This window comes from Muscardinus avellanarius (assembly GCF_963383645.1).
Source record: "Muscardinus avellanarius genome assembly, chromosome: 21".
NCBI lineage: Eukaryota > Metazoa > Chordata > Mammalia > Rodentia > Gliridae > Muscardinus > Muscardinus avellanarius.
This window is the reverse complement of record NC_137807.1, coordinates 25576036-25692186: the sequence shown is the minus strand read 5'-3', so window position 1 is coordinate 25692186 and position 116151 is coordinate 25576036. Positions and strand designations below refer to the sequence as shown.

At 55.4% G+C, this 116151-nt stretch overlaps 5 protein-coding genes across 6 annotated transcripts in view; 3 read left to right on the top strand and 2 right to left on the bottom strand.

The window, feature by feature from the left end:
- Nucleotides 1-2181: 2181 nt before the first annotated feature.
- Nucleotides 2182-6849, bottom strand: LOC308278122 (catechol O-methyltransferase-like; the record flags this gene model as incomplete). The annotated part of the gene is made up of 4 exons (XM_080717747.1): nucleotides 6690-6849; nucleotides 4519-4712; nucleotides 4300-4431; nucleotides 2182-2373 (listed from the first exon to the last, which is right to left on the bottom strand). Exons 1-4 carry the CDS (start codon nucleotides 6826-6828, stop codon nucleotides 2182-2184), a joined length of 657 nt encoding a protein of 218 aa, XP_080573873.1. The 5' UTR covers nucleotides 6829-6849.
- Nucleotides 6850-10490: 3641 nt separating this feature from the next.
- Nucleotides 10491-13822, bottom strand: LOC308278221 (catechol O-methyltransferase-like; the record flags this gene model as incomplete). Its single annotated transcript, XM_080717846.1, has 4 exons — nucleotides 10491-10691; nucleotides 12169-12300; nucleotides 12388-12581; nucleotides 13537-13822. 4 exons carry the CDS (start codon nucleotides 13820-13822, stop codon nucleotides 10491-10493), a joined length of 813 nt encoding a protein of 270 aa, XP_080573972.1.
- A 14193-nt stretch (nucleotides 13823-28015) lies between these two features.
- Nucleotides 28016-72350, top strand: TXNRD2 (thioredoxin reductase 2; the record flags this gene model as incomplete). Of its 2 annotated transcripts, XM_080717511.1 has the most annotated exons (17): nucleotides 28016-28082; nucleotides 32245-32313; nucleotides 33196-33252; nucleotides 34059-34203; nucleotides 35122-35196; nucleotides 36700-36778; nucleotides 38001-38063; nucleotides 39411-39481; nucleotides 47383-47402; nucleotides 49065-49156; nucleotides 51520-51694; nucleotides 64307-64443; nucleotides 67558-67653; nucleotides 67936-68028; nucleotides 70383-70454; nucleotides 70588-70685; nucleotides 72227-72350. In XM_080717511.1, the coding sequence occupies exons 4-17, from the start codon at nucleotides 34118-34120 to the stop codon at nucleotides 72348-72350; spliced, it is 1281 nt and encodes a 426-aa protein (XP_080573637.1). In that variant the 5' UTR covers nucleotides 28016-28082; nucleotides 32245-32313; nucleotides 33196-33252; nucleotides 34059-34117. The 2 variants fall into 2 exon arrangements, with proteins under 2 accessions (XP_080573637.1, XP_080573638.1); XM_080717512.1 differs by lacking the exons at nucleotides 28016-28082; nucleotides 67936-68028 and having other exon boundaries at nucleotides 32250-32313.
- An 18328-nt stretch (nucleotides 72351-90678) lies between these two features.
- Nucleotides 90679-93120, top strand: RTL10 (retrotransposon Gag like 10; the record flags this gene model as incomplete). The annotated part of the gene is given in 6 exon segments (XM_080717845.1): nucleotides 90679-91075; nucleotides 91078-91094; nucleotides 91098-91110; nucleotides 91113-91400; nucleotides 91532-91769; nucleotides 93072-93120. Coding segments are annotated over 6 exon segments (1002 nt in total).
- Nucleotides 93121-112625: 19505 nt separating this feature from the next.
- The window catches only part of GNB1L (G protein subunit beta 1 like), a gene marked incomplete at its 3' end in the record, with an annotated part of 25087 nt that continues 21561 nt past the window's right edge, over nucleotides 112626-116151 (top strand). Inside the window, exons 1-2 of the mRNA XM_080717844.1 lie at nucleotides 112626-112765; nucleotides 113327-113452. Coding sequence (XP_080573970.1) covers nucleotides 112641-112765; nucleotides 113327-113452 — 251 coding nt within the window. The 5' untranslated portion in view covers nucleotides 112626-112640. The remainder of the gene's footprint in view (nucleotides 112766-113326; nucleotides 113453-116151) is intronic.

Genomic DNA, 116151 nt, shown 5'->3' with positions numbered 1-116151 from the left:
GTGTGAGTGAGAGGGAGGAGGCCGCCAGGACCGGAGGGCGCCTGGCACAGTAGAGAGTGCGTGCGTGTGTGTAGAGCGCCGAGGGCTGGGGACGGAGCTCCTGGGAAGGGGTCCTCGGGGGAAAGAAGGTGGACCCTGGACGATGGAGGGCCTCCCCCGGCCCACACCCTACCCTGCCGGGCAAGGAGGCCCCAGAGGTAGCGACATGGGGTCAGGCTGTGCTTCCCCTACCCCCTTGGGTCCTGCAGATGTGTGGGACCTGAGCCACCTCCAGTAGGGGGCCACGGATCCGCACTTGCGCAGGACCTCAGATACGCCCCCGGACCGGCCTCCGGCAGCGGTGGCGCCTGCTGTTCAGTGCCTGCTGTTTGTGACTGCAAAACAGAAGAAAAACTGACAAAGTAATAATTAAAAAAGCATTAAAACAAAACCAAAAGAAGACTACTGGTAAACATCTATGTTTGTAAGAAAAATGTAAAAATAAAAAAAAGCAGCAAAGGAAGGTGCCGTCGTCTGAGGCTCACGTCCCTTGACACAGGACCTGGCTCTTCCTTGGGTGCAGAGAGCGAAGCCCGCCCGGAGGGAGGGTGGACGGCCCAGGTGGCCCCTTGCTGCTGCCACAAGTGGACTTCTGTCCCTGTCCACCCCGCCTCCTGGCCAGTCCCTTTCTCCACGCCCGGAGAGGGCTGGCCTCTGTCCGTCTGGCTCACCCTGAGCCTGCAGTGGGCGCTGGCTGGACGCAGCGGGCTCACCCGGGACGGCACAGTGTGAACAACTTGGGACGTGGGCCCTGCTGGCATCTCAGGGCCCCGGGGCTGCACGTAGTTCAGCAGAGTGGTCCTGTGTCACCCCTCGGTACCCAGGCCACCAGCAGAAGTGCTGGCCCCTAAGCCTGTGCGCCCTCACAGACTTGGCTTAGGGGAACTAGGGAAGGACGGACGGAGCGCCACTCGTGGGGCCAGGCAGTCTGCGTGGCCCTGTGTGCACCCAGCCCCTGCTCGGGCACGTGGGGATGAAGGCGGGCCGGACGGACTCCCTGGGGGGCTGGCAGGTGTCCCTGGCCTGGAAGGAGGAACATGCCCTCCCAGGACCCAGGCTGCTGGGAGCCCGGCCTGGGGATTAGGTTCCATCAGGAGGGAGGAACGCAGCAGCTAAGAATGGTACCTCATTGGCTTTGAAATGCGCAGATGTTTAATTTCTATCTGGTGTCTTGAACACATGAGTTTAGTACAGGAGATTACAGTTAGCTGGTTTTGCTAGGGAGGTGATGATTCGTTGTTAAAAAGTGAGAATTCTGGAGTTGAAAATGAGCGTTGAGAGCGGGATGTGGCGCTGCACACTGTCATCCCGGTACTCGGGAGGCCCAGGCAGACAGAGCGCAGGTCTCAACCTGGCGAGGCCCTGATTCAAAGTCAAAATGAAAAACAGGGCTGAGACGGGAGGATGGCAGGTTCATGGCTAGCCTCAGCTGCGTAGGCCCTCTGTGGTGCACGCCTGCCATCCCAGTACTTGGGAGGCTGAGACAGGAAGGCCTCAAGTTCAAACCCAGCCTTGGCAACTTAGTGAGGCTCTCAGCAACCTAGTGAGACCCTGCTTCCAAATAATAAAATCGGGCTGGGGAGTCTCTTAGAGGTAGAAAGCCTCTGGGTTCCATTTCCAGTGCCAGGAAAAAAAAAAAAAAAAAAGCTGGTGGTGGAACTGTCCCGGGCGTTGCTGCCACCTGGTGACGGCAGGCCGCCAGGACAACCTGAGTGCAGAGCCCGGCAGGTCCTAGCGGCTGCCAGCTCTTCCCCTTCCAAGGTCTAAGGGGTATGTCCAAGCCTGAGGACCTGCTGGGGTCAAAACCCTAAGGAGATTCCCGTGTCCTTCTGTGAGGTCTGCAGAGGCCCCGCCTGCCCCATGCGGCCTCTGGGAACACGGCCTGGGGCGGAAGCCGGGGCCTCATTCACTCTACCTCTAAGCTCATGCCCAGCCCTATTTTTATTTTGAACAGGTCCTAAGTTACACTGTACTGGCCTTCAACCTGCAATCCTGTCTCGGCCTCCTGAGTACTGGGATTGTGGGCCTGTGCCACCACGCCCAGCCTGAAGGACGCTTTGGATTTGTGGACCCAGAACCCCAGAGGCGGGGCTGCCAGGTGCCCCTCAGGACGGAGCCGTGGGGGCCAGGGCGGGCGCGCGGTCAGGGCTGCGCGGGGCCGCTCGGGCCCTGGTAGACGGCCTTCTCCAGGCCGTCCACCACCTCCCTGCGCAAGCTGTAGTGCGTGCACTCGAAGCTGCCGCTCCCACGCACGTAGGCCAGGTACTCCGGCGTTCCCGGGATGATGACATTGTCAGCCAGCAGCACCGTCCCCTTGTGTAAAAGGCCACATTCCTGCAGGGGACAGAGCGGAGGAGGAAGGTCAGGGTGCCAGTACTTGGGAGGCAGAGACAGGAGGATGGCAGGTATGAGGCCAGCCTCCGCAATTCACCAAGACCTGTTTTAAAGTAAAATATGTAAAAGGGCTGGGGGTATAGCTCAGAGATAGAATTCCCCTGGGTTCAATCCTCAGTACCACCAAAAAAAAAAAAAAAAAAAAAAAGAACTGGGTTGTCACTCCCTGGCAGAGCACTGGCCGAGCATGTGCCAGGGCCTGGGTTAGGTCCCCAGTACAGGAAAAGGGCGCTGTCTCTTCCTCTGTGCACCCTCCACCCCGTATGTCTCTGTCCCTGTCTCTTGGTCTCTAGGGAAACCCAGACACCGTATCATGGGGACATTCAAGCGTCTCTGTGGCGGAGCCACTCCCGTGACAAGAGGCTGGTGCCTCCTCAAAGCAGCGTCCAATTTAGAATTGCCGCCTGCCCCCTAAGTTCCTTACAGAGTCACGGACCAAGCTCAGGGTGGCTGGGCCTCCTCACTTTAAGGCTGGCCTCGAGCCGGCCGAGCCAGGCGCCAGGCAGCCTCTGCTGTGAGTTTGCGCGCTTAGAAAAGTGCAGGCATTCCCACTGCATGCCGGCTCTTCTGTGATAATCACCGGCTCTGAATAGCAGCCTGGAGGAAACTATTACTTTCTTAGTTACTGAACTGCAGTATCTGCTACTTTCTTTTTTTTTCTTTGGTGGTACTGGGAATGGAACCCTTCTACCTCCAGGCTACACTCCCAGACCTATTTTTTTATTTTTTATTTGGAAACAGGGTCCCTTAAGCCAGAGAGACTGTCTTCGAACCTGCGCGATCCTCCTGTCTCCGCCTCCCAAGCGCAGGGATTACAAGTGTGCACCCCCATGCCCGGCGAGTATCTGCTACTTTCTAAACATGGGCCCTGTAATGATCACACAGTGAGTGTCACTGAAATCCACCCCTGGGCGCGTCTCCCACCCCGTGTCCACGGCCCTCTCCCCAGGTGTCCCTGTACTGAAGGTTGCTGCAGTCACAGTGGGGATGACGCCTGTCCCCAAAGGCTCATGTGTTGAAGGCAGTCCCCAGCAGGTGGCGCCATTGGGAGGCAGAGGAACCGTTAGTAGGTGTGGCCTCATGGAAGAGGAGAGTAACTTGGGGTGTGGTTTTGGTTTGGGTTTTAGATTGTTTTTGTAGGACTCAGGATTGAACCCAGGGGCATTCATCTCTGACCTATACCCCCTGCCCTTTTGATTATTTTGAAACAGAGAAGGTCAGCTGGGCATGGTGGCGCACACTTGTAATCCCTGCACTTGGGAGGCTGAGACAGGAGGATCACACAGGTTCAAAGCCAGCCTCAGGTACTTAGTGAGGCTCTCAGCAACTTAGTGAGACCCTGTTTCCAAATAAAGTATAAAATAGGTTTGGGAGTATAGCCTGGAGGCAGAAAGCCTCTGGGTTCCACCCCAGTACCACTGGAAAAAAAAAAAAAAAGAAAAAGAAAAGAAACAGGGAAGGTCGTGCTAAATCCCTGAGGCTGGCCTAGAACCTGTAAGCCTCCTGTCTCAGCCTCCCAAGTACTGGGATTGCAGGTCTGTGCCACCACACTGGCTGGGGTGTATACTGAATGCTCTAACTTGTCCCCATCCGCTCCTTCCCACTCCTCGACAAACCCTCTTTTTCCTGGCCACCATGAGCCATGATACTGGACTCAAAATCAACAGGGCCAAGCGGCCATATACTAAAACCATGAGCCAAGTCAAACCTTCCTCTTGCAGGTGGACCTTCTCAGGCATTTGTCTCCCTGATGCACAGCCACAGGGCTCCCCAGGACCCACCTGTGCCCCTGGGCCATCCTTGGCAGGGCCTTGCCAAGGCAGGTGGCATTCTGGCAACCCCAGAGCCATCGTGGGCATGACTCACCTGCAGGAGCATTGTGTCGGGCAGGTAGCGGTCCTTCCAGTGGTCGAGGAAGACCATGTCCAGCGTGTTGACATTGTATTTCTTCTTGAGCTGCGGGATGAGGTCCTGGGATGCTCCCACCAGGATGGTGACCTGCAACAGTGTTCTCTTGGTGCCGTGCCCCCACTTAGCACCCCCGGGCACGCCCCAGGACCCCACCCAAGCACTGGCGTGCCCCACCTTGTCCTGCAGGCCCGCGAGCTCCACCATCTGCTGGGTGATGGCAGCGAAGTCGGGGTTGAGTTCCATGGTGATCAGCCGGCCACCCGGCGGCAGCAGACGGGAAATGCGGATGGCCGAGTAGCCGCAGTAGGCCCCCAGCTCCAGCACCAGGGAAGGGCTGAGCTCCCGGACGACCTCATCCATGACCTGGCCTGGGGGAAGTGAGAGTGTGGTGGAGGAGGGGCCTGGGTGCCCAGGCTGGGTCGCACCCCTCTCCAACCAGGCATTACCCGCTCCTCAACTGGGGAGAGGATCTGTTTACTTATTTGTTTGTGGTGCTGGGGATTGAACCCAGGGGCCTCTGCCTCTAAGTTTTGCCTCAATTTCTTTTTATTTTTTATTTTGAAAAAGGCTCTCACTAAGTTGCTGGAGGCCTCACTAATTAATGAGGCTGTCCTCAAACCCATAATTCTTCTATCTCAGCCTCCCAAGAACTGGGGTTATAGGCATGTACCACCAGGTCTTGTTTGTTTTTCAGATAAGGTGCCTCTAAGTTGTTGAAGCTGGCCTTGAACCTGTAACTTCCTGTCTCAGCCTTTCAATACCAGGATTACAGGCACACTCATTTACTTATGATGCTAGGGATTGAGCCACCAAGCTACACCACCAGAACGATTTTACTTTTTATTTTGAAATAGGATTTTGCTAAGTTGTGAAATCTGACTAGGAACCTGGGATCCTCATGTCTCAGCCTCCCAAGTACTGGAGGTGTACCACCATGCCTGGGCAATTTATTTATTTTTAAGACGAGGTCTGCCGGGCGTGGTGGTGCACGCTTGTAATCCCAGCATTTGGAAGGCTGAGACCGGAGGATCATGGTTTGCAGACAGAAGGCTCCTTAGTGAGGCCCTTCACAACTCAGTGAGACCCTGTTTCAAAATAAAGAATAAAAAAGCCGGGTGTGGTGGCACACAATTATACACGTGCTTGGGAGGTGGAGACAGGAGGATCGCACAGGTTCGAAGCCAGCTGCACCTGCACTAGCTTAAGAAACCCTATTTCCCAATTTTAAAAAAGTATAAAAATGGGTCTGGGAGTATAGCCTGGAGGTAGAAGGCTTTCCAGGAACCCCAGTGCCACAAATAAAATAAGAATAAAAAATAGGGCAGGGGATGTAGCACGGAGGTAAAATGCCCCTGGGATCGCTCTCCGGACCCGCAAAAAAAAAATAAAAAATAAAAAAGGGGACTAATTTGCCTAAGCTGGTCTTGAACCTGCGATCCTCCTGCCTCAGCTTCCCAAGTCAGGGAGGCTGGGAGTATAGGTTTGTGTCACTGTGCCCGACAGAGAGGGTCTTTACTCCTCAGAACCCAGGCCAAGGACCGGCTCCCGCTGCACTCCCCTGGGCCCCCAGCAGTCCCTGGGCCTCTGTCCTCTGCACTCTTTGTGCACACAGCTCCCTCTCTTCCTCCCTCTGAGGCTCCCAAATGTTCCAGGCTCAAGGGGTAGATCAGAGGCTAAGAAACTGAGTCCCCAGGGCTGAGCTAGAGGAGTTTTCACACAGGAGCAGAGTCCAAGGCCAGGGGGAGGGCTCTGGAAAACCTGACCAACAGGTCCCAGTGGGTGCTGGGTGGGTCCTAGGACTCGCAGAGAGGGCAGAGGTCAAGGGGAGCCCCACCACCCTCATACCCTGCAAGTGGGTGGGGATGCATTCAGACCTGCTGTGGAGTGGGGAGGGTCACCAGGGGCCAGTGGTCCTGGGGTGTCCACAGTGGACCTTGGCACAGCCCCACGCCTGCCTACTCCAGTTCCTGGGCGAGGAAGCACTTGGTAGGCCCTCTAAGCCCATCCACTGGAGCAGGTCCAGAGACTCTGGGCAGTGAGGGGTGGGCAAGGCAGAGACAGGAAGGTGACAGGTTCAAAGCCAGCCTCAGGAACTTAATGAGACTCTGAGCCCCCTAGAGAGACCCTATTTCTTCTTTTGTTTTGGTGCTGAGGATTGGACCCAGGGGAATCCTACCTCCAAACCACACCCGCAGCCCTATTTTATTTTTTGTTTTGAAACAGGGTCTCGCTAGGTTGAAGAGTCTCAGTCCTTGCTGAGGCTGCCCTTCAACCTGCGATCCTCCTGTCTCAGCCTCCGGAGCACTGGACTCCAGGTGCGCACCAGGCAGGCCCGGCGCACCCACCTTTCTGGTCGCCCACGATCATGGCATGCTCCTTCTGCGAGCAGTAGGCGTCGATGGCCTCCAGCACGCTCCGCGGATCCCCGGGCTTCGCGTGCTGCTGCGCGTGGCGCAGGATGCGCTGCTCCTTGCTGTCGCCCATCGGCAGGTCGCGGACCGGCTGCTGGACACACTGGTCTAGGAGATCTCGCCCGGCCGGCCCCAGACCCAGCGGAGCCGCAGCAGGCCAGCGAGCAGGAAGCCAGGGCGGCGCCGGCCGGCCGCGGGGCGGGGCCTAGGGGGGCGGGGCGGGCGCTGCGCCCTTCCGGGTCCGCCCACCCGGACCCCACTTTGGGGCTCCCCGGCCCCGTGACCTGCCGGACCGCCCAGGCCCCGAGAACCCGGCTGTGTGCGGGGAGCGCCGCACTGTGAGCGGGGCCCCGCGGAGCCTGCGTGGACCCCGCCCGGGCGGCCGCAGGTGCTCTTCTAGGGAAGGTTTTGAGTCGGAATGTGCCGAACTGGACGGAAGCCGGGCGCCGTGGCGCACGCTCGTGACCCCAGGGCTGGGCACGCCGAGACTGGGGCATGCAGGCTGGTGGCCAGCCTCGGCTACTCAGGCCCGAGGCCCTGTTTCAAAATAAGGAAAAAAACTAGGGCTTGGGGATGTAGCTCCGAGGTAGAATGCCCCTGAGTTCAGTCCCCAGCACCCATAAATAAATAAATAGGTGGAGACTCTGGGCAAGGCAGAGACAGGAAGGTGCCAGGTTCAAAGCCAGCGTCGGGAGATAGGCGGGGGGGGGGGGGGCAGCTCGGATGTTATATCCAGTACAGAGAGACAGAGGGAGGAGGGAGAGAGGAGGGAGGCAGGGAGCGAGGAGGAGAGAGAGAGTGAGTGAGTGTGAGTAGAAAGAAGAAAAATAAACAGGAGTGATCGATCTGGCTCTGTCCAGGCCAGGACACCGTGGCCTCAGCCCACCTGGCCTATTTATTTATTACTCCACAAGGCACAGGCGCCGTGGTCAGCAGGCCTGTGTCCCCTGCTGACCGTGAATCCCCACGTGCACCTGCAGCGCCCTCTCTTCATCAGCCGCCTCAACTCAGAGCTGCCTCCGCCCTGGTGACCGCTGCGAGATTCTGGACTGTGCTTAGCCGAGATTAGCAGCCAAGCAGACGTGGTAGGGGTGGAGGCTTACTGGGGATCGAGCCGAGGACCATCCTGCCTCGAAGCTACACCTCCACCTTTTTATTTTTATAATCTTTTATTTTTGCCGTAGTGGGGATGGAACCCAGGGGCATTCTACCTTCCAGCTACTGGCCCTAGCCAGGTGTTTTATTCTTTTATTTTGAAACTGAGTTGCAAAGGGCCTAAGTAGCTGAGGCTGGTCATAAACCTGCATCTTTTTGTCTGTTTCCCAAGTACTGGGATTACAAGCACAAGTGTGCACCACAACGCCGCCGAGTTCCTTTTATTTATTTATTTTTAATTTTTATTTTTATTATTTTTGAGGGTCTGGGGATGGAACCCAGGGGCTTTCAACCTCCAAATTACAGCCCCTACCCCCCTTTTTTGTGATACTGGGGATGGAACCCTTCTACCTCTGGGCTGTACTCCGAGACCTATTTTTTTAATTTTTTTTTTTTTTTTTTTTTGGAAACAGGGTCTCTTAAACCAGTGAGGCTGGCTTGGAACCTGTGCGATCCTCCTGTCTCTGCCTCCCAAGAACAGGGATTACAAGAGTGTGCCACCACGCCCGGTCCCATTTTTTATTCTTTTATTTTGAAAGCGGGTCTCACTGAGTTGCAGAGGGCCTCACTAAGTAGCTGAAGTTGTCTGTGAACCATGATCCTCTGGTTTCAGCCTCCAGAGGAATGTTGGGATTACAAACCTGCGCCACCACTCCCAGCTCCTTTTTATTTTTTGATTGGAAACAACTGGTTAAATTGCTGAGGGTTCAAGGCTAAATTGCTGGCCTTGAACCTGCCATCCTCTCCTCAGCCTCCCAAGTACTGAGATCAAAGCACACACCACGGGGCCTGCTTTTCAGCAAATATAATCTGTGTGCTTAATTTTGCCTTTGGCTAATCATTAACAGAAACCGTGACCTGGAAATGACCAAGGTCCAGCTATGGGGACCCCTTCCCTAGTGGCCAGCTCTGTCCCTGTATACAGGGGAGCGGTGGGGATGCAGCAGGTCATCCTTTGGCCTCAGAAGGGACAGTGGACCCTCACCCGTGTGTCCCCCAGCCATGGGACTGGGGAGACCGCTCTGGCCCTGTGGGCTCGGGTTCTTTGTGGAATTCCTCTGTTCAAGCCATGCTTCCCGGGGAAAGCCAAAGAGGGCAAGTTATAAAGTACACAAACCAGTCAAAAGGAAGGGTGATGGTGGGACTTCCCATAGGAAAAGGCCCCGAGGGGCCAAAGGGCACCTGAGCCAGTGAGAGGGGCGAGGCTCCTGCCCACCAGGGGAGCCCCGGGCCTGGGCTCTTCTGTGGAAGTCTGACACCTTTTTCTCTTGGTACTGGGAATTAAACCTAGGGCCGTTCTACCTCTGAGCTGGACCCTCAGCCCTATTTTATATTTTTGTTTTATTTTGAAATAGGCCTGCTACCTGGGATCCTTCTGTGTCAAGTACTGGAATTACAGGTGTACATTAATATTCTCTGTGCAATCCCCCCCTTTTTTTATTCTACCTCTGAGCTTCAACCCAAACCTATTTTATTTATTTAGCGGTACTGGGGATTGAACCCAGGGGCATTCTACCTCTGAGCTACACCCCCAGCCCTATTTTTTATTCTTTTTTTTTTTTTTTTTGAAACCGGGTCTCACTGAGTTGCAGAGGACCTCACTAAGTAGCTGAGGCTGTCTGCGAACCGCGATCTTCCTGTCTCAGCCTCTCGAATACTGGGTTTATAAGCAGGCACCACCACGCCCGGCTCTATTTTTATACTTTATTTTGAAACAGGACCTCACTAAGCTGAGGCTGACTTCAAACCTGTGATCCTCCTGTCTCGGCCTCCCAAGGATTGGAGCAAACCCAAATGTGTTCCAGAAACTGACGCTCCGGGGAGCCCCCACACCAGCATCGCGATGCCAGGGCCCGCCCAGGAGCCTGGCCTGGGCGCTAGTGTTCCAGTAAGAGGCAGAGGCTTGGCGGTGGAGAAGAGCACCCGATCGGCTTTCCTACCTAAATAGTAGACTCAACAGGACTTTAGTAAGGGAGATTGTTACAGCTGGCCAGTTTAGTACCGAGGCTAAGAGCAAGCTGGTGGTGGAACTGTCCCGGGCGTTGCCGCCACCTGGTGACGGCAGGCCGCCAGGACAACCTGAGTGCAGAGCCCGGCAGGTCCTAGCGGCTGCCAGCTCTTCCCCTTCCAAGGTCTAAGGGGTATGTCCAAGCCTGAGGACCTGCTGGGGTCAAAACCCTATGGGGATTCCGTGTCCTTCTGTGAGGTCTGCAGAGGCCCCGCCTGCCCCGTGCGGCCTCTGGGAGCACAGCCTGGGGCGGAAGCAGGTGCCACACCACTGAGCCCCAGACCCGCAAGTCAGGGTTTTTTTGTTCATTTTGTGGTACTCGGGATTGAACCCGGGACATTCTACCTCTAAGCTCATGCCCAGCCCTATTTTTATTTTGAACAGGGTCTAAGTTAAACTGCACTGGCCTTCAACCTGCAATCCTGTCTCGGCCTCCTGAGTACTGGGATTGTGGGCCTGTGCCACCACGCCCAGCCTAAAGGATGCTTTGGATTTGTGGACCCAGAACCCCAGAGGCGGGGCTGCCAGGTGCCCCTCAGGACGGAGCCGTGGGGGCCAGGGCGGGCGCGCGGTCAGAGCTGCGCGGGGCCGCTCGGGCCCCGGTAGACGGCCTTCTCCAGGCCGTCCACCACCTCCATGTACTCGAGGAAGGAGCTGTAGTGCGTGCACTCGAAGCTGCCGCTCTCACGCACGTAGGCCAGGAACTCCGGCGTTCCCGGGACGATGACATTGTCAGCCAGCAGCACCGTCCCCTTGCGTAAAAGGCCACATTCCTGCAGGGGACAGAGCGGAGGAGGAAGGTCAGGGTGCCTGGCAGGCCCACGCCAGGCCACATGAGGCCCCTAGTGCCAGTCGCCCCCGCGTTTTCCTTTCTTTCTATTTTTCTTTTTGGCACCAGGGATTGAACCCATAGTCGTTCTCTCTCTGAGCTATACCTTTGACACCTTGTCTTTTTCATTTTGTTTTTTTAATTTAATTTTTATTTGTTATTTATTTCTTTTGTAGTACTTGGGGTGGAACCCAGAGGCTTTGTACCTCCGGGCTACACTCCCAGACCTGTTTTATACTTTATTTGGAAATAGGGTGTCACTAAGTTGCTGAGAGCCTCACTAAGTAGCTGAGGCTGGCTTTGAACCTGTGCGATCCTCCTGTCACAGCCTCCCAAGCGCGGGGATTACAAGCGTGCGCCACCACGCCCGGCTTCTTTTTCTTTCTTTCTTTTTTTTTTCCTTTGGTGGTACTGGGGTTCCTGGAAACCCCTCTGCCTCCAGGCTACACTCCCAGACCTTTTTTTTTTTTTTTAAATTTGGAAACAGGGTCTCTTAAGCCAGCGCGGCTGGCTTCGAACCTGCATGATCCTCCTGTATCCGCTACCCAAGTGCGGGGATTACAAGCTTGCGCCCCCATGCCCGGCTTTTTCATTTTTGAAGGAGGATCTTTTCCTTCCTTCCTTCCTTCCTTCCTCTCTCTCTCTCTTTCTTTCTTTCTCTCTTTTTTTTTTTTTTTTTTGCTGTACTGGGGATGGAACCCAGGGGCATTCTACCAATCTACACCCCAGCCCTATTTTTTATTCTTTATTTTGAAACAGGAGCTCACTAAGTTGCAGAGGGCCTCACTAAGTAGCTGAGGCTGTCCGCGAACTGTGATCCTCCTGTCTCAGCCTCCCGAATGCTGGGATTACAAGGGTGTGCCACCACGCCCGGCCACCCCCACCTTTTGTGTGTGTGTGTGTGTGTGTGTGTGTGGTACTGGGGATGGAACCCAGGGGCATTCTACCTCTGAGTTACACCCCCTGCCCTATTTTTTATTCTTTATTTTGAAACCGGGTCTCACTGAGTTGCAGAGGGCCTCACTAAGTAGCTGAGGCTGTCCGCGAACCGCGATCCTCCGGTCTCAGCCTCCCAAGTGCTGGGATTACAAGCGTGCGCCCCCACACCCGGCTTCCCACTCGCCCATTCTCTTTCTCCTTCCTTTCCTTTTTTTCTCTGCAGCACGGGGGTCCTATCATTCTCGGCAGGCGCTGCGCCATTTCCCCAGTTCTCCGTTCACTCACTACCCCAAGAGCACGGGGTGGCACACAGGATGCGCTCAATAAACGCTTGTACCCTGGGCGTGGTGGCGCACACTTGTGACCCCACCGTTCCGGCAGTCACAGAGGCCCCGAGGACCCAGCCGTGCCCCTGGGCCTCCCCTGGCAGGGCCTCGCCAGGGCAGGTGACCTGGGCATGCTGGAAGACAGGAACAACTCACCTGCAGGAGGAGCGTGTCGGGCAGGTAGCGGTCCTTCCAGTGGTCGAGGAAGACCATGTCCAGAGTGTCCACGTCGTATTTCTTCTTGAGCTGCGGGATGAGGTCCTGGGATGCTCCCACCAGGATGGTGACCTGCAACAGTGTTCTCTTGGTGCCGAGCCCCCACTTAGCGCCCCCAGGCGCGCCCCAGGACTCCACCCAAGCACTGGCATGCCCCACCTTGTCCTGCAGGCCCGCGAGCTCCACCATCTGCTGGGTGATGGCAGCGAAGTCGGGGTTGAGTTCCATGGTGATCAGCCGGCCACCCGGCGGCAGCAGACGGGAAATGCGGATGGCCGAGTAGCCGCAGTAGGCCCCCAGCTCCAGCACCAGGGAGGGGCTGAGCTCCCGGATGACCTCATCCATGACCTGGCCTGGGGGAAGTGAGAGTGTGGTGGAGGAGGGGCCTGGGTGCCCAGGCTGGGTCGCACCCCTCTCCAACCAGGCATTACCCGCTCCTCCACTGGGGAGAGGGTCTGTTTACTTATTTGTTTGTGGTGCTGGGGATTGAACCCAGGGGCCTCTGCCTCCAAGTTATGCCCCAATCCCTTTTCTTTTAAATTTTTTTTTTTTTTTTTTTTGCTGGTCTGGGGATGGAACCCAGGGGCATTTGACCTCCAAGCTACACCCCCTGCCCTATTTTTTATTCTTTATTTTGGAACAGGGCCTCACTAAGTAGCTGAGGCTGTCCGCAAACCACGATCCTCCAGGTCTCAGCCTCCCAAATGCTGCGATTACAAGCGTGTGCCACCACGCCTGGCCCTTTTACATTTTGAAACAGGCTCTCACTAAGTTGCTGAGGGCCTCACTAGTTGCTGAGGCTGGCCTTGAACCTCCCATCCTCTGGCCTCCCAAGAACAGGGATTACAAGTGCCCAGCAACCTTGTTCCAAATTAAAATAAATAAATAAACATAAATAAAACAGGGCTGGGGGTGTGGCTCAGAGGTAGAATGCTCCTGGGTTCAACCTCTAGCACTACACAAGTGAAACAAGGAAAACCCGAAAAGACTCCCAACCCCATAACAGAACTCTTCCTAGAAGCTATGCCCCCCCTTTCTTTCCTTTTCTTCTCTCTCTCTCTCTCTCTCTCTCTCTCTCTCTCTCTCTCTCTCTCTCTCTGCAGTACCAGGAATGAACCTAGAGGCATTTTATCTCCAAGCTCCAACCCCAGCCTTATTTTTGTTTATTTTGAAAGAGGGTCTCACTAAGTTGCTGAGAGCCTCACCAGGTAGCTGGGGTTGGGTGCAAGCCTGCGAGCCTCTGGGATCACCAGCCTGCGCCCCACGCCCGGCTCGGCCCCCTCCCCCTTTCCGTGCCGGCGCACCCACCTTTCTTGTCGCCCACGTTCATGGCCCACTCCTTCTGCGAGCAGTAGGCGTCGATGGCCTCCAGCACGCTCTGCGGATCCCCGGGCTTCGCGCGCTGCTGCGCGTAGTGCAGGATGCGCTGCTCCTTGGTGTCGCCCATGATGAGGTCGCGGACCGGCTGGACGAAAAACTCCTCCCACCAGATCGTCAGCATGGCCCGGGCCCACTCCCAGCGGAGCAGCAGCAGGCCCAGGAACGCGAGGCCCAGGGCGGCGCCGGCCAGCAGCAGGGCGGGGGCGCCCAGCATCTGTGGGCGGGAGGGGCGGGGCTTCAGCAGAGGGGCGGGGCGCCCGAGGAAGTGGGGGCGGCTGGGGGCTGTGCCTTCCGGATCCGCCCACCGGACCCCACTTTGGGCCCCCCGCCCCCAGTGCGCTGCTGGACCGCCCAGGTCCAGAGGACTCCAGCCGTGAGCGGGGACCCTGTGTGTCCGGAGCCTGCGTGGACACTGCCCGGGCAGCGCTTGCAGCCGCAGGTGCTTTTCTAGGGAAGGACTTAAGTCGGAATGTGCCGAATTGAAGGGAAGCCGGGCGTGGTGGCGTCCCCAGTGCTGGGGACGCTGAGACAGGAGGACGGCAGGCTTGTGGCCAGCCTCGGCTACTCAGCGAGGCCCTCTGCAACTCGGTGAGACCCTGTTTCTAGATAAGAAACAAAATCAGACCGGGCGCTGTGAAGTCTGACTGTGAGGCCTGGCCTTGAGGCCTTGCCTGAGGAGGATGGACCACAAAGGGGGAAAAAGGAGAAACTGCCCCTGACCACTGCCCCGCCGGGGGTGGACACGACTTCTCTTGTACTTCCCCTGCCTTGATGTAATGAGGTGGGCTTTCTGACTTCCTGGGCTCTCTCCTGGTTACATCCCTTCTCCCAGGTTTTGTTCCTGCTATTGGGGGTCATGTTTTCTTTGCCCCCATCTACCCCCCCACACACACACACACACAGTGCTGAATTGGCCAGGTGCTGTGGCCCACACCTGGAATCCCAGGACTTGTGAGGATGAGACGGGAGGATAGCAGCTCAAGTTCAGCCTCAGCAATTTAGCAAGACCTGTTTGAAAAATAAAAAGCAGCAGTTGTGGTGGTGTAGGACAGGAGGATCGATGGAGGATCGCAGCTTTGAGATCAGATTCAGAAGTTTAGTGAGGCCCTATTGCAAAAACAAAGAATACAGCCGGGCGTGGTGGGCACGCTTGTCATCCCAGCATTCGGGAGGCTGAGACCAGAGGATCGTGGTTCATGGACAGCCTCGGCTACTTAGTGAGGCCCTCTGCAACTCAGTGAGACCCCGTTTCAAAATAAAGAATCAAAAATAGGGCTGGGGTGGAGCTCAGGGGTCCCACAAAACATCCCCAGTCCCGCAAAACAACAATAAGAAAATAGGCAGGCATCTTGGATAGATGCCCTGCGTCCAATCTCCAGCACCACAAAAAGAAGGGCAGGGGTACCAAAAGGGCGGGTGGTGTAGGTTGGAGGAGGAACGCCTTGGTGCTTGAACCAAAAAAACAAAAAGGGCTGAGCTTGCGCCCAGATTCAGAGTCAGCTCAAGAGGACACTGCCTGCGGCCTGTCCCCCAAGACTGTCTTGGGAGGGGCGTCCTAGGACCAAGCCAGAAAATGGCCTAGTCTCCAGTCTGACAACTGGGGCGTGATGAACCCAAAAAAGGAAGCATCGAGTCGCCCGTCCTCACTCCCCACCCCTACGCATCTCTAAGTGACACCCTAGAACCCCCGCTCAAAGCTCAAACCCACTCATCCCGGCCCTTAGGAATCAATCACTCTAAGGGCGGGGCGGCATCATGCTCTGGTCACGTGATCGGCCATCTCCAGGTGTGTGTACATTTAGTAAAGTTGTGTTGAGAAAAAGTAAGACAAGCCCAGCGTGGTGGCACACACTTGTCATCTAGTACTTGGGAGGCTGAGACGGAAGGGTTGCAGGCGCGCGGGCAGCCTCAGCAAGGCAGCGAGGCCCTGTTTCAAAACGATGAATAAATAGATGAGTAAAAAGGGGTAGAACGCCTGGGTTTAAACCACAGTACCACACACACGCGCGCGTCAGGTAAAGCCAGGTGTGGTGGCGCACGCCCGTAACTCGGGGGCTTGGGAGGAATCTGAGACAGGAGGATTCAGGTTTGAGGTCAGCCTCAGTAACTTAGTAAAGGAAGGAAAAGGAAAGGAAGGCAGGCAGACACCGTGGAGAGGAGCAGCGCTGGAACCCTGGCCCATGCGCTGCCGTCAAGGCTGGCGGGAAAGTGCCAGCCTCCCTCCAACAGCTACACAAAGAACGCCGTGAGACCTCCCCGCGGAACTGGAACCAATGACGCGGACCCTGTCCACTGCTGGACACGGCGGCGTTATTCCTAACAGCGCAAAGCTGGAAGCAACGCAAGTATTCACCCACGGAGACACGCCGCCACATCCCTACAGTGGAAAACTGCGCGTGTGCGTGTGTGTGCCTCACTGGGGATCATTCCACCTCTGAGCCACACTCCAGCACCTATTTTTGTTTGGTTTTGGGACAGGGCCTCCAACCTGCAATCCTCCTGTCTCAGCCTCCCACGTACAAGGATTATTAAATGCCCTACTGAGAGCTGGCCGGTGTGGGCAGGAGGCAGCGGCAGTAGGAGCTGGGGCAGCAGGTGCCATCATGGGGGGCATAAAGTCCTAGATGAGGAGGGTGTTTCTTCTCTGCCTGCAGAGACCACGGAGGGAAGCGGACAGTGCTCTGGGAAGGCGGTGGCCGCGCCGTTGGCTCCTGAACCTCATAAGCCAGGTAGCAGCTGCGGACGGTGGTGAGCAGGCGGCCAGGCGGGGGTGCCGAGCTCTGGGGCGACTGGGGGCCGCCTCGGGGCAGGGGCTCCAAGACACTGGGCATGGACTGTAAGAATTACTTGCACGGAGACCTGGGAGAAGAGGACACTGCAGACCCGAGAGACCTTAGGGCCTGCCTCTCAGGGCCATTTCAGCACAGTCTCGAGAAGGAGCTGCCCCCGGTCGGATGCCAGAGACTCTTTGTAGCTATCTGCTCAGCGACCCTTGGCCGCCATTTACCGTAGCAGCTGGACGAGGTCTCGCTCCCTTTGGACTCCTGCCCCCTGTCTCAGCCCCCCAAGCGCGGGGATTACAAGTGCCTGGCGAGTTGTTTATTTCTAAGGTTGAAAAACATGTATTTTAAGTCTCTTGGAATTATATTAAATGTATTTATAGATAAAATTAATATTACATCATTTTTTAATTTTGCGGGTCTGGGGATGGAACCCAGGGGCATTTGACCTCCGAGCTACACCCCCTGCCCTAATTTTTATTCTTTATTTTGAAACAGGGTCTCACTAAGTTACAGAGTGCCTAGTTAGCTGAGGCTGTCCGCGAACCACGACCTTCCTGTCTCAGCCTCCTGAATGCTGGGATTACAAGCCTGGGCCACCAGGCCCGGCTCTATATTTCATCATTTATAAAAAGGTTTTTACACAAGGCATTGGGTTCAGCCTCTTCTACAGCCCTCTCCCTAAGTGTATAGAATTCATTGTTTGCAGAATGAAGTTAGAATTAACATAGAAATTCCAGTTAGCATGTCCATAAGACTTGATTTTTTTCTTTCCTTTTTTTTTTTTTTTTTTGTGGTACTGGGATTGGAATCCAGGGGTACTCTACCTCCAAGTTATACCTCCAGCCCTATTTTTTATTCTTTATTTAGAAACAGGGTCTCACTAAGTTGTAGAGGGCCTAAGTAGCCAATGCTGTCCACAAACCTGCGATCCTCCTGTGTCAGCCTCTCAAGTACTGGGATTACAAACAAAAACCCCAAAATACCAGGGCTGGGGAGCCTGGCGTGCGCAAGGTTCTGGGTTCAATTCCAGCATGGCAACAACAACAAAATTAAAAAAGAAAGTAAGTTGCAGTGAAATTAAAAAAAAACAACCAAATGCTGTTTCAGGCCCTTATTGTTCAAAAAAAGAACAGGAACATGCCATTCCCCATAAGGAAGCAAAACCCAGGAAACCTCCAACAGCCTCCAGCTCCCAGAGACCGCAGCCGCGGGGGGCAGGGTCCGCCCCTCCGGGGAGGCAGTGGAGGGACAGGGGGACAGGGCTTAGCAGAGTCGCTTCTTTCCAGCCCAGCCTCCCTGGATGCCCCGGTGTGCGCGTCCAGGGGCCACGGGGCAGGCAGGCCCGCTTGCACGGTGGTGACAGGAGCCCACAGGTGCCCCTGAGCTTCCTTATCTTATGACGGTGGCTTCCCTCTAGAACAAACCCTGACCCCCACCGGCCCCCACCCCACCACTGTCGGTCCTGCAAGACACCCGTGCCTGCATGCCTGGCCGCTGCTTGGCAGGAGGGACACAGGCCTACGATCCCAGCACTTGGGAGGCCGAGGCAGGAGGATGGCAGGTTCAAGACCAGCTTCAGCAACTCAGTGAGGCCCTGTTTCCAAATAAAAAAATAAGAAAGGGCTGGGGGTGTTTCTTGGAGGTAGAACGGCCCAGGGTTCAAATCCCCAGGACAAAGCCGGGTGTGGTGGCGCAGGCTTGTAAACCCACTATTTGGGAGGCTGAGACAGGAGGATCAGATTCACGGCCAGCCTCAGACACTTAGTGAGGCCTTCCACAACTCAGTGAGAACCTGTTTCAAAATAAAGAATACAAGCCGGGCGTGGTGGCGCACGCTTGTAATCCCCGCACTTGGGAGGCAGAGACAGGAGGATCGCGCAGGTTCGAAGCCAGCCATGCTGGTGTAAGAGACCCTGTTTCAAAAATATAAAATAGGTCTGGGAGTGTAGCCCGGAGGAAGAAGGGCTTCCAGGAACCCCAGTACCACCAAAAAAAATAAAAAAATAAATAAAAAATAAAAAATAAAAATAAAGAATACAAAATAGAGCAGGGGGCATAGCTCGGAGGTAGAATAGCCCTGGGTTCCATCCCCAGTACCGCAAAAAAAAAAAAAAAAAAAAAAAAATAGTGCTGGGGGTGTAGTTTGGCGCGGACAGCCTCAGCTACTTAGTGAGGTCCTCTGCAACTCAGTGAGACCCGGTTTCAAATTAAAGAATAAAAAATAGGGCAGGGGGTATAGCTTGGAGGTCGAATGCCCCTGGGTTCCATCCCCAGACCCGCAAATAAAATAAAATAAAATAAAATAAAATAAAAAGGGGTAGGGGATGACTCCACTGTGAGGACACCCTTTAGGATCCTACAGCCAAGTCCAGTAGTGCCCAGGAAGAGGAGGACGACCCTCAGCCTCCACAGGGTGGATGCAGACCATACTCAACACGGCCTTCCCTAACCACGTTGGTGTGCCGGGGGCAGGCCCGGCACCAGGCGCGGTGGAGCAGCGGGTTCACTGGTTCAGATCAGTGTGTCCGCCGGTCCATGTCCTCCCAGCCCAGACTGCCCAGGCCGAGCCTTGCCAGGCCCCACACCCCAACAGACCCACAGAGGTGCCCGGCGGGTCCGGTGGCAGCCACCCCTCCCAGGGCAGACTCTACATCCTCCTGCGGGGTCCCACCTTCTGGGGTGCTGCTGCCGCGTCTGAGGAAGCAGCAGCCGAGGAACAGAGCTGTGCTGGAAACCCAGGGGCTGGCGCAGGGGTGCTGCCGATCCCCAGCCGAGCAGAGCCAGGCTGTTCCCTTCAAGGTCAGGAGCGTTGGCAGATATCCTCTGTAGACCGGGAGGGTGGGAAGAAGCCCAGAGGCAGTTCTTGGAGGCGGAGCAGCCGCAAGCTGGGAGCTCTGCACACAGTCTCTGCCTTAAACCCCAAGACAGGAGCCCCTGGAGGGGCTGCTCCCCAGGACAAAGGGGGCTCTAAGACAGCCCCGAGCCCATGCCAGGGCTTGGGAAGCCGAGGCAGGAGGATTCCAGGTTCCCGGCCAGCTTCAGCAAGTAGTGAGACTGTTTCAAAATTAAAAAAGAGAGCCGGGCATGGTGGTACAGGCTTGTAATCTCAGCATTCAGGAGGCTGAGAAGGGAGGATCATGGGTCACAGACAGCCTTAGCTACTTAGACAGGTCTTTGCAACTTAGTGAGACCTTGTCTCAAAATAAAGAACAAAAACTAGGGCTGGGGGTGTAGCTTGGAGGTAGAATGCCCCTGGGTTCTATCCCAGTATCGCTAAATAAATCAATAAATGAATGAAATAAGCCGGGCGTGGTGGCGCACACTTGTAATGCCAGCATTGTAATCCCAGACAGGAGGATCACGGTTCACGGACAGCCTCAGCTACTTAGTGAGGCCCTTTGCAACTCAGTGAGGCCCTGTTTCAAAAAAATTAAAAGACTAGCCGGGTGTGGTGGCGCACACTTGTAATCCCAGCGTTTGGGAGGCTGAGACAGGAGGATCGCAGGTTTGCGGACAGCCTAAGCTACTTAGAATACAAAATAGGGCTGGGGGTGTAGCTCAGAGGTAGAATGCCCCAGGCTCCAGCCCCAGTACCGCAAAAATAAAAATAAATAAATAAATAAAGTAAATAGTCCTGGGAGTAGCTCAGAGGTAGAGTGCCCCCGGGTTCAGTGGTTCAGTCCTCAGTGAAACACACACACACACACACACACACACACACACACACACACACGCACAGTTTAGAGGTTACCAAGGACAGGAGGGGGAATTACTGCTTAATGGGTATGGAGTTTATGTCTACTTTATATTTTGAAGGCTTATTTACTTTTTTTTTTTCGGTGGGTGGTGCTGAGGACTGAGCAAAGGGGAGTCCAACTCCAAGCTGGTGGCGCAGGCTTGTAATCTCAGTACTTTGGGGAGGCTGGGACAGGAGGAACACAGGTTCGAGGCTGGCCTCACTGAGCTGCTTAGTGAGGCCCTCTACAACTTAGACTCTGTTTCAAAATAAAGACTAAAAAAATTAGGGCTGGGTTGTAGCCGGGAGGCAGAATGCTCCTGGTCCCCTCCCCAGCACAGCAAAGAAAAATGCATTGTGGAAATAGTGGGGTAAAAGTCACACAACACCCTGAATGAACTTAATGACCGACACAAAAGACAAATCCTGAGAATTTTGTCTTCAATTTATTTACGAAGGCCAGAGAGTGAAGGGGTTAAAAGGAGCTAACCAGCTAAGGGCTGCTGGAAAACTGAAAAAAAGCCTGTTTATATTGGAATTGAACCAAGCTTGGAGTGTGGCTCGCATGCAAAACACAGGCCTCCCTCGTATGGGTCGGGCCTGGGGTTGAACTACACACACACACACACACAGGCACGCTCTCTCTCTCTCTCTCTCTCTCTCTCTCTCTCACACACACACACACACACACACACACACACACACACACACACACACCCTAGATGTTGAAACCCTGACTCAATCCCCCGTCTACACGCGGACATCTGCACTGTGACAGCAGCCAAGCCAGAGGCCACTGGTGCTTCTTTCAGACTCTCCGGGGCCCCAAGTGCTGCCTCTGGTGACCCTGCCTGGGGCTGCTGGCTCCCCACCCCCAAGTCTGACAACAGAAAACACTCATCAGAGCTCCCAGGCGCACGCCTGTCTCCAGGGTCTCAGGAGGCGAAGGCGCGGGAGGTAAGCTGGAGGCCAGTGTTGGCAGGTTAGTGAGACCCTGCCACACACACACAAAAAAGCCGGGCGTGGGGGCGCACGCTTGTAATCCCAGCATTGGGAGGCTGAGACAGGAGAATCACGGTTCGCCGACAGCCTCAGCTACTTAGTGAGGCCCTCTGCAACTCAGTGAGACCCTGTTTCAAAATAAAAAATAGAAAATAGGGCTGGGGGTATCACTTGGAGGTAGAATGCCCCTGGGTTTCATTCCCAGACCTGCAAAAAAGTAAAATAGGACTGAGGGTGTATGTCAGAGGCAGAACACCTCTGGGTTTAAAAAGGAAAATTAAATAAATGAACAGAAAAGAAAAGTAAAATCAAAGGCTGCAAGGAACCCTCCCAGCCTCTTTTCTGGTAGCTTCTGGGCAACTGTAGTGACTGCCCCCCAACGCAGACCCCCAACACCCCCTCCAGGGGCTGCTCCCCACACACGAATCCTTATTCCTGCCGCCGGCATGGAGCCAAGGCAGACCCCCACCTCTGTCCCCGGCACCTGAGAGGTAGGGGCACCTGTCCAGGTACTGCAGCAGGGTCCTGCCTGGAGTCTGTTTTGTAAACCACGCCTCCTGGGGCCAGAAGGAAGCTGGCCCGCGGCTGTGCCTGGCCTGGGCTGTCAAGGGCCGGGCCCCAGGAGGTGCAGGCCTGAGGCTGCACCTGCAGCCCCACGCCCGGGCTGGCTGGCCCCATGCCTGCGCGCCCTTGCGCACCCCACGGCCTCCTGCCCAGAGCTCACCACCCTCTTCCTCTCTCCAGGCGGGACCTGCTCCATGGTCCTTCACAGGGGACCTCCAGCCCATCCCATCCTGCCCTGCAGGAAATAGGCTGGTCTCTCAGGAAACAGGGCTGTTTTTTGGGCTCCCAGCAGGGCACCCCCCCCTCCTCATGTGGAGACAGAAAGGATGTGGGTTTTTTTTTTTTTTTTTTTTTTTGGTACTGGAGATGGAACCCAGGGGCATTCTACCTCTGAGCTATACCCTCAGTCCTATTTTTTTTTTTTTTTTTTTTTTTGGTGGTACTGGGGTTCCTGGAAGCCCTTCTACCTCCGGGCTACACTCCCAGACCTATTTTTATATTTTTATTTAGAAACAGGGTCTCCTAAGCCAGCACGCGCGGCTGGCTTTGAACCTGCGCGATCCTCCTGTCTCCGCCTCCCAAGCGTGGGGATGACAAGCGTGCGCCACCACGCCCGGCCCCCTCAGTCCTATTTTATTGTTAATTTTGAAACAGGATCTCGCTTTGTTCCTGAGGCGATCCTCCCGTCCCAGCATCCCAAGTATTGGGGTTACAGGTGTGCGCCACCACGCCCGGCTTCCTTCCTATAGCTCTTTGACTCAGAGCTTGGACTGCATCTGAGGGGACCACCACCAGGACGCCTCTGTGCTCTGGCACCCCGAGGCGAGCCCCGCTCCTGCTCCTGGCCCGGGCGCAGTGCGGGGAGGGCGGGAGGCGGCCTGGCCCCTCGCGGGCTCTGAGTGGAGTGGAGCCTGCGAGGCCTCTTTGTTCTCCCAGTTAGAGGTGCCCATGCAACCTCTTGGTCCAGCAGAGGTCTCACCTGAACTCCTCCTGCATACATTTTTTTTTTTTTTTTTTGGTACTAAGGGTTCCTGGAAGCCCTTCTACCTTCGGACTACACTCCCAGACCTATTTTATTTTTGGAAACAGGGTCTCTTAAGCCAGCGCGGCTGGCTTCAAAACTGCGTGATCCTCCTGTCTCTACCTCCCAAGTGCGGGGATGACAAGCGTGCGCCACCGCGCCCGGCGGCCTCACTACATTTTTGAGGCTGATCTCAAACATGCAGTCCTCCTCTGTCAGCTTCCCAAGTTTTGGGATTACAAACATGGACCACCATACCCGGCTAGCCCTTTCCTATTTTTCTTTATGTGTTTATTTTTGGATTGATGAGTCTTACTACGTGCTGAAGCTGTCCTTGAACCTGAGGTCCTCCTATCTCAGCCTCCAAGTACTGGGATAATAAGTGTGTGGGACCCAGCTCAGCTTTATTTTTTAGTACTGGGGTTTGAACCCTGGGGCATTCTAACCTCCAAGCTACGTTCCCAGCCCTATTTTATTTATTTTTTAAACATGCCGGAGCACTGGGATTACAGTGTGTGCCAACGTGCCCCACCCCACCTCTTCATTTTCCACTCCTGTGACTCTACTAAGGATAATTTGGAAAAGCGATGGCTTTTTGTGGAAACTTAAGTTCCGCCAACTGGCTCCCCCAAAGCCTCTGTCTGGCTTCTCCTTACCCCTCCCCTCCCACCTCCTCCCTGGAAGCCAGGGTCTCCTGCATGCTCAGAGGCCAGTGAGCCAGCTACAACCCCCAGGCCCTCCACCCTCTTCTCCTTCCCCCCGCCAGGCTTTCCCTTCCTTTCCCACTCCACCCCTCAACTCCAGGAAGTCTCTCTCTGGAACTTGAGGCCATCAGGGGCTCTGGAGGAGCTCAGGGACCCCCAAAAGCAACCACTTAGCTGGGCATGGTGACGCCTGCTGGTAATCCCAGTACTTGGGAGGCTGAGACAGGAGGATCGCAAGTTCAAGGATGGCCTCAGCAAATAGTGAGACTCTCATCCATCAGGTGAGACGCTGTTTCAAAATAAAAAATAAAGTAAGAATGGGGGTGTATTTCAGAGGTAAAATGCCCCTGGGTTCAATCCTTCTTAGTAGCACATAAATTAATTAATTTTAAAAAAAGGGTTGAGGGAGCTGGGTGTGGTGGCGCGCACACTTGTAATCTCTGTGTTGGGGAGGCTGAGACAGGAGGATGGTGGTTCACGCCTCAGCTACTTAGTGTGGCCTTCTGCAACTTAGTGAGACTTTGTTTCAAAATATATAATGAAAAATAGGGCTGGGGGTGTAGCTCAGAGGCACAATGGCCCTGGGCTCAATCCCCCCTCCAAAAAAAAAAAAAAAAAAAAAAACAGTTCCAAAAATAAAAAGTGTTAGGCAAGTAGCTTAGAGGTAAAATGCCCCTGGGTTCAATCTCCCTTGCCAAAATAATAGTAATAATAATAATGATAATGACAATAATAAAATAATTTCTTTTGCTTTGTTTGGTCATATCATGTCCTGAATTACCTAAAATAAGTCTTCTCACTGTTTAAAGAGCCAAGGTCTTTCTCCCTCTTTCTTTCTTTCTTTCTTTCTTTTTTTTTTTTTGTCGCTGGGGATGGAACCAGGGGCATTCTACTTCTGAGCTACACCCCCAGTCCTTTTTATATATTTCGTTTTGAAACAGGGTCTTGCTAAATTGCTATGGCCCGCCTGGAGCCTGATCCTCTCGTCCTGGGATCACAGGGTGCGCAGCTCAGGGCTGAGCCAAGACCGTTTGCAGCTACGTTATCACCTCTATTTACTTTTCTCTTTTATTGTCACAGGTCACACCTCTTTTGTGTGAGCCAGGGACTGAGCTCAGGGCAGCTGGCTCTACCACTAACCGCGCCCCTGTCACAACTCACCTTCTATTTCAGTTAAATAGGCAGCTCAATTAGGCTGCGGAGCTCCTCCGCGGTGCGCACCTGCCTAGCATGCTCACGGCCGGGTTCATCCCCAGCACCTTTTTTTTTTTTTTTTTGCGGATTTGGGGCTGGAACCCAGGGGCATTTGACCTCCGAGCTACACCCCCTGCCCTACTTTTTATTCTTTATTTTGAAAACGGGTCTCACTGAGTTGCAGAGGGCCTCACTAAGTAGCTGAGGCTGTCCGCGAACCGCGATCCTCCAGGTCTCAGCCTCCCGAATGCTGGGATTACAAGCGTGCGCCACCACGCCCGGCCCCCAGCACCTTGAAAACAAAATTTCCTTTGATTATCCTTGATCAAGAAAGAGAGGAATCCTGTCTCAGCCGCAGAACTGGGACCACAGTCCGCCACCGCGCCTGGCTAGTGACGTGCGTTTACAATGGGCCGCTGCTCCCCGGCGGCTCGGGGACCAGGCGCGGAAACACCTTCACGTCCTCGGAGATGAGATATTTTTCTCTTAAAGACCCCCCGAAAGGGAAGCGCTCTTCTTACCACCCATGCTGGAAACCCTGAGCACACTGGACTCCATTTCTCTCCACCAGAAAATGGAAATAAAACTCTTGCTGCCGCTGGGGGAAAAAAAAAAAAAAGCCAGGCCTGGTGGTATACACCTGTAATCCCAATACTTGGGAGGCTCAGACAGGAAGATCGCAGGTTGGAGGACAGCCTCAGCAAACTAGTGAGATCCTATTTCATGATTAAAATAAAATAAAATAGGGCTGGGGGTGTAGCTCAGAGATAGAATGCCCCTGAGTTCAATCCCTAGAAACCCCCCTTGAACAAGGTCGATTGAGTTGCAAAGGACCTCACTAAATAGCTGAGGCTGGCCACAAACCATGATCCCCCCGCCTCGGCCTCCCAAATGCTGGGATTACAAGCGTGCGCCACCACGCCCGGCAGATTTTATCAGTCTGATCTTGTTGCTGGGCAAAAATATAAAGACTAAAAAAATAGGGCTGGTGGTGTAGCTCGGAGGTAGAATGCCCATGGGTTCCATCCCCAGTAACCCCCCCAAAATAAGAGTCTGATCCCACGCACTGTGGGTGTGGGCTTGTGCTCTACCTGTGACCTGGCTGGATCCTGCCTGGGACTCAGGCTGCCTGGTAGGGCCCTGCCTGTCTCGTCCCACACCGGGTCAGGGGTCGGAAAAGCCCTGTAGGGTGAAGAGCATTCCATGCCCCCTGTGGGAAACAACCCCGCGGCTCCTCACATTCAGCCGCAGCCAGACACCACGCGGTCTTCAGTGCCCCAAGACAGTCCTGCATCTAGAAACCAACGCACTGCCCGCTGCCCTCGGAGCCTGGGCTTGTGGGTTGACTCCAGCCACCGCGCTTAGCACCCTTCAGTCCCACACAAGTACCCTCATTCAGTGCTGAGCGGGTCCATCCAGCAGTGTCCTCACCCTAGTGTAGCGGGGCCTTCATGAGCCAAAGGCGATGAACAGGAAGCAGACATTTTTTGAGGGGAACTGGGGACTGAACCCAGGGCTGTGCTACCACTGAGCTCTATCCTTTTTTATTTTGAGACAGGCTCTCGCTAAACCGCAGGGGCTGGACTCAAACTTGGAATGCCCCTGCCTCCGCCTTCCAAGAACAGGGATTACAAGACCGCAGCTAATGCAGACTGTTTGGGTTTTTAGTTTTTAGGGGGAGGGTACTGGAGATCAAACACAGGTGCATTCTACCTCTGAGTGTACCCCCAGGTTTTTCTTTTTTTGTGTGTATGTGTGCTTTCATGGGTGCATTATAGTCTGACATCATAATGTAAATCAATGATATACGTGTACCAGTTGTTTTTGAAACAGGGTGTTGCTAATTTGCTGGGCTGGCCTCATACCTATAATTTGCCTGCACCCCAAGTATTGGGAATACAGGCATCCACCAGGCCTATCTAACACTAACAGGGTTTTCGGTTTTTCTTCTGTGTGTGTGTGTGTGTGTGTGTGTGTGTGTGTGTGCGCGCGATACTGGGGATTAAACTCAGGGGCATTCTACCTCTGAACGACACTCCCAATCATTATATATATGTAATTTTTTTTAACTAAATTACAGAGGCCTCACTAAGTCGCTGAGGCTGGCCAGGAACCTGGGCTCCTCCCGCCTCGGCCTCCCAAGTACTGGCATTCCAAGCGTGCACCGCCACGCCTGGCTAACACACCAACAGCTTTAATAGTTCAAGACTGCATGGCCCTAGCCCCAGCTCCCTTTAGAGCGCCTGCCGCAGAAGGAAACGAATTTCCTGTAGGATCCAGAGAGGCTAAGGATAGTCCCCAGCTGCCGAGGGAGGATAGCGCCGAGGAGCCCTCCCGGCGGAGACAAACCCTCCTCCCCACCGGGGCCGCGCCCCGCGAGGATTCCTACTGAAGCCCTCTCTCCTCCCCGCGGTGCACAAATCAAGACTGGCCTGGGCTCTTGGCCCTGCCCTCGGCGGTCCCTGAGTACAACGTCTTTCTACTTTACCCGGCGGCCGGAGGTGTTGGGCTCCCCGCTCCGCCCAGGCCCGCGTCCCGCCGAGTTGAGCGCGGTGCTCAGCCGGCGCCCGGCCAGGTCAGTCTGCCGGCCGCCCGGGTGGCTTCCTGGTCCATGTTTCCTTAACACCGAGCGGGGAGAGGCTCCCGAACTCCACCCGCCCAGGCGCGGGGGTCGAGGGCCTGGGGCCCCCCTGGCCGGGGCAGCCATCCCTGCTAAGTCCTCCAGGAAGGGGCCTGCGGAGCGCACCTCCCCGCGCACCTGGGGCTCCGCAGCCCCTCCCGGGCCGAGCCCCCGGCCCCGGGGTCTCATCCTACCCCCCGAGACCCCCGGCCCCGGGGTCTCATCGCCCCCCCCCAGCCCCCCAGCTCCGGGGTCTCATCGCCCCGAGACCCCCCAGCCCCGGGGTCTCATCCACCCGAGCCCCCAGTCCCGGGGTCTCATCGCCCCCACCCCCGAGACCCCTGCGCCCCGGGGTCTCATCGCCCCCACCCGAGACCCCTGCGCCCCGGGGTCTCATCCCCCCCCCCGACCCCCAGCCCCGAGGTCTCATCCCCCCGAGCCCCCCAGCGTCTCATCCCCCCTCCACCCCCCGTCCCCAGCCCCGGGGTCTCATCCACCCGAGCCCCCAGCCCCGGGGTCCCAGCCTCCCAGCCACGGGGTCTCATCCCCCGAGCCCCCAGACCCGGAGTCTCATGCACCCCAGCCCCCCAGCCCCGGGGTCTCATCCCCCGGAGCCCCCAGCCCCGGCTCGGATCCCGCTCCCGCCTCGGCGCCCCCCGGACCCGGGGGCCCGTCGGGGTCCAGACCCCCACGCGGCCCTGCCCCCCCCGGCCGCGCAGGACTCACGCTCGGCGCAGGCGGCGCGGCGGGCAGCCCGGGGCCTGGCTCGGCGGCATGGCGGCGCTGCGGCCCGGGGCGCGCTTCCGCTGGCCGCCCGCGGCATGGGCGCGCGGGGCGCGGGGCGCCGCAGGTAGGGCGGGCGAGGGGCGAGGGGCGAGGGCCGGGGCGGGGGTCCCCGTGGGGGCGGGGGGCCCGCGGGTTCGGCTGGCGTGCCGGCGGAGGCGGGCGTCCCCGGGCGGCGTCCCCGGGCGCTGTGCACTCAGGGCGGCACAGGGGTGAGGTGTGCACATGGGGTGCGTGGTGGGCTGCCCCCGGGACACACAGTCCGTTGGCCCCGGTCGGGCGTCCGTGCCGTGCAAGGGGGCTGGGCAGTTCTCCCGGGGTGTCCAGGCACTGTGGGTAGAACTGCCTCCACCCTGACTCAGGAGTCAGACCTGCCTCTCCCCAGGTGGGGAAACTGAGGCCGGGCCTTTTCCGAGCATTCTCCAGGAGCTCTCCCAGGCCCCACCTCCCAGCCCAGTAGTCACTGGACTCCTGACCAGGATGTTTCAGCTGTCGAGGTCGCTAGGCTCCCATGGGCAGCTGAACACAGCAGGTGCTTACTACTTGCACATGTGGGAATGAGTGTGGGGAACTGGAGGCCAGTGGGGCCTGAGCACTGAGCCTCGGGGGTGTGTGTGTGTTACTGGGATCGGACCCAGGGCCTTCTGCCTCCCAGCCGGTTTTTGTTTTTTTCTGGTGGTACTGGGGACTGAGGTGCATTCTACATCTGAGCTCCCCACACCCCACCCGATGTTTCTATTTTTTGTTTTGAACGGTCTCATTAAGTTGTGGAAGGCCTAAGTTGCTGAGGCTGGCTGCGAACCTGCTAACCTCCTTTCCCAGCCTCCCCAGTACTGGGATGACAGGTGTGCACCATAGTGCCCACTGCCCCGCTGTCTTCTGTTGGCCTCAGAGGCTCTTTGACCCACCTAGGACAAGAGTTATTAACTTGGAGAGACTTGAGCAGAGGCTGGGCTTGGGGTCATGCAGAAGGCTCCACACTACACCCTGTAGGTCAGAGCCACCACGACTGTGATGGTCTGGCCAGGCCCAGGCCTGTCCCCGCCCCAGTGCCAGTCCCTCTGGGAGTGAGCATGGACAGGTCAGGCCGTCTTCAGGATGGTGGCTGTGAGGGTCAGGTGGGCCAGCGGTGGGCTGAGGGGGCTGGCAGGTCGCTGCTGTGTAAGTGGGCAGAGCTGTTACTCTTTAGACCTTGGGACACTCGGGTGCTGGAGACAGCCTGTGGCCCCGGGAGGCCCTCACCTCAGCGAGGCGGAAGCTGAGGGCCCTGCGCCGGCCCCGTGCAGACCTGCTGACCCCTGGGCCCTGGCCCAGGCACCCGTTGCAGTGTGTGTCTGGTGGGGACACTCATGTGGATCAAAGGCTTTTTAGGGGCATGGTGGCCACGTGTGTAACCGGTTCTCAGGAGGCCGAGACAGGAGGATGCCTCTTGAGGCTAGCCTCAGCAGCTTGGCAAGGCCCTGCTTCATTGCTTGTTCCTGGTACTGGGGTTGGACCCATGGGTGTTCTACCTTTGAGCCCCTGCCCTTATTTTCTTTTATTGGTGGTAGTGGTGATTTAACCCAGAGCTACATCCTCTGCCCTCTTTTTATTTTTTGTTTTGAAAAGGATCTCGCTGAGTTGCTGAGGCTGTCCTCAAGCCTGTGATCCTCCTGTCTCAGTGGTACAGCACTGCCTAGCACGTGTGAGGCCTGGTGTTCAGTTCCCAGCACCACGGATAATAAAAAAGACCAAAAGTATGAATAAAAGGTCAACCAAGGAGAGCCGTCCTAGTGGCTGTGAGCCCAGGGCCGTCGGGGGCAGGAGGCCGCACTGCCCAGGGCTCCGGCCCCAGGCGTGCCCGGGTGCTGGCTGTGGGCTGATGTGACCACTCAGCAGTGGTTTGGGGTTTCCTCCACTTCGGCCCCAGGCTTCTCTTTCGGAGCAGGCACCCCCACCAACCCGTTTGCGCTTGGGAGTGGCGGATGTACCCCTTGAAGGGGACCGGGCTGACAGCTGCTGTCCCCTGTCCCCTAACTCCTGCTGAGGAGGAGCCTCAGGAGCCAGGCGGGTGGCGCACACTTGTAACACCAGCACTTGGGAGGCTGAGACAGGAAGATCGCAGGTTCGAGGACAGCCTCAGCAAGTAGTGAGATTCTCATCAACTTAGACCCTACTTCAAAATAAAAATAAAATAGGGTCAGAGGTATAGCTCAGAGGCTGAGTGCCCCAGGGTTCAATCTCCAGTACCACAAAACAAACAAACAAACAGGTAGTGCCGGCACGCCTGGCCTCCTTGGTGCTGAAAGGCAGATAGGCTGGACTCGCAGAACCCTCTGTGCAGCCCTCTTCCAAGCGCTTATCAACCGGGTGTGTACAGGGAAGAGCAAATGGCCGAGATAAGCCCAGGGAGCTGCTCCCCAGGTCTCGTTCCCAAGCACCCCAGTGCAGGGCCCGGTACCTAGCGGGGTCTTCCACACGCCCTGGCCACCGCCATAGCAAGCAGAGGCAGCCAGGGCCCTGTGCTGGGCTTCGGAGACCCTGCCGGTGGCGGATTGGACAGCGTCCGCCATGAAGGTAGGAACCTTCGGCAGGACAAAGCCCTCCCCTCCCACCCCGCCAAGTGGCGGGAAAAGAGGACAGCCAACCTTGTTCTTCCCTGTCCTTGGTTCTCAGCTCCCAGCAGATCCCCTGGAATGAATACAACCCTTAAGAGACCTTCACACCGGGCGTGGTGGCGCACGCTTGTCATCCCCGCGCTTGGGAGGCTGAGACAGGAGGATCGCACGGGTTCGAAGCCAGCCTCAGCTACTTAGTGAGGCTCTCAGCAACTTACTGAGACCCTGTTTCCAAATAAAATATAAAAAAGGTCTGGAAGTATAGCTCGGAGGTAGAAAGCCTCTGGGTTCCACCCCCAGTACCACCAAAAAAAAAAGAGAGAGAGAGAGAGGCCTTCACCGAGTGCGGAGTGGGGTGTGCGCCGGCTGGGGCTGGGCCTCAGGCCCTGTGCGCACACACGTGGCTCAGGTGCTTGGCTGGGTCCAGCTGCGGGCCTGGCCAGCTGCAGGCCTGGGTGGTGGCCCTGCTCTGCCCCCACAGACGGGTGATTTCCTGTTATTTCTTCCTTGATTGGTGCCTGGTGCCCCCCTGCCCGTGCCCGCGTGCCCTGTGGCTGGCCCAACCTAGCAGCCCAAGGCCTCACGCCAGGAAGGCTCTGAGCAGCCCGGCACACCAAGTGTGGTGCTCTGCCCGGCCTCCACACGCCAGGCACGCTTTGAGTCCTCCTTTTTATTGGTACAGGGATTGAGCCAGAGGCATTCTACCTCTGAGCTACACCCCCAGATCTTTTATTATTATTTGTGGCACTGGGGGTTGAACCCAGGGGTGTTCTGAGCTACTCCCCCAGCCCTATTTCATCCGTTTTTTTATTTATTTGTGTAGACACAAATTTATTTATTTATTAGACTAGAGAGCCTTCTACCTGTAGTCTAAATCCACAAATCCACAGCCCTTTTTCTTTTTGGTGGTACTGGTGGTAGAACTCAGGGGCTTTCTACCTCCGGGCTATACTCCCAGACTTATTTTTTTTTAATATTTTATTTGGAAACAGGGCCTCGCTAAGTAGCTGAGGCTGGCCGCGAACCATGATCCTCCTGTCTCAGTCTCCCAAATGCTGGGATTACAAACATGCACCACCATGCCTAGCCTATTTTATTCTTTTTACTTTGAAACAGAGTCTCACTAAATTACAAAGGGCCTCATTACCTAGTTGAGGCAGTGATCCTCCTGCCTCAGCCTCCCAAGTACTGGGTTGACAATATGCCACCATGCCCAGCTAACGTGTTTTAGTTCTGTGTCTAGCCCAGAATACTAAACCAAGCTAAGGTCCTGAGAAGTCCTGCCAGGGTGTGGTGGGGCCATCTTTACAAAAGCCTGTAATCCTAGAACTTGAGGGGCTGAGACGGAATCAGGACAGACAATGTAATGAGACCCTGCTTCAAAACAAAAAATACAGCCGGGCGGGGGATGTGGCTGGGAATAGACGGCCCGAGGGCCGATCCCCACGCCTCCCCCAAACGCTGGCTCTGGCTGGGCTCCTCCTGGGCGCGTCCGGGCCTCTCTGCGCTGATGCCGGTCTGACGCGTCCGGGCCTGGCTGCCACGGGACCGACCTCTCTCCTGATAAAGCAGGCCATATTGCTTGTCCATCCAGGGCGGCCTGCCCACCCTCACGGCCCTTCTCTTCCCCAGCAGGGCAGCAGGACTTCGATCTCCTGGTGATTGGCGGGGGGTCTGGTGGTTTGGCCTGTGCCAAGGAAGGTATGTATCTGTCCCGTGTCCCTGTGGCTGGCGGGGCCTGGAATCCCTGGGGTTCCTCTGGCCAGGGCGGCACTGGGGGACTGGCCTCAACCGCCTGGCAGCCTCCTGCCGAGCCCTGCTCCCCACTGTGGCCCCACATTGGCAGTGCCTATGGCCACGGTCACACTGGAGTCCTCTCAGTGCAAGTCCTGGACCTCGAGGGTCTGAGCCAGCCACGAAAGCCCCGCCCGGTGTTCTGCACATAACTTCCAGAAGGTCCTAGTACCCAGTTGGGTGTGGCGACGCGGTACTTGGGAGGCTGAGATAGGACGATCGCGGGTTTGAAACAGCATTTCGCTAAGTTGCTCAGGCCAGCCTCGAACCTGTAATCCTCCCATCTCAGCCTCCCAAGGACTAGGATTCCAGGTGTGTGCCTTCATTCCCGCTTTCAGAGGTAGAACTATGAGTGCTTAAGCCTGTTGCCGGATGAATGATCTGAATGCGTTTGCTGGGTTGTAACTGCAGGCCGGCTGCGGCTGGGCGGCAGGGCTCTGGGGACGTGGCCTTGGTGACTGTCCCTGGGCTCTCCTCGCTCCCGCTCCTCCCCCTGCCCCGGTGACGGCTCCCTGTGGATCCGGCCAGCTGTGGCTGACCTCTGAAACCACGGGCAGAATCAGCTTTTTGTCCTGCAGGCTGTTCTTGTCAGTCTTGAGGAGCGCTGACTCCCACCCAGGACGGTGTGGAGCTGGCGGGCCGCGTGGCGGGCAGCGTGGCGGGCACCGTGGCGGGCCGCGTGGCGGGCAGCGTGGCGGGCCAGGGCGCAGAGCAGACGCGGGGTCACCAGCCTGCGGCCGCTGGCCCAGCCCTGCCCGCCTCTCCCTCGCCTCCTCCCTGTCGTTCCAGCCGCTCAGCTAGGAGGGAACGTGGCTGTCGTCGATTACGTGGAACCTTCTCCCCGAGGTAGGCATCCCTGGTCCTGGGAAGGGGCGGGCCGTGCCCAGCGCGAGCAGAGGTGGATGAGCTGCCAGGCTTCTGCGTCCTCTTCTCTCCTCTCCTCTTCTCTTCTCTTTTCTTCTCTTCTTTCCTCTCTCTCTCTCTCTCTCTCTCTCTCTCTCTCTCATTCTTTTTTTGGTACTGGGGACTAAAGCATGTGCATTTGAACTCCACTCTACACCCTCAGCCCTTTTTATTTTGAAATAGGGTTTCACTAGGTTGCTGAGGCTGTCCTCGAACCTGCGATCCTCCTGTCTCAGCCTCCCAAGTACTGACTGGGATTCCAGTGTACACCACTGCGCCCAGCTTATATTTTATCTTGGGACAGTCTCGCTAGGTTTCTGGGAGCCTCACTAGGCCGCTGAGGCTGGTCTCAAAGCTGTGGCCCCTCCCCCACAAGAGGCTCTGAAGGCTGGGGTGCAGGAGGCTCAGGGCCCCCGAGTCCACGCTGGGAGGTGCTACTGAGGTGGCAGAGTGCTTGCCTAGCTGCTGTGGGTGAATGGAGTCCCCGCCCCACAGCAAAAGAGAAACACCCAGCCGGCCGTGGTGGCGCACGCTTGTAATCCCAGCATTCGGGAGGCTGAGACGGGAGGATCGCGGTTCGCGGACAGCCTCAGCTACTTAGTGAGACCCTCTGCAACTCAGTGAGACCCTGTTTCAAAATAAAGAATAAAAAATAGGGCAGGGGGTGTAGCTTGGAGGTAGAAGGCCCCTGGGTTCCATCCCCACTCTCGCCAAAATAAGAAAAAGAAAAAAGCTTTCTGATGTCACAGGCACCCGCTGGGGCCTCGGCGGCACCTGCGTCAACGCGGGCTGCATCCCCAAGAAGCTCATGCACCAGGCGGCGCTGCTGGGGGGCCTGATCCGGGACGCGCCTCGCTACGGCTGGGAGGTGGCCGGGCCCGCCCGGCATGACTGGTGAGGAGCCCGGCGTTCTGCCCTTTGCCGCCGCGTGGGGAGGAGGGGCATTCTCACCGACCCCCGTGGGGGCTGCCTCGGCCCCTGGGCGGGCTCAGCCGGGCGCCCCCGGCCTGCACCAGACTCTGGCAGGTGTGGGAGGCCTGCTCCTCTCCTGGGCGGAGCCCAGGGGTGCTGCCAGTGACCTCCAGTGTCCAGCACCGCCCGACCGGGCCCTAAGGGCCCTGGGGGCGGGAGCAGAGGAACAGAAGGCCGCGTCTGCATGGCTCCTCTGCGAAGGAGACGTGGCGGCGGCGGCGCAGGGCTGTTCTCGGAGCTCGCACGCTGGGCAGGTGGCTCGGGGGGCTCCGGGGCAAGCCACTGCCCGCCAGGCGGGACTTTCCAGACAGTCACGCTGTGCCGCGGCACCCGTTTCGTGATCATTTTCTTGGTGGGAGAAGGTTTGGCATGAGGGGATGGGCGTCACTCTGTGCATTTTGGGGGGGGGTCAGGAGATTGAACCCAGGGTCATTCGACCTCTGAGTTACACCCCCAGCCCTATTTTTTACTTTTTATTTTTTGAAACAGGGCCTCACTAAGTAGCTCAGGCTGGCCTCGAACCTGCGATCCTCTTGTCTCAGCCTCCCAAGGACTGGGATTACAAGCGGGCGCTACCATGCCCAGCCTTTTGTCTTTTTTTTGGTGATACTGGGGGTGGAGCCCAGGGGCTTTTCTACCTCTGGGCTATATTCCCAGACCTATTTTATATTTTATCTGGGAACAGGGTCTCACTAAGTTGCTGAGAGCCTCACTAAGTAGCTGAGGCTGGCTTCGAACCCGTGCAATCCTCCTGTCTCAGCCTCCCGAGCGCGGGGATGACAAGCGTGGCCACCACACCCATTTGTCATGGTTTTGATGTTCGGTTTCATGTATGAACAGGAAGAAAATGGCAGAAGCTGTGCAGAACCACGTGAAGTCCCTGAACTGGGGCCACCGTGTCCAGCTGCAGGACAGGTACTGAGCCCACCCAGGGCACCGCGTCCCTGGCGGCGCTCACTGGCCTCCTGTGGGGCCACTAGAACACCGGCCCTTGCTCCGGGTGGGGTACAGATCAGGAGTGGACAGGGTGTGGGAAGTGGGGTGCCACGAGCCACAGCCAAGCAGAACGAGGACGGTCAGGAGGGCGTGGAGAGAGGAGGAAGGGGCTTCAGGGCCTCCTGGTTCCTCGCGGGCAGCGGTGCTGCGCCCTTGGAGCCGGGGAAGCCGGACCCTTGCCCGCTGCCTGGAGCTGAGTCACACCACGCCGTCGTGTGTTAGGGTTTTTTTCCTCTTGATCCTAAAAATTAAACCCAGGGCTGTCCTACCTCTGAGCCACACTCACAGCTCTTTGTGCGTGTGTACGGTACTAAGGATTGAACCCAGGGCCCCTTTTTTTTCCGGGTCTGGGGATGAAACCCAGGGGCATTCTACCACTGAGCTACACCCCCTGCCCAATTTTATATTCTTTATTTTGAAACCGAGTCTCACTGAATTGCAAAGGGCCTCACTAAGTAGCTGAGGCTGTCTGCGAACTGTGATCCTCTGGTCTCAGCCTCCTGAGTGCTGGGGTTACAAGCGTGCTTGTAACTTCTAACTCTGAGCTTTATCCCCAGACCTTTTTATTTATTTCTTGTTTTGTTTTATTGATTTTTTTTTTTTTTTTTTTTTTTTTGGTGGTACTGGGGTTCCTGGAAACTCTTCTACCTCCGGGCTACACTCCCAGTCCTATTTTTATACTTTTTTATTTGGAAACAGGATCTCTTAAGCCAGCACGGCTGGCTTCGAACCTGCGCAATCCTCCTGTCTCTGCCTCCCAAGCGCAGGGATTACAAGCGTGCGCCACCACGCCCAGCTTATTATTTCTTGTTTTGAAACAGGATCTCGCCAGATTATTGACAGTCTACTATACTGCTGAAGCTGTCCTCAAACCTGCGATCCTCCTGTTTCTGCCTCCCAAGTACTGGGATTACAGATGTGTGCCATTGTGCCCAACTACATATATGTATGTTTGAATCTTGCTGAGTTGCCGAGGCTGACCTCACACCTGTGATCCTCCTGTGTCAGCCTTCTAATTACTGGGGTGACAGACCTGGGCAACACACCTGGAAGTTTGTTTTTGTTTTTTGTTGGTCCTGGGATGAAACCGGGTTCTCACACATGCTAGGCCAGCGCGCTGCCTCTGAGCTGCACCCCACAGCTCACCTGTGAGCTGCCTGGACAGTACTGCCCATCTGATCCGGTTGCCAAGGTAAAGTGCAGAGGAGCCGGGCGTGGTGGCGCGCGCTTATAATCCCAGGACTTGGGAGGCTGAGCCAGGAGGATCGCAGTTCATGGCCAGCCTCAGTATACAGTGAGACCCTGCTTCGAAAATAAAATAGGACTGGGTTTGTAGCTCATGGTTCAATCCCCAGTATCACAAAGAAATAGATAAATGGAGTGCAGAGGAAATATTTGAAGGTGTTTGCTTTTATTTTGCAGAAAGGTCAAGTACTTTAACATCAAAGCCAGCTTTGTCAACAAGCACACGGTCTGTGGCGTCACCAAGGCTGGGAAGGAGGTGAGTGCCCGCTGGGCCCTGGGGCTCCCGCCAGGTCATTCTTGTTTTGTTTTGTTTTATGAGACTGGGAATCGAATCCAGGGGCACTCTACCTCTGAGCTAAACCCAGCCCTTTTTAGTTTTTATTATGTATCTGCAGTACTGAGGATGAGCCGCGAGGGCTCTGCCACTGAGCTACGTCCTTTCTTTTTTTTTTTTTCTTTTTTTTTTTTTTGGTGATACTGGGTTCCTGGAAGCCCTTCTATCTCCGGGCTACACTCCCAGACCTATTTTATATTTTTTTATTTGGAAACAGGGTCTCAAGCCAGCGAGGCTGGCTCCGAACCAGCGCGATCCTCCTGTTTCCGTCTCCCAAGCACGGGGAATTCCAAGTGTGTGCCACCACGCCCGGCCACAACCCTTTCTATTTTGAAACAGGGTTTTGCTGAGATGCAGAGGTGGGCTTGGACTTGCAATCTTCCTGTCTCAGCCTCCCAAGAACTGAGGTTTGCCCCCAAACCCGGCGTAATAATTTATTTTGAGACAGGGTCTCAGTCAGCTGCTGTGGCTGGCCTCAGAGCTGCGATGCTCCTCTTAGCCTCTCCAGTACTGGGGCTAAGGTGTGCACCACCACACCGCTTCCTCTCAGGCCATCTCAGGGCCGTGGGTCCAGCCTGGCCAGCCTGGTGCAGTAAGAACCACTGCTGCTTCAGGATGGCTGGGCAGGGATGGGGCATGAGCTGGGCACAGTACTTTCTTAGCATGCGCGAGGTCCTGGGTGCCATCTCCAGCTCATAGTGAGACCTTGTTTCAAAATAAAAAAATAGCCGAGTGTGGTGGTGCACACTTGTCATCCCAGCATTTGGGAGGCTGAGATAGGAGGATCACGGTTTGAAGACAGCCTCAGCTACTTAGTGAGGCCTTTTGCAACTCAGTGAGATGCTGTTCCAAAATAAAGAATAAAAAATAGGGTTGGGGGTGTAGCTTGGAGGTAGGATGCCCCTGGGTTCCAGCCCCAGTACCGCAAAAAAATAAAAAAAGTAATAAAGTAAAAAAATATAAAAGGGCTGGGGTTGGTAAAACTAAAGTGTCTGCCTGTCCCTCTGCCTGCCCCTCGTGCCTGGCAGGTCCTCCACGGGCCCCCGTGCTGGCCGGGGTCCACGCTGCAGCAAGGGGCCAGCATTGGGGCCTTCCTGGGAGCGACCAGTGTCGTTTGACCTGCGGCTCTCTGGTTTATTCTCAGACTCTGCTTTCGGCCAACCACATCGTCATCGCCACGGGGGGGCGGCCGAGGTACCCCACACACGTGAGTGTCCCCTAGGCCGGCCGCTCCTGGGCCCCCCACGCGAGAGCCCGCCGCCCTCCCTCCTCCCGGTCCCCACCGCCTCCTGCCTCGTCGGCGCCCTCATCACGGCTGCAGCTGGCTCCAGCGACCTGCGTGGCTGGACCCCGGCGCGCCCGGCCCTCGAAGCGCCTCTCTAGCCAGCCCCTGGCTCGCGCCGGGCCTGGGCCTCGCCAGTGTCCTTCCTCTTCTCTGTCTGTCTCTCCTCTCCTCCTGCTCATCCTCTCCTCCTTGCTTATCTTTCTCCCTCTTTCTTTTTTTTTTTTTTTTTGGTACTAGGGGTGGAACCCAAGGGCATTCTACCACCTCTGAGCTACATCCCCAGCCCTTTTTTTTTTTTTTTTTTTTTTTTTTGTGATATTGAGGATGGAACCCTTCTACCTCCGGGCTACACTCCCAGACCTATTTTATGTATTTTTTATTTGGAAACAGGGTCTCTTAAGCCAGCGAGGCTGGCTCTGAACCTGCGCGGTCCTCCTGTCTCCGCCTCCCAAGCGCGGGGATGACAAGCGTGCGCCACCACGCCCGGCGGGTTTTTTACTTTGAAACAGGATCTGGCTGAGTTGCTGGGACTGACCATGAGCCTGGGTCCTCCTGTCTCCGCCTCCCCAGCGCGGGGATCACAGCGTGCGCCACTCGCCCGCTCTTCTGTTTGTTAAGCAGTGGGGTCTCACGGTGTAGACCAGCCCCAAACTCCGGGGCTCGGGACGCTCCTGCCTGAGTGGCCGGGGCTCCAGACACTGGCAGCAGACTCTCCCGGCCCTTCTGAGACCCCATCATTGACAACTCACTTTTTCTTTAATCTCAAAATGGGAATATAAGCGGGGCATGGTGGTACATACCCATAACCCCAGTGCTTCAGAGGCGGAGTTAGGACAATCGGTAGTTTGAGGCCAGCCTTATCAACGTAGACCCTGTTTCAAAATAAAAAGTAAAAATGTCTAGAGGTATAATGACAGAAATAGAAATTCCCTGATTTCAATCCCTAGCACTAAAAAAAAAAAAAAAAGAAAGGTGGGGGAATATTCAGGATTTAAGCTTTTTTTTTTGTACTAGGGATTGAAACCAGGGGTATTCCACCTTTTAGCTTCACCCCCAGTCCTATTTTATTTTGACAGGGCTCACTAAGCTCTTGAGGGCCTCCCTGCGTTGCCGAGGCTGGCCTCAAACCTGCAGTCCTCCTGTCTCAGCCCCCGGAGTACTGGGATTGTAGGTGTGCGCCAGCTTGTCGGGTTCCAGGCCTCCTCTGTGAGGAGGTCCCTGGGTGGACCCGAAGGCGGCCTTGCCACAGCAGCCACTTTTCCTCGACAGATCGAAGGTGCCTTGGAATATGGAATTACAAGCGACGACATCTTCTGGCTGAAGGAATCCCCTGGAAAAACGTAAGGCCGGGCGTGAGGCGGGGGCTGGTGCTCAGGGGTTCTGTCCCGCTCTGCAAGGGAAGGGAAGGGGGCCGCCAAGTGTGCCCTCTGTCGATGAACTCTGCCCCCGGGTCACAGGCAGGAGCCACAGCCAGTGCATGGCTGTCATCCCGTACTCAGGAGACTGAGACGGGAGGATGGCAGGGTCAAGGACAGCCTCCGCAAGTAGTGAGACCTCCATCAACCTAGCCAGGCACTGCTTCAGAATGAAAAATGACAACGGCTGGGGATATCAGCGTTCGGTCCCCAGTACTACCAAAAAAAAAAAAAAAAGGAGAAAGGAAAGGAAGGAGAGCGAAAGGAGAAAGGAAGGACGGAAGGAGAAAGGAGAGAGAAGGCAGCCAGCCGGCCACTCATGGTCTAGGTCGGCAGTCGTGCCGCAGGGCGCCCCAGCGGGCTCCTTCGGGACCTCGGGAGGCCGCAGTCACATGTCCCCACTGTCCCGGGGCCAAGTGGACAGAGCCTGAGCGCCGGAGCCGCGCAGGCCGGGGGGCTGCTGCCTTGGGGGCCGTGGGACTTCAGTGTGCAGGGAGCGGAGCGGCCGCCAGGGGGCGGCAGAGGCCTGGTCGTTGGCAGAGCCGCTGACCGGACTGGGGGGCGTGTGTGCGTGTGTGCGCGCGTGTGTGCGCGTGTGTGTGCGCGTGTGCATGCGCGGAGCATGAGCTGGAGTCTCGTGGTGCGGGCTGTACCTCGCCCCGCCGGCATCTTTCTCCTCGCTAGAAACGCAGCGACAGCTGTGACAGGCGTGTGTGTCATCACGAGTGTGCCTTTATATCTATCTCTTAGTTTTAAACGTCGTGGTCGGCCGGGTGCTGTGGTGCACACGGTTTGGTTTGGTTTTGTGGTGCTGGGAATTGAACCCAGAGGCTTCTACCTCCAACCTGCACCCCAGCCCCATTTTTATTGCTTTTATTTTTTAATTTATTTATTTATTGAGGTTTTGGGAATGGAACGCAGGGGCGTTCTGCCTCTGACCTACACCCCAGCCCTATTTTTATTGTTTTTATTTTTAATTAATTTATTTATTTATTGAGGTTTGGGGGATGGAACGCAGGGGCGTTCTGCCTCTGAGCTACACCCCCAGACCTATCTTTTAGTCCCTTTATTTTTGGAACAGGGTCTTGCTGAGTTGCGAAGGGCCTCGCTAGGTAGCTGAGGCTGTTTGCGCCCTCGATCCTCCTGGCTCCGCCTCCTGAATGCTGGGATGACGAGTGTGCGCTGCCACGCCCGGCTTTGTGGTGCACACATGTGACCCCAGTACTGGGAGGCTGAGACAAGAGGATCACAGGTTTAAGGACAGCCTCAACAACTTAGTGAGGCCCTGTTTCAAAATAAATGCGTAGCTTAGGGCCCGGGTGTGGTGGTGCACGCTTGTAATCCTCACGCAGGTTCTCAGCCAGCCTCAGCTACTTAGTGAGACCGTTTCCAAATAAAATATAAAATAGGTCTGGGAGTATAGCCCGGAGGTAGAAAGCCCCTGGGTTCTATCCCAGTACCCCCCCACACACACAAACGTGTGGCTTAGAGGTAGAATACTCAGGTTTCACTCCCCAACACCAAAAAAACTGGTGAAATATGCATAATATAAGATTTACCATTTGACTTTTTTTTTAGTCAAGGATGCTGAATCCAGAGGTAATCTACCACTGAGCACCATCTGCAAACCCTCTTTATTTTTTGTTATTATTGTTATTTTTTTGTGTCTGTGGTACTGGGGGTCCAACCCAGGGGCATTCTACCTCCAAGCTATACCCCAGCCCTATTTTTTATCTTTATTTTGAAACAGGGTCTCACTGAGTTGCAGAGGGCCTCACTAAGTAGCTGAGGCTGTCCGCGAACCGCGGTCCTCCTGTCTCAGCCTCCTGAATGCTGGGATTACAAGTGTGCGCCACCACGCCCGGCTTATGTTTTTGTTTTTGTTTTTTTGAGACAGGGTACAGGGCCTCACTAAGTTGGCCTCAAGCGTGCAATCCTCCTGCCTCAGCCTCACAATTATGTGGGGTTATAGGCCCAGCCCCCCAGCCCCTTATCTGTTTCTTCAATCTTTGACCGTCTGCTGTGTATTTGTTGGTGTTCTTGAGACCTTGCAAGTGAGTGTGTGTGAGCGTGTGCGAGCGTGTGCGCGCCGCCGTACCCCTGGCGGCCGTGCCTGGCGGCTTTTCTCTTTTTCATCTCTTCCTCGTCTCCCAGCTGGGAGGGCCCGTGTCTTAGGCACTGCGGATTCTCTTAGCTGTTCACACCTTTTAACTTGCATGACAGACTTTTTTAAATTTTTGGTGGTACTGGGGGTAGAACCCAGGGGCTTTCTACCTCCGGGCTATACTCCCAGACCTATTTTATGTTTTATTTGGAAACAGGGTCTCACTAAGTTGCTGAGAGCCTCACTAAGTAGCTGAGGCTGGCTTCGAACCTGTGCGATCCTCCTGTCTCCGCCTCACAAGCACGGGGATTACACGCGAGCGCCACCACGCCCGGCATACTTTTTTTTTTTTTGTAGGTGTAACTTAAATCTCCTTTTACACTTATTGGCCTTTAGATTTATTATGTGTTCGTAAAGGCCTCCCCACCTCCAAGGCCCTTTTTAAGTGTCTGTGTTGTCCTGCAGGGCTGACACCATTTGAATTTTCTCTCACGTGCTGGGGGTGACTTGGCTCGGCTGCCGGACACACATCTGAAAGCGCCGCCTCCTCGTGGGACCTGCCAGAGGGCTGCCCAGTTTTTAAAACTTATTAATTTTCGCCGGGCGTGGTGGCGCATGCTTGTAATCCCCGCGCTTGGGAGGCGGAAACAGGAGGATCGCGCAGGTTCGAAGCCAGCTGTGCTGGTTTGAGACCCTGTTTCCAAATAAAAAAATATAAAATAGGTCTGGGGGTGTAGTCCGGAGGTAGAGGGTTTCCAGGAACCCCAGTACCACCAAAAAAAAAAAAAAAAAAAGTAACATTGAAGGCCAGGCGTGGTGGCGCACGCTTGTAATCCCCGCGCTTGGGAGGCGGAGACAGGAGGATCGCGCAGGTTCGAAGCCAGCCTCAGCTACTTATTGAGGCTCTCAGCAACTTAGTGAGACCCTGTTTCCAAATAAAGTGTAAAATAGGTCTGGGAGGATAGCCCGGAGGTAGAAAGCCTCTGGGTTCCACCCCAGTACCACCAAAAAAAAAAAAAAAAAAAAAAACTTCTTAATTTTCTTGCACGCTGATTTTTCTGTTTCTCTTTCCTTTTTGTATTGTCAGTACTGGGGATCGAACTCGGGGTTGCTCACCCCTGAGCTGCGCCTGGCACTTTTGATTTTGAGACAGGATCTCAGTACGTTGCCCGGGGGGGGGGGCCTCCGCATAGCCTTCTCCTGCCGCGGCCTCCGGAATCGCTGCGCCTGGCACGTTGAGTCCTCTTGGTGTTAATCTACTGATGGCTTCCAGCTCTCTGTAACCATTTGTGTGCTGGACCGTCGTGCGGTGGCCACGCACACAGCAGCCCAGGAGGCCCGGCCCTGCGGCTCCCCGTCCCGCCGAGGCCTCGGGGCGCGCCGCAGCCTCCGCTCAGGATAGAGCAGTGCCCTCCTTCCTGCCTTGCCTTCCTGCCTTGCCTTTTCTCTTTCCTTCCTTCTTCCTTCCTTCCTTCCTTTCTTTCTTTCTTTCTTTCTTTCTTTCTTTCTTTCTTTCTTTCTCTTTGTTGTTTGTCTGAGTATGGAACCCAGGGGCATTCGACCTCTGAGCTTCACCCCAGTCCTATTTTGTATTCTTTATTTTGAAACGGGCTAAGTAGCTGAGAACTGGGATCCTCCTGTCTCGGCCTCCCAAGGGCTGGGATCACAAGCGTGGCCGCCACACCCGGCTCTTCTTTCTTCTTTTCATTTTTTGTTGTTTTGGTGTGTGTGTGACACTGAGAAGTGAACCCTGTGCTCTAGCACTGAGCTACGTCCCAGCCATTTGTTTATTTACTTATTTGCATTTATTTATTTATGAGGCAGGGTCTGAGTTGCCCAGGCTGGCCTCACACTTGGAACCCTCCTGCCCTAGCCTCCTGAATCACTAGAGTTCAGGTGCCACGGTGCCTGGCTTACTGTGCGTGCGTGTGTGTGTGGTGTGTGTGTGTGTGTGTGTGTGTGTGTGTGTGTGTGTGTGTTTTACTGGGCATTCAACCCAGGGGCATTCTACCTCTGAGCTACACCCCCAGCCCTTTTTATTTTTCATCTTGAAGCAGGGTCTCACAAGGTTGCTGAGGCTGGTCTCTAACCTCTCTGATCCTCCTGTCTCAGCCTCCCAAGTACTTAAAGGAATGTGCCACCACTCCTGGTTCAAAACCAGCATTTTCTGAGTCCTAGCACCCAACTTCTGGGGACGGACTCGGGGCCATGGCTGTACCCGGCAGCCAGGCCCGGGAAAGGCCTGCCCAGCGCGGGACCTCTGCGTGCGACCGTGTACGAGGGGCAGCCCTCGGCTAGGAAGTCCTGGCCCCAGATATTTTGGTCAGGAAAGAAACTGCACTGTTTATTTTCTTCAGAAAAGAAAATTTAGAAGATTTTTTTTTTCTTTCAAACTCTTTCCTTTAGAAGGAATCTAGGTATGTTATTGTTTAAGAAAAAAAAGTGTTTGCAATGTATCAGTCACCCGTTTAGTTCTGAGCGTGATTTATGTGAGGAAATGGTTTTTTTAAAATTAAGCTGGAGATATATCCCTGCACGATGCTTCTGTGAAACGCGGCTTTTGTCCGCGCTGTTAATGCAAGTTGTAACAGTGTGATGTAGGAGGGAGTGTTTACATGTTACATTCCACTGGCGCAGTCAAAATAAGCCCGGAGGGTCTACAGTAGCATTGCTGTATTTTATCAGCTTGGGCTGGGCCAGGGGGGCTCCCGCTCGCACTCGGAGGGGCTGTTTCTGCCAGATTTATTTGCCTTATAAATATTCCTCGTGTTTATTTTAACTCGCCTTTAAAACGGAGCTGAAATTAATATGGACCCAGGCTGCCCCTCTGGCCCCACAGTGCCTCCTGAGCCGGGGGGCCTCTTTTGTGTGTGGCACGGGAGATTGGACCCAGGAGCACTCTACCTCTGAGCTACACCCCAGACCGATTTTATTTTATTGTTATTTCTCATTTGTTTTTATGTCATTTTATTTTATTTTATTTTTGGTCCTAGGGATTGAACTGAGAGGTAGTCAGTCTACCTCCAAATTAAATCGCTAGCCCCGTTCCATCTTTGCTTTGAAACAGGGCCTTGCGAAGTGGCCGAGGCTGGCCTCAAACCTTTGATCCTCCTGTCTCGGCCTCCCCAGGCGTGCCTGGCCACACTGGACTGGAGGGGAGGGACATCGTGGCTGCTCCCTTTCTGGGGGTTGGCCCGAGGGTGGGGGGGGGGTAGCCGTAGGCCTGTGTCTGGAGCAGGCGTCACACCTTGGCAGCCCTGCCCAGGCCAGGCGGCCTCCAGTGCGGAGGGCACCGCAGCAGCAGCAGCAGCAGCAGGCAGGCTCCTGGCCTCCCACCGCTTCTTAAAAATCAATCTATCGCCGGGCGTGGTGGCGGACGCTTGTAATCCCCACGCTTGAGAGGCTGAGACAGGAGGATCGCACAGGTTTGAAGCCAGCCTCACCTACTTAGTGAGGCTCTCAGCAACTTAGTGAGACCCTGTTTCCAAATAAAATATAAAATAGCCGGGCGTGGTGGTGCACGCTTGTAATCCCCGTCCTTAGGAGGCTGAGACAGGAGGATCGCGCAGGTTTGAAGCCAGCCTCAGCTGCTTAGTGAGGCTCTCAGCAACTTAGTGAGACCCTGTTTCCAAATAAAATACAAAATAGGTCTGGGAGTATAGCCCGGAGGTAGAAAGCCTCTGGGTTCCACCTCCAGCACCACCAAAAAAATAAAAATCAAAATAAATCAAAATAAATCTATATTTCTTTCTTTCTTTTCTTTGCAGTACTGGGGATTGAACCTAGGGACATTCTGCCTCCAAGCTACACCTCAGCCCTGATTAATTAATTAATTAATTTTGCAGTGCTAGGGATGGAACCCAGGGGCATTCTACCTCTGAGCTACACCCCCAGCCCTATTTTTATTCTTTAATTTCTGAAACAGGGTCTCACTGAGTGGCAAAGGGCCTCACTAAGTAGCTGAGGCTGGCTGTGAACGGCGATCCTCCTGTCTCAGCCTAACCAAGTGCTGGGATGACAAGCGCGCCACCGCGCCCGGCTCCTGTGCCTCTGGCTTGGGCTGCCTAGGCACACCTCTGCGGTCGCCGGGTCTGCCGGAGGCGCTGGGCCCTTCCTCGCCCTCCAGGCCGGCTGAGCAGGTGCAGGGCCGGCAGGGCCTCCTTGCGGCCGGCCAGCCCGGGTGGCTCCGTCCCAGCCGAGGCAGCCACGCGCCAGCCGCTTCCCGCAGGGCGCCTACGCCAGTGTTCCGAGGGTGCGCTGCTTCTGAAATGGAATTATGTCATTAGTACCTGCTGGGATTAGCGCTGACACGGGCTTATCCATCCTGACATCACCTCCTCCTGTTCAAAGCAGATGGGCGAGCTGACGGCCACCCACGCGGCGGGACTGCTGCTTCTCTGTTTTGGTGGAGTAGAGATTAGACCCAGGGCGCGCGGCTGCTGAGCTACGCCCAGCCCCTTCTTATTTTCTGGGTTTTTAAAAATTCTTTCTTTCTTTCTTTCTTTCTTTCTTTCTTTCTTTCTTTCTTTCTTTCTTTCTTTCTTTCTTTTGGTGACGTTGAACCCAGGGACATTCTACCTTCAAGCTCCAGCCCTATTTTTTTTGGGGGGGGGCACTGAGAATTGAATTCAGGGGCATTTACCTCTGAGCTACACCCCCAGATAACTTTTATTTCACCTTTTGAAACAGAGTCTCACTGGGTTGATTAGAGTCTCCCTATTTGCTAAGGCTGTCCTTGAACCTGCAGTCCTCCCATCTCACCCTCCAAATACTGGGATTACAAACATGTGTCAATCCTCAATACAAGAAATAGGGTCGTGCTAAATTGCTGAGGCTAGCTAGCCTCAAACCTGCAATCCTCCTGTCTTAACCTCCCAAGTACTGGGATTACATGTGTTCTCCCTTACACCTGGCCCTTTTTATTTTTTAATTTATTTTGTCTTTTTAAATTAATTATTTTATTTATTTATTTTGTGGAATTGGGGGTTGAATCCTGGGCATTCTACCCTATTTTTTCTTCTTCATTTTGAAACAGAGTCTCACTAAGTTGCAGAGGGCCTCACTAAGTGGCTGAGGCTGGTTGTGAACCTGTGATCCTCCTGCCTCGGCCCCTCAAATCCTGGGTTTACAGGTGTAATCCAGCACGCCCACTCTCTGTTGGGTTCTAAGCCTGTTCTCCAGCATGTGTGTGCGTGTGTCTGTGTGACGTGTGTGCGTGTGCATGGGCATACATTGTAAGTGTGTGTGCAGGGCGGTGTGGCTGCGTGTGTGTGTGTGTGTGTGCGCGCACATCATGCATCTGAGTGCGTGGTGCAAGGGTGTGGTATGTGTGCATTTGTGCACATAGCTCTGTGTCGGTGCATGTGCATGCGTGTGTGTGCACGTGTGCCCACACATATGGAATGGGGTTGAGACACTTTCAGTGGGGCCTGGCGTCCGGAGGCCCCTTCATGGGTGCCCTCAGTCCCTGCTCCTCGGGGCGTGCCTTCCAGCCCTGGTCCCAGCGCGATGGCGGGGCGGGCGGGCGGGCTCGTGGGCTGCCCCTTCCGCCCCGGCCGAGGCGCGGGCCGTGGCTTTGTTCCTGGGGATGTCCTGTTTGAGCAGTCGGCCTGGGCGCCTCGGCTGATCAGGTGCCGGCGTGGGGCTGAAGGGGCCGCCCCTGTCGTGGCGCGGGTGATGACCCGCGGGCACGCACTTGACACGCTGTCTGTTTTGCTCACAGGTTGGTGGTCGGAGCCAGCTGTATCCTTCACTGGCGGGCAGTGGCTGCCCGGGCGGGGACTTGTCCCTGGCTTCCAGGTGCTCTCCTCGCAGGGCGCCTTGCCCTGTGCCTGGCGCAGCCTCTTAGCCGTGGCCGGGCTCCCGGGTTCTTCCCGAGCGAGCCGGCTTGAGTGCTGGACGAGCCGAGCCGCGGCCTGCCCTCGAGAGCAGCGGCCTTTCCTGGAAGGAGCCATGGAACCAGAGGGTCAAGGGAGGAGCCCCGGGGCCCATGGTCAGGGCGGGATGTCTGAAGGAAGATGGAAGGTCTGGACCCGGGTGAGTGCAGGCCGGAGGCCACGGCTCGTGCCTCCCACGGCTCCACTCGCTGGGCCCGGCCACAGCTCTCCGGCGCCCTGGGCCCCGCGGGGTGCAGGCCCAGCCCTGGAGACTAAACTGTAGCCCCGAGGAGCTGCCTTGCAGAGGCACTGGCCGGCGGGCACCGTGGCACACACCTACAGTCCTAGCACGAGGCTGGGACAGGAGGAGCACAACTTTTACGCCAGTCATCAGGAAACTTAGCGAGACTGTTTCAAAATTAAGCCCAGTGTGCTGGCTCATGCTCGTTATTCCAGTACTCATGAGGCTGAGACAGGATCGTAGGTTCCCGGCCAGCCGCAGGTGTTCGGTGAGGCCCTATTTCAAAGTAAAAAAAAGGAAATAGGGCTGGCAGTGTAGCTCAGAGGTAGAATGCCCCTAGGTATACTCCCCAGTACCAAAAATAAATACAAATAAATATGAAAGATAAAATAGGAATTAAAAAATAAAATAGGTCTGGTCGGGCGTGGTAGTACACACCTGTAATCCCAGTACTTGGGAGGCTGAGATAGGAGGGCCAAAGATTCATGGCCAGCCTCAGCAACTTGGTGAGGCTCCCCGCAACTAGTGAGACCCTGTTTCAAAATAAAGAATAAAAAATAGGGCTGAGAGTGTAGCTTGACAGTAGAATGCCCCTGGGTTCCATCCCCAATACCAAAATAAATAAGCAAACAATATAAAAGGTCTGGCAGAGCATGGTGGTGCACACCCACGATCCCAGGATGTGGAAGGCTGAGGATTGCATGCTAGCGGCTTAGAAATTTAGCAAAATCCTCAGCAACTCAGTAAGACCTGTTTCAGAAAATAAGAGTGGTTAGCCAGGCATGGTGATGCACGCTTGTAATCCCCACACTTGGGAGGCTGAGACAGGAGGACCGCGCAGGTTCGAAGCCAGCCTCAACTAGCTTAAGAGACCCTGTTTCCAAATAAAATATAAAATAGGTCTGGGAGTGTAGCCCGGAGGTAGAAAGCCCCTCGGTTCCACCCCAGTGCCACAAAAAAAGAGAGAAAGTGCTGGTGATATAGCTCGGTGGTAAAGGGCCCCTGGGTTCCACTCCTAGTACTGCAAAATAGATAAATATAGGGCTGGAGTGTAGCTTGGAGGTAGCATGCCCCTGGTTTATTCCCAGCAAAACACACACACACACACACACACACACACACACACACACACACACACGGGCTGCAAGCGGGGGCAGGCGGTGCCTTCGTGGCCTGGGGGCTCTGCAGCTGACTGACGTCCGTGCTCCTGGGCTGGCAGTGGCCGGGTGGCTGTGGCCCATCTGTTCTGAAGTTGGCCTCGCGTGTTCCTTACCCCGGCACTCACAGACGTGGCCCTGGAGTGCGCTGGCGTCCTCACGGGGGTCGGACTGGACACAACTGTCATGGTGCGCAGTATCCCGCTCCGGGGCTTTGACCAGGTACGAGCCACCCCTGCCCTGCGGAGCCCCGCCCCAGGGGTGGCCGCTCCCCTGCCCTCCCTGCGCATGCGCTGTGTGCTGGCGTGGGCTGGAGCGAGGCCTGGGCCTTGGAGCTGCCAAGGTGGTGCATGCCTATAATCCCAGTACATGGGAGGCTGAGACGGAGGGTTGAGGGTTCAAGGCCAGCCTCAGCAACTTAGCAAGACTTTTTAAAATTAAAAATAAAAAAGCAGCCGGGCGTGGTGGCGCACGCCTGTAATCCCCGCGCTTGGGAGGCAGAGACAGGAGGATCACGCAGATTCAAAGCCAGCCTCGCTGGCTTAAGAGACCCTGTTTCCAAATAAAATATAAAATAGGTCTGGAAGTGGAGCCCAGTGCCTGGAGGAAGAAGGGTTCCATCCCCAGTACCACCAAAAAAAAATCAAAACTCTGGTGGTGTGGCTCAATGGTAGAATGCCCCTGGGTTGATTCCCCAGCGCCACACACACACACACACACACACACACACACAGTCTGCTTGCCACTCTCAAGATGTCAGGTACTCCGTGTCCCCACCAAGGAGGACCATCACCGTCTGCACAGCCCCGGGTTGGGACGGGAGACGGACTTCCCTCACACAGGCCCGGCAGGCACCAGAAGGCACCAGGAGCTGGGCTGCCCCCTCCTGGCCCCAGCTCCACCCCAGCGCTGCACACGCTCCAGCCAGACTCAGCCTCCACCCCTTGCCGCCTCCGTGCGGGGAGGCCTCTCCACGTGGGGCGCTCACACCAAGCCCCTGCGGTGGTCTAATGCGCAGCGTCCAGCTGCAAAAGGTTGTGTGGGGAGGCCGACCCGGGAGACTGTGCATGAAGGCCAGGTCCACAGAGGCCGAGCTGCGGCTTGGGCGGCTCGGGGACCCGGGTGCAGCTCCAGGAGGACCAGCCGCCCCAGCAGAGAGGCCATGAGGCCGTGGAGCTGCTGGGCCCTGGGCAGGCCCAGCGCTTGCCTGGGAGGCGACAGTCCCGGCAGGCCTCAGAGGCCTGGGTGGGGGGACAGGCAGCCACCCTCACCTGGGACAGCTGGCCATCCCGGCACACGGCTCCTCCGCGGAGTCCAGGGGAGCTGGCTCGTCACACAGATGTCAGAAGATTTAAACACCACTTTCTTCCCCGTGAGAAGCAGCTGTGGCTAGTCTCACTTGGTATGGAACCCAGAGGCGGGCTGCCTCCGCGCTACACCCCAGCCCCTTAATTTTTGTTTGTTTATTTGTGTGTGTGTGTGTGTGTGTGTGTGTGTGTGTGTGTGTGTGTGTGTGTGTTATTGGGGATGGAAACCAGGAGCATTCCACCTCTTGAAACAGGGTCTCACTAGGTTGGTGAGGATCTCACTACTGGTTGAGACCGTCTTCAAACTTGTAGTCTCAGCCTTCCACATACTGGGATTACAGGTGTGTGCCACCATGCCCGCCTTCTTTGTTTTATTTATTTATTTATTTATTTATAAATAGGATCTCAGCTAGGTGTTTTGATGCGTGCTTGTAATCCCAGTTATTGGGAGGCTGAGACAGGAGGATCATGGATTCCTGGCCAGCCTAGCTACTTAATGAAGCTCTTTGCAACTTAGTGAGACCTTGTTGCAAAATAAAAAATAGGGCCTGGCATTTGGGAGGCTGAGACAGGAGGATTGTGGTTCGCGGCCAGCCTCAGCTACTTAGTAAGGTCCTTTGCAACTCAGTGAGACCCTGTTTTAAAATAAAGAATAAAAAGTAGGGTTGAGGATATAGCCGGGGACAGACTGCCCCTGAGTTCCATCCCCAGGACCCCCCCACACACACACACAAATAGAAATAGGAAGTTACTAAGTTGCTGAGGCTGACCTCGAACCTGTGATCATCCTGCCTCAGCCTCCCAAGTGCTAGGGTTACATCCGCGTGCCACCGTGCCAGGCTTGCCCGGGCCTCTTGAGCTGGGCGGCAGGACCTGGCCCCTCTGCCCTTCAGTCTGCGCTGTCCGCTGCCTCTGCGTCTCTCAGGGGGTAGAGTCCCAGCCCCCTGGTGGCGTTCAGGGTGGGGTGGGTCACACTGCTTAGGGACTGTGTGGGGAGAGGGGACCTTCTGCTGGGCCGGGACAGCGTCCCCAGGATTTGAGGCTTCTGCCACCGCTATGGTGGCAGTACCTAGAGGAAGCCATGAGCCGTGCACCTGAGGACCAGGTGACTTAGGATCCCAGGACCTGGAGCCGGGAGCCGACACGGGGAGGGGGGGCACTGAGGGTCCCACCCCCTCCAGGAGGATGCCCCGCAGGACTGCAGCCCCGCCAAGCATCCCCATCGTGAGCCGCCGGGGTCCTCAGCGCACGCCCTCACGGGTCCTCTTTCCTTTGCAGCAAATGTCTTCTTTGGTCACGGAACATATGGAGTCTCACGGCACCAAGTTCCTGAGGGGCTGTGTGCCCTCCCGCATCAGCAGGCTCCCAGATGGCCAGCTCCAGGTGACCTGGGAGGACCGGGCCTCAGGCAAGGAGGACGCGGGCACCTTCGACACCATCCTGTGGGCCATAGGTAAGGATGGTCCCTGGTCTTCCCGAGGCCACACTGCAGCACAGCCCCTGTGGCCCGCGGCCTCCCCCTCACCTGCCAGGAGGCCCCCTCTGCCACCGATGCACCTCGCGGGCCATCGCAGAGGTCCTGTGGGGACGTACCACACCTGCCCGTCTTGGGCACACAACTCAGAGGCACTCTGCCTCCAAGCTACACCCCAAGCCCTGTTGTATTTTTATTTTGAAACAGGGTCTTGCTAGGTGGATGAGCGACTCACTGCTTGCTGAGGCTGTCCTCCAAGCTGTGAACCTCCTGAATCAGCCTCCCAGGTGCTGGGATCACAGGCCTGCACCAACACCCTGGACCAGCTGTTTTTCACATATAAAAATGATGCAGGAGGCCATGTGTGGTGGCACATGCTTGTAATATCAGTACTTGGAAAGCTGAGACAGGAGGATCACAGTTTGTGGCCAGCTTCAGCTACTACTTAGTGAGGCCCTTTTCAACTCAGTGAGACCCTGTTTCAAAATAAAGAATAAAAAATAAGGCTGGGGGTATAGCTCAGAGGTAGAATGCCCCTGGCTTCAATCCCCAGTACCACCCCAAAAAAAAAAAAAAAAAGATAAAGGGTTTGGGGCCGTGGGGGCCGTGGAGTGCGGGTCTAGCAGGTGTGAGCCCTGGACCACAGAATACAGGCCCAGAGTTTTTCAGTTCTCAGCCACCTTTGGGTGCTTCTGATGCTCTGGCCGCCCAGGTCCTCGCGCCTGGGAAAGGCACCCCACTTGCCTTTCCAGATGTGGCCGCAGGTTTCGGAAGGCAGCGTCTGCCAGGCGACCCGCAGAGGCACGGGCGGAGGACCCTCTGCTGCTGCTAAGTGCCTGTGCGGCTTCCTTCCCCCCTCCTGCTCCGTGCTTGGCGGACCCCACTTTTTCTTGGGGACCAGGCTGAGTAGGTGTGGCTATGCATAGTGGGTTCTCGGACCTTCCTGGATATCTGGCCTCCCTGGGGAGAAAAGTGGGGCACGTGGGTGCACCTGGGCTAGATGGGGAGTCCGAGAGCTGGGGAACCAGAGGTTCCCGGAGGGGGGCTGCCAGGATGCGCTGTGTCCCTGCGTGGGGCACCGTACGATAGCGCCTCTAGCTCTGGCTCTGCTCTTCCTGACCGTTCTGTCTAGTGGAAGCAATCACAAGGTCGCTTTCTCCCAGGACTAAGGCTCTGACGGGGTGTCCCCTGAGCTGACCAGGGCTCGGATCCCAGTCCCTCTCCGAAACCCCCTGCAGGGCTGGGGCGCAGCTCGGTGGTTGGCGCTGGCCTGGTGCCCCGGGCAAGGAGACCAGCCTTCCCTTCGCCGGCTCCGCTTCCCTGCAGCCCGCGACCGCCGCCGAGTGTGGGTCAAGGCTGCAGGCCAGAGAGCCAGCGGCCCCCAAAGCGGTGTCCCTGGAGGAGCGGCCGCCTCACAGAGAGGGCAGCGTGCCTCCCCTCTCCCCAGTCACTCGGGACACGAGGCCACGAGGCGAAGTCCATTCCGGAAGCGTCTGAGCCTCGGCTCGTGCTCGGTGGGCTTGGCGCTGACTGATGAGCTGCGGAGACCCTGGAGTGGGCGCAGCTCCTCCCACCAGGCCAGCCAGGTCCCAAAGCGTGTTCTTTCTGTGCCCTTGGGATTGAACTCAGCACACCTCCAGCCCTTTTAATTTTTCTATTTCATTTTGTTTCATTTTGTTTGGGTACTGGGGATGGAACCCAGGGCATTCCACCTTTGGGCTGCACTCTCAGCCCTATTTTATTTAAATTCGTTGTTTTGTTGTTGTTGTTGTGGTACTGGGGACTGAACCCAGGGACATTGTGCCTCCAAGCTACACTCCAGCACTATTTTTTATTTAAATTTTTTTAAATGTGGAATTTGGGACGGAATTCGGGCATTCTACCTCTGAGCTATTCCCCCTGCCCTATTTTTTATTCTTTGTTTTGAAACAGGTCTCACTAAGTTGCAGAAGGCCTCACTAAGTAGCTGAGGCTGTCTGCGAACCTGGATCCTCCTGTCTCAGCCTCCCAAGTGCTGGGATGACAAGCATACACCAGCCACCATGTCTGGCCCTATTTTTTTTTTTTTTTTCCAGTACTGGGATGAAATCCAGAAGCATTCGAACTCTGAGCTGCACCCCAGCCCTATTTTTAGTCTTTATTTTGAAACAGGGTCTCTGAGTTCCAAAGGGCCTCAGTAGTAGCTGAGGCTGTCTGCGGACCTGTATCCTCCTGTCTCAGCCTCCCAAATGCTGGGATTACAAGCGTGCACCGTCATGCCTGGCTTGCCCAGCCCTATTTAATTTTTTATTTTGAAACAGGGTGTTCCTAAGTTGCTGAGGCTGACCTTGACCCTGCAGCCCTCCTGTCTCAACCTCCCGAGTACTGCGACTACAGGTGTGCGCCACCACACCTGGCTTATTTTTTATTTTGAAACAGGGCGTCCCTAAATCACTAAGGATCCCCCTGAGTCACCAAGACTGGCCTTGAACCCGCGATCTTCCCACCACAACCTCCCCAAGTACTGGGGTTACAGGCACGTGCCCCTGTGCCCACTCCAAGGGAAACGTAAACTTTAAGTAGGTTCATTGCGATGAACATCAGGAAAGATTAGATACCCTCTGGGAGGTGGCGATGTTAAGCTCTGGAGTTGCTGAGGGCCTTGAAGCAGCTCTCCTGCCTCAGTTTCCAGAGCACTGGGATTACAAGGCACACCACACCAGCCAAACTCCATTGTAAACCGTGGGGTGGCCAGTTTCTTTCTTCCTACCCCTCCTGGCCTCTCCTTTGGCCCCTGCTTCTCCACACCCTGAGACACATAGCCCTGTCTTGCTGCAGGCCATGCCTTTATTTATTTATTTTGTGGTACTGGGGGTAGAATCCAGGGACTTTTCTACCTCCGGGCTACACTCCCAGACCTATTTTATACTTTATTTGGAAACAGGGTCTCACTAAGTTGCTGAGAGCCTCACTAAGTAGCTGAGACTGGCTTCGAACCTGTGCGATCCTCCTGTCTCAGCCTCCCAAGTGTGGGATAACAAGTGTGCACCACCACGCCCGGCTTGGGCCAGGGCCGTGCCTTTGGAAAACCCCGGGGCTACCAGCCTTCAGGCGGGCCTGGCAGGAGGCAAGCGGGGCCCAGCTTGGCGGTGCCCTAGGTTCCTCTGCAACCCTCCCCCACTGGGAGTTTGGGCCATTTCTTGTGTTTTCAGAGAGGACATCCCCGACGCCTGCCTGGCTTGATTGATGTGGGTGGAAGCCCTGGCAGTCCTTGGCCTCTGACCTTGCCTCCCCAGGGCTGTGGCGGTGGCGGCAGTGGTTTCTGGCACGTCGAGGGGGGGCAGGCATGTACTGACTTCACGCTTGCTCTGAGCCAGATTTTGTAAACATTCAGGAGCCACTTCCCAGCTTAACAACTGGCAAGGCTTTCTCTTGGTTTGCCCTGATAAGTCTTTAACCAAGCACGGTTTCTGCTCGCAGTAAAGATGATGTGCTCCAGGAGGCTAGAACTGAACGCCCGGGGCTGCACGTCTGGCACCGCCAGCGTCTTGGCAGCATCTCCTCGCATTGTGCCTCCGGTCCCAAGCAGAGTACTGCGTCCAGACAAGCTGGGCTTCGGTGGGTGTTTACAAACAGACAGGGAAGGACCCCCTCCTCGCCTCCAGAAACACGGAGGGGCCGCAGCGCGGCTGAGCAAGGGGCCTGTGGCTGCCCTGTGAGGTGGGCGCCCCAGCCTGGAAGCCCCGGAGGATTCAGCCTCTTCCTCAGCCAAGCCTTGATCTCCACGTGGTGGATTAAACACATTAGCAGTTGAAGCAGTTAATTGCTGTGCAGGGGGCCCCCTCTGTTTGTCTCTGAATCACCGCCCACACCAGGTGTCTCAGATAATAGACTGGGAACCTCAGCGGGAGGATTTCCTGTCTGCAGATGTGCTGATTACTGCGCTGAGTGAAGACAGTCAGCCGCCACCGCCCCAGCTCTCCTGTCCCGCCAGCTAGTTAACCAGTTGTGGCCTGAATCCACCGCTGTCCTGGGAGTGGGACTGGCCCGCTGCAGGCCGGCATGGTCTTAGCTCTGGTCCAGCCTAGAGTCGGTTTATTTACCTGTTTATTTATGTGTGTGTGGCACTGGGAATCAAACGCTGGGGCATTCTATCTCCAAGCTATACCCCAAGCCCTATTTTCTTTCTTTTTTGAAATGGGGTCTTGTTTGGCTGCCAAGAACCTCACTTAGTTGCTGAAACTGGTCTTGATCCCGCAATCCCCTGTCACAGCCTGCCAAGAACTGGGATTACAGGAATGTGCCTGGCTTAGACATTTTTTAAGTGTTGCTGGGCATTTAATCCAGGGGTCTCCTACCTCTGAGGTACACCCGCAGCCTTATTTTATTATTATTATTATTATTATTATTATTATTATTATTATTTGCAGGTCTTGGGGGGGAACCCAGGGGCAATCTACCTCCGAGCCACACCCCTGCCCTATTTTTTATTCTTTATTTTGAAACCGGGTCTCACTGAGTTGCAGAGGGCCTCACTAAGTAGCTGAGGCTGTCTGCAAACCGTGATACTCAGGTCTCAGCCTTCCTAATGCTGGGATTACAAGCGTGCGCCACCACGCCCGGCCTTATTTTTTTATTTGGAAACAGGTTCTCACTGAGTTGCTGAAGGTCTCACTAAATTGCTAATGATAACCTTGGTCCAGTGATCTTCCTGTCTCAGCCTCCTGAGTCCTGGGAGTGGGAATACTCTGAGCAGTGATTTCATGTGCCTCTGGATAGTTCATCTCTCCCCACATACATGTATTCATATTTATAAATATGATTTATATGTGTTTACATATTAATATATTTTTGTGTTATATATTTATGTATTTAAACATATTTATATATAAACATATATAGTTATATTTTTTCCAGAACCAGGGAATGAACCCAGGTGCACACTACCACTAAGATTCACCTCTAGTTTTCTTCCCTTTTTTTTTTTTTTTTGTACTGAGGATCTAACCCAAGGGCATTCTACCTCTGAGCCACACCCCCAACTCTTTCGATTTGTTAAAATCTTTTTTTGGGGGGTACTGGGAATGGAACTCAGGGGCATTCTACCTCTGAGTTACACACCCATCCCTATTTTTTATTCTTTATTGTGAAACAGGGTCTCGCTGAGTTGCAGAGGGCCTCGCTAAGTAGCTCAGGCTGTCTGCGAACGCAATCCTCCTGTCTCAGCCTCCTGAATGCTTTTTACATCTTGAAACAGTGTCTCACTGATTTGCCGAAGGTCTCACCAAGCGTCTGAGGCTAGCTTTAAGCCCGGGAGTGATCTTCCCGTCTCAGCCTCCCCAGTATGTAGACAACTTAGTGTTGTTGCCCCCCAGTGTACAAACCCCACTTTGAGCTTCTGGAATGGCGGGGTAGCCGGCAAGCGTGGCTTTGGGGCCCTGGGTCTCAGCTTCCTCGCTTCCCTCTGAGCCCCGTGTGCAGGCTGCCCCATGAGCCGCCTCCTACACGGTTTGCCTGTGCGAGGCAGACCGGGGAGGCCGTGGGCACCCAGGTGGCCTGCAGCCTCGGGCTCCTCCTCCACCGGGACAGCTGGCTCAGCTGCATTCAGCCCCAGCTCTCCACACCATGGACACAGCCCACTCAAGTCCCTGCAACGGCCCCCTGTTGGCTGCCAGGCAGCCAGAGGGGTGGGGCGCTAACCAGAACCGAGTCCACCAGGCTAGGTGTTTGTGACTGGAGTGTCCTGAGCCCCATGAGGGAAAGAGGCAGGGCTGGTCCTTCTGCAGGCGGCCATGGGGCTCAGTTCCGTGGCTGGGTGCTCCATGGATGGGGCGGAGTTAACAGCGTTGCCCAGCCGGGACACAGCCAGGCTGCATGCACAAGAGGGACAGAGCTGCAGCCAAGGACATGGGAATTTGAGGAGGAGCCAGGAGGCGGGCATGGTGGCGCACGCCTGTAATCCCAGTGCTTGGCAGGCTGAGACAGGAAGAACTCAGGTTCATGGCTAGCCTCAGCAACTTAGTAAGACTATTTCAAAATTTAAAAAATGAGCCGGGCGTGGTGGCGCACGCTTGTAATCCCTGCGGATCGCACAGGTTTGAAGCCAGCCTCAGCTACTTAGTGAGGCTTTCAGCAACTTAGTGAGACCCTGTTTCCAAAAATAGGTCTGGGAGTATAGTCTGGAGGTAGAAAGCCTCTGGGTTCCACCCCAGTACCACCAAAAATAAAAATTAAAAAATGAAAAGGGCTGGGGAGTGGCCAGAGGTAGAACATCCCTGGTTTGTCTCTAGAATCACTTGCACACACAAAAGGAGAACAAAGTAGCCAAGTATTAGTGATCCCAGCAAGGGGGGCTGAGACCAGAGGATCGAGTTCACGGGCAGCTTCAGCTACTGAGTGGGGCTTTCACGGGCAGCTTCAGCTACTGAGTGGGGCCCTCTGCAACTCAATGAGACCCTGTTTCAAAATAAGGAATAGCCGGGCGTGGTGGTGTGCGCTTGTAATCCCCACGCTTGAGAGGCGGAGACAGGAGGATCGCGCAGGTTTGAAGCCAGCCTCAGCTACTTAGTGAGACCCTGTTTACAAATAAAAGTATAAAATAGGTCTGGGAGTATAGCCCGGAGGTAGAAAGCCCCTGGGTTCCACCCCCAGTACCGCCAAAATAAATAAATGTAATAAATAAGACGCCAATCTCCAGCTCCACAGGCGGGCTCTGCCTGGCCCCAGGCCAGTTCATGGGTATGGCTGGCTCAGGAGGCCTGGTGCCCATCCGCCAGACTACCAGGTGGGCCTAGGTGAAGTGCTGCCCCCCACTGCCCAGGCTGGCGCCCCCACTGCCGCCTTTATACCCTGCGCGTTCCCCTGGATCCCAGGCCGTCTGCACCCGGCCTGCCCCTGCTGGCTTTTAAATCTCACCTCACTACATGGATGCTCCAGGCGGGCGTGAAATCGGAGGCCAGGCTTGGCTTCCCCGTGCAGATGGGAAGTGCTCGCGGCGCTGCCCAGGTCCGCGCCTGTGCGTCCCTGCGTCTAGCAGGCGGGTAGTGATGGCTGGTGCTGCCTCTGCATGGTTTGGGCCTGTGGCCCTCCCTGGCTGCTCCTTGGGGTGGGGCTGGCTGGCAGGCATGCTGGCTTGGCCACCCTGGCCCCGGCAGCAGCTTTGGTAGGGCTCCCCATGTGATCCAAAGCGGATACCCTGCCCTGGCCTGAGGGTGCTCTGGGGCCGCCCCACTGGGCTGTCCTGCTGGCCTGGGAAGGGACACAGGTCCCAGCGTCAGGGGTTTTTAACATGCTTCCCAAGCGTGTGCTTACACATACACCCCCATCGAGAGGCTGTGTACACATTTACTCAGAGGATGTCAATTCATCCCTGGAATTTTAAAGCTCCCACAGCTTGTAGAAGACAGAACAGGACAGCTGGGCACAGTGGCCCGCGCCGTAATCCCGATTCTTGGGAGGCTGAGGCAAGAGCGGTTGCACCTTTGAGGCCAGCCTGGACAATTTAACGAGACCCTGTCTCAAAATAAAAATATAAAGGGCCAGGGGTGCCGCTCAGTGGTAGAACACCCCCGGGTTCAATCTCCAGTACCACAAAAGAAAAAGAAAATAAACTTGCGTTGTTAACATGAGAAGCTCTTATAAGGCAGGAAATCCAATGAAGATATTTATCAACAAATAAGAAAAGAGCCAGGCGTGGTGGCGCACGCTTGTCATCCCAGCATTCGGGAGGCTGAGGTCAGAGGATCGCAGTTCGCGGCTATCCTCAGCTACTTAGTGATGCCCTTTGCAACTCAGTGAGAGCCTGTTTCAAAATAAAGAATAAAAGGAGCCGGGCGCGGTGGCGCACGCTTATAATCCTGGCGCCTGGGAGGTGTAGACAGGAGGATTGTGCAGGTTTGAAGCCACTCTCACTGGCTAAAGAGACCTTGTTTCCAAATAAAAATATAAAAAATGGGTCTAGGAGTGTAGCCCAGAGGTAGAAGGGTTTCCAGGAACGCCAGTACTACCAAAAAAATAAAAAAATAAAAATTAGGGCTGGGGGTGTAGCTCAGAGGTGGAATTCCCCAGGGTTCTATCTCCAGTACCACAAAAAAGAAAAAAAAAAAAGCTGGGCGTAGTGGCGCACGTTTATAATCCCAGTTCTTGGGAGGCTGAGACAGGAGGTTTGCACGGTTGGAAGTCAGCCTCAGCTACTGAGTAAGGCTCTCAGCAACTTAGTGAAACTCTGTTTCCAAATAAAGTATAAATTAGGTCTGGGAGTGTAGCCCAGAGGTAGAAAAGCCCCTGGGTTCCATCCCCAGTACCAGAAGGGAGAAAGAAAGAAAGGAAAAAAGCAAGCAAGCAAGCAAGCAAGCAAGCAGGCAGAGATTAGCAGGGCATGATGGTACATGCTTATAGTCTCAGTACTTGGGAGGCTGAGACAGGAGGTTCAAGAACAGCCTCAGCGGGGCGTGGTGGCGCACGCTTGTAATCCCCGCACTTGAGAGGCGGAGACAGGAGGATAGCGCAGGTTCGAAGCCAGCCTCCGCTGGTTTAAGAGATCCTGTTTCCAAATAAAAATATAAAATAGGTCTGGGCGTGTAGCCCGGAGGGAGAAGGGCTTCCAGGAACCCCGGTACCACCAAAAAAAAAAAGCCTCAGCAACTTAGACACTGTTTTGAAACAAAAGAAGATAAAAAGCTGGAGGTATAGCTCCGAGGTCAAATGTCCCTAGTTCAATCCCAGTACCAAACAAAGAGCAGAAAAGGCTAAGATTAGCAATTCACCAAGGAAAAAGTATAATTAGTAAACGTGGCGAGAAGTATAAAGTATTTAATTTTGCTAATCATCACTGAAGGGCAAATTGAAACAGGGAGAGCCAAAGGAAGAAAGAAAGAGCCTGTTTAGACACACAGGCAGTGTGCTCTGTGTTCTAAAAGCCCGTGGTATTCCGCACAGTAGTACTGTGGTGCGGCTTCTCACAGCCTCAGAGCGGCGTGCCGCGCTGTCTGTACGCAATGCCGTGGCCGTGGCCGAGTGCATCCTCACTGGGTTGGTGTGGTGCACACACGGGGCTCACGCACTGACGGTCACCCGGCGGCACATTCTCCAGCGTGCGTCTCAGCGCTGCCCAACCGCACCTTCTTCCCTTTAGCCTTGTATGCGGCTGGTGGGCGCTTGTGAGGTCCATGGTTACCATAGCTACCAGGAAGCACAGGAGATGCTCTCGGCCTCCGGGGAGTGGCCAGGCGGGTTTATGGGGTGTGTGGACAAGGGTGGCCAGCTCTGGCCACCTTTGATGGGAAAGGCGCCAGGAGGAGGCGGACCCCGTGAGCCGGGCAGGCCAGCTGGAGGAGGGAACTGAGGCTTGAGCCCGAGCTTCGGCCGTGCCTCTGTCTCCAGCCACCTCTCTGTGATGTGGTTTCACCCTGCCTGGTTTCGGCTGATCCCAACTGGTGCCAGCCTGCCTGGCACCTGGATCCTGGGGCCTCGCGGCGCGGAGAGGCTGGAGCCGGCCTCCCGCAAACCAGAGCAGCTGGGCTTAGCCCAGCCTCTGTGTTTTGACTTCCGCCCGGGCAGCAGCTGGAGGCGAGGGTTTCCTTTCCACGCTGCTTCTTGCCCCAGAAGCTCAGGTGGGTGCCACCCACTTTCCGGCTGCCACCGGCTGAACTCTGGCTGGAGACACTGAGAGCTGTGGGAACCGGCCGTCGGGGGCCAAGTCAAGAGTTGCCCGAGCCCCCGGGAGCTGCCCTCAGGGACCACCCACCAGCTCGGCCGGGCCATACCCCCCTAAACGCGAGGCTAACGGGCCTCCGCGGACAGCCCACCGATGACAAGGCCCATATGTTGCCTCCCCTAGGCCAGGGCTGTGTGCAGCCTGGCGGGGGCAGCCCCGTGGACTGATGCCACCTCGGAGCGGCGCCTGAGGTTGGGCAGACGGGATTGGGGCCATTCTGAGCCCGGCCCCTCTCAGCCCCAGGTCTCCAAACCGGGCCCGTTGGCTGGGCAGCCCTGGGGCTTGCGAGCCTGGCCACAGCCTCGACTTCAGCACGTGCGCGTGCCTGGTGAGGCCCAGGGCTTGCCCGCGAGTCCAGCAGGGCGTGGACTCGACCGTCTCGCGGCTGGCTCTGCAGGCTCGTCCTTTACGCACCAGCTTCCTCGGGCTGCGCTGGATCTGGGCACCGCAGGCTGCAGCCCAGCCATCCTTGAGGTCTGTGGTTAGGACCGGCCTGTGAGTGCAACAGAGGAGCTGGGACAGTGGGAGGAGGGCAGGTGGCCGGCGCACCTGGGGCTCCTGAGGCTGAGACGCCCAGGCCCAGAAGGCCTCGCGGCTGCCAGGACAGAACTGCCGCTCCCGTGGGCATCCGGTGGCCATGTCCTCTCCTGCAGGGCGGCTGCTTTTCCATGCCGCACACCCTCCCTGTCCTGTAGTCTGTTATTTATTCACGTATTCATTTATTTAAAGTGGGAAGCCGGGCGTGTTGGCGCAGGCTTGTAATCCCAACATTTAGGAGGCTGAGACAGGAGAATCCAGGTTCACAGACAGCCTCAGCTACTTAGTAAGGCTCTCTGAAACTCAGTGAGACCCTGTTTCAAAATAAAGAATAAAAAAGTAGGCTGGGGTTGTAGCTTGGAGGTAGAATGTCCCTGGGTTCCATCCCCAGTACTGCAAAATAAATAAATAAATAAATAAATAAATAAATAAATAAATAAATAAATAGAAAATAGCTGGGTGTGGTGGCGCACGCTTGTAATCCCAGTATTCAGGAGGCTGAGACAGGAGGATCGCAGTTTGAGGGCAGCCTCAGCTACCTAGGCCCTTCGCAACTCAGTGAGACCCTGTTTCAAAATAAAGAATAAAGGCCGGGTGTGGTGGCCTACACTTGTAATCCCTGCACTTGGGAGGCTGAGACAGGAGGATCGCACAGGTTCAAAGCCAGCCTCAGCTACTTAGTGAGGCTCTCAGCAACTTAGTGAGACCCTGTTTCCAAATAAAGTATAAAATAGGTCTGGGAGTATAGCCCGGGGATAAAAAGCCTCTGGGTTTCACCCCCAATACCACACACAAAAAAAAGGGCCGGAGGTGCAGCTCGGAGGTAGAAGGTCCCTGGTCTCCAACCCCAGTACCGCAAAAAATAAATAAATAAATAAATAAAAACTAAAAAAAATTGTACTGGGTATTGGACCCAGGGGTACTCTACCTCTGGACTCTACCCTCACCCACATCCCTTTCATTTTTGGTTTTGAAACAGGGTCTCACTAAATTGCTGAGACTGGCCTCGAACCTGCAGTTCTCCTATCTTAGCCTCCTAAGTACTGGGATATGTATGTATGTGTGTATGTATGTATGTATTTTGTATGTGGTACTGGGGATAGAGCCCAGGGACATTCTATCTACACCCCCAGCCCCATTTTATTTTGTTTTCTTTTTGTACGTGTTTATGTATATTGGGCATTGAATCCAGGGGTGCTCTTCCTCCAAACTACACCCCAGCCCCTTTTTTTCTTTTATTTTGAATCAGGTCTCTCTAACGTGCTGAGGCTCTTACTAACTTGTTACGGCTGGCCTGGAACCTACAAGCCTCCTTTTGAATACTGGGATTGCAGGCATGCACCACCTCACTTGACTGGAAAGAAAAAAATTGTCTTTTGATTGTGTTGGATCTAGTAGCGCACGCCTGTGGTCCTGGTACTTGGGAGGCTGAGATAGGAGGATCCGGGCTCGAAGCCAGTCATCAGGAGTCAGTTTGATGTTCTGGCTGTGGGTTGTGGTGGCCCTCGCCTGTAATCCCAGTGATTAGAGGCTGAGACAGAAGCATCACAGGTTCGAGGACAGCCTCCGCAAGTACTGAGACTCTTAGCAACCCAGAGGGAACTTGTTTCAAAGTAAAAATAGGGCCCGGGGGAGGTAGATTGTCCCCGGGTTCAATCTCCAGTATCACAAAAATTAAAAAATAAGTAAATTTGAAAAATAAAAGGGTCTGGGGACGTAGCTCAGTGATCGAGTTTAGCACCCCAGACAAACAGCTGAGTGTAGCTCTGTGGTGGCGTAGCTCAATCCCCAGTACTGAAAAAAAAAAAAAAAAAATCCACGAGCTGTGTCTAGACCATCTTGTCTCTACCTGTCCCTTCCTTCGTTTCTGTTCTTGTCCTTCTGTGATTATGTTTTTTCTCGTGGTGATGGGATTGAGCCCGGGGTGCGGCCTCTGGGCCCCTCTCCCAGCCCTCGCGAGGATGGGCCAGCCGTTGCTTGTGGTGAGTTGGGCGGTGTGCAGGGGCCCTCGTGGCCAGCCCGGCCTCAGCTCATCCGGGTCCCATGTTAGCTGCTTCTGCAGTCACGCGCACAGAGAGGCAGAGGCCTTTCCAGGGTCTCTTGTGCACGGAAGAACAGGCAGTCTCGGGCTGCCATCTCCCGGGTCCACCATCATCCCAGGACTTGGGAAGCTGAGACGTGAGACCCACAGAGTTGAGGCCAGCCTCGGCAATTTAACAGGACCCGGTGTCAAAATTTAAAAGGTTAGGGTGGTTGTTCGGAGGTAGAATCCCCCTGGGGTCCGTCCCCAGTACCAAAAGCAAAAAGGACCCGCATCAAAAACTGTTAAAGGAAGTCATGGAAACTTCTCTGACTTTCAGGGCGTGATCCGGAAACTAGAAATCTAAATTTGGAGAAGGCTGGCGTGGCCATTGATCCCAAGAGTCAGAAGATCCTCGTGGATGCCCAGGAGGCCACCTCTGTCCCCCACATCTATGCTATTGGAGACGTCGCAGAGGTATGGCCTGGCTCCAGGGCCCAGTGTCCCCAGCCCAGCTGCTCCCCTGCTTACCCGCTGCGATGCAGGCCCACAGGTCCCCACGGCTGCTATTGTGGGCAGAAATGCTCTTTAGTGACAGGAGCTGGGCGCACGCCTGTAATCCCAGAATTGAGAGGCTGAAAGAGGAGGCTTACAGGTTCAAGGCCAGCTTCAGCAACTTAGTAAGGCTCTCAGCAACTTAAAGACCCTGTTTCAAAAACAAAAAAGAGGGGGGTTGGTTGTGTAGCTCAGAGGTAGAACACCCCTCAGTTCAGTCCCCAGTACCACACACACACACACATATTTCAAAGAGCCAGGCGTGGTGGCACACACTTGTAATCCCAGCATTTGGGAGGCTGAGACAGGAGGATCGCAGTTCGAGGACAGCCTCAGCTACTTAGTGAGGCCCTCTGCAACTCAGTGAGACCCTGTCTCAAAATAAAGAATAAAAAATAGGGCAGGGGGTGTAGCTCAGAGGTATAATGCCCCTGGGTTCATCCCCAGTACCACAAAAAACAAAAACAAAAATAGGGCTGGGGGAATGTCCCCAATCCCAGTCATCAATACTACAATCAATCAATAAAAGGACTCGGGGTGTAGCTCAGAAGTAGAACGCCCTTGAGTTCAATCCCCAGTACTCCCCCACACACACCAATAAAAGGCTATTAGCCAGGTATGACGGAGTATGCCTGTAATCCCAGCGCTTGGAGGCGGAGACAAGAAGATCACAGGTTTGAAGCCAGTCTCAGCAGTTTAGTGAGACCCTCCACCACTTGATGAGACTCTGTTGCAAATTAAAAAATAAAAATACAGAGCTGGGCGTAGTGGCGCACGCTTGTAATCCCCGCGGTTGGGAGGCGGAGACAGGAGGACCGTGCAGGTTCGAAGCCAGCCGCACTGGCGTAAGAGCCCCTGATTCCAAATAAAAAATAGAAAAATAAGTCTGGGAGTGTAGGCCAGAGGTAGAAGGGTTTCCAGGAACCCCAGTACCACCAAAAGAAAAGGAAAAGAAAAAGATACTGGAATTGAATTTTGGAGAGAGAATGTCCCAAGGTTCAATTCCCAGTACCAAAAAACAATAACAAAAACAAGCTCTCCATGCAAAGTGGCTCATACCAGTCACCCCAGAGCCTGGGAGGCTGAGGCAGGAGGACCGCAGGAGGCCAGCCTCAGGTACTTATGAGACCCTGTTTCAAAATAAAAATAAAAAGAGTTGGGGGTATAGCTCAGTGGTAGACCCCCCTGGCCTTAATCCTTCATACCAAAAACTAAAAAGCCAACATCGGAGGGCTGTGGCATGATCATCCCACCTTCTGAGGGTTGCGGGCCTGGCGGGGCCGCCCTGTGCCCAGGGCTCTGCGTGCAGGCGCAGTCCCCTCCTGCCGGGGGCGTGTGTGGGGCCAGGCCTCTCCTTCCCGGGCAACAGGGCTCCCTCAGGACTGGCCAGGGCCACGCCCCGGCCTCAGGACCTCTGGCAGGCGAGGGAGCCCTGCCCGCCTTGCCTGAGAAGTACTCGTGGCCATTTCTCCTCCCCCTCCTCCTCCTCCTCCTCTTCTTCTTTGTGGTACTGAGGACCTCCGAGCTACACCCCTAGCCCTATTTTTTATTATTTATTTGGAAACAGAGTCTCACTGAGTTGCAGAGGGCCTCACTAAATAGTAGCTGAGGCTGCCTGTGAACCGCAATCCTCCCGCTGAACACTTCAGCCTGTGTGGCTGGAGGGTATGGCCGACAAAGGTCTCTGCAGTGTGAAGGGTCGCTCCCTGCGTGGGGAGCGGGAGGGCCGCCTGCACCTGCGTGGGTGTCTCCGCGGTTGGTCAGGTGGAGTACCGCAGCACTTCCCCGGGTTTATCTCTGCAGAGCTCCCTCCATCCATTCCAGTGACTGGCGGCTGATCCCAGGCCTGCCCCCCAGGGAGCACCTGGCGGGCCTGGGAAGGAGGGGCCTCTGCAAAGCGAAACTGGGATGTGGGTTCCTCGTGGGCTGTGCGTGTGTCAGAAGTACACGGAGTAGAGCCGGGCGTGGTGGCGCATGCCTATAATCCCCGTGCTGGAGAGGCTGAGACCCGAGGATCTCAGGTTTGCAGCCATGTTTCAAAGTAAGAAAATAAAACAAAATAGCACTTGGGGTGTAGCTCAGAGGTAGAATGCTCCTGGGTTCCATCCCCAGTACCATGAAAATAAATAAAAATAAATTAAAAAATACATGGAATACGTTAGACCTATATTAGCTAGAATCCCAATTAAGGGGACCAGCAGCACCCCCTCTCTAGCGTTTCTGGAGATTTAATTGGGTACTCTACCACTGATCTGCACCCCAGCCCTTTTGTGTGTGGGGGTCTGGAGATGGAACCCAGGGGCATTCCACCTCTGAGCTACACCCCCATCCCTATTTTTTATTCTTTATTTTGAAACAGGTCTCACTGAGTTGCAAAGGGCCTCACTAAGTATCCGAGGCTGGCCATGAACCACGATCCTCCTGCTTCAGCCTCCTGAATGCTGGGATTACAAGTGTGTGCCACCACGCCTGGCTATCCCAGCCCTTTTTATTTATTTGTTTTGGGGCTACAGATTGAACCCAGAAGCATTCTACCTCTAGGCTATACCCCCAGCCCTATTGCCTATTTTTTAAATTTTGAAACAGGGTCTTTTTTTTTTTTTTTTTTTTTTTTGCGGTACTGGGGATGAAACTCCAAGCTACACTCCCAGCCCTATTTTTTATTCTTTATTTTGAAACAGGGTCTCAAAATAAAGAGACCCTTTGAGTTGCAAAGGGACCCGCTGAACAGCTGAGGCTGTCTGCACATCGCGATCCTCCTGTCTCAGCCTCCCTAGTACTGGGATGACAAGCGTGCGCCATCGTGCCCGGCTTGAAGCAGGGTCTTGCTAATTTGCTGAGTCTCACAAGTTGCTGAGGCTGTCTCTGAACCTGCGGTCCTCCTGTCTCGGCTTCCCAGGTACAGATGCCACTGCACCTGGCCCCTTTGGGCTTTTCTGATGGGCAGTGGCCCGCTCGGAGCCAGTGGGCGGCGGTGGTGTGGGGACTGCGCGGAGGCTGTGGTGACGCCGCCGTAACCCCAGTTCCTCCCGTCAGGGGCGGCCCGAGCTGACGCCCACGGCCATCATGGCGGGGAAGCTCCTGGCCCAGCGGCTCTTCGGGGGCTCCTTGGCCCTAATGGATTACAGCAACGTGAGTTCTCTCCCCGTGTGCTGCCTTGTTCCGGGGGAGGGTGTGCGCACGGTGCGCTGGCGAGCACACGTATGTTTGTTTTGTGCACACACGTATGCCTTTGCAGGAGAGGGCATCTGTGTAGATGCAAACTACAAGTGTTTTCGTTCCGAGTGGATCCCGCAAACTGGGAGCGAGCCGTCTCCTGTGCCGCGGCCCGGCCTCTGTGGCTGGAGGCCCTGCCTGTGGTCAGCGCCTGCTGCACACAGCGGGCACATACCTGAGTCCAGGCCTGCCTTCCAGGTTCCCACGACTGTCTTCACGCCCCTGGAATACGGCTGTGTGGGGCTTTCGGAGGAGGAGGCTGTGGCCCGCCACGGGCAGGAGCACATTGAGGTAGGCCAGACCCTGAGGGAGCCTGTGTGGCCCTCTCTGTGGGGTGCCCCGGAGTGCTGGGGCGGGCTGGGGAGGCACTGCAGGGCGGCTCTAGAACGAAGGCAGGCTGGCGTGGTGGTGCACACTTATGATCCTAGTGCTGGGGAGGCCGAGACAGGGGGATCGAAGGTTCGAGGCCGGCCTCAGCTAGAGTTAGGCCTTCTGCAACTTAGTGAGACCTTGTTTCAAAATAAAGTTAAAAAATCAGGCTGGAGCCAGGTGTGGTGGTGCACGTTTGTAATCCCAGCATTTGGGAGGCTGAGACAGGAGGATTGTAATTCACAAACAGCCTCAGCTACTTAGTGAGGCCCTTTGCAACTCTGAGATCCTGTTTCAAAAATTTAAAAAAGACTAAAAATATAGGGCTGGCATGTAGCTCAGAGGTACCATCCCCAGTCCCCCCCTCACACACACACATAGAAATGATGGCAGAGCCTCAGCAGCTCTGGCTCATGGCCACCTGCTGCCACCCCTCACGTGGCTAAGGGCCCGAGGCGCCTCCAGCCCCAGGCTGGCTGCTGGTGCGCCCCACGCCACAGGGCCCCCACCATACCGCCGTTACTCCCGGACAGAGTCTCAGAGCACCCAAGTGCCAGCCTCGTAGGGGATGGCGTCCCAGTCACAGAAGGCCCAGGGCCAGGAACCAGTGGACATCCCCACTTCACAGGGGCATGCGTCTCTCCACCAGGGGTCTTCTCTGCCCTCCACCATGGCCCATCGCCTCCTACCACACCTGAAAGGCCCTGGGACTCCTTGGGGGCCAGCAGGCCTGACCCCACCCTGCCCTGACCATGCCTCCTCCAGGTGTGGGTTTCTTGGTACTGAGGATGGAACCAAGGGGCATTCTTAACTCCAAGCTCCGTCCCCAGTCCTGTTTTTTTGTTCTTCATTTTTTATTGTTTATTTGTAGTACTAGAGATGGAACTCATGGGCATTCTATCTCAGCTACACCCCCAGCCCTATTTTGTATCCTTTACTTATTTATTTATTTATTTTTGTGGTACTGGGGATGGAACCCAGGGGCTTTTCTACTTCTGGGCTACACTCCCAGATCTATTTTATATTTTATTTGGAAACAGGGTCTCACTGAGTTGCTGAGAGCCTCGCTCAGTAGCTGAGGCTGGCTTCGAACCTGTACGATCCTCCTGTCTCAATCTCCCAAGCGCTGGGATTACAAGCGTGCGCCTCCATGCCCTGCATTATTCTTTATTTTGAAATAGTCTCACTCATTGCAGAGGGCCTCACTAAGTAACTGAGGCTGTCTACGAACTGCAATTCTCCTGTCTCGGCCTCCCAGATGCTGGGATTTCAAGCTTGTGCCACCACGCCTGGCTTTATTCTTTATCTTGGAATGGTCTCACTCATTGCAGAGGGCCTAAGTAGCTGAGGCTGGCCACGGACAGGTCAGGCACAGGGCCGACCTGAAGGGCAGCTCGGTCTTTGAAGCCTGCCAGGCCATGGAAGCTCGCAGCTTGTGTGTGGTTTCATCTTCCCACTGCAGCAGCTCTCAAGCGATGGAAGAAAATGGGGCCCGGGAGGGGGCCTCTGCCATTTGGGAATGAGTTACCAGGCCCAGAGCCTGGCCTTCCCCACACTGAGCCTGGCAGTCCCCAGGCCTGAGCCGGCCTCCCCCGCACCGAGCCTCTCCATCCCTGGACTGGCCCGCAGGCCGGCCTCCCCTGTCCCCGGCAGTTTGTTTGCTGTTTCAGTTTGATTCGTGGTGCGTGTGCCGCGACGCACGCTCCCGGTGCTGCACGCCGTTGTTTTATGTTTTGCGATGTGGGATGGCCAGATACTCTGGGTTTGTTTCTTTCCGGCCTGCCTTGCTCAGAGCAGTGTGCTTGGCGCGTGTTCATTACTACTGACCTGCAGCACACGTAGGCGGCTCGTTTCTGACACCCCCATCCTGCCGCTCCCACGTGGCTCCGCCGAGCCAGCCCTCCTTGCTGAGCCTGCCGCCCGGCCCTGCCCCACAGGCCCTGCCTGCGGCCGCCCTTCCAGCCTGTGTCCACCCGGTTTCAGCTCCTGAGGGGTGTGTCGGGGTACCGTGACATGTCATGGTGGCCCCTTGGGTGGGCCTGCACCCAACCCCTGCCGCACGTAGCTCAGGGGGTCTCGGGCCTGGCCAGGAGGGTCTTTCTGCCACCCTGCCTCCCGTGAGTGCCGGAGGGGGCTCTGCGCCAGCTGGCTGGGTCTCGGCCCAGACTGCAGCTTCCAGCCAGGCGCAGGCCCCGGCCCCCAGGGAGCCCTCTATTCCCCAGGACTGGTTTGGTTGGCTGCAGCCACTGACCCCAGGCCTCTGCCTTATCACCCAGGTCTACCACGCGTACTATAAACCGCTGGAGTTCACGGTGCCCGAACGGGACTCGTCTCAGTGTTACATAAAGGTGAGTTCCCTGGAGGCCCCGCCGCGCTGGTGCACAGCCGCGGAGGCAGCAGGGGCGGGGTACCGCGGTGCCCAGAGCTAAGCAGCGGGATGCGCACGGTCCCGCCCCAGGGCTGAGACGCTGTGGCTTTCAGATGGTGTGCCTGAGAGAAGCCCCACAGCAGGTGCTGGGCCTGCACTTCCTCGGCCCCAACGCCGGCGAGGTCACCCAGGGATTCGCTCTGGGGATCAGGTAAGCTGCGTGTTGCTTCCACGAGGCCCCTCGCAGACTCCCCTACACGTGGCGGTCGGTGTGGGAGAAACAGCTTTCCCCTGTAGCCAAAGGCATGAAGCCAGAGCCACAAAGCCTGGCCTCTGAGGCTGCCTGCCGCCAGGGGTTGCTGCGGCCCTGCTTGGATCACGATTTGGGCCTTTTTTATGCAGAACAAGCAGAATTGAAGCCAGGCATGGTGGTGCTCGCACGAAATCCCAGTGCTTGGGAGGCCGAGACAGAAAGATGGGAGGTTCAAGGCCGGTCTCTGCAACTTAGTGAGACCCTGTTTCAAAATCACAGACAGAAAGGGCCAGGCGTGGTGATGGAAGCTTGTAATCCCATCCTTAGGAGGCTGAGACAGGAAGGTGCAGGTCCGAGGACAGCCTTAGCTACTTAGTGAGGCTCTCCATAATCTACTGAGACCTTTTTCTTTTTTTTTCCAGTACTGGGGATGGAACCCAGGGACATTCTACCTCCAAGCTATACCCCCAGCCCTATTTTTTAGTCTTTTTATTTATTTTAATTAATTATTATTATTTTTGGTGGTACTGGGGTTCCTGGAAGCCCTTCTACCTCCGGGCTATACTCCCACACCTATTTTTACATTTTTATTTGGAAACAGGGTCTCCTAAGCCAGCGCGCCTGGCTGGCTTTGAACCAGCGCGATCCTCCTGTCTCTGCCTCCCAAGCGCGGGGATTACAAGCGTGCGCCACCACGCCAGGCTGAAACCTTATTTCAAAATAAAATATAAAGCTGGGCACTTGTAATCCCAGCCCTCGGGAGGCTGAGACAGGAAGATTGCAGTTCATGGACAGCCTCAGCTATTTACTGAGGCTCTTCACAACTCAGTGAAATCCTGTTTCAAAAAATAAAAAGAGCCGGGCGTGGGGGCGCACGCTTGAAATCCCCGCGCTTGGGAGGCAGAGACAGGAGGATCCCGCTGGTTCAAAGCTAGCCGCACTGGCTTAAGAGACCCTGTGTCCAAATAAAAATACAAAAATAGGTCTGGGAGTATAACCCGGAGGTAGAAGGGTTTCCAGAAACCCCAGTACCACAAAAAAATTTTTTTTTAATTTAAAAAAAGACTTTAAAAAAAGGGCTGGGGTGTAGCTCGGAGGTACCGTGCCCCTGGGTTCCATCCCCGGTACCACACACACACAAAAATAATGAAATAAAAAGGTCCAGCAGGGGCTAGCTGGAAGGCAAAACACCCCTGGTTCAATCCCCAGCCTCACACACAGAGAAGCGGGACAGCCCAGGCTCTGGGTGGCAGCTGGACCCACCTTGATGGAGCGAGGGAGAGGCTCCATCAAGAGGAGAGGTTGGTGGGAGGCAGCAGAGGGCGCGGGCCACCGTGGCTGCGGGCACTGGAGGGAGGCGGGCAGGCCCCGATGGGCAAGCACAGGTGCCCCGGTTGCTGAGCACAGAAGGCGGCGGGGAGAAGACCACATGCCCTGAGCAGGTGTGTTGCTGCCACAGCCCCACCCGCGCTCACTGCTGTCTCCACGCCCTGCCGCAGGTGCGGGGCCTCCCGGGCACAGGTGGTGCAGACGGTGGGCATCCACCCCACCTGCTCCGAGGAGGTGGTGAAGCTGCACATCTCCAAGCGCTCGGGCCTGGATCCCACTGTGACCGGCTGCTGAGGTTAAGCCGTCATCCCTGCAGGCCACAGGGACCCGCGTGCCATCCCCGCTGCCAGCTCCAGGGGCCAGGTGCGCAGGTTTGAGGGTGCGGCATGTGGCTGGGGGATGGCAGCCACCCTGGCGGGCTCCTCCAGGCGCAGGATGTGGCCACACCTGCCATGCCACGGGAGCAGGCTGGCCCTGATGGACATCCCAGGTCTCCACTCCTTGTGGAGTGTCCGCCCCTCCTGGCCCTGCAGGAGCCCGTGCCACCTCCTCCCTGTCTCCCAGAAGGTATGGATGCAGCTCCAGCAGGACCACCCTGCTCTGCACATCTGGTTCTGCCACAGCTCTGCAGAGTAGGGCTGGCGGGCGGAAGGCCCAGGGGTGTACTCACTGCAGAGGAAGGCGTCAGCGCGCCTCCCTGCCCGCAGCCAGAGGCAGCCTGAGGCCAGAGGCTTGTCAGGTGTCCGGCATTCCCCCAGCAGTGACCCTGGGCACCCTCCTGGTCCTCTGGGCGCTTGGTCAGGGCAGAGGTGGAGGTGGGGGGCAAGGCAGTGAGCCAGCTCCCCCTGGAGATGCCTCTGGAGGGCTCGAGGTCCGAGCAGCGGCCAAGGGATGCAGAAGGCAGCAGAGCAGCCAGGGTCTTGGCAATTTATATGTTTGTTTATTTATTTATTTATTTGTGATACTGGGGGTGGAACTCAGGGGCCTTCTACCTCTGGGCTATACTCCAGCCCTATTTCTTTCTTTTTTGGTGGTACTGGGGTTCCTGGAAGCCCTTCTGCCTCCGGGCTACACTCCCAGACCTATTTTATACTTTTTTTAAATTTGGAAACAGGGTCTCTTAAGCCAGCACGGCTGGCTTTGAACCTGCACAATCCTCCTGTCTCCGCCTCCCAAGTGGGGATTACAAGCGCGCGCCACCACGCCCAGCCCTATTTCATTTTTAATTTAGAAACAGGGTCTTGCTAAGTTGCTGAGGACCTCACCAAGTTGCTGAGGCTGACTTTGAACCTGCGATCCTCCTGTCTCAGCCTCCCAAGTACTGGGATTACAGGCACGTGACACCATGCCCGGCTCTTGCCTCAGCAATTTTCCCAGGCCCTCCACAACCTAGCGAGGACCTATTTCAAAATAATAAGTTAGGAAGCCGGGCGTGGTGGCACACGCTTGTAATCCCAGCGCTTGGGAGGCTGAGACAGGAGGATCGCACGGGTTCAAAGCCAGCCTCAGCTACTTAGTGAGGCTTTCAGCAACTTAATGAGACCCTGTTTCCAAATAAAATATAAAATAGATAAGTCTGGGAGTGTAGCCAGAGGTAGAAGGCCCCTGGGTTCCACCCTCAGTACCCCCCCCACATATATATAGTAAGTTAGGGCTGAAGGTTTAGTTCAGGGTAGATGCCCTTGGGTTCAATCCCCAGTACCTCTCCTAAAAAAAGAATATTAGACTTCATAGATACAGTTATAGGATTGCTATAAATTTGGGGGGGGGGTGGTACTGGAGTTCCTGGAAGCCCTTCTACCTCCGGGCTACACTCCCACACCTATTTTTACATTTTTATTTGGAAACAGGGTCTCCTAAGCCAGCGCGCCTGGCTGGCTTTGAACCTGCGCGATCCTCCTGTCTCTGCCTCCCAAGCGCGGGGATTACAAGCGTGCGCCACCACGCCCGGCTGGATTGCTATAAATTGGATCATTTCAAAATATTTTTGTGAGCCAGATATGATGGTACACGCTTGTAATCCTAGTACTTTGGAAGGCTGGGACAGGAAGATGTCAGTCAGGTTTAAGAACAGCCTCAGCAACTTGGTGAGGCCCTGTACAACTTAGTGAGACAGACCCTATTTCAAATTAAAATACTTCTGGGGGTGTAGCTCAGAGATAGAATGCCTTGAGTTCAGCCTCCAGTGCGCGCCCCCGTCCTGGGCCGGGTGGGGCGCTCTCTTCCGGGGCTGCCTCTGATCCGTTGTCCCTCAAGAGTCCCACGCAGCCAGGCACGCGGGAGGGTGGCTTGGGTTGATGTCACTTGTCGTCGGCAGGACTGGAAGGCCAGGCCTGGGGGAGCCCCCCGGGAGACGGCGGCGTGGAGTGGCGTGTGTCTGCACAGAAGGCCCTGTGCCCTGCAGGGATGGCTCCAGGTGTAGTCAGCCTCACATCTGCATGTCTTCTACCTGCGCCAGCCTCCCAGGCTCCCAACGCCAATGATGACGGCCTGGGCAGAAACCCACCCCGTGGGCTGCCCACGTCTGAGCCCCCGGCGTTGGAGTGCAAATAAAAGGGTGTCTCCCCAAAGCATGTGTCCGGAGTCACCTCAGCATCGCCCAGCCCGCCAGCCCCTGGCCTAGTGCGGTAGTTCCCAAGCCCTGCCTGCAGGGGGAGCCCATAATCAACCGGCCCACCGGAGCCCAAACCTCTGAATTCCCAGCTGCCAGTAGGTGGGAGGCGCAGACACAGCTCAGGCCTGAAGACCCCTGCTTAGGGGTCCCTCCAGGGAGCCTCTGCCCGGGCACCTCGGCGTTCTCTGTGCCCTCGAAGCAAGAAGGGCGCCCTTCCCGCAGGTCCTGGGGGCAAGAGGACGGGCTGGAGGCCGCGGCCCCGGTGCCAGTCACCTCGATGCCTCCTCTGTGGTTCTGCTAGTAGCTGCCTGGCTAATCCTCACTCGGAGGCTGGATGGGCCGAGGGAGCGCCTGCCTGTCAGTCACCCGCAGAGAGACAGCGCTGACAGCGCCGGGCAGGGCCGGGCTTTGTGTGGAGGCTAATCTCGTCTTCCTTAAGCAAACAGTGCTTAGTCTGCGGCAGGCGGGCGGGACCCTGGATGGGACCCTGCTTGTCAGCGAACAAAGGAATGTGTTTGCACCTTAATGGGCTGCGGGCCTGGCCCGGTGTGAAGCGCGCTCCAGCAACTGCTCTCAGACGCCCAATTAAGACGCAAAGTGCCGGGCGGGCGGCCCTCCGACAAGTGCAAAGCCTTCTCAGCCGTGTCCCATTTAACGCGCGGCTGGTGGCGCTCCCAGCTGGCTGTGCGCTGCGCTCTGGAGAGGGCTGCCTCTGCGCTGGGCTTTTGTCTGCCTGGAGGCTGACAGGTCAGCTCACACCTGCTGCCTGGGGCCTGGGCCTGGAGGTTCTGGGGACCAGCCAGGTGGGGTCCCCTGGATTCCTCAAGCACCTTGAAGCGAGCTTGGTCTGTGTGGTGCCGGGTCGAGCTCAGCTGCCCAGGGATGTTCCACCTCTGAGCTGCACCCCAGCCCCCCCCCTTTTTTTGGGCAGGTCTGGGGATAGAACCCAGGGGCATTCAACCTCCAAGCTACACCCCCTGCCCTAATTTTTATTTTTTTATTTTGAAACAGGGTCTCACTAAGTTGCAGAGGGCCTCACTAAATAGCTGAGGCTGTCCACGAACTGCGATCCTCCGGTCTCAGCCTCCCGAATGCTGGGAGCACAAGCATGCGCCACCACACCGAGAGCTTCTTTTTATTTTCAATTAACTAATTAGTTTATTTAGTGGTACTGAGGAATGAACCCAGGGGCATTCTACTTCTGATCCACCCCCCCCCCAGCCCTTCCTTAAAATTTTCATTTTGAAACAGGGTCTCGCCAAACAGCCTTGCCAAGGCTGGCCTCAAACTTGCGATCCTCCTGTCTCAGCCTACCAAGTACTAGGATCACAGGCAGGCTTCTACCACCACATCTGACCCCCAGATGTTCTGTTGTCTCGGTGCTGTCTGGCCAGTTTGCCTGGCCTGTGCCATCCCTGGGAGGGGCCACAGCATGTCCCGCCCACAGCCGGCAGCAGGGGATTGGCTGGCTCCCTCCCACGCCTCTGCTGCAAGGGAAACTCAGCCTGGGCAGCCTCCTGCAACCTGGCACCGGGTTAGCAGCACACATTGATCCTGTCATGGGACCCAGTGCCCTAGAACAGTTCGAGGAACCTCGGTGCTTGGGTGGGGGGCGCCTGGTCCAAGAGCCCCCTGGATTGCCTATGGAACCAGGGCAGGAGCGGGTCCCGCGCCAGGTCAGCACTTGCAGATGGCAGCTTCTCTGGGCCATGTGCCTGGGGTGCTGGAGCGCCGGCCTCAGGACAGCCTGGGGCAGGGTGAGTGCTCTGCGGCCTGCCTTCTGCTCGGGGAGCCCCTCCCCAGCAGGCTCCAGCCCTCTCTGGGCCTTCCCTTCCCTCCTTGCCAGGGAAAGAGGAGGAGGGGCTGGAGCAGCTGGCCCCAGGGCCGCCCTCTGCCTTCGCATGTTTTTATGGTGCAATGGAAATATGATTTTAATTCTTTGAATTGTTCCATGTAACCTGCAATTACCCTGCGAGGCGAGGCCCTGCACACTTCTGCTTGTGGCTCAGGTTGTGCAAGAATGGGGAGGAGAGGGTGGGGAGCTCCCCCACATGCAGTCAGGGCCGAGCTGCCCATCTCTGCCTCAGTCTCCCGCAGGCAAGTGGGCCGGATCACCCATCCCCACGCCACCGGTCTCCCCTGCAGAGGTGCTCCATGCCTCTCCCAGGCAGGCGCTAAGAGGAGGGGTGCCGGGCAGTGAGGAGAGCTGGACTTTGGACCTGGGGTGCAGGAGTGGAAGGTAGCCCTCCAGGTCTCTGGAGGGGGCCCGCAAGGCTTGGGCTGCAGCCCCCGCCACTGAGCACCCACTGAGCACCCGCAGCCCTGGGTGGGTGTGGCCGCGATCTGCTGGCCCTGGAGGTGACCAGTGTTCCCTAGTGGAGCAGTGTCTCCGTATCAGGGGTGTTGCTCAGAGTGTCTGTGCTGTGCCTCGGATCCAAACTAGTCCTGAGGTTTGCGTGTCTGCGTGTCCCCGAGGTGTCCTGTTGGCAGCCGACTGCTCCTCGGTCTGAAGCAGGCTCGGGGCAGGTGGCTTGGGACCTGTTCCACCGCCCGCTCATGGGGCACAGAGCCACCTGGAGATGCAGGCCACGGGCCGTGCCTGGTCAGAAAGGCCATGTGGCACAGGAGGCCCCAGTTCTCCAGGCCCTGCAAGGGCTCCGGGTGCTGTGCAACGGTGCAGGCCTGTGATCCCAGTCAGCACTGAGAGGCTGAGACAAGAAGATCCTCTAAGCTCAGCAACTTAGTGAGACCCTGCTTCAAAATAAAAAGATAAAATAGGGTTGGGGATGTAGCTTGGAGGTAGAATGCCCTTGGATTCAACCCCCAGTACTACAAAAAATAAATTAATAAAAAATAGAATAGAGAACCGGGTGAGATGGCGCACCCTTGTAATCCCAGCATTCAGGAGGCTGAGACAGGAAAATTGAGGTTCGCGGCCAGCCTCAGCTACTTAGTGAGGCCCTTCACAACTCAATGAGACCCTGTTTCAAAATAAAGAATAAAAGCCAGGCGTGGTGGCGCACGCTTGTAATCCCTGCGCTTGGAAAGTGGAGACAGGAGGATCGCGCAGGTTAAAGCCAGCTGTGCTAGCTTAAGAGACCCTGTTTCCAAATAAAAATATAAAATAGGTCTGGGAGTGTAGCCAGGAGATTATATATATATATATATATATATATATATATATATATATATATATATTAGGATATTAGGTCTGGGAGTGTAGCCCGGAGGTAGAAGGGTTTCCAGGAACCCCAGTACCACCAAAAAAAAAAAAAAAAAAGAATAAAAAATAGGGAAATAGGGCTGGGGGTGTAGCTCAGAGGTAGAATGCCCCTGGATTCCATCCCTGGGACCACACACACACACACACACACACACACACACACACACACAAATAGAATAGGACTGGGGGTATAGCTTGGAGGTAAAACAGAACCTAAACTCAATCCCTAGTACCACAAACATGAGATTGAACCAGGGGCATTCTACCTCCCAGGTATACCTCCCCCTTTTAGGGAAACAGGCTCTCGCTAAGTGCTGAGGCTGTCCTGGAACCTGAAGCCCTCCTAGCTCAGCCTCCCAAGTGTCAGGACTACTGGCATTTGCCACCATGCCTGGCAAATAAAAGGGCTGGGAGTCTGTCTCAGAGGCAGAATGCCTCTGGGTTCAATTCCTAGAACAAAAATAAATAAAAGAAGCTGGCCAGGCTTGTAATCCCAGCATTCCAGAGGTGGAGACAGGAGGATCGTGGTTCGTGGAAAGCCTCAGCCACTTAGGCTCTTCGCAACTCAGTGAGACCCTGTTTCAAAAATATAAAAAGACTTAAAAAATAGGACTGGGGGTATCGCTCGGAGGTACAATGCCCCTGGGTTCCATCCCTGGAACTGCAAAAAGAAGAAGGGGGAGCGGAGGAGGAGGAGGAGGAGGAGGGTGATGGCACCCGCCTCTAATCTCAGTACTTGGTTACTTGGGAGGCTGAGACTAGACGATCCCAGGCTGGGGGCCAGCCTCAGCAAATGAGCAAATCCCTTTTCAAAAATAGCAACATCAAGGGCTGGAGGTAGAATGCCCCTGGATTCCATCCCTGTCCCGGGGCTGGCACGGCTGGACCCCAGGGACCGCCAAGCCTCTGGCACCCACAGGAGCTGAGGCTGGGCCTCCGCTTCCACTGCGCAGTGTCATGGCCGTCACACCGTGCCCGCATGGCCCCCAGCAGGAGGCCTGGGTCCCCCGAACGCGCCAGCCCGCCGATGGATGTCAGTGCCCCAGGTAGGGAGCCACCCTGGGAGGAAGGAGAAAGGATGGGAATTGGCAGATGTCACTTTTTTCTTTTTTGGTATTGGGATTGACCCCAGGAGCGTTCCACCTCTGAGCTACACCCTTTTTCATTTCTTGCTTTGAAAAAGGGTCTCACAAGCTGCCAAGGATCTTGCTGAGTTGCTGAGGCTGGCCTCTAGCCTGCAGTCCTCCCGTTTCAGCTTCCCGAGTACCTGGAATGCAGCCGTGCGCCGTGGCACCTGGCTCCAGGTGTGACTCCTTGGTCCCTGTGACCTATCGCTCCCTGTGCTGGGGTAGGGGTGGGGCCCCAGGGCTGACGGCTGCAGGCCCTCAGGCTCCCGCTGGACTGGGCTGAGCAGCTCTGACCCACAGGCTGTCCTCCACTGTCCTCTGCCTAGCTCCCTGGAAATCTCCATGTCCAGGATTACAGAGGCCATGCTGGTCCTCAGCCAAGCACCTGTGGCAGCCAGGGCAGCGGGGAGCCCCTGGGCTCAGAAGCGCCTTTTAGACCGAGCCTGCCTAATCCCGGCCCATGCGGTTTATGGTGCTCCGATTACCCTAATCCCGAAACCCAAGCCGAGGTCCCAGCCGCCTTCCCAGGCCCTGTGAGCGCCTTCCCAGTGGGCTGCAAGGAGACCCCCCCTCCGGGGGTGCCTTCTGTGTGCACTGACCCTAATGAGGGACAGGGCTGGGTGCCGACCAGCAGAGGGAGGAAAATTCCAGCTCCGGAGAATCCCAGCAAATGGCGGCATGGGCCATGGTGGAGCTCCGCGCCTCTGCCCTGCAGGAAACTCAAGGCCAGTGGCTGCAGCCGAGAGGGCGGCCCAGGCCGGTGAGAGGCCCGTGCAGTGGGTGAGGCCCCAGCCTCTAGGGTTTCACGGACGGCGACTGGGCCTTGTGGTGCCAGAAAATTAAACTTTTTTTTTTCTCCTAATAAAATCTGATCTTTGGGGCTTATAAGTAATGATCAAATAACACCAGTGCTTGATCAGGGAGGATCATAAACAAGACAGTGTGGCCTTGTCATGCAGCAGCCGGGCCGCAGAGCCAGCTGGGTCCAGCTCCCTGCCACGGCGACTGACCCAGCTGGGGCCACCAAGGCCCACCTGCTCTGGGGATGTGCATGAGAACCCCAGCATGGGACAGAAGTATGGGGGCACTGGGCATGGAACTAGGGACTTTCTACCTCCCAGCTACACCCCAACCCTTTATTTTTTAATTTTGAAACAGAGGCTCGCTAGGTTGCTGAGGCTGGTCTTGAACCTGCGATCCTCCTGTCTCAGCCTCCCAAGTACTGATAATACAGGTATGTACCACTACACCAAGCCCACAGCATCCCTTGGGGTGTGTGTGTGTGTGTGTGTGTGTGTGTATACGTGTGTGTGTGTACTGAACTCGGAAATTTTACCTCAAGCTGCACCCCCTACCCCTAGTTTATTTTTTGTTTTTTGAAACAGGGTCTCCCTAAATTGCTAAGACCTAAGCCGGGCGTGGTGGCGCACGCTTGTGATCCCCACGCTTGGGAGGCTGAGACAGGAGGATCACACGGGTTCGAAGCCAGCCTCAGCTACTTAGTGAGGCTCTCAGCAACTTAGTGAGACCCTGTTTCCAAATAAAATAGAAAACAGATCTGGGAGTGTAGCCCGGAGGTAGAAAGCCCCTGGGTTCCACCCCCAGTACCACCAAAAAACAAAAACAAAAAACAATTGCTAAGAGCCTTGCTGAGTGTCTGAGGCTGACTTCAAACCTGCCGTCCTTTTGTTTCAGCTCTGAAGTGCTGCCCACAAGCATCATTAGTTAATTAATTTATGTTTGTAGTGCTGGACATTCTACCTATGAGCTACACCCCCAGCCCAATTTTTTATTCTTTATTTTTGAAATAGGGTCTCACCAAGTTGCAGAGGGCCTCGCTAAGTACCCGAGGCTGGCCATGAACCCAGATCCTCCTGTCTCAGCCTCACAAATACTGGTATTACAAGTCTGCACCACCACACCCGCCCCCCCCCTTTTTTTTGCAGTACTGGGAATGGAAGCCAGGGGCATTCTACCCCCAAGTGACACGCCCAGCCCTATTTTTTATTCTTTATTTTGAAACAGGGGCTCAGTGAGTTGCAAAGGACCTCACTAAGAAGCTGAGGCTGGCTTCGAACCTGCGCGATCCACCTGTCTCAGCCTCCCAAATGCTGGGATTACAGGCGTGTGCCAGCATGCCGGCTGGCCCTCTCTTTTTTCTTTTTCTTTTTTTATTTGCGGGTCTGGGGATGGAACCCAGGGACAGTCAACCTCCGAGCTATACCACCTGCCCTGTTTTTTATTCTTTATTTTGAAACAAGGTCTCACTAAATTGCAGAGGGCCTCACTCAGTAGCTGAGATGCTCTGCAAACCGCGATCCTCCGTCTCTGACTCCTGAATGCTGGGATTACAAGCGTGCACCACCACACCCGGCCCCTTTCTTATTATTTATCTATTTATTTATTTTTTGTACTGGGGATCGAACTTAGAGGATCTACCTCCGAGCCACACCCCCAGCTGTATTTTATTTTTATTTAAAAACAGGGTCTGGCCGGACTTGGTGGCGCACGCTTGTAATCCCCGCGCTTGGGAGGCGGAGACAGGAGGATGGCGCAGGTTCGAAGCCAGCCTTGCTGGCTTAAGAGACCCTGTTTCCAAATAAAAATATAAAAATAGGTCTGGGAGTGTAGCCCGGAGGTAGAAGGGTTTCCAGGAACCCCAGTACCACCAAAAACAAACAAACAAAACCAGGGTCTCACTAGGTTGATGAGTCTCACTACTTGCTGAGGCTGTCCTTGAACCTGGAATCCTCCTGTCTCTGTCTCCTAAGTACTAAGATTACATGTGTGTGCCACCATGCCTGGTTTATTTGTTATTTTGTTTGTTTTTGTTTTGCGGTACTGGGGATGGAACCCAGGGACATTCTACTTCTGAGCTGCACCCCCAGCCCTATTTTTTTTTCCTTCTTTATTTTGAGACAGGGTCTCACTGAGTTGCAAAGGGCCTCACTAATTAGTAGCTGAGGCTGTCTGCGAACCGCGATCCTCCGGTCCCAGCCTCCCAAATGCTGGGATTACAAGAGTGCGCAATCATGCAGGGTCTCACTCAATTGCTGAGGCTGGCCTTGAATCTGTGTCTTCAGTCTCAGCCTCCCAAGAGCTGGAATTTCAGGCATGCACCACTGTGCCAGGCTCTAGCATCTTTATAGAATTTGCATACCCATAGAGTTCCCCAACGCATATATAATTAGCTCCTGACCTACGAGGGTCAGATTATGGGGCTCAATCTCAAAGCAGAAAAGCCACGACCACTGTTGGGTCCGGATGTACTTTCTTCCACGTCCCTGCTTGATGAGTGAGAAGACCCTGGCCCGGACCCCCGGGCACTCCCAGAGGTGCAATGGTGAAGTCAGGCCAGAGCAAGCTGCCCACCCCTCCCAGCAGAGGCGCTGCCCAGGTCTCCCCCTGCCGGAGAGTGGCCGGCTAGAGAGTGGACCAGGCTAGCCTGCAGCAGGCTTCAATGGCTTATTGTTCTGCCCTGGGGCTGGAAATGGGCTGCGGGATTATAATAATAAAGATCTAACAATTTGCCCGTGCCTGGGTTTCCATAGCCCGGGGAGTATTTGATTTTCAGAGTCTGGGGGGAGGCAGCGCATAGATGGAGACTCCATTCTCTCCAAAGGCGTCCTACCTGGCAGCTCTCGCCCCGGGCTTGTCAGGGCAGGAAGCTGCACCAGGAGGCCCAGATGGAGTGGGAACCAGTGAGTCCGGCCTCCACCCGCTCAGACAAGCTGCCTGGCCTGCATCCCGCCCCCAAGGTCGCCGAGGTACCCGGGACCCAGCCTGGAGGTGCTCTGCTCTCAGCCTTAGGCAATTTTATTACCACTTCTTAAATTTTGGAACAAGGGTCCACCTCTTGCTAAGTTGCTAAGAGTCTCACTAAGGTGCTGAGAGGCTGTCCTGGAACCTGCGATCCTCCTGTCTCAAGTAAAGGGATCACAGGTGTGCGCCACCATACCTAGCTTCAAATGATTTGTGTGTGTGTGTGTGCTGGGATTGGACCCAGGGGCATTCTGTTACCGAGCTACACCTCCCAGCCCTACTTTTTATTCTTTATTTTGAAACAGGATTTCACTAAATTGCCGAAGGCCTCATTAAATAGCTGAGGTTAGCTGCGAACCTGGATCCTCCTGTCTCAGCGTCCTGGGATTACAAGCATGTGCCGCCACACCTGGCTTCAAAAAAAAAAAAAAAAAAAAAAAAAATATATATATATATATATATATATATATATATATACACACACACACACACATACTGGGTATGGAACCCAGAGGCATTCTACCTCTGAGCTACACCCCCAGCCCTTTTTAGTCTTTTTATATTTTTATATTTTTTATTTTTATTTTTTGGTGGTACTGGAGGTGGAACCCAGAGGCTTTCTACCTCCGGGCTATCCTCCCAGACCTATTTTATATTTTATTTGGAAACAGGGTTTCACTAAGTTGCTGAGAGCCTCACTAAGTAGCTGAGGCTGACTTTGAACCTGTGCGATCCTCCTGTCTCAGCCTCCCAAGTGCAGGGATTACAAGCGTGCGCCACCACGCCCGGCTAGTCTTTTTATTTTTGAAACGGTCTCACTGAGTTGTGGAGGGCCTCGCTAAATAGCTGAGGCTGGCCTCAAACCGTGATCCTCTGGTATCAGCCTCTCAAATGCTGGAATTATAAGTGTGTGCCCCCATGCCCGGCCTTCAGATTTTTGATAATGGAAAGGAGAGTCTTTTGACACGTGGGACTGGAAGAATTGAACATCCCTGTGCAAAAGAACAGAGCCGGGTTCTTCCTAATCCCACGTGTAGAAGTTTGTTTAAGAGGGATCAAAGGCGCTGGGCGTGGTGGCGCACACTTGTAATCCCTGCGCTTGGGAGGCGGGGACAGGAGGATCGCGCAGGTTCAAAGCCAGCCTCAGCTACTTAGTGAGGCTCTCAGCAATTTAGACCGTTTCCAAATAAAAATATAATATAGGTCTGGGAGGATAGCCCGGAGGTAGAAAGCCCCTGGGTTCCACCCCCAGTACCACACAAAAAAAAGAGAGAGATCAAAGGCCTCAATGTAAGACAGAAAACTCGGAAAAGCTCATGGGGCAAAAGTATCAGATGCGGATTTGGCCAGGATTTCTTGGATATAACATCAAAGGCACAGGCAACAACAAAAATAGACAAAGTGGACTTCATAAAATTAAAAACTTCTGTGTATCAAAGGACTCTATCAACTGAATGAAAGGCAATCCATAGAACAGGAGGAATGAGAGAGAAACAGGCAAGTTATATATATGTAAAATGTGTATAAAGTTAGATATGCACACGTACGTATAGCTTCAGATATATGCGTATTAATAGATCGCAGAACATCGACAACACTCTTTTTTTTTTTTCTTTTCAGTACTAGGGATGGAACCCAGAGGCCATAGAACCCATTCTACCTCCGAGCTATAGCTCTAGCCCTATTTAATTTTTTTTTTTTTTTGTACTGGGGATGGAACCCAGGGGCATTCTACCTCCAAGCCCTATTTTTTATTTTGAAACAGGGTCTCACTGAGTTGCGAAGGGCCTCACTAAGTAGCTGAGGCTGGCCGTGAACCCCGATCCTCCTGTCTCAGCCTCCCAAGTACTGGCATTACAAGTGTGCACCACCACATCCGGCTTATTTCTTGTTTTGAAACAGGATCTCACAAAGTCGCTGAGGGTCTAGCAGAGACTGGACTTGAATCTGTGCCCCTCCCGTCTAGCCCTTCACGCACGGGCACGCACCCGCACATCTGGCTACAAAAGCGCAAATATTGTTGAGTCCACATGGGTAGGGTACCTAGAGTCGTCAAACTCACAGAAACAAAGTGGAGGAGTGGGGCCCGTGGGCTGGGGCTGGAGGGGGCTTGGTGCTGAATGGGCACAGGGCTTCTGCACTGACAAAGAGTGTAAAACGTGGGGAATACTGACAGCTGTCCAACGTGAATGTACTTAGTGCCACTGAACGCAGCCTGACCATGGTTAAGATGATAAATATTGCCGGGCGTGGTGGCGCACGCTTGTCATCCCCGCGCTTGGGAGGCAGAGACGGGAGGATCGCGCAGGTTCGAAGCCAGCCCCGCGCGCTGGCTTAGGAGACCCTGTTTCCAAATAAAAATGCAAAAATGGGTCTGGGAGTGTAGCCCGGAGGTAGAAGGGCTTCCAGGAACCCCAGTGCCACCAAAAAAAAAAAAAAAAAGATGATAAATATTATGTTGCGTATATACTTGTGTATATTTCACGATAATGAAAAAATACACAGAAGTGCTCCAAAACAACAAAAGCAGCAGTCTGTACCCAAAAGTGCCCCCAGCGTCCCCCTCTGGCCTCGTAGGATTAGTGTCTGGCACACGCCCGCCTGCCACCCACTCTGCTGTCCCTGCCCCGACTTGACCAGGGCTGCCCAGCCTGAGGCAGGCTGAGTCCGCGGGACCCCACTCCCGGGAGGGAGGAAGTTTAAATTATCGGGTCAATTAGGGGAGATACCCGAAAAGTCCAAGTTCCATTCACACTTCCAGGAGGTGCTTCCTGGGCGGGTGCCACCTTTATTATTGTTGGCCGGGCCTCCCGAAAGCCCCGCCGACCCAGGGGAGGTCCAGTGTGACTCTTGGATTCACGTTTCAAGGATCAAAGCCCGTGCGTTTGGGTGTAAAAGCGGATAACCTGTCAAGAGGTCCTTCTTGAAAGGAGTCACTCGACCAGGCCTGGAAGGGAGCTGGGTGGTGCCCGTGTATTCTTTCTTCTAATAGCCAACTCTGCTGCCTCAGCCCACAGAGCCCTGGCCTGCATCCAGGTCCGTGGGTTCTGGGTGGGTGCGGGCATCCTCCTCCTCCTCTCTAGGTACCGCAAGGATCCCAAGGAGGGAGTGCTGGGTTATAGTGAGAGCACACTTGCTGAGCCCCTCCCAGTCTTTCTTAGGATCTGGGCACAGCCGGGCCCCCCAATACCGGGGTACACTTGGGCTGGCCATCTCCCCACATGGAGCCCCAGGCAGGCAGGTGGTGGTCTCTGCGGCCAGCCGGCCTCTTGTGCCCGAGACCGGAGGCCTGGAGATCTGGGACCCAACAAGGTTACCAGCAAGCGGCCTGGGTAGCAACCCGACCCTGCGGGCATTTCTGGACAGTGTTCCTGAGGCCTAGGGGGTCTGCAGCTTCTGTCAGTCCTTTACCCATCCCCTCCCTGGCTCATGCCAGGCCCCAGCTGCCCTCCTGACACCCACAGCCTTCCCCATTGTCCAGTGGGATCGAGGCCAGTGCTGCTGGGCAGAGATAGCACTGGTCAGACCTCTCAGCCGCAGCTGGATGTTACGGGTCTGGAATGAACCCGGCGTGGTGGCATATGCCTGTAATCCCAGGACTTGGGAGGCTGAGACTGGAGGATAGAAGGTTTGAAGCCAGCCTCAGAATTTTAGTGAGGCTGGGGACGCAGCTCAGAGGTAGAATGTTGTTGGGTTTAATGTCCCAGCACAAATAAGAGAAAGCTCAAAGAAAAAACATTCGGATTAAAAAGGAGGCCTAACTGAAGAACAAGAGGATTTGCAACAGCTTTTTTGTTGTTTGGGTGCTGGGGTTTGAACCCAGGGACTCCTTGCTTGGTGAGCACAGGCTCTACCACTGGGCGACATCCCTAGCCCTGCAACAGCTTTATGGCAACAGATTCGGACATTTGCTGAATAAATTCCTACAAACTTGAAGCTACCAAAATTGATTTATTAGTTAATTTAGACGGGCGTGGCAACGCATGCTTGTCATCTCAGTATTTGGGAAGGCTGAGGAAGGAGGGTCACAGGTTCGAGGACAGCCTCAGCAACTTGTAATGTGAGACCCTGTCTCAAAATTAAATATAAAACAGGGCTGGGGATGTAGCTCAGAGGTAGAATGCCCCTGGGCTCAACCCACAGTGCCGAAGGAAAAAAACAGAGAAAGAAAGAAGTTAATTCGCCAGAGACTCTGTTTCAAAATAAAGAATAAAACATTGGGCTGGGGGTATAGCACGGAGGTAGAATACCCCTGGTTTCAATTCCCAGCACCACGCAAAAAAAAAGCTAATGTTCCAGGCGCAGTGGTGCTCACCAATACTCCCAGTACTTCAGCAACCTAGGGAGACCCTGCTTCAAAACAAAAACACAAAAAGGGCCGGGGTGTAGAACGTCCCTGGGCTCGATCGCTGGTACCAAAAGCCGAGCGAGTCAGGGGCCTTAGAGGAGGGAGTTCCGGCCGCCCGCGCCCACCCTGGTTGCTCTCGTGGCACTAGGCGCGGCGCGCGCTCCCATCACCCCCCGCGCCGCGCTCGCGCTGTCAGGGCCCGAAGGCGCCTGCGCAGGAGGGGGCAGGCGGCGCGCGGCGCAGGCGCAGTGGGCAGAGCGAGCGCGCGCGGGCGGGCGGGGCGACCGGCGTGGGGCGTGCCGGGAGCCTGCGTGGTGACGCACGGCGCGGCGGCGCGCGCGCGGGGGCGTGGCCGAGGCGCGGTCTGCTGCCCGGTCGCTGCTTGGGGCTGGTGTTGGGACTTGGGCTTGAGGGTCAGTGTGGCCGCCGGTCCCTGGGCGGCCGGCGGGGCGTGGCCGCGGGCGCGGCGTCGGGCCCCAGTGCCCTCCCGGCCCGGGCGCCTCGGCTGCGGGGTCCGCGCGGGGACGGGGCGCCGGCGGTGGGGGCGTTCCGCGCCTCCCGTCGCGCTCAGGCCGGTTCCTTCTCTTTCTAGGGCGCCTGCACTCTCGCGGTCCGAGGGAGCCCGTCCGACCCCCGGCCTGCAGCTGCGGACCCCGGCCCTCTGCGGCGCCCTTGGATTCGCAGGTGGGTGGGCTTTGCTGCCCCGCGTTCCTGCAGGGCGTGCCGGGGCGGCGGTGCGGTCCCTGGCGCTGCCCTGGGCCTGGAGGCCGTGGCGAGCCCGCCCACACCTGCGGCAGGGGACGCCCCGCGCTCTAGGCGCTGTCTTTCGCTTGGTGGAGCATCTCGCGCCGCCGCGCCTGCGGGCGCTGTCCAGCCCAGGAGAACCCAAAGAAAGTAGTTCCTCAGTGTCAGGCAGGGTGGGAGGGAAGCCGCAGAGACCCACAGACCCAAAGGCGAAGGAGGCACGGAACGGCCAACGTTCTCCAAATGGTGCGAGCCTGGCTCAGATTTAGGACTGCTGAGGCCAGAGCAGGGCTGGTTGGCTGCTACTTGAGAGCTTGTTCCCTTAGGCTGCAAGGGGCACGGAGGTGTTGCCGGTGAGTTGGGCAGGGTGACAGCTAGGTGTCCTAGTGGCAGTGGGAGGCGAGGATTGGGAGGTAGGGAGCACAGCCAGGTGCTGGCACCAGCCTGGAAGCCCAGTGCTTGGAAGTCTGGAACAGGAGGATGGCAGGCTGGAGGACAGCCTCGGCAGCCTGGTGCGACCCTGTTTCAGAATAAAATTTAAAAAGAGGCCGGACGTGGTGGTGCACACTTCTAATCCCAGCGTTTGGGATGCTGAGAGAGGAGGATCGCAGTTCTTGACCAGCCTCAGCTACTCAGGTCCTTCGCAACTCAGTGAGACTCTGTTTCAAAATCAAGAATAAAATGTAGGGCTGGGGGTGTAGCTCCGAGCTAGAATGGCCCTGGGTTCTATCCCTAGAACTGCAAAAGAAAAGAAAAAAAAAATTAAAAAGGGCTGGGGAGCCAGGTGTGGGGGCTCACACTTGTAATCCCTGTATTTGGGAGGTTGAGTCAGGAGGATCCGGGTTCGTGGACAACCTCAGCTACTAAGGCCCTTTGCAACTCAGTGAGATCCTGTTTCTAAATAAAGAACAAAAAATAGGGCTGAGATTGTAGCTCGGAGGTAGAATGCCTTTGGGTTCCATCCCCAGCACCACAGAAAAACAGGGGCGGGGGCTGGGGTTGTAGCTCAGAAAGTAGAATGCCCCAGGGTTCCATCCCCAGTACTAATATAAAGTGAGGGAGAGGGAGGACAGGTCTGAGGAGCACTGGCTCCTTGGCACAGGCTGTGGTTTTTCTGGACAGCCTAATACCTATCCTTGGGCTGGTGTTAGGCGCTGAGGCCCTGATTGTAGGCATTGCTTTTTTTTGGGGGGGGGGGATTCCTGGAATTGAGCTCGGCAACGTTTTCCTCTCAAGTTATATTCCCAGGCCTTTTAAACAAAGCATAAACATAGTTTTTGTTTTAAAACAGGGTCTCTAGGTTGCCAAGAGCCTCGCAGAATTGCTGCACACCTACTGCTCTGTCTCAGCCTTCCAAGTCCTGAGATCACAGGCATGTGCAGCCATACTGGGCTCCGATTTTATTTTTCTTTGGAAATGGCTTCTCTAAGTCATTAAGGGTCTTGCTGAGGCGGTCCTCAAACCTGTGATGCTTTTGGCAGTCTCCTAGGTGCTGCTGCTGCTCTTATAAAATTCAGTGAGGAGCCACCAGGACTCCTGAAGAGAGCCATTCACACACAGGCTGGCCTGTGGGGCGTTGCTGCCGCAGGCCCTGCTGTGTGCTTTACTTGCAGTAGGGCAGGAAGCCAGTGTCCCAGGGCTGGGCTGGGCTTTCAGGCAGAAGTGAGGGTGTGCCTGAGGCATCCCATGTTGTTGAGGTGTCGGAGGTACGTGCTGGTGGCTCCGGCAGCGTCCAGCGTTGGTCACCTGGGGTATATGGGCAGAAAGACCAGCACACCTGTGCTTGCCTGGAGGACCGGATTCTGTTGCGAGAGAGTAAACACGTAGGACACCGGGCAGCTTGAAGGGTGTGTAGGCCACACTGTTCCTGGTGTGGCTGCTGGAGGCCTGGGGCACCTGCTCCCCAGAGGAGTGCTTTCTGCCCTGGAAGACAGCTATAGTCGCTGATGGTTGGGCTGTGTTGGTGGCACCGCTTGGGAGGGAGGTGTGTGGAGACTGGAGTGGTGGGCTGCAGGGCACACACTGCAGGAGGGACTCCCTTTGGAGTTTAGTTTAGGGTGCCAGGCTGTTGGCTGCGCTGGCAAGTGTAGGGAGATGGGCTTGGGGTGGGCGTGTGTTGTCTGCAGGCCGCACTCTGAAGGCATGGAGGGGTAGGTGACAGCTGGGGGCCCTGCTTCTGGGGAGTGTGCCATTTCTGGAACGTGCAAGAACCTTATGACATGTGTTGTCCTGAGCTGTTCGCAGTGTCTGGGGTCACCAGGAGCCTGTAGATTAGCCTGGGAAGCCTAGTCTAGAACCTGCTCAGTGTGGTTAGTCTGCCGTCTTTACAGTCGGTTCTGCTGCCACCTCTGTGTTCGTGGGTTGGTGTGTGGCCCCAGGACAAATCGGCACACCCTCTGCCTCGTGATGACCACGGCACCTAGCTCATGCCGGGGCAGGGCCTGCATCTGTTCGTGCACCATCCACCCCTGGCAGTGTGCTCACCTCCCTGGCCGCCCTGGGGCCCTCCTTCCGCCCAGAGAGCTGAGCAGGTACCAGGTTTGCCTGCTCGCGGCCTCCGCCAGCCCAGTGCTGAGGGGGGGCCTAGTTCCTGCTCTTCCTGCCTTGTCTTTGGACAGATTGCCTTGGACGATGGCCTGCGCCTGACAGTTCCCTCGGCTCTCCTCTGCTCTCCCCCGGCCACAGCTGTCAACTCTGCTGGCCTCCGCACTTGCCTGAACTGCTGGCTGTGCTGCACCCTGACCGGCTGATTCTGATTCCCGCCCCGTGCGCCTCGCCCACCCCCTGCCTTCCCTGCTCCCAGCATGCCTCGAGGCCGGCGCCATCCACAGGGTCCTTGCAATCCTATCCGGGCAGCCGCCAATTACACCAACGCACACCCTTGGCAGCAGATGGACCCAGCCGCTCCTGGGGTGGCGTACGCCCCGCGTGTGGACCCCTGGATCGAGCGGCCCTGCTGTGGGGACCCCGTGTGTGTGCGCACAGCCATGGAGCAGGAGAGCGCGGCTAGCGTTAAGCCTGCAGAGTGGCGCATGCCTGGACCCTGGCCCCTCAGAATGGACTTGCACTGGGTGCCCGGCTCGGACCCCGGCACCTTCAATGGCTCTCCATGGCTGCTGGACCGCTTTTTGGCCCAGCTGGGCGACTACATGTCCTTCCGCTTCGAGCACTACCAGGATAACCTCAGCCGTGTCTGTGAGATCCTCGGATGCTGACCGGATGAGCCCGGGCCTGGGCGGCCCCTACCTGCCCTTGCCTGACAGTTATGAGGCCTTCTGCCGGGATCTTGAGGAAGTCATTCAGGACTCAGACAATTTTGCCGAATACCATGCTGCAGTGCCCTGCCCACTTTGCTCGGCCTCCAGCCAGCCGCCAGTGGCCCCGCAGCTGCCCCTGGTGAGGCAGTACTTAGCTAGGTTCTCAGAGGCCCTGGCACTCAACATGGGCACTCCCCCCAGGCTTGGCTTGGCTGCCCCAACAGTGTCCACACCTGGAAATGTGCCCAAGCAGCAGCTGGCCAAGGAGCGCGCCCCTGGGCCCTAGGAGGTGTCCGCCCTGCCCAGTTCTGATTGAGCTCTGACCCTGGTGCTGCGGGGCCAGCCACCTCCCAGCCGGCGAGCACAGCCCCCGCACCTGCCCCTGTCCCGGCGGGTTCAGAACTCCAGGAGACAAAGGAGGAGGTTTCTAAGGCAGAGGGAGACCAGGAGGTATCCTTGGGGGACCCACAGAAGATGGTGGGGACCCCAGGAGAGCCACCACTTTTTCCTGTTTCCCAGCGTGCACCTCTGGTTTCCGAACACAGCCCCGGCCAGTGCCACAGCGTGCCTTGTGATGAGGTGGCCCCTGGGCAGGACGCAGTGGCATCCCCAAGTGGCTCAGGCGACCCTGTGTCTGAGTGAGCAGACCTTTCCATCAGACTCCTTCCTGTCCAAGCACCAGTAGCTCCCCACCCTGGCAGGACGGGGCTTTGCTCTGCGCCCTGGCCTCTGCTCCTGCGGCTTCCCAGCTGCTCCCCACCCTGGGCCTGGGAGTGCTGTCCTGTGGGCCTCCCCACTGGTGTAGATCAGCCTGGCCCTTTGGCCACCCCCACAACACTGCCCTCAGCGCTTCTCAGCAGTGGCCATAGCTGGGATGGGTCTATCCAGCCTGCCTTGCCTGTGCTGGCCCTCACCCTCAACGCCCCTGCTCCCTGTAACTTCGCCTTCAGGCTGGAGTGGAGGAGGCTGAGGAGAGGAAGGGGCCCGCCTTTTTTTTTTTTTTTTTTTTTTTTTTTTTTTTTTTTGGTGGTACTGGGGATGGAACCCTTCTACCTCCGGGCTACACTCCCAGACCTATTTTTTATATTTTATTTGGAAACAGGGTCTCGTAAGCTAACGAGGCTGGCTTCGAACCTGCGCGATCCTCCTGTCTCCGCCTCCCAAGTGCGGGGATTACAAGCCTGCGCCACCACTCCTGGCTGGAAGGGGCCAGTTTTAAGTCAGTCTTTTGATTGTGCATACTTGTGGGGTATAGTGTAATTGTTGGATATACACGTACAGTATGTAACCAGACAGGGTGATTGGCATGTCCAGCTCCCTAAATGTTGGCTCTTTGTATTGGGAAGCTTTGAGCGCTTCTAAATCTTAATGAATGCACGGTGCATTGTTGTAAACTGTGATCACCCTGCTGTGCTAGAACGCTGGGACTCACTCCTAATGTAACTGTGTTCTGGTTCTTCTCTGACCTCCAGCTGTCCCCTTTGTCCTCACCTCCTGCCCCCGGTGACCATTATTCTCTGCTCTGACACCAGCATTTTATTTTGTGGCACTGGGGATCGAGCCCAGGGGCGTTCCACTTCCAAGCTACACCCCAGCCCTACCTTATTTTTGTTTTTGAAAGGGTCTCATAGGCTGATGAAGTCTCACTGCTTGCTGAGGCTGGCCTTGAACCTGCAATCCTGTCTCCGCCTCCCAAGCACTGGGATTACAAGCTGTGCCACCGCACTTGGCTTGACCTCAGCTTCTCTAGCCCCTGTGTGTGAGAACAGGAGGAATCTGTCTTTTTGTGCCTGGGTTATTTCTTAATGTTTTCTAGTTCCTTCTGTGTCCCCTGCCTCATCTTTGTGGTTGAGTAATGCCCCGCGGTGTGTCTCCACGCCGTCGTCATCCACTGTCTGTCCGTGGATGCGTCTGTTGACTCTGTCGTGGGTCATATGCAGGCAGCAGCCACTCATCCTGAACGAGCGAGGTGGCATCGTGGCCTCCTGACGTTGCCAGTGGCCCTGGCCTGCTGGGGGTTTGGATGCAGGCAGGTGGGGCCTGAGCCCCTCGCCAGGCTCAGCTCCCGGCATTCCCCCTTCTGTATGGTATCGTGGTCACACCTTTCTTTCTTCAGAAATTGGCACAGGTTTTGTGCTACCCTTTTTTTTTTTTTTTTTTTTTTTTTTAAATACGAGGCTTGCTGTGTTTCCCCACTTGGCTTTGCACTCTTGGACTCCAACAGTCCCTTGCCTCAGCCTCCGGGCAGCTGGGACTGCAGGCCGCCTCCCCGCATACTCTTGCCTGTTGCTCATTCAGCCTTATGGCTCAGTCACTGTCTGTGGCACACGGTTGGTGCTCATTAACCTTGCATTGGACCCTGCTGTGTGCTGCGGCTGAGACCAGAGTCCTCGTTTTATTGGCAGAGGCTCCGCCGTGAGCATCACAGCAGTGGAGGAGCTGGTGCCAAGGGGATGGGGATGGTGTGGCCTCGAGAATGACTTCTGAGGGCCGGAGCTGAGGACAACGGACAGCAGAGCAGAACCTGGAGGTCTCAGGCCAGGGAACGAGTTAAAGACAGCCTGTTTTGCACAGGATGGGTTTTTTTGGTGTGTGTGTGTGTGTGTGTGTGTGTGTAGAGAGAGAGACAGACAGAGACACCAGGGATAGAACCCAGGGGTATTCTGTCTCCAAGCTACACCCCCAGCCTTATTTTACACCCAGCCCTATATTTTAGTCTTTTTTTTTTTTTTTTTTTTTTTGGGTGGTACTGGGGGTAAAACCCAGGGGCTACCTTCCAGGCTATACTCCCAGACCTATTTTATACTTTATTTGGAAATAGGGTCTCACTAAGTTGCTGAGAGCCTCACTAAGTAGCTGAGGCTGGCTTCCAACCTGCGTGATCCTCCTGTCTCAGCCTCCCAAGCGCTGGGATTACAAGCGTGTGCCACCACACCAGGCTCATAGTCTTTTTATTTTTGAAACTAGGTCTCACTGAGTTACGAAGGGCCTCGCTAAGTAGCCGTGGCTGTCCATGAACCTCAATCCTCCAGTCTCCGCCTCCTGAATGCTGGGATTACAAGCATGTGCTACCACACCTGTCTCATTTTATTTATTTTTAAAAATTTGAACCGGTCTTGTTAGGTTGATGAGAGTCTAGTTGTTGAGGCTGTCCTTGAACCTGCGATCCTCTTATTTCAGCCTTCCAACACTGGGATTGCCAGTGCGTGCCACCACGCCCAGCATAGGATGGCTTTTTTGGGAGGCCAGAGTGGGGCGGAAGCTCGTTAAGCCAGGTTCCCCTGAAGAGTACAGCCAGCCCAGTGTACAGCGTTTGCCAGTCCAGTGTTTAGGCAGGCACCTCAAACTCTTTCAGTTTTACAATAGTGGAAACAAAAGAGGACAGCTTCCTGGAAAGTAGGAAGAAAAAGTAGACACCCAGCCAGTTATTTTAGGAAAATCAGTAATAAGAAAGCACCTGGTAAAACATTTGTTGGGTTTTATTTGGTCTGGGTTCAGCTGGTTTTATGTGTGATTTCCTTCTTTTTTCTTTTTTTGTATTGGGGGTTGAACCCAGAGGCATTTTACCTCCGAGCTACACCCCCAGACCAATTTTATTTCTTATTTGGAAACAGGGTCTTGCTAGGTTGATGAGTCTCACTACGTGCCGAAGCTGTCCTTGAACCTGCCATCCTCCTGTCTCAGCTTCTCAAGTACTAGGATTACAAGCCTGTACCACCTCACCCAGCTTATGTATGATTTCTTTCAGGGTGCGGATTCCTTGTGCATAATACAGGTGGACATTGTGAATTGAGGGAGGCTGGATTTAGGAGATAGAACCCTGATAGCAGAGCAAGTTTGCTGACTATTAGGAGGCTATTAGGAGACTAATCGCAGGCTGATTGAGGTGTGGGACTCCTGGGATGTCCAGCTGGGCAGCCCCGGTGCTTCTGGTGGGCAGGCTGGTTCAGGTGTGGAAATTCCATGATGTCCATCCGGGCAGCCCCAGTGCTTCTTGTCAGGGCCACCCAGCTGCCCCTCCACACACTTGCTCAGGGCTGGCATTGTCTGCCTGTGGCCCTGACGGTACAGCTGGAGCTGCTTTCTGGGGTGGATGTTTCGGTCACTCATCTGACGCCACCATCTTGCGGGCCCCCTCACCGCGGCCTTCCCCGTCGCCATTTGGACTTCTGCTCCGGGCTGCTACCCTCTGTACCAACCTGCCAGGCAGCTCCTGAAGGATGGGGTGGTCTTTCACAGCTGTGAGAGCTCCCTGTAGCATTGGGAACCAGGAAGACAATCACTTGGAAGGGTCCCTGGGACTGATTGTAATTTGGAAATGGGTCCTTTGCACCGTGCACTCCTTCCTGGGCACCTGCGCAGCTGGTGTGGGGAGGAGCTGTGGGGTTCTGGCCTTCTATACAGTCAGTGCACTTGGGGGCAGCAGGGCTGATGATAGCTACCTTGCCACTCCTTGGGAAAGAGGTGACCAAGGGCCAAGAGGGGGACTGTGTGTCACGTGTGGCCCACGTGGGGACTTGGGTTTTGGGCCTCTGCTGGCACCTGCATATAGGACAGATGACCTAGCGGAGGGTGCTCCGGAGCCGTGGAGCATGGCAGGCTCGCTGGGCCTCAGTGCACCTGCCTTCCAGGTCATGTCTGGCCTTCACCTTCCTTGGAAACACCTGGGGATTTTATTCCCTAAAGAAGGACATGGCTGAGACAGGAGGATTACAGGTTCAAAGCAGCCTTGGCAATGTAGCAAGGCTCTCAGAAGCCTAGTGAGACCCTGTTTCTAAATAATGAAATTAAAAATCAGGCTAGGGGTATAGTTTGGAGGTAAAATGCCTCTAGGTTCAATCCCCAGCCCCCAAAAAACACCAAAAACAAAAGTGACTTGTCCACCAGGCATGATGATACATATACATAATCCTAGTACTTGTGAGGCTAAGATAGGATTGTAGGTTTGAGTTCAGGGCAGGTAATTTAACAAAACTCTGTTGTATTTATTATTATTATTATTATTATTAGTAGTAGTAGTAGTAGTAGTAGTAGTAGTAGTAGTTTTTTCTTTTTTAATTTTTTGCAGTACTGGGATTGAACCCAGGGCCATTCTACCTCCAAACTATGCCCAGCCCTATTTTTTAATTTTTATTTTATTTTTTTGCAGTTTTGGAGATGGAACCCAGGGGCAAGAGGCTGTCTGTGAACTGTGACCCTCACTCGGGTATCAGCCTCCTGAATGCTGGGATTTCAAGCGTGTGCCACCACGCCTGGCTCCGTTTGTTTGTTTTTTTAAATGGCTAGAGGTGCCAGGTGTGGTGGGACATCCTTGTAATCCCCGCGCTTGGGAGGCTGAGACAGGAGGATCACACAGGTTAGAAGTCAGTCTCAGCTACTTAGTGAGGCTCTCAGTAACTTAGTGAGACCCTGTTTCCAAATAAAATATAAAATAGGTCTGGGAGTGTAGCCCAGAGGTAGAAAGCCCCTGGGTTCCATCCCCAGTACCACCAAAAACAACAACAACAACAAAAAAAAATGGCTAGAGGTAAAGCTCAGGTAGAACCCCACTGTGTTCAATCCCTAGTACCACTCACAGCAACGAAACTTGTCCTCATTGGGCAGCCAGAGCATTGGAGGGGAGGATGTCTGCGCAGCGCCGGGGCCTGAGCTCTTGTGATGTCCCTGTCCTATGAACAGCAGAACTAGAACAGCGAGGGGCAAGGCGGGCAAGGTGACCCTGCAGTGTCTCAGCACAGCAGGTGACGCAGCAGTGATGGCCCCACCATCCTAGCAGCCCGGATGCCACCACCTTCCTGTTCACACCACCATGCACTCCACGTGGTGGTTTGCTCACCCACCTGCCCCGTGTGGATGGCTTAGCACACCTCAGGTCCCGCGTGGATGTTCTGGTCGCCCACATGGATCGTCTTCACACCACAGGCCCCGTGTGGATGGTCTGATCTCTCACCCCACGTGGATGGTCTGATTGCCCCACATGAATAGTCTGTTCACACCACAGGCCCCGCGTGGATGGTCTGATCTCTCACCCCACGTGGATGATCTGATCGTACCACAGGCCCCGCGTGGATGTTCTGGTCGCCCACATGGATCGTCTTCACACCACAGGCCCCGCGTGGATGGTCTGATCTCTCACCCCACGTGAATGGTCTGATTGCCCCACATGAATAGTCTGTTCACACCACAGGCCCCACGTGGATGGTCTGATCTCTCACCCCACGTGGATGGTCTGTTCTCACCATGCATCTTACGTAGAGTGTGTGTTCACACCACACACCCACGGAGGTGGTCTGTTCACAGCGCATATCCAGCGTGGATGGTCGGATCGACCCACACGATCACTCCATACAGATGGTCCATGCACACTACATGTCCCGCCCATATCAGTGGTTTGTTTACACCACGTGTTCCACATGGATAGCCTGATCTCACCTCATAATCCACATGGGCCGTCTGTTTACACCACACATCCCAGGTGGATGGTGTGTTCTTACCACAGGCCCCACGTGGACATTCTGTTCACATGATCCACATGGATGATCTGGGCCATACTCACACCTTGGGGACCCACACCTACGGCATTCCATGCAGCCGTGGGAGGGAAAGCAAGCCCACAGGGGTCCGCGTCACTCCACGTAAGAAATCATGGCCAAGAGAACCAGAGAGGTGCACCCGGGTCCCGCAGGCCCACTGTGGCCAGCTGCTCAGCCCTGAGCCCAGCAAGCAGCTGCTCTGCACTCCTGAGCCGGGGGTGCTCGGGAGGATTGCAGGTTCAAGGCCACCCTCAGCAACCTAGTGAGACCTGCTTCAAAAAAAAAAAGGGGGGGGCTGGGAGTGTAGCTCAGAGGTAGAATGCTCTTGGGTTTAATCTGTAGTACAAAGAAAGGGAAAGAAGAGATGCAGGGACACCGCTCAGCTACAGGACGCCCAGATGGGTTTCTTGGGCTTCGTTGCTCATTCTTACAATTGGATGATGTTGTAGCAGCTCCGTGGCCTGGGATCTGTGCCAGGACACGGGATTGCTGAGCTCTGCCCTTTGCTGGGCGGTGCCCAGTTCTGTGGGAGTCTTTTGGTTTTTAATTAAGAAATTTTTCCCTATATGGGGTTTAAGCTGTCATCCTGGGGTGGATTGAAACCAGGAGTGTTCTACCACTTAATATCCCAGCCCTCTTCTTTTTTTTTTTTTTTTTTTTTTTTTTTTTTTTGGTGGTACTGGGGTTGCTGGAAACCCTTCTACCTCCGGGCTATACTCCCAAACCTATTTTATATTTTTATTTGGATAATAGGGTCTCTTAAGCCAGCAAGGCTGGCTCCCAGGTATTGGGATTAAACATGTGCGTCACCACGTGCGCCTCATCCTGTTTTCCCAGGTTCTCGTGGGTTGCCTTTCACATAGAGCTTGGAGTTCCCTCGCTGGTGGACAGTAGGCCCAGGAAGGTCTGCTGTCGTTACTGCAGGCCTGCAGTGGGCAGGCACCTCAGCCAGCTCCAGTGGATGTGTATAGGAGCAAGAAATAAACTCTTGATGTGTGAGGCCGTTGAGTTGGGGCTTCAGTTTTGCAGAGCGTAGCCTGTTGTGTCCTGCCCGGTAGGGGGTCCTGTTTCTCCTTTTCCACAGGGCCTGGACCTGCCCAGGGGTCAGTGCCATCCTGGCCGCGCTGGTCCATGGAACTCTGGTCTCTCCTACATTAGTTACTCTGGCTTGTAAGTAGCCTTGCTTTTCTGGTGGAGACACTGCAGCCACCGCCCCTTGTTCTTCAGAATGTTTCGGCTTTTTTGTTTTTGTTTTAATACTGGGGACAGAACCCACGGGCATTGTATCACCACATTATACTTGAGCCTTTATTTTGTATGTGTGGTACAGGAGATAGAACCCAGGGTCATTCTACCTCCGAGCTATACTCGTAGTCCTATTTTTTATTCTTTATTTGGAAACCCGGTCTCACTGAGTTGCAAAGGGCCTCACTAAATAGCTGAGGCTGCCCGCGAACTGCGGTCTTCCTGTCTCAGCCTCCCAAATGCTGGGATTACAAGCGCGCGCACCACGCCCGGCTTTGTCTGGTTTGCTGAGTCTCGCTGTGATGCCGAGGCTGTCCTCGAACCTGCGATCCTTCTATCTCAGCCTCCCCAGTCCTGGGATTATAAGCATTAGCCACCATGCCTGGCGTATTGGCTAGTTTTAAGGCATCTGATCACAAACTCAAAGAGACGAAAGAATAGAACAGACCCGGCATGGGGCCGGGTGTCATCTGCGGAGGGCTGCACATGGCTGAGGGCACTGTGGGCGGGGAGGAGCCTTGGCCGTGGGCTCTCAGCAGGCTGCTCCTTCCCCTGAGCCCAGGGCCTGTGTCTTCCCACTGACCGGCCCTAGGCGGTGGGAAGGGACTTGTGACTTCCTCCCCTCCTCCCATCCTGCCTCTGGCTGTCTGTCTTTGCTCTGGAGGGCTGAGCCTCTGGGCAGCCCTGGCACTGTGAGGGCTGGTGGCTGTGGATGCCTGGTAGCCCGCCTTGCTTCCTGGGAGATCACCCACTATCGCGGGCCATGGCAGAGAGTGCCTGTGTACGGTGCCCGGAGGCAGGTTTTCCCACACTCACACGTCTGGGTTCGAGTTGGTGGCACTAGCATGTAAGTGCTTGTGCAGCTAACGGTGCACGGGGTGGTGTGCTCAGGAGTCCCTGGGGCACACATCTGGCCACATGGCCCCTTAGGGGTACGGCTGGGACTACAGGAGGAACCACGGCCCCTCCTTTAAGTTGGGCTGGTTGCCCAGGAGCTGCCCCAGCACGTCCTCATCCCTGGGCTTGAGGGGCTTGGCTCTTGTCCCCCTTACACGGTGGTGTCTCTCCCCGGTGGTAGACCGTAGCCCCTGGGGTCGGCCTCCGGCAAGGCTGGGCCACAGAGCTGCTGCAGCACACGGGAACAGCCACGCTTCCTGCAGAACAGCACATTTTTCCGTGTGTTCTCTGGACACAGAAAGGCTGGCGGGGTGCCCACCTCTGCCCGTAAGTACCTGGGGCAGGCTGGCTAAACCCCTCCCGCCGTGCTTCCTTCCGGCACCTCGCGGCCTCAGCGAGTTGCCTGTTATTGGAAAGACCGCTCCTGCAGCCGGGCATTTCCTCCCGGGGCTGACTACAGCCGCAGGGCCTGCTCAGAACCACCACCAGGCCAGACTGGCTGCCACCCGTCCCCTTCCCGTGCTCCAGTGCTGAGGCGTCCAGACCTCCGCAGGGATCTCTGCCCCAGCGGGCCCGGCCCTGCCAGCATGCGGGTCGGCGGCCACGAGGACTCCGTGCTGGAGGGGCCCCCCACGGGGCTCGGGGAGGCCCGATGGCCCTGCCTGGGCACCAGCCCCGCCCCACAGCTGTGTCTCCATCAGAGATCATGTGGGAAGATAGGCTGTTGGGTCTCTGGCCCCTCTCCTCAGTCAGGGGGCCTGTCGGAAGGGGGTGCAGGCCTGGTCAGGCGAGTGTCCGGGCGCTGTGCTGGCCAAGATCCCTGGGGGACTAGAGTCAGGGGTGCCTTGGGAGGTGAGGCCAGTGCCCGCTCCTGCCCGAGGCCGTGGCGCCCGCTGCTGTGGCTGCCTCCCTCTGGGAGCTGGCTGGATGGGTGGCCGTCCTTCCTGCAGGGTCTTTGGGACCACGGGGCTGCTGCCCCAGCGTGGGAATCTGGTGTGTGGCAAAACCTGAATTCTGCCCTTTGGGTACTGCCTCTCTGAGGAGACACCCTGCTGACTGGGTGCCCTGGCCGTGCTTGGGCTCACCGTCGGGCTCCCCCTCCCGGGTCTCTCTGTGCAGCGGGTGTAGGTGCATGGCCTCTGCCGAGCTGTGTGGATTCGGGCCTAGCGCCTGGTCCTGGGGCATGGCGGGAGTGACCCTGGCTAGGGTGTGTCCTGCTGCCCTGGGGGAAGGTGCCCAGCTCCCACCTCCGCCCTCCCCTCCCCTGGGACTCCGGAATTCCTCCGGGATGTGCGTCTTTGAAGCCGAGGCTTCCCTGCCCGCCTGGGCGCTTCCCAAGGCGGACACTGACAGAGGAGTCAATGGATCGAAGGTCGCCAGTCAGGGCGTTGACAGATGCCCGGCCACGATACCATTTCTGATTTAATAACCGAATGGGAGGCTGGCCCTTTGTAATAATTAGGGCTAATTACTGAGGAGGTGGTGACGGACGGGCTGAGAAGAAACAAACCACCTTTATCCCGTGGCTTAGAGTCGGATTACCGCTGCGCTATCTGCCCCCCAGAAAGCCGACGCTCCAGTCACTCAGCGGCTTCAAAGGGGCAGGGGCCTGGGAGGCGGCTTGGGAAGGAGCCATGAAGCTCGCCTTTGACTCTGCTCGCCCCGCAGAGCCCAGCCAGAAATGGCCTCTTTGTGTCTGAATTACCTGCTTCCCGCACGCGGGCCAGGGCGGAGCCTTGTGGGGCTGAGGGGCCCCTGTCCCCCAGCTGGGCCTGTGGCCGGAGCGGCAGGTCGGAGGAGGACGGGATCTGGCCACGCCGAGAGCCTGCCTGGCCTTCTTTCCCCCAGCACAGCCTTCTGCAGCCCACGCAGGCCTGGCCTCTGGGAGGGGCTGTGCCCTTGGTGTGCTGATGGCGGGACCCTCCTGGCCCTCCTGGCCCACCTCCACCCCTCTCCCCGGCTTGGGCCCAGAGCCAACGCCATGGAAGCGATACTGACCCGTGGGACCTGGGGGCAGGCAGCGTCAGTGGCCAAGAGGGGGACTGGTCTGAGAAGGATGTTGGAGGCTTTTTTTTAATATTCAAATTGATGACTTTTTAAACTAATTTTTAAGGATTTTGTTGGTGTAATATAATTATACATCATAGTGTGATTTAAAGTGATATATTCAGATATGCTCGCAGGAGACTGGTTTCCTCCTTTTCTTTTTTGGAGGCGTGGCTGGGGTTGAGCTTCGGGCGTCCTACCCTAGCCGTGTATAGTTTTTTCTTTTGAAATGGGGTCTCACTAGATCAATGAGAGCCTCATGACTTCCCGAGGCTGTAACCTGCAGTCTTCCTGTCTCCACCTCCCTAGCACTGGGATTACAGGCATGTACCACCACACCTGCCCCCCTTTTTGTGGTACTGGGTATTGAACCCAGGGGCATTCTACCTCTGAGCTACACCCCAGCCTTATTCCATTTATTATTTTTTAATTTAATTTAATTTTTAATTTTTTTGGTGGTACTGGGGTTCCTGGAAACCCTTTTACCTCCGGGCTACACTCCTAGACCTATTTTATACTTTTTAAATTTGGAAACAGGGTCTCTTTTTTAATTAATTAATTAATTTATTTATTTGCGGGTCTGGGGATGGAACCCAGAGGCATTTAACCTCCGAGCTACACCCCCTGCCCAATTTATTTTTATTTTTATTTTTATTTTTATTTTTATTTTGGTGGTACTGGGGTTCCTGGAAACCCTTCTACCTCCGGGCTACACTCCCAGACCTATTATATACTTTTTTATTTGGAAACAGGGTCTCTCAAGCCAGCACGGCTGGCTTCAAACCTGCGCGATCCTCCTGTCTCCGCTTCCCAAGCGCGGGGATTACAAGCATGCACCACCACGCCCAGCTTATTTATTTATTTATTTATTTTGGTGGTACTGGGGTGGAACCCAGAGGCCTTCTACCTCTGGGCTATACTCCCAGACCTATTTCATATTTTATTTGGAAACAGGGTCTCACTAAATTGTTGAGAGCCTTACTAAGTAGCTGAGGCTGGCTTCAAACCTGCGCGATCCTCCTGTCTCCGCCTCCCAAGCGCGGGGATGACAAGCGTGCGCCACCACGCCCGGCTTATTCTTTATTTTGAAACAAGTTCTCACTGAGTTGCACAGGGCCTAAGTAGCTGAGGCTGTCTACAACCCGTGATCCTCCCGTCTCTGCCTCCCAAATGCTGGGATTACAAGTGTGCACCACCACACCCAGCAAAACAGGCTCTCTTAAGCCAGCGTGGCTGGCTTCGAACCTGCGCAATCCTCCCGTCTCTGCCTCCCAAGTGCAGGGATTATAAGCGTGCGCCACCACGCCCGGCTATTATTCATTTATTTTATAGTACTAGGGATTGAACCAGGAGTCTTTCTACCTTTGAGCTACACCCCCCAGACCAGTTTTATTTCTTATTTGGAAACAGGTCTTCAAGGCTGCTGACAGCCTCATTAAGTCCCTGAGACTGGCTTCCAGCCTGTGATCATCCTCCTGTCTCAGCTTCCCAAGTACTGAGATTACAGGGAGCGCCACCACGCCCAGTTTATTTTTATAGGTTAATGAGAGTCTATTTGCTGAGACTGCCCCCAAACCTGTGACCCTCCTGTCTCAGCCTCCCAAGTACTGAGATTCCTGGCAAGTGCCACCACAACTGAAAACCAGAAATATCAAACTGATGTCTGCTGTGCTGTGTGTGTGCGGGGCAGTGTGCAGCGAGCAGGGCTGGACGTCCCCACCCTGCGTCCAGGAGTGGCTCTGGGGCAGCTGCTTCCTCGTGGCCAGTTCCCATCAGGAGAGTGGTGGGCCGGAGGTCGGTTGTGGAGCCTCTGCTCAGAACAGGCCTACGCAAGCCAAGCCGAGCACGGTGGCACACCTGGAGCCCCATACTTGGGAGGCTGAAACAGGAGGATCGAGGGTTCAAGGTCAGCCTCGGCAACAAGATCCTGTTTCAAAATAAAAAATAAAAGGGGTTGGGGGTAGGGCACCCCTGGGTTCAATCCCCAGTTCCAGAAAAAAAAAATTGTTCATTGCTGATGACCGACTGTTGGACACACAGGATGGTGGGCTTGCCACCTGCTTTCCTCATGACAGCCTGTGGTTGGGCTTGAAGGCAGACCAGAGAGGGGAATGCATTACCCACGCTCACGCCACTACAGCCACGGCCGGCCGGCCGGCGCATGGCTGTCCGCGTTGACCTGAGCGCCCGGGAGCTCGCGGTTGCCGGCTGTGTAGGCGCTCTCTCCCTCCGGCCCTGCGCAGCCACAGAGGGGCGTTCTGCACAGGGCTGCGTCCTCCCTCCCCGTGCACGCACCGGGCCAGTCACTCCCTGCCTCCATGCGGGCTGGGGATGTTTTATCGTTATCTACACTTACAGTGAGTCTTTCTTGTGTGATGTGTGGTACTAGGATTGAACCCAGAGGCTGTCTACCCCAAGCCACGCCCCCAGGCGAGTTTATTTCTTATCTTGAAACAAGGCCTCACTAGGTTGACCACAGTCTCACTGCTTGCTGAGGCTGTCCTCAAACCTGCAATCCTCCTGTATCAGCCTCCTATGTACTGGGATTACAAGTGTGCACCACCATGCCTGGCTCTAATGTGAGTCTTAACACGTGTCTCTGCCAGCACCATCAGTCAGGATACAGAAAACGGTTTCTCCTTCAAAATCCCCTGGTAGGCCGGGCGTGGTGGCACACGCTTGTCATCCCCGCGCTTGGGAGGCAGACACAGGAAGATCGCACAGGTTTGAAGCCAGCTGAGCTGGCTTAAGAGACCCTGTTTCCAAAAATAAAATAGGTCTGGGAGTGTAGCCCGGAGGTAGAAGGGCTCCCAGGAACCCCAGTACCACCAAAAAAAAAAAAAAAAAAATCCCCTGGTAGCAGTGAGCCGTCCCCTCCCTCTACCCTTGGAGCCGCTGTCTGCCCTTCCTACCGACATTTTTGCTTTTCCCAGGACGCTGTACAAATGGAACGGTAAAGTGTGGACCGTCAGTCTTCTCTCCTTCTTCCCTCCGTCCTCTGAGTTATACCCCTTTTTTATTTTCAGGTGGTTTTTTTTTTTTTTTTTTTCCTGGTACTGAGGATGGAACCCAGGGGCTTTCTGCCTCCAGGCTACACTCCTAGACCTATTTCTATTTTATTTGGAAACAGGGCCTCGCTAAGTAGCTGAGGCTGGCTTTGAACCTGGATCCTCCAGTCTCGGCCTCCCCAGCCCCAGGCGCCGGCCACAGGCCATGTTTAGCAGCGGCTCCTCCCTTGTTGATGCATAGCTTCCTGTTCCCTGAGGACGGGCACGGATTGTTTTCTGTTTTTATGAATGAAACTACTGGAAATATTCATGTATAGGTGTTTGTTTGCAGGTAAGTTTTCTTTCTTTTCTTTTTTCTTCCCTTTTTTTGTGATATTGAAGATTAAACCACCCAGGGGCGTTCTACCTCCACCCAGAGGCCCAGCTCTGTGTTATTTTTTATTATGAAGTACAGCTTCACTAAGTTGCTGAGGCTGGCTACAAACTCGCAATCCTCCTGTCTCAGCCTCCCAAGTGCTGGGCTCACTGGTGCACTCAACACCCAGCTCTGCACATGAGCTTTCCTTTCCTTCTGAGTGCCTAGGAGTAGCTGTGTGCAGCTGTACATGCCTGGGTCCAACCCCTAGCACCGTGAAATTAACCAGTGAAACAGTAAAACCTGGGGGTTGGCTGCGGGGTCATAGGATGCGCAGGGAGCTAGTTCCTCTGCTCAGGCCGCTTGCTCTCACAGGCTCGGCTCAGCGGCGATGAATGGAGTTCCAGCCGCTCCGCATTCCACATTCGTGCCAGCACTTGTTTGGTTTGGTACTAGAGAGTGAACCAGGGGCATTCTGCCTCCAAGATGCACCCCCAGCCCTTTTGGTTTTTTGTTTGGAAACAAGGCCTTTCTAGGTTGCTGAGTCCCACTCCATGGCTGAGGCTGGCCTTGAACCTGCGCTCTTCTGCCTCAGCCTCGCAGTCCCGGGGTTACAGGGTGCACCGCAGCTGGCCTGCCCTTTGTATTGTTTTTTATGTGTCACCTTCCTCTTCCTTTTTCCCTTTCAAATAGGCATGTGCTCTTTCCTTGTGGGGACAGTTGGGGGCGGGAGTTTCTGATAGCTAACGTTGAGTGTATTTTTGTGCTTTTTTGCCATTTGTACATCTTATAAGCGGAATGACTGTTCCATTCTTTTTTGTTTGTTTGTTTGTTTTTGTTTTTGTTTTGTTTTTTGGTGGTACTGGGGTTCCTGGAAGCCCTTCTACCTCCGGGCTACACTCCCAGACCTATTTTTACATTTTTATTTGGAAACAGGGTCTCCTAAGCCAGCGCGCGCGTGGCTGGCTTTGAACCTGCGCGATCCTCCTGTCTCCGCTGCCCAAGCGCAGGGATTACAGGTGTGCGCTGCCACGCCCGGCTTTTTTTTTTTTTTTTTTTTTTTTTGTGTGTGTGTGTGGTACTGTGGCTTCTGGAAGCCCTTTTACTTCCGGGCTATACTCCCAGACCTATTTATTTATTTTTTTTTGGTGGCACTGGGGTTTCTGGAAGCCCCTCTACCTCTGGGCTACACTCCCAGACCTATTTTATACCTTTTTTATTTGGAAACAGGGTCTCTTAAGCCAGCACGGCTGGCTTCGAACCTGCGCGATCCTCCTGTCTCCGCCTCCCAAGCACGGGGATTACAAGCGTGGGCCACCACGCCCGGCATCCAAACCTATTTTTATATTTTTGAAACAGGGTCTCTTAGGCCAGCACGGCTGGCTTCAAACCTACGTGATCCTCCTGTCTCCGCCTCCCAAGCGCGGGATTACAAGCGTGCGCCACCACGCCCGGCGCTGTTCCATTCTTTTACACATTTTTTTTTGTGCGTGTGTGTGCAGTACTAGCTATGGAACCCAGGGGATTTTACCTCCAAATACACACCCAGCCCAATTTTATTTATTTGGAAATAGAGTCTCTCTTAGGTTACTAAGAACCTCTCTAGATTGCCGAAGCTGACTTTGAACCTGCAATCCTCCTGTCTCAGCCTCCCAAGTACTGGGATTGCAGGTGTGAGTCGCCATGCCCAGCTTCTCTGACACAATTTTTATTGGTTTGTATAGTTGCTGAGACTATAATAATAATAAATAATATTATTTAATGCATAATTTAATATTAAATAATATTTATTATTTTTTAAAATGAGGTTTAGCCAGGCATGGTGGCACACATTTGTAATCCTAATACTTGGGAAGCTGAGACAGGAGGATCCCAGGTTCAAGTCCAACCTCAGTAATTTTGTGAGACCCTGTTTCAAAATAAAGAAAAAGCCAGACGTAGTAGTGAATGCCTGTAATCGCAGTACTTAAGAGGCTGAGACAGGGGGATCACAGGTTCAAGGACAACCTCAGAAAGTAGTGAGGTTCTCACCAACCTAGTGAGACCCTGTTTTAAAATGAAAATAAAAGAGGGCTGGGGATATATCTCGGAGGTAGAATGCCTCTGGGTTCAATCCCCAGTGCCACACACACACACACACACACACACACACACACACCCCACTGAAAAAGAATAAAGCCGGGCGTGGTGGTGCACACTTGTAATCCCCGCGTTTGGGAGGCTGAGACAGGAGGATCGCACGGGTTCGAAGCCAGCCTCAGCTACTTAGTGAGGCTCTCAGCAACTTAGTGAGACCCTGTTTCCAACTAAAATATAAAATAGGTCTGGGAGTAAGCCTGGAGGTAGAAAACCCCTGAGTTCCACCCCCAGTACCACACACACACACACACACACACACACACACACACACACACAAAAAGAATAAAAAATAGGGCTGGGTGTACCTTGGAGGTCAGGTGTTTCTGGGTTCAATCCCAGTTTCAAAAAAAAGCAGTCTCACTGTCACTAGTGAACATAAAGTGCCAGAGAGGCAGTCCGCGCATGTGACGCCATCCCTGCCATCCCTGCACCGGGCTTCCTCCTGCCCCAGTGAGCATCGGCTCCCCAGGTTGTACTAATCTGCGTCCCCCCACCCCCGTTAGCATTTCCTAGAACTTACGTAAGTAGAATCGTGGCGTTGCCGACCTTTTGTGGCTTCTCACCCGGCACGGTTGTTTTCAGATGCACGTCGAAGCGTGTGTGCCAGGACTTCCTACCTCTCTGCAGAAGCGCGAGTCCACTCCGCCATGCGGATATTCCTGTTTATTCAGCTGCTGATGGGCGTTTAGCTGGCTTCCAGTTGGGGCTGTTTTTAAAAAGTGACCAAAAGGTATCCACAGTGGTCCCACCGTTTCATGATCTCATCGGCGGTATGCAAGCGTTCCATTGGCTTTACGTATTGTCCAATAATCAGTCATCAGTTTTTCAGTTTTAGCTCTTCCAATAAGTATGTAATGGTATATTTTTTGTAGTTTTAATTTGTGTTTCTCTAATGACCATAGAAAGATGTTGAATGTAGCTGGGCGTGGTGGCACACGCCTGGAATCCCAGTGTTTGGGAGGCTGAGACAGAGTATCACAGGTTTGAGGCCAGCCTCAGCAACTTAGTGAGACCGTCAGCAACCTAGCTAGACCCGGTTTCAAAATAAAAAGTTAAAAAGCGGCCAGGAGCCGGGCTTGGTGGCGCACGCTTGTAATCTCCGTGCTTGGGAGGCGGAGACAGGAGGATTGCGCAGGTTCGAAGCCAGCTTCCCTGGCTTAAGAGACCCTGTTTCCAAATAAAAAAAAGTATAGAGTGGGCCTGAGAGTATAGCCCGGAGGTAGAAGGGTTTCCAGGAACCCCCCCCCCAAAAAAAAAAGCAGCCAGGAGTGGCGGCACATGTTTGCAATCCTAGTACTTGAGAGGCTGAGACGGGGATCGCAGGCTCGCAGTCAGCGTTAGCAACTTAATGAAGCTTTCAGCAACTTAGTGAGACCCTATTTCAAAATAAAAAATAAAATATCACTGGGGGTGTAGCTCAGCAGATCTAGGGCTGGGGCTGGGGCCTCACTCACACATGCTAGGCAAGCTTTCTACTCCTGAGCTACATTCCTGGACCTGCAGATCTTTTTTTTTTTTTTTGCGTCTGGGGATGGAACCCAGAGGCATTTGACCTCCAAGCTACACCCCCCTGCCCAATTTTTTATTCTTTATTTTGAAACAAGGTCTCACTGAGTTGTGAAGGGCCTCACTGAGTAGGTGAGGCTGGCCGCGCGCGATCCTCCTGTCTCAGCCTGTTCTTGGGAGGCCGGAGACAGGAGGATCAGGCAGGTTCGAAGCCAGGCGCGCTGGCTTAAGAGACCCTGTTTCCAAATAAAAAAGTATAAAATAGGTCTGGGAGTGTAGCCCGGAGGTAGAAGGGTTTCCAGGAACCCCAGTACCACCAATAAAATAAACAAATAAATAATAAAATAAAAATAAAGAATAAGAAAAATTGGAGCTGGGCATGGTAGCGTACGCTTGTAATCCCAGCATTCGGGAGGCTGAGACCTGAGGATCGTGGTTCGCCAACAGCCTCAGCCGCTTAGGTTCTTCACAACTCAGTAAGACCTAGTTTCAAAATAAAGAATAAAAAATAGGGCAGGGGGTGTCGCTTGGAGATCAAATGCCCCTGGGTTCCATCCCTTGACCCACAAAAAGAAAAAAAGAAAAATAGGGCTGGGGGCATAGCTCTGGGATAGAATAATACCCCTGGGTTCCATCCCCAGTACCTCAAAAAAAAAAAAAAAAATCGAAGATTACAACCATATGCGTCCGTCACCCTGCCCTGTGTACGCTTTTTAGAATTGAACCCAGGATGTTCTGGCTCTGAGCTGCACCCATTCCCTATTTTTATTTTGTTTCTTTTGCTTTCAAACTGCACTGTTGTCTGCACCCCTCCAGTCTCAGCCTCCCAAGTACTGGGGTCCCAGTGTGCACCACCGCCCGGCCTGGCTCTGCCCCCTGTGGGAGCTGCTTTGAGTATCCATGTCTTCGGGCTCCTTGAGCAGGCTTGCTGCTTCAAGGTGCGCGCGGTTGCCAGGCCGCCTCCTGGGGCGCCGCCGTGCCCGCTGCTCCCTGCGCGCAGAGTGCCAGTTGTCCCACATCTTCGACAGCGTTTGACGGGCGGTCTCTGCTGGCCCGCTCACTGCGTGCAGAGACCTCACAGTCTCAGCCTCCCGATGCTGGGGTGACACGCGTGCGCCACTTCGCCCAGCTCAGGCCTCTTTACAGCTTAGTGTTTGGCCTCAGAAGGCTCCGGGCTGTTTGTCCACGTGGCAATGCTCAGGACTTCACTCTGTCTTATCAGTACTTGTCTTCTGGGGAGGGCCTGTCAGTGCTAATCCCACTGTGCCAGGCGCCCCTGGCCAGTCCTGAGTTACGAAGCTCGGGCCTGGTGGTGGGCGCCCCTGGCGTGCTTGTGGTGCCGTCGAGGGCGCACCGGTGGGCTGGGCGTCTGCTGGAGGCGCCCTGCTTTGGTCTGCTTCTTGGTTCTCTTTGCGGTCTGCAGACGCCCCAGGAAGCGCTGTTCTGTCCATCGTGGTGAGGTGAGGGCCTCGGAGGCTGGACCTGGCCTGCCTGGCGCTGATGCGCCGCCCGCGGTGGGTTGAGCTGTGGGCACAGGGTGGAACCCCGCAGCCTGAAGACATCTTGGGCAGCAGCCTGCGGCCTCTGGGTACCTGCCAACCCGGTCCTGCCTCCCGCCTGCTGTGCTCGGGTCTTTTGGAGTGGCCGCGTGTTCCTTGTGGGGTCTCCTGGGGCGGCCAGGGCTGCTCTGCCTGTCTGAGCTCTAAAGGAGAGGTGGCGCCCGGCCCTGGCTGCGCGGTGGTCCCCAGGGCCGCCGCCACGGTGTGCGTGTGCGTGCGTGCCAGGAGACTGGCCCGGCAGCACCGCAGGAAAGGCTGTCAGTCACCCAGACGGTGTCAGACTGGCTTGCCTTTCCGTGTGTGGGAGACTGTCTCGTTCTGACATCTTGACGAGCAGGCAGAGCTGAAGTTGTGCTGTGGTGGAGTCCTGTGTCTTCGCCCTCGGGGAGGCGAGCCGAGGCGCGGGGCGCGGCACCAGCGGCCAGTGCTGTGCGAGGCCCGGAGCCAGGGGCGAGAGGGCGATGCACGCATTCCCAACTAGATTAATAGGGAATAATTAGATGTCATAAATCAAGTAATCATAGGATATTGTCATGGGAAAAATATGTAGGTAGAATTAATTAGTTTTCAAATAAAGCGTTTATTTTAATTGCTCGCAATGATGGAGCCCTTAATTGCCGATGCATCATTTTGGCCTGAGCCTTTCGGCTGCTGCAACAACGTGACGGGCTTGTTCCCTGAAGTTCTGGGGGAACAATAGAAGAGACCGTGATTTCATCACCTCACGGTGAGCCTTTGCTGGGAGGTTCTGGAAACTCCCACCGGCCACGGGCAGCTGGCAAGTGTGGGCCGGGCTTCGCTGGAAGTGCCTGAGGCAGCGGCTGCCTGTGCACATGTGTGCATGTGTGTGAGCTAGGTATGTGTATGATCCTGTGGATGTACACCCAAGTGGGCATGTGTGTCCATGTGTGATGCATATGTGCATGTGTGTGTACCTGCATGCCCATGTATGCGTGCACTGTGCACATGTAGGCACACACATGTGAGTGCAAGCATGTTTGTATGTGTACAGGTGTGATAACACATGCATGCATGAGAGCGCATGCATATGTCTACGAGTGTCTGTGTGTGTGCACTTGTGGGTGCAAACATGTAGATGCAAGCATATGTGTATGTGCATGAATACAGTGTCTGCCGTATTCATGTGTGGGTGTGTGTATGCCTGTGAGCATGCTTATGGGGTGTGTGTATGTATCTCTGTATATGAGCACATGTACAGGTGTGTGCGCCTGTGGCATATGGGTGTGTAAGTGTGATCATGTGCAGGTGTGAATGCGAGTACATGTGTGCCTGTGCACATGTGCATATGAGCATGCATGAGCACGTATCTAAACGTGTGCCTGTGTGACTACGTGTGCATGTCTCCATTTGTGGTTTGTACACGTGAGCGCAAGTATGTGTGCATGTGAGCATTGTGCATGTGTCTGAGTATATGTATCTATGTCAGAATGTGCATGTGTGAGCATGAATGAGTGTCCATGTTTAAGCAGGCATGTGTACATGCATGTCTGCATTTGCAGGTTTGCACATGTGCAAGCAGTATACATGTGTGAATGTGTGAATTGTGCGTGTGAACATGTATGAGCGTGTCTGTGTGTGAGCAGATGTGTATGCATGCATGTCTGCATTTGTGGGTTTGCACATGTGAGTGCAAGCCTTGTATGTACATGAATGTGAGTGTGCACATATGCATGTGTTGGTGTATTTGTATGCCTGTGAGGATGTACATGCATATATGTGAGTGCTTGTAGAACGTGTATGTACATGTCTGCATGCCAGTGCCTATGTACATGTGTGGCACATGTGCGCGCACCTCTGGGCATGTGAGTGTGCATGTGTGAGTGCAAGCACTGAATATATGCATGGGTGTGCCCGTGTGCACGTGTGCATACATGAATGCAAGTGTATGTGTGCCTTCATCTGTCATGCACACGTATGTCTGCACCCTTGTGCACATGTGACTGCAGTGTCTGAGCAACAGGTGGGAGCGTGCGAGGTGGCCTGTCACATGCGCTGCCTGGGTCCTGTGGCGGGAGGAACGCCGTCCCGCTTTGCTGCTTCCCTGCAGAGCGCGTTCCTGGCTCTTTGGAGCTGGGGCCCGCTGGCCTGGAACTGGTAGGCGTGGTGCAGGCAGGCAGAGGTTGCCTCCCTGAAGGAGGAGAGAGGGCTCTGTCACTTCCGTGTTCTCCCTTGGTCCCCAGGTGACTGCGTCCCGCCTGGCATGGCAGCCTCTCCTCCACCACCGCCAGACCCCCAGTTCGTCCTCCGAGGCACGCAGTCAGCAGTAAACGCGCTGCACTTCTGCGAAGGAGCCGCGGCTCAGGGGCAGCCGCTCCTCTTCTCGGGGTGAGTAGCAGCTGTCCAGCCCAAGCCCGGGGTGGGCCAGGTCATGGCCAGCACGGAGCCCAGCGCTCACCGTGGGTGTTGCAGAGGGCTGCAGCCGTCTATCGCCCAGGCTCGCTACACTTTTAGAGCCGCAACTCAGGGGAGCTGGGACACACACCCTTTGTTATAGACGATCCAGGCTGTGCAGCGAGGCTCACATCTGTAATCCCAGTACTAAGGAGGCTGAGACAGGAGAACCACAGGTTGGAGGCCAGCCTCAGCGACTTGGTGAGACCCTGTTCAAAATGAAAAGGGGCTGGGTATAGCTCAGAAGTAGAACGCCCCTGGGTTCAATTCCCAGAACCAAAACAGAGCCTTTTGGGCCATGTCTCGGGTGGCGCGGCCCTCTGCTCCGGGGCAGCCAGCAGCACACGTAGCCTGCCGAGGCCCGTTCCCCCCTCGGACCCTGAGCCAGCTGTTCCACTGCGTTCCCTGCCGCTGAGCCCCCACGTCGTCGGCCATGTGCGGATGCGGGTCGGCCCTGAGCCTGATCCTCCTGGCCTGTGCTGGCTTCTCTGACAGGTCTCAGAGTGGTCTGGTGCACGTTTGGAGTCTGCGGACGCAGAGAACAGTCACCACCCTGGATGGCCACGGGGGCCAGAGTGTGACCTGGCTGCAGACGCTGCCCCAGGGGACGCCGCTCCTCAGGTAGGCCACGCGGCAGCCAGTCGAATCCCAAAGGCCGCATCGGCCTCCAGTGGGACCAGGTGTTCCCAGAGGCCCTCAGGGCCCTCCTGGCTGTTGGAGGGCCGGCGTGTCTGGTCCTCGGGAGGCGGCCTCCGCCATCTGTCCAGGGCCCTTTGCCTCGCCATGGTGGTGCGGGGAGGTGTGACCCAGCAGGCTGGAGGGCTGGGCTGGAGGCTGCGCCCGCCCAAGGTGGGCTCACAGAGGACACTGGGTGAGCAGCGGTGGCTGCACCACGGCCGAGGGGAGGGGCGCGGGGTAAAGGGCCTGGGGAGGAGACCAGTCGCACTGTGGTCCCGCGGCTGGGCTCTGGAGCCCCGGCCACGGCCCTTCGCGGGTCGCAGCGGCCTGCCTGCTCTGCGCACGGTGGCTCGCCTCGGGCTCCTCAGCGGGCGTGGCCACGTGTGCGTGTGCATGTGTGTGTGAAAGAATATGTGTCTGTGAGAGTGGAGCGTGAATGTGTGGGACGGTATCTGTTATGTGCGATGGTGTGAGCATGTGTGTGAAAAAGTAATGTATCTGCGTGGAGAGTATGGGACAGTGAGTATGAACGTGTGTGTGAGTGAGCCAGTGTGTGTGAGAACATCTGTGTGTGTGTGTGTTGTGAGTGTATAAAGCACATGTGGCATTGTGAGTATGTGTACGTGTGATCATGTGTGAAGGTGTATGAGAGTGTGCATGTATGAGCGTACATATGATGAGTGCATGAGAAAGTGGGTGTGTATGTGACATGCGTATGTATGTGTGTGTAGAAAGTGGGGTGTCTGAGAGTGTATGTGTAGGAGTATACGTAGTGTGTGTATGTATGAGTGTACTATGTACATATGAGTGTGCATGAGAAAGTGGAGTGTGTCTCGGAGTGTGTGAGTGAGATATGTGCACATGTGTGAGAAAGTGTACGTGTATGAAGTATGAGTGTGTATTGCGAGTGTGTGTCACAGTGTGTGAGAGCATTGTGAGAATGTAAGAAAGTGAATATATGTAAGTGTGAGAATGTATATGTGAGTATACATGAGGCATATGTGTATGAGTAGTGTGAGCGTGTGTGTATACATGAGGAGGCCTGTGTGTGAGTGTGAATACCTGTATATGTGGTGTGTATGAGAGGTGGGTGTATGTGTATACATGAGGCGTGTGTGTATGAGACGCATATATGTATACATGAGGCGTGTGTGTATGAAGTGTGTGAGGCGTGTGTGAGAAGTGTGTATATGAGTGTGTGAGTACATGTATACATGAGGCATGTGTGTATGTGTATACATGAGGTGTGTAAGAAGTATGTGAGTACATGTATACGTGAGGCATGTATGAGAGGTGTGTGAGTACATGTATGCTTGAGGCGAGTGTATGAGAAGTGTGAGTACGTGTATACGTGAGGTGGTGTGTATGAGAGATGTGTGTGTGTGTACATGTCTGCATGAGGTGTGTATGAGGTATGTGTGAGAGTACGTGTATACGTGAGGCGTGTGTGTCTGAGAGGTGTGTGTGAGTATGTGTGTACATGTGTATGTATAAGGGGTGTGTCTGTGTGAGTACGTGTATACGTGAGGCGTGTGTATGAGGTGTGTGAGTACGTGTATACACGAGACATGTGAGTACATGTATACATGTGTGTGTGAGGGGTGTGTCTGAGTACGTGTATACGTGAGGCGTGTGTGTATGAGGTATGTGAATACATGTATACATGAGACTGTGAGTACATGTATACATGTGTGTATGAGGGGTGTGTCTGAGTGTGTGAGTACGCGTACATGAGTGAGGTGTGTGCATATGAGAGGGGTGTGTGAGTGTGCGTGGCCCTGCCCTGCCTGGCAGGCTGCAGAGGCGGTGTGCCCCCGGTTCTCTGGCCCGGCCTCTGCTGGCATGGGCTGGGCTCCAATGGATGTCTGGGCCTGCCCCTGGGCCCTGGCAGGGCGTCGCTGCCGTGCTCCGTGGTGCCCTGGGCTGGGCAGCAGCTGCCGAGCGGTGCCCATCACGGGACGAGGGTGGCTCGCCTGCAGCCTGGTGCCAGTCACGGCTTCAGCAGAGGTGGGGACCGCCACTCCAGTGGCGGAGGCTGCAGAGTGCCGGCCGTGGTGTCATGAACAGCTACAGGGACTCGGGGCTGGGCCTGTGGGAGCAAAGGGCCAGAGGCTTCACGGGCCGTGGGGCGGGAGGGCAGCAGGTTGGACACCAAGTCCTCCTCCAGGCCGCCGGCTGCCCACACTCGCTCGCAGGGACCTCTGCTCTAGGCCACCCCTCAGGCCTGTGCCGCCCTCCTGGGACCCCCCCCTCCCTCCCGGGCCTCCAGGGGCCCTTGCTCACGTAGCGCCACCACAGAAGGCGGCTGGCAGGTGGCCGAGGGACCAGAGTCGGCTGGAGGGCGCCTGGCTGAGCCCAGAGCCACTGGCGAGGAGGGCTGCCATGTGTACTGTGCTCCTGCCTCTGCCAAGGGGGGCCCCGGGGCCTCCCCCTCCAGAGCCCAGATGCCGGGTGGCCTCAGGCAGCTCTCTGGGCTGGCGCCGTGCCCAGCTCCGGTGGAAGCGCAGGTGTGGGCTGCCCAGGTGCGTTTACGCTGCACTAGAGACCACAGAGGCCTCGGCGCCCACCCGCCTGCCAGTCAGCTGTGTTTGGAAGCCACATCTCCCCAAGTGGCCCTTGAAGGGGCCGCACGCCCTGTCTGG